Here is a 144,179-nt window from a genome sequence, read left to right on the forward strand (position 1 = left end):
TGAGAAGGAAAGTTCTGGGCATCGGCCTCCAGAGGGGTGGTGATGTTGATTTGTGGTATTGAAGTACAGGTTTCTGAAATAGAGAAAAAAGTCCTGTAAAAGGGAATGAAACATTAGTTTGGGTCCTAGAGCATAATCTGAGTTTTAAAGTATTGTGGGACTGATATAATTACATAGGGTGGAGCAAAGAAGGAACTTTAAGATTTACCCAAAGGTAGACATAAGAAAGAATGAAACTGTATGAAAAGAGATTTCAATAAAAAAGGGGTGAGGCCCAGAATGAGAAACAAACCCAGAGCTCAGTGTCTTCAATAACATGCCATAAGAGAATAATTAGGCTCAAGTAAGTAAACTAGAAGAGAGGGCTGTAAATATTTCCAAAGGTGATATACTAGTTTTTGATTGCTGCCTTAATAAATTTCCATAAAGTGATCAGTGTAAAACAACCCTCATTTATCTCATAGTTCTGTAGGTTAGAAATCTGACACGTGTCTCCCTAAGCTAACATCAAAGTGCTAGCAGCCTCCTTATGGGATGCTCCCGGGAAGAACCCGCTTCCAAGTTCAGTCAAGAGCTGTCACCCTGTATTTCCTTGGCTATAGGGCTGCAGCACCCATTCTCTTGCTGGCTATCACCAGGAGGCCACTGTTATTTCCTAGAGACCTTTCCCAGTCCTTAACTGTGGGCATCTTAAAGCCAACAGTGGCATCTCAACCCTCTCACAATGGAATCTCTGATTTCCCTTCCACCACAGCTCTCTCTGGGGGCTTCCCAGGTAGCTGAGGGGTTAAGAATCTGGCCGCCAAGCAGGAGACATGGGTTCAATCCCTGGGTCAAAAAGATCCCCTGAAGAAGGAAATAGCAACCCGCTTTAGTATTCTTGCCTGGGAAATTCCCTGGACAGAGGAGCTTTGTGGGCTACAGTCCATGGGGTCACAAATGAGTCAGACACAATTTAGCAACTAAATAGCAACAACAACAAAGCCGCTCTCCTTGTCTTTTCTGCAGCATCTCTCTGGTCACAGTGACAGTTTCTGCTTTTAAGGATTCACATGACTAGATTATGCCTATCCAGATAATCCTAAATAATCTGCAAAGTCGTGTTTTCAGAGATTACAGAAATTAGGATGTAAACATCTTTGGGAAATCACCCTGCCTGCTCCAGGTACCAATACATAAAAGAGCCAGTGAATTTGCTGTAGTTAGGGAGAGAATTCAGAGTCTCCATTTTCTGGTACCATTCCGACAATATCCACCATGTAATGGAATTCAGGGAGGTGAATAGCTATTTATCATGTCATTTACTCTCTGTTCTCAGATTTTAAAACCTCTGGTCATCTTAGACAACACCTAAATTAACATAATTAACACAAAGTTAAATATAATTACACAGAGTCCTAAGAAAACTTGGTAACACTTTTCCCACATGAGAATTTAAAAGAATTGACAAAATGACTCACTGTTAAATATATCTCTTTCAATCTCTTATTCATCTATGGTCGTGGAAAGCTATCGTGTTTCACACATAACCCCTTTGCATTATATTTTATTAAATGCCATTTATAAAAGTGTGCAAATTGATTGAGATCAATTCATTACATATGTTGAAGCAATAAGACCTTCAGGTGATTAAGTATAATTAACAAGAGAATAGCACCGAAAGTGCTGATATACTACAATTTCTATGCATTTATCATCATTATCTGTATAAAATAACTCAAGGTTTAATATCTCCAATTTTCATAAACTCAAGTGATTGTAACTCACAGCTCTGCAGTTTCACTTTTGTTTGTTAACTGAGGCCCCAAGAGTGTCACTGAAGTCGGTGTAATTTCTGACTGTTTTATTGGGATATAAAGATTTAACTGATCAGCCTAAGTTTTATAATTATATCAGGGAGTACACGAAATCATTCTCAGTGGAGAAGTGAAATGTCGGGGAGCAAAAGATGTTTTACTTCTATAGATCTAATAAACTTTTAATGATTAATATTATTCAGGAGTTCTCTCCTTTTTAATAAGCATGAGTATTGTTTTAGAAAACTATTTCAATCAAGTATCAAGAACTGATATTTGACATTCAGGAGGGAGAGGACCTAGGTATATATATTGCTGATTCATGGTGATGTTTGGCAGAAACCAACATGATATTGTTGACCAACTATCCTTCAATTAAAAACAAATAAATTTAAGAATAAAAAAGATCTCTAAAAAAAAAAAAAAAGAACTGACATTTGAATGGATATCCATACCTGATAATCTGCTTGGAAATTGAAAAGTGAAATAACTCTTGGCTAAAATTCAAAAGTAATTTGACTCTCTACTGGGGTCTTCATAATTCTAAACCATTGCTTCCCTTCTTGGTGTTCCTCCCTGGCTGCCAGGAGCAATTTCTTTTTGGACCCTGTAGATAGTCAGAGGGCTTCCCAGCTGGTGCTAGTGGTAAAGAACCCACCTGCCAATGCAGGAGACATAAGAGACGTGGGTTTGATCCCTGGGTCGGGAAGATCCCTTGTAGGAGGGCATGGAAACCTGCTCCAGTATTCTTGCCTGGAAAAGCCCGTGGACACAGGAGCCTGGTGGGCTACAGTCCGTAGGGTCACAAAGAGTCAGATACGATTGAAGTGACTTAGCACGCACTCATGCTCACAGATAGTCAGAGACCAAGGACATGACTGAAAGCAAGTGGCATATTAGGTGGTGAGTGAGCTGTGGACAAAGCCATCATGGCGAGTGACCAGCAGCCAAACTGGCTGGGAAAGTAATAGGCTGAAAGTCAGGGTCCTGACATAGGTTCCATGGGAACTGTCAATCATAAGAGTCGGGGAGGAATCATTGAGTGATAGCTGGATGAAATTCCTCAGCTAAATAGTCCCAGGTTCTTCTATCCTTTCCTTAGGTTGTATGAGAACACTAAAATCAGCTTTAATTTTTTAAATGATTAATCTATATTAGTCACAGTGTTCCCATGGCATGTCCCCAGGCTCACCTGCATCAGAAACTTCTGAGTTTTAAAATGTAGACATTTAGACCCCAATGCATACTTGCTGAGTAAATCTCTGAGTAGAGATACAGGAATCACTACATTTTAGCAAACTTCTATGGATTTATTTCCACATTAAAAATTTGGTTCTACATGTAATATATTTTTCACAATAAATCATTGTTTTTATGTCTACCCAACTTGAGAAAGCTTCAAGAGATAGGATGTATAGGAAAAGGATGATAAATTATTCTAGAGCTAAATATGGATGATCTTAGAAGTCAGAGGTCATACCAAGGGACTTCTTTAAAAACTAAACTTTCTAAGTTTGGCTGGGAAAGAGGAGGCTGTGAGACACTCACTTTGTATCTGTGGACTAATGCTTCCAGCCTGATATACCTCCAAGGACAAATATAAAGGAGAATGGCTGGATGAAATATAACCATAGAAAATATTTTAAAATAAAATCCTATAGACAGAGTTTATTATTGATTCACATTCTTGAATCTTTCAAAAAATTTTTTACAATGGCCATTGCACTGAAAAACTCACTCAAGAAAGGGATGATCAATAATAAAACACTTAAAGTGTGTTGCTGTGTCAAGTCCCTGGCTGAGAGAGAGGATTCATGGGTTCTGGACCCAGACATCTCACTTAACCTTCCTGGGCCTTGGGTTCCTTCCCCTGTGAAACAAATATCCTGAGCTCAATGAAGGGCTTCCCCAGTGGCTCAGCGGTAAAAAAAATCTGCCTGCAATGCAGGAGATGTGGGTCCGATCCCTGGGTCAGGAAGGTTCCCTAGAGGAAGAAATAGCAATCTGCTCCAGTATTTTTACCTGCGAAATCTCATGGACAGAGTGCCTGGAGAGCTACAGTCCATAGGGTCTCAAAGAGTCAGACACGACTGAGCATACTGCACAGCATAGTACAGAGCTCGGCGATCTCTGTTTAATTAAAGGATTTTTGCTTTTTCTTTTCCTTGTCTGGTTTCTTTCTGAACAATCATCTGAGAATCATTAGATGAGTCAGAGGAATGTAACCACCATGAAGACACAAATAAACACAAAGTACAAACTGGATTCAGAATGGAATATTTACATGCTTCCAAAGTCAGTCAGTCGGTCAGTTCAGTCACTCAGTCGTGTCCGACTCTTTGTGACCCCATGAACCGCAGCACACCAGGCCTCCCTGTCTATCGCCAACTCCCAAAGTACCTTTCCACAAAATGCCTACTGATTACCAAAAAAAATTTTGAATTAATTTGTATGGGAGAAGTCTGGCCAATCCCCTAAATGAAGTAATCAAAATGAACATCATCAATAACAAGACAGATCAACATGAATGCCCAGGTGGAGGCAGAGAAGGGACCACAGCATCAATCCTATAATAGGCCCGCCAAAGATATATCATATGAATCTAATCATGGGAACACATTAGACAAACAAAATTGAGGGGCATTTTATAAAATTATTGGTTTCTAATATTCAGAAATGTCAAGATCAATAAAAGCACAGAAAGACCAAAGCATTGCTTCAGACTAAAGAACACAATGCAATCTGTGATCTCAAGCTGTATCCTTTTGCTACAGAGGTGTGGTTGAGACAATTGATGAAACTTGAATGGATGTGATGATCAAATGGTAGTAATTTCTTACATATTAAAAAAATTAAAAAGCTGACACTAAGTGAAATGAAACAAAATTTTCCTTCAAAAAAATATTATTAGATTCTAATTCATCCAATCCTCTTATTGGTTTATTTTAAAAAATAAATTATTATTCAATTAATATAATTCATGTTACCCTTCCTTATTTGTGAATTACATAAATGTCACCAGGTCTTGACACAATGTCTGGAATACTAGCTGAGTATAAATATTTTGCATTAATAAATGTAAAAAGATATTAAAAGGCACTCTGTCTGAGTTGGAATTATAAGTGAAAACAGTAAGTGTTAGGTAATCACACATTTTAAAAACACATTCATGCAGGATTTGTTAGTAGGGAGTCCAAACCAGTTGTAGACTGTTATCAATGCATCCCAAATAATCAATGCAGGAAATGTGATGGCTTTGAAGAGTATTTAGTGAAAAATAAAATTCCTATAAAAGATATTTCTGGGTGTTAGGGGAACTATTCCTTGATGCAAGTCAAGTAGGAAGATTCAGTGGAAAGTTCAAGCTTAAAAGTTGAAAATAAGATTGTTTGAATTATTTAGAATCGGAATGTTAATAACTTAGAATGAACTTTTGAGAAGTGAAAATGTGTTAGTCCCTCAGTCATGTCTGACTCTTTGTGACCCCATGTAGCTCACCAGGCTCCTCTGTCTGTGGAATTCTCCAGGCAAGAATACTGGAGTGGGTTGCCATTTCCTTCTCCAGGGGATCTTCCCAACCCAGGGATCAAACCGGGGTCTCCTGCATTGTAGGCAGATTATTTGCCATCTGAACCACTGGGGAGGCTTTTAAAATAACAATAATGAGAAAGATCTGATTCCCATATGAAATATCCAGGAGTAGGGAATTGAAGAGAGATCATTTCCTATTTGAAAAATAGTATTGTTGAAAATGAGCAGGACCCTGCAGGGCCTTCCTAGGGACATAACTCCTTTTTTCATGTCCCCCACCTCCTGTTTAGCCTCCTAGGCCTTTCCTCCAGTTCCAAAGAGTAAATTTAATCGGAGAAGTGAGAAAATGCAGAAACAAAGGAGAGCAGTCAAGCAAGACAAAGTAATAGTTTAGCCATAAAACAAAGTCAAGGATCTTTAATTTCTTTCAAGGGTTCTAGGCAATATCCTGAGCCATATCTCTGAGTTGTCTTGCAGATACTGAAACCTCAGAATGGTATATGCAGACCACCAGTAGACCCTAGATGGGTTAGAACCAGAAAGTTGACTATTGAGATTCCAGAAACATCACTGTTTTCTCATCACCAATCTGTGAGAGAATTGTACATGATCTCATCACACACCCCGAGACCCTCTCTCTCACAGTTTCTAAAAATCCTTGCCAAAGCAAGGCTCCTTCTCTCTATAAAGACCTTTCATTTTGTACAACTCCATGGAGGGCCCTTCTAGTTGCTTGAAAGCATGCTTCCCATTACATGAATCACCTAATGAAGCCAATTAGATCTTCAAATGTATTTGGTTGGATTTTTTTGTCTTTTAAGAAAAATTATATCTGATGGGAGAAATTCAAGATTCTTACGGGTCTAAAACAAAATATCAGCCTTGAGGAATAGGCACATAGAAAAGTAAATCGTTATTTCCCAGGCAAGAATACTGGAGTGGTTTGCCGTTTTTCTCTCCAGGGAATCTTCCCCACCCAGGGATCAAACCCACTTCTCCTACATTGCAGACAGATTCATTACCACTGAGCCACCTGAGAAGTCCTAAAAAGTAAATTGCTAGATCCCAGAGATGGCAGCGCACCAGGCTCCTCCGTCCATGGGATTTTCCAGGCAAGAGTACTGGAGTGGGGTGCCATTGCCTTCTCCGCAGATTAAGGAAGGGATTGTCTTATTTCGGAAGAATCTTATCACAAAACGAAATCCCTTCACTGGTGACCTCTACTATGAAGTTTCAAGCAAGAGTGAACTAAAGTGCCCTGGGGGAAAAATACTACATCACCTATTCCACCAGAGCGGGAAGAGAAGGAATTTAAATTTTTCCTCAGTAACCCATGGTGCATATTTGTACATGGACTTATGTTCATTCAAGTTGTTTCTTTTCTGCAGGTTGAAAAAGAGATTAAATATAATTTTAACAACACATTTACAGCCAAAAATACCTACTTTCAACATACTAGAGCTAAAACATTTCCATTACCTATAAAACGTTAACATTTTTTAAAGGACATGAATAAATATAAATAGAAAATACAATCTAATAATAGTAGCCTTTTGCTAGAAACTCGGTTTTCCAAAATGATAATCAAATTTGTGTCAAAACCAGTTTTGAATGTTAAATATGCCTAAAGAAAGGCAATGCCATTAAAAATCAAGTTCATATGTTTTCAATCTTATTTAGCTAAAACATATACATTAAATTTACATATGTTTCAAAATCAATTTCTCATGTATTAATACTTGATTGGAGGCATATAATGCTTTAACTGAAGTCCTATTTTTAAAATCCCCTAAATCTTTTTCTCCTATTGCTGTTCATTTGTTGAAATTTTTGCAACTCAGCTCATTTTAAATAAAGGATGAAATATACAAGCCCAAACTTACAATAATGTCACTATCATTACTTTTCTTATCCTCTTGATTATGTAATTTAGTTTGCAACTTACTCATTGGTATAACCAATATCTACCATGATAATAATAACTAGATTTTTTAAAACCTTATCAAGTGATAAGGATTTCTGTGTTTCACATGTACCAATATATACCTTCCTCAGAGAAACTTTATGACATAGTTAGTAATACCATTCTTCTTTTAAACAGGAGAAAACTGGGCCTTTGAAGATATTAACCAGTTCACCAATAATCACACAGTTAACAAGTGAAACAAGGATTTGAGCCCAGGAAGCATGGTTTCTGATGGGGTTTTATTACTATCTTATTGTTGGTATCACCTAATCACACTGAAAAGCATTACCTTACTCTCTTATATAATAGAAATATCCTGAAAATCATGGAACTTTTTCAAGTCTGATAATACATTGAATTATTTTAAATATGTAGTCCTTCTGAGAACACAGCAATTTTCTATGGATTAATATGAGTCTTGTGCTTACAAAATTATAATGGTCTAGACATTACAACCTTCTCCTGCTATGAAAAATCTAACAAAGACTGATAAAATAACTCAAAATGCTCTCTCAAATAACTAGATGACCTTGCAGAAAGTAAAGGAAAAAGCTCAAGCTGGACATATCAGGGGCAAGCATCATGAAATTAAGCTAGCATTATTCCTTATCCTGCCTGCTGTCTGCTGCACGTGGTGGGCTGTCGCTTTAGGAGCTTGCTTCTGATGTGAAAGGCCCCCCATCCATTAAACCATTGTTACCTCTGTCACTGACTCTGGACTTTCTCTTTGGTCTAGAGACTGGACAACTACAAGGTTTACTAGCCTGTGGAGTGCAGACCAACAGATGACTTCAACAGAAAAAGACACTCAAGGAAGCAAACAGTGAAGCTAGTGAAGGGTCATGATTAACTTGGCTTTGGCACTAAGTGAAGATTTTTTGTAAACAAGACCTTCATTGAGATGACATAGTCAAAATCTGACTACAGATGTTTTGTTATCTAAATCTACTATGTGTATTCAGTTCAAAATATATGTCAAGAACTGCAGTTTATATCCAACATAGGTCTATTGGCATGCAATAAAAATTCTCCCTGGAAAAATCAATAACCAACACACAATGTCAACAAATATTAGCTCTGAATAAAAAATCATGCCAAACACAAAGGAAAACATGCTATCATAAATGAGAATAAAAAACAATAATACGAAAAAATTTTAAAAATCAGATACCAAAAATGTTTAAAAATGAACAATAAAGAGGTACGTTTAATTAATTAAAGAAAATGAGAAGGAATTGAAAATATACTAGGATAAAAAGACTACCAGAATATAGAGGAGGAAGTTAGATATATTTAATGAAAGATTAGAAAAAAGTTATAGGAAAAAATCAATATTATTAAAATCAACAATTTAATGAGTTGCTGAGTAACAGTTTCAAAGAGTGAGAAAGAGTTGGTAAATGGGAGAAAAGTCAGAAGAAATCACAAAAAAAAAGTTGCAGAGATAAAGAAATAAAAGATATTACTATAAAGGAAATGTAAGAGGCATGGAGGATAGAGTTAGAAGATTCAAAATATGCTTTAAACAGATACCAGGCAAAATAATTTTTTAAATGATATAAAAACAATATTTAGAGAGGTAATATCTGAGTTTCCTAGTACTGAGTAAAATAATAAATGTAACATTTGGAAAACAAGGATTTCCAAATAACCTACGTTAGAAGAATTCCTAGCTAAACAAATCATGGTAAAAATGCAAAGTACAAAGATCTTAACAGCAGCCATTAAAAAAAATTTACAAAGGCATGGTGATTAGAATGACAAATTCTAAAGAGAAATAATGTAACAATAAAAAGTTAAATATACTTCAAAATTCAGAGACAAATTTTATCTAATTTTATTGGTTACTCAGGAAACCTATTTTCAAGCATGAAAGTGAGTAAAGACATTTTCAAATAAATAAAAACTCTCAAAAGAGCTTCTGAATGACCCAATAAAAGAAGGAAAAAATTTACAGAAGCATCTGAAATGGGAATGATACTGGTGAGCAGAGAGAATAATCATGCATGTATATTCAAAGATAAATCAATGGTGTAAAAATAATCATCATCAATAGATTTGACTTACATAACAAGACTGAGTTAAAATATCAGATAACAGTTGTCTGTATTGTTTGAACTGTTCAGGTTCCTGAATGTCATTCAGTCCTATTACTTAAGCCCTTTCCCTTCTTTCACTGATTCTAGCTCTAGTTTTCTATCTGTCAGTTTGTTTCTAACTCAGAGAGAAAAGGGAACACTTAAGAGTTAAAGTCATCCTATATCCTTGTATTACTCCAGTGGTATGTAAAGAGGTTGGCTTTATTAAATATTCATTTAAATGTTGAGGGTAACTACTAAAAGAACATAAAGCCTCAAATAAAGTAGAGAGGAAAATGCAAGCATTTTAGAAAAAATGCAAGACAAGAACTCTGAGGGGAGAGAGAAGTAAAGCATGATAAATAGAAGAGTGCAAAATGAAAATGTCAAAATTAAACTAGTCAGTAACTTCAAAAAATGTCCAAATAATATAAAATGGCTGTGTCTTTAACAAGACCTCTTCTCCCTGTCTCAGGTACATACACACACACACACACACACACACACACACACACACAGAGTTATGGGATGTAAGGAGAGAATTTTAAGTGCCCTTGAAGGGAGAAGATGGACTTTTTTTTTCTTCTCCTTTCTAAGTGAAAGGAGAATATGATGTTGGAGACCTCCTGAACCATGAGGTGGAGGCAATATATTGAAGATGACAAAGTACAAATCAGAAGGCATCCAGTTTTCTCACAACATGGAGCCCTGGGTTGCCTGCCTTCAGGTTTCAGTTTTTTAGGTTGTGATCTACCTTTGGGAGGAAGTCCTGCACTCTCCTGGGAAGTGTGCTAAAGGACATTTGTACAGGGGACACCACAGTCCTGAAGACCTAGAACATGGTCTAGACTAGATTAGAAGGAAAACACTGCTAGAGGAAATCCAGAGCAGACCCTCTAAAGAAGGGTGGTCCAGGACAAATCTATGGTACTTGGACCTACGGGGTACTAAGAGCCCCCACATACTTTTGATGAGGGATAAATGAGGTAACATAAAGGAAAGGCATGGCTCAGTGTCCAACACAGAGGAAGTGCTCAATGACTGTAACAGTTAGTAACAATTCTGTGTTGGGCATTGTGCTGAGTACAGAGCCAAGACTGATTCCTGAATTCTGTATCCATTACCTAGGTCCTTTCTCCTCCTTGTCTAGTGTTCCTCGCTCTAACTTTTCTCTCCTCAACATTTTTGTTACTGTTTAAGCCTAGAAGAGCATTGTTTCAGCCTCTCCTAAGAGTGCAATCCCTTATAGGACAACATGGTAATGTAACTGCAGGAAACGTTCACCTGTGCAAAGCATGTAACCTATTCCAAACTGAATCTCCTCTACATCAAACCTAACATGGTGGAGTTCACAGCTCTTCAAAGCCAACTCAATGAGCATAAACTCTCAATTCAATCCTAGACTTCCAGGAATGATTAACTACAGTAAAGGATCAACAATGAAAAAAATAAATCCATGAACCTTGGTCCTGCAAATTCAATCAGGGACAAATCCTCAGGCTAAACCTTTAGATCAAACTGGAGGTTTTTGAAATTGCAATTTGTGAAGGATGGCTCTTGCCAGGTGCCTTTAAATCCAGTCAGCCAGCTAATTAAATTTCCAGTTCCCAAAATGTTTCCAATAAACAGAATCCAAAATAATAATACAGTTTCATATTTCCTCAGCATTCTACAGCAAAACACATTTATAACCATCTCTTATGGCCAGTGATGGTTATATAAGTTCTCACTATTATCTTAATGTGACAATAACCCACTGAAATTATTTTATCACTTGTAGTGTTTTTGCAAGGATTTATAGATGCTATAAAAGAGTTATCTTTACAGAATTTTCCACCAACAAATATTTCTCAATCTTCTTGTGGGAGGAATATTGTAGTCAAGAGCTAATTTCATTCAACTTTTGAGAAGTAATCAATGCTTATTAAATGGGAGCCGATTTCATCTAACTTTTGATAAATAATCAATTCTGGTCTGTATAATCTTCACAGTAGTTACTGCAATATTTGCTAAAATTAGAAGAAATACTCAGGGACTCAATTCATAGTGAAATTTGAAATCAACAAAGGGCATGATATCTTCTTTTTGGAAACCACTTTGGCTCAACAGAAAGGTCATAAATTCCCCATAGCTGGAGCTTCAGAGAGTGAATTACCGCATTGAATGGCACATGGGATTCCTCTCTAGAGAGACAATGATTAAAGCTATACTGTCCCAATCTTGGGAATTTAACAATTTATCCATTGTCTTCCAGATTCATGGGAAGTTAAAAGTGGAGACAACCTTGAGGGCCCCTCATCCAGTAGTTCCCAATTCTCATGGCATAGTAGAACCATCTAAAGAGCTAAACTAAAATATCTAGGAATGGTGACTAAACAGTGATACATATATATAAAGCCCTCCATATGATTCTCAATATACAGCCAAGTTAATATTTCATTGAATTTTAGCCAAATTCCTCAATTTACAGAAAAGGAGATTTATTAATTCTAGGGATCAGTGGATGGTAACAGGTTCATTTTCTTCTTTCTTCTGTCATTTAACCAATGGCTCTGTGTCTAGAAATTAAAGTTCTCTATCACTCAATACATCTACATCCTGGAGAGGCATCTCAGATTCCACTATATAAATAATTTCATGTTTTAACTAAGCATGAGGTCAGGCTTGTGAGAACTCACATTACAAGTCAGCATGCATATATTTAGAACATTAGGAAATTCATGACTTAAATAGAAAGTTATCCTAGGGAGCCTCTAAAATTCCTTTTTAGTCTGTCTTTGTTTACTTTTTTGAGACTCAGCTCCTTTCATAGTATAGCTGATAGGGACCACAGTTTAGCAGTGAGAGAAATCCCAGTCTTCCTATTACCCTTGGAGGGACAGATACAGCCCTCGCTCATCTCATAAATTAACATATAGGTATTGTATGCTTCCAGGCTTCCCTGGTGGCTCAGCAGTAAAGAATCTGCCTGCAATGCAGGATATGTGGGTTCAATCCCTGGATCGTGAAGATCCCCTGGAGAAGCAAATGTCAATTCACTTCAGTATTCTTGCCTGCAAAATCCCATGGACAAAAGAACCTGGTGGGCTACTGTCCATGGGGTTACAGTGAGTCAGACATAATTTAGTGACTAAACAAATACACTGGGCACTTTCAGTGGACAAATCATATTATTGGGTATAATCTCTATGCTAAAAAAGCATAGACTATCACTGAGTATATAAAACAAATGAGAATAAGTTAACTGGACCATCTCAAATTTATTGAAGATGCTCAAAATAGCTTATAGTGATTAAGTTGATGACTAATTACAGCTATTGCTTTTCTAATAGTCCAATATTTAATGATTCAGGTAATTTAAGAAATGTAATTGGGTTGTAACATTAGATTTTTCACTCTCTCACCCAACAAGATTTCATTTCTAACTTCTCTTGATTAGTAGCCTGTTTTCTGGATGATTCTATATGGACGTGGTGGAATAGGATACCAAAGCGATATTCTGCGTTCTGCTGCATCAATCTTCTTTTGTTAGTTTACCATAATGTCAAGTTGTGGAAATGTAGCAAAACTTGGATTTCATGTATTAAGCCCACATTTCTCTTTGATGAGGAGAGGAGATGCCCCAAAGGAAAAGAGCCTTTTTACTTATTCTAGAATTCTATCAGAGATCTATCACTGTTTTGTGGCCAGTAGCCCACAAGCCACCTTTCTATTCTTTCATACACACCATCTGTCAAGTAGGGATCCTGTAAGATCATTTCTGCTGCTCCAGGAAGTGTCTGCATGACCATGGTCATTCTACAAATGAATGTTTCATATGGGAGTTTGGACATGATGATTTTGCAGCAGTTTTGTCGACCTGTACAGAGAAATTATCATACTGACTGTTGGAAAGTGTCTCAAGCAGTCTTGAAGCCTGGGCTTTAAAAGGAGGGAATATAAGAGAAAAGAGCCCAAGAAACTTATCCTGGAAAAGTGGCTTTTGATTCATCCTTGGAGTTTTCACTCAAAGATGCCTTGGGTTGTAAACAAGTAGTTGAACACTATGTTCAGGTAAGTGTCTTGCCAATTATCTTAAGAGTCAGAAGAAGTCCCAGCATAAAATATTCAGAACAAATAATGACAAAAGGCATTCCTTCAATGACCTGGAAATCCTTGTTCCCAAAAGAATGAGAGGCACATTTGAAAGTACTTAAAATACAGAAATATATCTAAAGAGAAAAATTCTGTAGAACCCCACTTGCAGCCATATTCAGACAAATGTGTATATCCTGCATTTACATTTGTTGCCTCTGTTTATGACTTTCTATCAAATGTTTACCACCATTTTGGAAATTGTGATACACATAAACAAATTGCAGAGGAGTTAATTCACTTCAGAAACTAATTTCCTTTCCTGAAAATTACATGAATCACTGTATATTTGTTCACTTGCTACTCAGTAATCATTTATTAAGAACCAGCATTACAATACTGACATTAGCACTAGATTTGCAAGATGCTTACCTTTGCTTGATTAACCTTTCTTCCTAAAACACTAGCTTCTTGTTTTTCATTTCTTTACTTACTTAAAGCATCTTTATTTCCTGCAGAGAATAGTCAAATTTAACTTGGACCACTCTGTCTTGGTCAACATTTCTGATTGTAAGCCCTGCCATCACGATTCATGAACACATTTCCTCATTAATCCACCCTGCTTTGTTCGTTTCTCTAGTCTTATCTTCATTGTCATTGCTCTCTGAAATGCCATGCCCTTTCCTTTCCACTGTCCAATCTCTCTTCATTCCTCCATGACAGATCTGACACTCACCTCTCTATATAGTTCATTTGACTACCCAAGCAATCCAAATTTCTTCTTTGAAGAAGAATTTCTGGCACATATTTTCTATATTACTGTTTTGACATTGTTGCAATTTAATTGTGAAACATCCTACAATGCACAATGTTCTGCCATGTGATGGTAATTTTGTGACCCAGGCTCTAAGGGCTATACACGTGTCAAGAAGTGGAAGATGAGTGAAAGATGTTTATGTTCCCGTTTGTTTCAAACACAGATTAAAAGCAGATGTTTCTAGATGTAAAATTCAGTGCTTGTTTGAACTTGGAATTTGTGCCAAGGACATTTTTGGCAAGAAGCAGAGAAGTGATGAGTTTCTGGTGAGTATTTCTAACTTCCTCTTAATGGAGGCAGAAGTGAAAGGCAGCAGCTGTTTATCATGCTTTATTGAGACTGCAAATTTTGTCATTTAAACGCTGAATTGATTAATTCAAAACACTGCACTGAGTATGTTTTCTGGAAACTGATGAATATACAAATAGGATTTTAGAGGAGGTTACAGTCCTCAAAGTAATTTAAGAGGAATTTGTTTGTCTACCAATGTATAACTGTCTAGAGGGTCTTATACAGATATAGATACTTAAGTCATTACTGATGCCTGAGGGTAACATAATCACTGACCTACCTCCCATAAACTGTTGCTTTTCCAATAATAATGTGCACACAAATCACCAGAGGATGTTGATAAAAATGCAGATTATAACTGAGAAGTCCTAGGATAGAGCGCAGAATCTGCATTTCCAATAAGCTTACAGGTAATGCAGATCACACCTTGAGTAGCAAGGCCCTAAACCACCTTTCTCCCACTGACAAACAGTGTACAAGCCTCACCTCTCACCAACTTGAAAGCAACCACTGCTATAGCTAGGAAGGTGCTGCCACACGTCAAGGTCAAAAAGGCCTGCTTCTATAGCACAAATCTCTTTCAATGCATTTCCTTGGATATAGAAGATGAGTATGTGTAGTTGCATAATTCAGTCCATTTTACTTATTCTTTCAAAACATTTATTGAATGTTGTCTGTGTGAGGCATAAAAAAGCAAGATAAATAGAATCAATCTCAAGGTTATGATGTTAGCTTATTTCACCTGCTAGGTTGTAACTCAAGAATCCACAGCATCATAGAAGTATGTGAACATCAAGATAGCAAACATTCCTTAGAGTAAAATAATGAGGAACATACCTCATCTACATCATTTGTGGATTCATAAGGAATCAATTGCTGATGCCAGGAATAATACCCACCCCTCCTCCTCAAAGGAAAGCAAAACACTTGGAAAAGAAATTCAAGGAATACTGGTAATAATTGTATTTGTAATGAAAAAAAAAATCACCATAAATCCTAATCAGAGAAGTCCTGGAAACCCTAGGCCCCCCACGATTTTTACATTTCCTTGCAGAATTTTAATGTTGCTCACCCATTCACCCATTTATTCTCTGATTCAGCCAACACTGACTACATGACAGATAAGTTTATGGGTTCTGGAAAGATCATGTGGAATGAGACAAGATCTCTGACTATGTGGAGCTTATGTAACACTTAGAATAATAAAAAAGTATATAATAAATGAATAATGAAGTAGATAAGAAAACATCTGAGTGGTCAATATGTTGAGTAAGTAACACAGGGTTAAGCGACAGTGGCTGAGGAAGTTTTATTAGAGGACACAATGTCTCCAGTACAGACCTTCGATTTCTCAGTGACAGTTACCTAGCTATGGAGGGTATTATTCTAGAGCTTGGGGGATGGTTTTTACCTATCTCTTTTGTTAAAGAATCTTAATCCCAGTCTCCTGAACAATTAAACCTTTTCATAACCATTTCCTTCATGCCATCATCAAGTAAACAGACTCATAGCAACAGTCTGAAAATAGTTACATAGTTAGTATTTTCTCCCTCCCCAAATAGCTCCCTATGTACCTGATACAAGATGATTGGGTTTGTGTGATAAGCAGAATACAAAGTCCTATGGAAACATAAATAAGGCCAATGGCAGTTTCTTAAGGGACACAAATTGGGACTGTGAAGATAGAATACTGACCTTGGACCAAGACAAACAGACTTTCCATAAGCAAGATGATAGAAACATTCTGGACCTCAAGAAGTTGTGGACAAGGGCTTCAAAAAGAAAGGAAATAAGCATCTGTTGGATATCCTACTGTGTCAGTGGTGTTGCTTAAATGCTTATATATGCCTAATTCAGGAACCCTCATCTTCCGTATATAACATTGCTGTTCACCAAGAGAATGAGATACAAGACTCAAAGAACTTGGAATATATGTTGTTAATGGTCCAGATAGCATGAATATATTCTGGAAGAGAAGAAGAATCACAAACACGAGGCCAGGTCTGTGGCTCCTCAGAGATTTATGACCAGTAAGAATGCTATCCATTCAAACGTACTCAGCTATTACATAGGTTCCTACTGCTTTGCTTCCTGGAAGCCCATTTCAGATTTCCTACCAAATTTTCTTCAGAAATCTGGCTCTCACTCTGGTCCCTACTCTGCCTTGGTATGCTTTGCAAGTGGAATAGTATCTGATCTTAACTGTTTGGTATGCTATGCAACTGGGATAATATCTGATCTTACTAATTTAGCTCACTCTATAGCCATACTCAATGGACATGAATTTGAGAAAACTCTGGGAGACAGTGAAGGACGGAAGCCTGGCATACTGCAGTCCATGGAGTCACAAAAAGTCAGACACAAGTTATCGGCTGAACAGCAACAATGCACCACACTATCTTTTAAGTATATGAATATTCCACCATGTCTGCTCATTGCTTTTCCTATCCATGTCTTTCCTTTGTCCATTAAAAGTGACTCACATTATAGCAAAACTGGAGATACAGAGGTGGAGAAGGCAATGGCACCCCACTCCAATACTCTTGCCTGGAAAATCCCATGGACGGAGGAGCCTGGTAGGCTGTAGTCCACAGGGTCGCTAAGAGTCGGACATGACTGAGCAACTTCACTTTCACTTTTCACTTTCATGCTTTGGAGAAGGAAATGGCAACCCACTCCACTGTTCTTGCCTGGAGAATCCCAGGGACGGGGGAGCCTGGTGGGCTGTCATCTCTGGGGTCGCACAGAGTCAGACACGACTAAAGCGACTTAGCAGCAGCAGGAGATACAGAGGTAAATTGGAGACTGAATACATATGAATTGATATAGCCCTTAGGTAGATGTTTAGAGGGCTAGTACTGTTTATATTTTCTTATTTTCTTGAGCATAATTGAGAACATTTTTTAAAAAATTGAACTTTCAATTCACAAAGGGCATTGGAGTATTTTTTTAAAGTTTCAAATTCAAGGATTTGCAATAAAATGATAGCTGTCCTCTCTATGAAAGGAATTGTTCCTAGATTTCAAATTCATATATAAATATTCAGAAAATGAGTCTCTGTAATTAAATATGATTTTTCATAGAAAACAATTAATCAATTTAGATTTTTCAAAATTCAACAATAATGGTCCATATCATCAGCCAAAAGTTATTATTTTTTTTCTGCTTAAAGTTTTCATTATTTGAATATTATTTGCATACAAATAGAAAAGAACCTAGAACGTGTAATTTGTCAAATAATTTAGAGATGAAGCTTTCTTTTTTTTTTTTTTGGTACAGAACATCATTAGTATTATTACTTTTAAGTTAATTGATATGTTGGGACTTCTCTGGTTGTCCAGAGGTTAAGAATCTGTGCTTCCATGCAGACGGTGCAGATTCAGTCCCTGGTTGGGAAACTAAGATCACATATGTCACATTGGCACAGGTAAAATTAACTAATTAGCTAATATGCAATTTTGCTATTATTTACAGTAATTATAATTCTAGAATGACCAATAAATAGTAGTGTCTAAAATAATAACACCAGCGCTACCTACCTCAAAGATAGACTCAAGAATATTCATTTACTCCCCACCTATATGCAAGTCAGGAAGCAACAGCTAGAACTGGACATGGAACAACAGACTGGTTCCAAAGAGGAAAAGGAGTGCGTCAAGGCTGTATATTGTCACCCTGCTTATTTAACTTATATGCAGAGTACATCATGAGAAATGCTGGGCTGGAAGAAGCACAAGCTGGAATCAAGATTGCTGGGAGAAATATCAATAACCTCAGATATGCAGATGACACCACCCTTATGGCAGAAAGTGAAGAGGAACTCAAAAGCCTCTTGATGAAGGTGAAAGAGGAGAGTGAAGAAGTTGGCTTAAAGCTCAACATTCAGAAAACTAAGATCATGGTCCCTGGTCCCATGGCTTCATGGGACATAGATGGGGAAACAGTGAAAACAATGAGAGACTTTATTTTGGGGGGCTCCAAAATCACTGCAGATCGTGATTGCAGCCATGAAATTAAGGTGCTTACTCCTTGGAAGAAAAGTTATGACCAACCTAGACAGCATATTCAAAAGCAGAGACATTACTTTGCCAACAAAGGTCCGTCTAGTCAAGGCTATGGTTTTTCCAGTAGTCATGTATGGATGTGAGAGTTGGACTGTGAAGAAAGCTGAGCACCGAAGAATTGATGCTTTTGAACTATGGTGTTGGAGAAGACTCTTGAGAGTCTCTTGGACTGCAAGGAGATCCAATCGGTCCATTCTAAAGGAGATCAGTCCTGGGATTTCTTTGGAAGGAATGATGCTGAAGCTGAAACTCCAGTACTTTGGCCACCTCATGGGAAGAGTTGACTCATTGGAAAAGACTCTGATGCTGGGAGGGATTGGGGGCAGGAGGAGAAGGGGACGACAGAGGATGAGATGGCTGTATGGCATCACCGACTCGATGGACGTGAGTTTGAGTGAACTCCAGGAGCTGGTGATGGACAGGGAGGCCTGGCGTGCCACAATTCATGGGGTCGCAAAGTCGGACACGACTGAGCGACTGAACTGAACTGAACAAATATATATTGTGTAGTAATTATGCCCCGGGCACTGTGACAGACTAACTTTCTCACTGGATTATATAAATTTGTATAAAGTAATTAAAATTCTATACTCATTGATTAGCCAACATCCCCATAACTTTCAATGCGACCTTTTCAAAGTAGGTATTATTAAAGTTTTGCCAATTAGGAAACAGAAACTCAGAAAAATCAGGATGCTTGCCCACATTCACACAGTTCATAAATATCAGAAGTTCCCCTGGGTTGGTTTGAATCCAAGTTTTTCTTTTTGCAAGACCCCTGCTCTTTCTGCTTCACTCCACAACCTCATGCACTTTCATCCGTGTGACTATTTTCTGCCTCAGTAGAAGCAGCTTTTTTATTATCATCCTAACTGCCCCCTGTGCTGAACCTTGCCATTTCAAACTTGGTCATCCCAATAACTCTGAGAAAGTTGGTAGAGTATAGTCACTGAGCTTTATATTAAACCTCTTCATCATACTTACTTCATTGAAGTTTAATAATCTACTCCCTCGTGTCAGCCTCTTGCTTCTTGAAGCCAAGGTCTTTTTATTTTTGTATCCTTCTACCTAGAATAATGCTAGGCACACAAAGGTGCTCTCTAAGTTGAATTGAAATAAATGTTTCTGGGGACTTCCCTGGTGGTCCAGCGATTAAGACTTTGCCTTCCAATGCAGGCAGTGTGGGTTCCATCCTTGGTCAGGGAACTAAGATCCCACAAGCCTTGTGGTCCAAAAACCAAAACATAAAACAAAAACAGTATTGTAACAAATTAAATACTTTAAGATGGTCCATGTTAGAAAAAAGAGAAATGTTTCTAGAATGATTGCCACATTTAAGCAATAATGCAAAGTTATAGTAAAAACTTATATTTATGTCCAATATTTTCCTGTGGAAGAAATTTGTATTTAGTCTGACATATATTTCCATCAAAATGAGTAAAATAAAATTTAGAGGTCTGTGTTTGATGGAATTGGCCTCAGATATGATGGTATGTTGACAGAGCTTTGAAAACTGTAGAGTGTTTGCAAATATAAAATACTGTTATCTCTGAAAGATATAGAACAATCCTGTCAAAGATTGTTTCACTTTGTTTTCAGACACTGCAACATTATTATCTGTCACATGTTTTCTGCACTAGGCTATCTTTTACTGTACATTGAAGACAGCTCTTAAACTATTAACCTCAGAACAATCTGGTACAATGGCAAATCTTTTACAAAGCAATTAAAATTTGAGCAAATCAAAAGGCAGAAATGACAGGAACCAAATGAGGAAAAGGCAAGATTAAATTGTGCCATAAATTATAAGCATCCCGGTATATTGGTTTTCTCTTCTGGAGAAAATGCCCGCCCTCATTACCGCATTCCAGCACACTCACCACTCAAGCTTACCTTATTTGACAACCTGCCTTCTTTATGCTTCTGAAAATTATTTAACTCCTCTGTAGAATTCCATAATATTTTTTCGTCAAGAACCAACCATCTCAAGGAAATAGAAAAGTTATAACTTCTTCACACATAACATTTCATTTCTTTCTCATTAGTAAGACCAAGCCAATAGCATCAGTCTGGTTTCTTTGTGGCAAGCAAGGGGAACCAACTACAGCTGATTTAAGAAGGAGAGGGCTTCTTTTGTGGCTCAGCTGGTAAAGAATCTGCCTGCAATGAGGGAGACCTGGGTTCAGTCCCTGGGTTGGAAAGATCTCCTGGAGAAGGGAAAGGCTACCCACTCCAGTATTCTGGCCTGGAGAATTTCATGGACTGTATAGTCCATGGGGTTGCAGAGTCGGACATGACTGAGCAACTTTCACTCCACTTAAGCCGAAGAGAAACCAAGGCAATGGCACCCCACTCCAGTACTCTTGCCTGGAAAACCCCATGGATGGAGGAGCCTGGTTGGCTGCAGTCCATGGGGTCGCTAAGAGTCGGACACAACTGAGCGACTTCACTTTCACTTTTCACTTTCATGCATTGGAGAAGGAAATAGCAACCCACCCCAGTGTTCTTGCCTGGAGGATCCCAGGGACGGGGGAGCCTGGTGGGCTGCCGTCTATGGGGTCGCACAGAGTCAGACACGACTGAAGCGACTTAGCAGCAGCGGCAGGCAGTTCACAAATTACCAGAAGATTGGGTCATATCTGTGTATATTTGGACAGTAATGATTTTCCAAGTTATGCTACTGAACTGACCTCAAGAGGGGAACACTGCGGCCAAACGCCTCCACTTGCACAACTAACGCCATTAGCACGAGGCAAAGGACGCTGTCACAGCAGGGCTGCCGTCACTGGCCCTCAGGTTCTTTCCCGGCTCTACCTCCTTAAGAGTGCATTGCTCCTGATGGGCTGAGTCTTAACTCATGCCTTCTCGTCATAGTCGCGAACAAAGCCAGGAAAGCAAGAATATTGTTTTTGCTGTTGCTTTTTGTTTTTCTGGAGGGATGGGTGATGTTGGTGTTTGTTAATTTATTTCTAGTATTATTTATTTATTTATTTTTATTTAAGGTTCTGGTTTTTATGTCTGATTCTTATCAAGACCCACTGGGTTTCTGAGGCTGGGCTGCCACAAAGACAAACTGGTTCTTTCTCAGGGAAAGACTCAGACGATCATTTATCAGAAGAGGAGACAGTGAGTGATTAAGATATTACTTTAAACAGTCTCGACTATGGGCATACAAGGTAGCTTTAGGAACCCAAATCTCCTAATTATCAAAATAACCTGATGGAGCAATTTTTTAAAGTAATACCCCAGAATCCCTCCTAAGACTTTCTGATTTTGGCAGATTTTGGATGAAACCCAGGAATCCTTAGAATCAGCCCAGATAAGAAATTGTTAGATGTGGTTATCTGTAGGAAAGAAGAGAAGCGATTATAAAAGGTAGTATATGTTTGTAAAAGAGAGCTCCAACTCATGTTCATAGTGGCATCTTTTCACAACCCAAGTGTCCATTGATAGAAGCATGAATAAATGTGGTACATACAATAAAATAAATTCAGCCTAAAAAGTAAAAGAAATTCTGACACTTGGCTACATCACGAATAAACCTCGTGGACATCATGTTCAAAGAAATAAGCCAGTCACAAAGACAAATTGTTTGAATTTTATATAAAGATATCTAGAAGAATCAAATTCATAGACACAAAAAGTACATTGATGGATGCTCCAGGCTGGGCGAAATAGAAGTGGTTTAATGAGTATAGAATTACAAGATGAAAAAGTTCTGAAACTTGATTACATGACAGTGTGAATATACTTAACACTACTGAAATCTGCACTAAAAAATTGGTTAAGATGGTAAATTGCATGTTATCAGTATTTTACCACAATTTTAAAAAAAATTTAAAAGGGAACTCTAGTGTTGAAATAATTTTTGATTCATACTGCTGCTGTGAAACATCACTGTGAAAATACAACATTCTCTATGCAATAAGCAGTTGTTATCACAGCCAAATTGAAAGAAATCCTTTTTTAATTGTCATTATGGCCTATCTCTCTCCCAGCAGTAGACCCCTAGGGAGTTGTTCTATCTTAGGGCTTATCCTTCAAAGGGAAGATGTGGGTGCAGGTCAACTTAATAAGACTCTGGATCAAATATGCATAATTAGAGGGAAATTATCTGATCTGAATGATCAAAAAGATCCTCAGAGTGCACACAAAGCTAGAGTGTAAAAATGCATGAATAACCTTGTGGTTTATCATTAACTTTATTCAACATTACATCTCATAGATGTGATTTTTTTTCTCAGATTAAAAAATAGAGCTCTGAACCTAGGTACTGGCTCACTCTCAGGATCCAGCAGCATCTTACAGAAAAAGCTTTGTCCTGTAATTTATCATTACCTCTCTGGGAGCTCCCAGCATGTTTATAGCTCCGTGATTCATAGTTCCCAAGCTTAGAGTCTGCACTGGGTAATCAGTTTATTCATTAGTCTGTGTCACGGTACCCTAGATGAACTATCCTGAGTTATCAGCATTTGAAACAAAATGAAAGAGAAAATAATCCCTGGAAACTCATCAAACATAACCCTGAGCATACATGATCACGGAAATTGCTACTTTGATGAACTGAAAAATTCACATCTCAGATGAAAATATTAAATTATTTCAATTATGAGAACAAATAGAGAAATCACAGGACTGTGAATGTTGACCATGTATACAGGGACGCCCTGTGCAATTAATAAACCATAAAGATGCATGACAATTTTCATAATATCACATTCAATTCATGGGGCTTCCCAGGTGGCTCAGTGGTAAAGAATCCACCTGCCAACATAGCAGACACAGTAGGTAAGTGTTCGATCCCTGGGTCAGGAAGATCCCCTGGAGTAGGAAATGGCAACCCACTCCAATATTCTTGCCTGGAAAATTCCATGGACAGAGGTGTCTGGCGGGCTATAGTCCATAATAAATCATAAAGATACATAACAGTTTTCATCATATCACATAGATAATAGGTTTTTATTTAGTTTACTTACTTATACAGGAAATTGAGAATATATTTTCAGGAACTTTTCTTTTTTTTAATTCTCAGAAGCCCAAGAAAATAAATAAAAATGAACGATTACCCTTAATTTCCACACTCTGAACTTTTCAGATTACTATTAATTCAATTTAATAAATCTTTATTTGCCTACCTATAAAGCACTGACTGCATAAATAAGTAAAGTCACTGTCCCCAAGGATTTTGTCACTTATTATAAGAAGAGGCATATCAGAATCTGTCAAACTTGGCTATACATTAAAATTGCCTCTAAGCAACAACAACAACAATGAAAAAAAGAGTAGCTGCCTAGTCTCCAACCTTAGAAGTTTTGATTTAATTTATCTGACTTTGGGCCTAATATTGGAATTCTGCCTTAATTCCCCAGATGATAATATGCAGAACATATAAGCAGCTTTTAACAAAGATCTGTTCAAAATAGGGTGCTTCTAGATCCATGTGACTGATTAAATACACTCAACTTCTGCCCTTCCTTTCTAATAATTTTATGAAATGACAGAAAAGATATATTTCAGAAAAAACAGCAGTGCTTAAAAAATAAAGAGGATGTCATGAGAAGATCAAACTTCTGGCAGAATTTCTAGAAAGCAAATAAAGTTATTTTCTCCTCGACGATCAGAGAGTAGAGAACAATCACAGCCCAAAGCAGACCAGAGAGAACCAGGGTCAGAGTTTTTCCCAAGGTCATCTCACAAACGCTCTCAGGTTGGAATCAAAAAGTAGAAGCAATATGTAAAGAAAAAAGAAAAAGCTGTACTTTTTTTTTTTCCAAGTGCATCCAGAACATGACTATTGTGCCTGCCTTGCCCTGTGTATAGAGGATGGAGACTCCCAATTAAAGTATAAAGAAGGATTTAGAGGTGTTCTGCTGGGAGTATCAGCACCCGAGACCCAAAGACTGGACTTCAGGGTACCCTGCACCCCCTCATCACATGCAAAGAGGGGACAGAAACAAACAAATCAGCTGAAGCCAGATAGCTCTGCTTGAATGAAGTAAACCAAAATATTCTCCATCCAGAGTAAAACCTTTCTTACTTTGATGAATATAGGAATCTCCAAACTGTCTGCTCACACATCCTATGTGGAAGCAAGGCTGTTGGCATGAACAATTCTTACATCACAATTAACTTGCATTGAAGGGAGATGCTTCTAGTGAAAAATGACTTACAAAAGCACTAAGAAAATCTGTAACTCTGACAAGTATTCATCAACCTGGTCTTTATAACTATGAATGGATAACTAACATTTATAAGAGAGAAAAACTAGCAGTATAAAACAGAGGGACTGAAATGAATAAACCAAACAAATGATCTTGAGAGAAACAGTTTATTTAGGTAATAAGAGAATTTCCAAAAGGTGTATTTGGTATATATAGGATTCTTTTAAAAGGATAAGAACAGGTTACTATAAATACAAATGTTTCATGGAAGAAAGAGCATTGGCCATCTTGAGAAGACAGCACCCCCAAGCCACAACTGGACCAGAGCCTCTGCCCAAATGCTGGAATTACCACCAAGTGAGAGAGAGGAGGAAACAGGGAAAAATTAGAGAATCTTATGGGATGCTTCATATATGAAAAATGGGGTTCTTTGTTTTAAGACTCTAATGAACTTTAATCAAAACCATTGACTAATATTTAGAAATATTACTGAAAAATACTATTTCTATATATGGGTGAAACTCTACTCAGCACCATCTCTAGACCAGAAAATCCTAAGTGTTACCTGAGATCCACTATTTGAAGTCCTAAAAGTCCAACAAAAATGCTGTATCTGGCTCTTTTGCCTTGAGAAACTTGTTATTCTTCCTTTATTTTGCACCACCTCCCTGATTTTCCCTCTATTTATAACTCTTCTTCCTCAGTCGCTTTTCCTCAATACAGATTGCTGTCATTTACCTTGATAGCCCCTGAATAATTGTTTTGAGTTGTTCAAAGGAAGTTAAATCTGATTTTCTTGTAGATAATTAGTATTTTTATTTTTGATTGTTAATCTGTTCTACACCAACATAAGCCTTATTGTTTATCCATATTTTATGATTTATTTTAATATTGAATTATCAGATTTCTTGTAACAGTAGGACATTAGCATTTTAACTATTTTCTTAAGCATTATTTCATTTTATGTGATAGTCACTATTTTTTCTTAAAAACTCACATGCAAAATTTTAGAGTCACTTGGTACTGGTGGGGTAAGATAAAAAGCTTCAAAGATTTTACAGAAATGTACTATGCTGGAAAAATTAAACTGATGAATTCTCTCCCTACATTGAGATATACTGGAGAATTTGTACCCTTTTTCTTATAAGATCAATAAAAAGTATAAGTAATCTTTAGTCATTATTTAATCATTAATAACTGGATTGTTAAAGTAACAGCTATAAATTTATTAAGTATTTCTTTTATTCCAGATGCTGTAGTAGGGTTTTAAACATGTCTCAGTTGATACTCACTCCAATTCTATAGGTAAGTGCTGCTGCTGCTAAGTCGCTTCAGTCGTGTCCAACTCTGTGCCACCCCATAGACGGCAGCCCACCAGGCTTCCCCGTCCCTGGGATTCTCCAGGCAAGAACACTGGAGCGGGTTGCCATTTCCTTCTCCAATGCATGAAAGTGAAAAGTGAAAGTGAAGCCGCCCAGTCGTGTCCAACTCTTAGCGACCCCATGGACTGCAGCCTACCAGGCTCCTCTGTCCATGGATTTTCCAGGCAAGAGTACTGGAGTGGGGTGCCATTGCCTTCTCTGTAGGTAAGTGCTAACATCCCTATTTTAAAAATGTGCTCCTGAAGAAAGTCAATTAGAAACCTTAAAAATTAAGTCAGCGATTACTTCTCCAGGTGTTATTATTATTTATTATTTAAACATGGTGTACTTATTGAAGTTGATTAGATTAATTATTAATAAACTGAAGAGTGACAATGATATTAGGCACAGGTAGTAAAGGAGTAGCATGCTAAGTGCAATGGGAGAAACATAAGACATTAAAATGTATATCCTAACCTTGAGGCATTTGCCCTCTTACAGAGGAAACAACAAATAAAAATATTCTATTTAATTAATTCTTCTACTTTTCCCCATTAATCAGATTTTAAATTCTATATACTTCATTGTTTCTTTTGGCTCATTTTTAAGAATAAGCATGAGAAGTCATGAAAATACAATTAATAATAACAGAATAATACTTGCTTGTAAAAAAAACAGAATTGATATCTTTGAAAATGCTGACAATAAATACTTGATAAGATAAATACTAAATAATAATATTGCTTAACTCTCTGGCCACTTCATATATAAAAAGAATGCCAGGATTAATAATTCTGACAAATACTGAAGGTGAACATAACATGAGCATTTCAAAGACTGTCAAAATCATAACATTTGTTGTTAAAAGAACAGTGTGTTTAACACACACTTTGATAGTCCCAGTTATTCATAGCACATACCACTCAATTTAATTGATCTGAACTGAACCATCTGCTGTTTAATTGCCTCATAGCCAGTGGGATTTATGTAAATAAATGAATATCAGATAGAAAGAATACTAATGTGAAGTCCATGTTTCATCAAAAATGTCTACTTTACCCACAAAAATTAGATACATTAAAATATATAAATGATAACTTATTTTTAAGATTTCAACTCTTTACTAAGATGGAGTAACATGGAACAGAGTTATCCTCTAACCCAAACATCAACAAAATAGACAAAATACACAAAACAAATGTTTTCAAGACATTGGACATCAGGCACTAAGAGAAGGATAAATGAGAGATAAATAAGGTGAATCCTCTGTTTACCTAGTGTCTTGCCTAGAGGGGGCTGCATGTCAAGGTGCTGTGGAGGAATGAACCAGGTAGAGTCCATGGCTTGAGGGGACATAAGGAGGAGAGTGGGGAGGTCAAGGTTGATAGAGTTTGCAATGCAGAGTACCAGAGAGGAGAGAGTTGCAGACAGAGCACTCCAGAGAGCTGAGTTCTCCTTGAATCATTAGTTGAACAAGAATCAGCAGATGCACTGTAGAAAGCAACTCGGGGCTGGGAAAATAAATGCATGGACAAATTAAAGGCAACAATGCTTTGAGCCCACACAGGTCTGAAAAAATACATATGACTCACCACCAACCAGAATGGAAATGCTAACAATTCACAGAGCATCAGGTAGAGTACTCAGAAAACGTTTGCCTCAATTGTGGAGCAGAATTGCCACAGACTAAATCCTGCTCTGGTCTTGCCCAACAAGATTTAAAGGCAGTAATGAGACCAGAACTGCTAGAAATGTTAAAGAAATACCTCAGGCAGATGGAGATTAATGCAAGACAAAATTAGGGATCTATGGAAAGGGATGACTTCACTCTTCATTACAGGTCACATTTTTCTGCTTTGCATGCCTTAGGATTTTACATTAGACGATGGACATGGCAAACCACATCCCTGTTCTGGGACAAGTTGTGAATGTTCTTCCCACGGAGAAATGTTTCCAATTTCCCCCTATTTACCTCTACCCTCCTGTATATTTGGTGTGAAAGTGAAAGTAAAAGTGAAAGTGAAGTCACTCAGTCGCGTCCGACTCTTTGTGACCCCCCACAGACTGTAGCCTACCAGGCTCCTCCGTCCATGGGATTTTCCAGGCAAGAGTACTGGAGTGGGGTGCCATTTCCTTCTCAAGGGGATCTTCGCATCCCAGGGATTGAACCCGGGTCTCCCTCATTGTAGGCAGATGCTTTTACCGTCTGAGCCAGGCAAGTCCAGTATATTTGGTGTCTCCACCTAAATTGAGTGGAGAAGTTGATTTGCAAACTAGATTCCTACTTTTCCATTCTTTGGCTATTAAATAAAGCTTGTGGTGTTCCATTCTCAATATTGGTTTCCTTGTTAGTATGTGAATCTGATTAGAATAGGAACCTCTCCGACTGAGATAAAGGGTCTTAGCCTGAACTAGGATATCCTAGCACAGGTCTGGTTGACTGATTTAGCAACAGCATTACATTGATGATTTTAATTCTTTTTTTTTTTCATATCACAAATCCGTCTTTAAATTATGCACAGCTAGGTTTTTTGAATCATTTTCAAGTCTTTCACATCCTTCTGCTTATCACTTTTACTTTCTATCAGAGGGATTGACAATTAAGTGAAATTATTGGTGTAGTTCTAATTGTCCAGAAAAATAAGTACTAAACAGAATCATGAATTCTGAAGCAAATTCTTTTTCTCTTTCAGAGGTTAAAAACCCACAATTATATGTCTTAACATGAATCTAGACTGGGGTAAAAACATAACCCACACAGGGAATTATAGCCATTATCTTGTAATAGCTTTTAATAGAGTATAATCTGTCAAAATAATGAATCACTGTGCTGTACACCTAAAGCTAATACTGTAAATCAATTATACTTCAACTTAAAAATTACAATTTCAGCTTCTAGCCATGATGTAAAAAGGACTGTATTTACCTTCCTGCTGTAACCATACAGAAAACAAAATACAAAAGCAAACACTTACAAAAGGTATCTCAAGACAGAGATCCCTGAGAGAAGGGAAGCAGGTGAGGCAGGCTTATAACTGGCCTGGCTAGTGCCTGGGTACAATTTCACTCACACACACACACGGAGGCATAAACGCAAAAGAAGGCTAGCGAGTTGAGGAATCTAAGTAGGGAATAGAAACAGAACTGCCACATGACCCAGCAATCCCATTACTGGGCATATACCCAGAGAAAACAATAATTCAAACATGCATCCTAAAGATCATTGCAGCATTAGTCACCATAGCCAGGACACGGAAGCAACCTAAATGCCCTTCAACCTAAAAGCAACGGAGGAGGAATGGATAAAGAAGATGTGGTACACATATACAATGGAATATTACTTGGCCATAGAAAGGAATGAAGTTGGGTCATTTATAGAGACATGAATGGACCTAGAGACAGTCAGACAGTCAGACAGAGTGAAGTGAGTCAGAAAGAGGAAAACAAATATCATATATTAATGCATATATGTGGAATCTAAAAAATGGTATAGATGATCTCATTTCCAAAGAAGAAACGGTGACACAAATGTAGAGAACAAATATATGGATGTCAAGGGAGAAGGAAGGGTGGGAGGAGTTGGGAGATTGGGATTGACATATATAGATTGTTGATACTATGCATGAAATAGATGATGAACCTGAACCTACTATATAGCACAGGGAATTCTACTCAGTGCTCTGTGGTGACCTAAATGGGAAGGAAATCCAAAAAAGAAGATATATATAGATATATATAGATATATATATGCATATATCTGATTCACTTTGCTGTACAATAGAAACTAACACAACATTGTACAGCAACTTTACTCCAATAAAAATTAATTTAAAAAAATAGCAACTAGAAAAGGCTGAGACAGCTAGAGTTAGGGGAGGCAGAATTCTGAAAAAGAGAGAGCTATACAGAAAAAGAACTTTAGAAATCTGAATAAAGGATCCTTTGCCTCTTTGGTAAGTCCTCAGATATGCACGTATAGAGTGAAACACTATGAGTCTTGATAAAGAAAATTATCTGTGAGGTCAAAATTCCCAGACCTCACACAAAACAAGCTCTAAGAAAATACTCTGAACACCAACCAGCCAGAATGAAGAGTGTTTGATGATCCTTTAGCATATTCAGAATTATCATCAGAGGACACAGTATGTAAGTAAGTGGAGCAAACTATCAATTGAATGAAATCCATTCCAAACCTGTACATGTAAAGCTTAAAAATGCCACAAAGGATGAAACTGATCTGCAAGTAATTTACCTACAAATAAAACCTAAAACTTTTTTAAAGGGTGAGGGGGGGAAGCAAAGGAAAAAAATCTAGATTCTTAGTAACAACTAACCTATAATCCTTATCATAAAATTAAAAAATTACTGCTTATGTTAAGAAATAGAAAAATGTAGCCCAAAGCAGGAGAAAAATAATACAGTAAAAATAGAACCATAAGTTACATAAATTATGTAATTAGCAAATATTATAGTGAACCCAAGTTTGTGTGCCCAATACAGAGTGAGGCCAAACAAACCTAAATCTCGGAGTTTGAAGCAGAGTACATAGACAGATGACAGATAGATGAAGATAACAGAGAGAGAGAAAGAAAAGGCATTGAAGTCTTAGAAATACCAGTCAGAATAAAAAACATGATGCTCTTAGACATAAATTTAATTAAATATGTGCAAACCAAAATTATAATAAGCTACCACTACGAGCCCCATAGCATGGCTACAATGCAAGACTGACAATACCAATGCCACCAACTGGTTACTTATACATACATTGCTTGTGAGAATGCAAAGTTAATGACATTTTAAAAAGTCATTAACCTCTTCCTATAAATTTAAACATATCTACCCTATACAGCAGCAATTCATTCCTGGTTATCCATCCAAAAGAAGAAAACATGCCCCCACAGAGACCTGTATACAAATGTTTACAGCTTCTTTGTTTCTCATAGCCAAAATATAGGAACAGTCCAAATAGCCAAATATAGGCAAATAAATAAACCTATCAATATATCATGCTGAAAGCTAAATCAGCAATAAAATAAAATTAACTACCGATAAAACTCCACAACATGAAAGATCTCACCTAAGCATTCTTTGGAGAGAAAGATTCAGACACAGAGGAGTAGATACTCTGGAGTTTTTATTTATGTGAAACAATAACAAAGAGGATTACAATCTACATTGACGAAAAGCAGTTAAGTGATTGCCAGGGCTGAGGTTGGAGAGATGAAATTGATTGTGAAAGATCACAAGGAACTTTTTAGGGTGATGAAAATGTTTTATATCTTGATGGTGGAGGGAGTTATCTAGCTGTATGTGTTTCTCAAATTTCATCAAAATATACACTAAATTGGGATGCATTTCATTTTATGTAAGTTCTACCTTGATAAAGTTTATTTTCACAACAGCCACCAAATAAACCCTTTAATTCTGTTGTATGTTTATTATAGAAAAGTTAAAATCCCCCAGGTAAGAAATGTATGTGTATATTTTCATTCTGGATTTCAATCCACAAGCAGTATATACAAATATTAATATTTATGTTTTAATAATTTGATTTCATATATTGAGATATAATTGAGAAAGCACCAGGCTAACATTGAGGATCTCTGAGATAAGATTCCAGTTCTGCTTATGACTTGATATAGGATTTTGACTAAAGCCACTGAACTTCTCTGTGCCTCAGTTTTCATATTTACTAATGGAGATTACAACATAAACCCAGTTGATCCTGGGAACATTCAAGTAACCGTATAATGTTGAAGTCCCTATTTTAAAACTTTAAAACACTCTATAAAGATAGTGTTATGGGCACATTACCAATATTATTTATAAAAGTAGACATTGACTTTGCTATAGCTCAAGCAGGGAATCAAGTTTCCTGCCATAGGAGCAGTGATTTATGGCTAAAAGATCATCCAAAATTCAGACAGTGCTTAACTTTAATATTAGCTCATATACATTTCAGTGAAAGTGATGAAAGATTATACAAAAAAAATTTAAATGATGGCAATTTAGCCATCAAAAATATAGTAGACAACATTGTCAAATAAAAAGAAAACATTCCCACTGCTTTGATTCTATAAGATATTTTTTCTACCAATATATCTTAGTTCAATATCTTTCACTGGAAGTAAAGTGGGTTGATTTTTATTTATTCCCACATATATTTATAAATAAACTTATTTAATACCAATAATTAAGTGCTTTAAGGAGGCTTAATTTTCCAGGTTTTTATATTTTCTTTGCTCATATACACTTAAAAGATACATTAATTTTGCTATACACTATTTTTTTTCTATATATGAGTATATTTTGCAAATGAATAACCAACTTTAGCAAACCTACTGGAGAAAGCAAAACAATTATATTAATAAAAACTGTGATTCATGAATAATTTTAGGGAAAACCAATCTTCTCTCTTGTTGTAACATAATCTAGGTCACTCTTTTAGGATGGTAGTAAAATAAAATAAAAACATATGAGAGTTCAATGTGTGAAATGGAGGGGAAAGGAAAGAAACTTGGTTTTATAAATATGTTCAGTTGTAAAGAAGATAGTATCTATGCACACCATGACAGACTGAAAAGTCAAGGGTGAAAAGAGTTGTCTGGCTAAGTAAAGTCATATTTAAAAAATTGCAAATGGAAGATTTCTACAAAAAATTTAGCAGCTTCCTGGCAATGTGATTAACTAGATAATGGGGTAATGCCCCTAGAGAAATTCTAAATGAGGCATTACTTAGAAAATGTAAAACCTGGTTTGGATAAATAATTAAATGCAGATGGATTGGACAAATTCCATGGTCTTTGGCAAGCACTTGGCTTTCTGAAGGCTCTCAATTGGCCACAGCTTTTCAGTGACTGAATCTAAACTGCAAGCTTGCTTTGTTGATAATCAACATTTGCTCTTGAGATGAATGTTAATATAAATCCATTATTTTCCTTCTAGAAGGGTTCATCTTTCTCCTATGTTGTGTTTTTACTACAGAAATGACTCCCTAACCTCCTTCAGCACCGATGAATGTTTCCTTTTCTGTTTAGCATTAGGAAATAACTAGCTTTTTCATGGCTAAATTAGTTTCTTGATTTCAAGTTGTTCTCATTTGTTTGAATCCTGAAATAGTTTTTAAAACTGGACTGTGACTAAAAGCAATTCCAGTTAAAGAGTAATCACTTTTCAGCTGGTTTTCCAAGACTGATTTTCTATTAAAATACCCAGGCCATATTTCAATCAGAAACACACAATAAATTTTAAATTTCAGTGAATGAGACTAACCCACTTGAAACTTGAAACTAAACACACCTAATTTTCCTAATATTAAGATGGCAAGTTTCCAAACTATAAAAGATAAGATTGTTTTAACTTATGAAAAGTTGAATTATCTTCTTGATTTTTTATTTTTCTCCTACAGATATAGTTCATCTCTTTATGCATTCAAAACATATAATATGGCCATGGCACTGCTGTAAGACACACTTTGGACTGATGCAATTACATACCAGACCATTTTATAGAGAAATCTTACAACTAACTTTAAGAGATTTTACAAGAGAAAACTCAAATTACACATTGATATGAAAAAAAAAAAAACATGAAAAGTCTAATTTAGAATTGTCAAAAAGATGAGCAGATGGTAAAGTTGTGTGTATTTTGATTTTAAAGAAAATAGAGAGCAGCAGGAGACAGGCTGTTCAAGTGATACTTTATAGTATCTCAAAAATACCTGGCCTTTTTGTGTAACTTAGAAATATCACAGCATGGACACATTTGTTACATGGCATTGATGACTACTCCTTCCAAAGAAAGCATCTCAGGAGCAAACAGTCCAAGAGGCCCAAGTGTAAGTTGCAAGGTTTTTCATGACCTAACCTTCAAAGCTGCATGTCACTTTCCAATATTGTGTTGGTAAAACAGCCGCTCAGTGTAATTCACATTTAAGGGAAAAGAGCAGTAGGCTTCACCTCTGCATAGGGCTGACTGCCTCCCACAAGGGAAGGAGTTGACGGTGCCCATCTTGAAGATAAGCTTCCACAGACATGAAGCAGTCCTAATATAAATAACTAATAAATCTTATTAATCAATCATCATCTAATCTACCCAAATGTTGAAGTATTTGTATAATAAGTGTGTACACTAAGTGAGTGGGAAGCAGCACAAACTTCCTAAATTTACTAGAAATTTTATGGGTCAAGATCAGCAGAGATTTCTATAAGCAGGTAGAGAGATCTGCTGGTTTGGCTAAAGGATATAAAAAAGAAGTTTGGAAATACAGATTTCCTTGACAGGAAAATGCATACAATGAGTTTGCTGCCTGAGATATGATCCTTCAATATTTTGTCCAACATTTGAACCTCCAGTTTGAAAAGTGAGATGCACTGAATGGAATTTTCCATTATTCATTGACTGAAAAATCTTAGTGAATATCTAACATAAAGTTTGGGCTTCCCTGCTGGTTCGGTGGTAAAGAATCTGTCTGCCAATGGAGGAGACTTAGGTTTGTTTCTGGGTCAAGAAGATTACCTGGAAAAGGAAATGGCAACCCACTCGAGTATTTTTGCCTGGGAAATCCTATGGAAAGAGGAGGCTGACGGGTTAGAGTCCAAAGTGTCACAAAAGAGCTGGACATGAATTAGTGACTAAAGAACAACATCAATGTGAAGTTTGAGTGAAATCTGAAAACAGTTAAAATAGGCCACTACCCTCCAAAACATGCAAACATAATCTGACAACAATGTACCTAAGTCATTTAGCAATGCACACAAAAAAATCTGCTCAAGCCCAAGTCTGGCTCCATTGCCAAGAAAAGTAAGCTGGTATGTATCAGATAGGATGACTGTGTGACAAATTCGAACAATGGTGACTTTGAACCCAGACCCAAAGTCATCTACTTTGCTACACACACACACACACACACACACACAAAATATTTTTGCTTTTGTATACATCTCTGTGACCAGGTAGTAAAGAGACTGGTGATTTTCTATTTTACCACCTCAGAAGATTGCAATCATATACAATAGAAATGAGTTATGTCAAAGAAAAATTGCAATAGAAAAGTTAAGCAGGCATAAGCAGGCAAGTGAAACTTTTCCCAAGACCACTGCAATAAAAAAAATATATTTAATTCAACCCCCTAAAACAAAAAGCATCAGAGTGAACTAGTGGAAAACTACTGGAGGCTGATCAATGTGAAGAGGCTACCTGTTTTTTCTTATTGTTCCCTATGGAATTTTGGCTCCTACCTTCTCACAGAGTTTGGGAGAAAGGGGTCTTGTCTTTCTCGATAATCACATTTCAAAAGGATGGTTCCCAAGTCCTTATAGGAAGAGATCCCTAGGCTGTAAAACTGGCAAGAAGCTGGGAGAAGGTTTACATCTTAAAGAAGCAGAGAAAGAATTTGCAGTTGAAAATTTTCTAAAGTAGATGTTCTAAGAAAAAGAACATCTATTATTGGCCTATAGTCTTTAAAAAATAGTTTAGTCAAACTAAAGGATGCATTAAGACCTGATATATTTACATGTATGTGTGTGTGTGTGTGTATATTTATAAATATATATATATTAATTGAAGCTGGAATATATTGTCTAGGTAGCCACACCTGGAAAGTGATTCTAGTAACTCATACAGAGTGTAAAATCTGAGAGTTGAATCTTGTGTCCCAGCAAGAACTTCAAACTGCCTAATGGACTGGAACATACCCCTAAGCTTCAATTTCTCCCTCCAGACAACTTGGAACAAAAGTAATTGTTATAATGACGCCCTGCATAAAAGAAAATACAATCTCCGTCCAGCTTTATCCAAGCTTAAAAGAAATCCCCAAAGCATTAATTTTGCAATATGTAGAGAATACCGGATTCAGCAATCTTATATACTTTGTTAAAACTAATTTACAGCCTTCAAATTCCATCTTATGTAGGCCATGCCCCTTCAGGCATTTGGGTAGTACCTAAAATTCTGTAAATTAGAGTCCCCTCACAGCAGAGTTGTCAGGCTCACAAGCCTCTGAAAATGTGCCCTAGGGACTCACACAGTGGTTCTGAAAAATGCTGTCTATGTGTTTTACCATTTCTGAAATACTTTCCTTGTAAATCTCAGGGAGCAGAGTATTGCTGGCATTTTCTCAGGGGCAGAAATCTACTGCTAGGCCTCTGGCATAACACATAGGAAATAAAAATCCAAGTACTTGCCATCTAAAATTCTCCATAAAAAATAGTCCAAAAAATAAATAAATAAAACAAACTTGTACAAGCAGTATATGGAATGCTCCAATCAAAAGATATTTTCGAGCATCCAAGGAAATTTCTGACCTCAGAATCTTTCCTTGAATCTTACCTTGAATCTTTCCTGATATTTGAAATTTTACAGGTATGCATTCACAAATTTTGGTGAAGGCTCTGACCTCAGTAAAAATGCGAATATCTTAAGGAAAAGGTAGAATTTACAGTTATAATATGCTGACCCTCCAGTGGCACAGAGTGTGAATAATGATTTTGAAGAAGAAAGCCTTGGTTGAACCATGAGAGACATAAAGTTATAGGGAAAAATAAAACTGCATTATTTTAAGCAAGGAGGGTGTTCATTATGATAGCATAGCATCAGTTCAGTTCAGTCGCTCAGTCGTGTCCGACTCTTTGCGACCCCATGAATCACAGCACACCAGGCCTCCCTGTCAGTCACCAACTGCCGGAGTTCACTCAAACTCACATCCATTGAGTGGGTGATGCCATCCAGCCATCTCATCCTCTGTCGTCCCCTTCTCCTCCTGCCCTCAATCCCTCCCAGCATCAGAGTCTTTTCCAATGAGGCAACTTTTCGCATGAGGTAGCCAAAGTACTGGAGTACACTAATAGGTATAGTTATAATTAGGAAAAACATTAGGGAAAAAAGAGCCAGAAAATTAAACTCAAAGAAAGCAGAAGAAATTAAATGTTAACAAAAAAGTGTAGAAATGGAAAAAAATAATCTATATTCACACATGATAGTTAAAAGCTGACTATCAGAAAGACTAATAAAATTGATGAGACAACCATGAGATGGATTAAAAGAAAGTTGAGTGTGAAATAATCAATATAATGAATGATAATGGGACATATAGCAACCTACAATTTTTTTTTAAATAAAGATAACATGATAACCATATACACATGCATATTTGCTTTAGGGGAAAACAAATCTGAGGGATGGTAGCGAAAGGAAAGTCCCTTTGATAAACGGCACTAGGTCAATTTGATTTTATAGACTGCAAAACATATTGCAAATTCTTTCCTTCCACCAGGAAGTAGGGTCTATCTCCTGAACCACCCCGTCTACATATGGGTTGACCATGTTGCCCTTTTTGGTCAGTGGAGCAATAGGAAATATGAGCCAACACAGACGGGAAAGTGTTTGTACATTGGAGCGTTCCCTCTTCCCCTGACCCTGGGAATTCTGCAACTATGAGGCAAGTAAGCCTGGATTATCCTGCTAGTTAATGAAAAACAGGTAAATCAGCAAGTCAACCATTAGAACTCAATCACACATGTGTTATCTGGGGCAAGTCAATATGTCTGGTGGTAATTCTCTTCATAATAGGCAAGTACAAGTTGTTTTAAAAGAAGCTAACTTGACTTCATGTGATGATCAATTTGGGGTAAATGTCTCTCTTTTTAAGATGATCATTTTATGTGATACCTTCAGACAAAAAAATTTAGTTAATTCTTTTCTGAGTGAATAGAGATGCAAGTAATTATTGTTCAATGCTGTCATATTTTTCTATTCAAAAAGTTGAATATTTTTTTCTCTCTTACAGCTTTTCTCAATGCTACTGGCTTTCCAACTTATCTCTCTTCTCTAACAGTCTGGTGTTCTACTCAAATATAATTTTATTTTCCTAGTGATTTCTTCTCTTCAGTTCTGTTCAGATTATGCCTGAAGAATGTTTCTCTCTTTTGTCAGTAGAGATATACTAGCATGGAAACAAGTATAAAATATCAATCAGAGAAATTTGAACGTATTTGGGTTTTTGAATGGCTGGTAAATAGTGGGGTAAATTATGTGAGAGAGGTAAATTACTGAATGACAAACATGTTTAGACACTACATTTGATTTTGGTGAGAACTTGTTGACTTTTCATTGAACTGAGCTAGATTTCAGGTTGCCACAGACTCAAGAAATTGGACTACATGCTACATATGGATGTGTGTGTCTATGGCTTCTCTTCATGCAGCAAAATTACTTGTAACATCTTCATAGTCTATATAACTAAATTATCACACTTTAAGAGTCATTTGATGGGTTTACCAATTCTAACTTTTAATAGGCATTTAAGATTAGTCTTTTCTTAGTTGAATAAAAATAGAAAGAAAGTTGCAAGGAAAATTGATTATAAGCATGCAGAGTTTGTAGAATTATCTAAAAGCAAGGAATGGAAGTTCCCTGACAATCTTATGCAAATTTGTAAAAGTTGCTCTGTCGTGTCCACCTGTTTGCAACCACATGGACTATACAGTCTATGTAATTCTCCAGGACAGAGTACTGGAGTGGGTAGCCTTTCCCTTCTTCAGGGTATATTCCCAACCCAGGGATTGAACCCAGGTCTCCCGCATTGCTGGCAGATTCTTTACCAGTTGAGCCACAAGAGAAGCCCATATGCAGAGTACATCATGAGAAAAGCTGGGCTGGAAGAAGCACAAGCTGGAATCAAGATTGCCAGGGCAAATATCAATAACCTCAGATATGCAGATGACACCACCCTTATGGCAGAAGGTGAAGAGGAACTAAAAAGCCTCTTGATGAAAGTGAAAGAGGAGAGTGAAAAAGTTGGCTTAAAGCTCAACATTCAGAAAACGAAGATCACGGCATCTGGTCTCATCACTTCATGGCAAATAGATGGGAAAACAGTGGAAACAGTGTCAGACTTTATTTTGGGGGGTTCCAAAATCACTGCAGATGGTGATTGCAGCCATGAAATTAAGGCGCTTACTCCTTGGAAGAAAAGTTATGACCAACCTAGACAGCATATTCAAAAGCAGAGACATTACTTTGCCAACAAAGGTCTGTCTAGTCAAGGCTATGGTTTTTCCAGTAGTCATGTATGGATGTGAGAGTTGGACTGTGAAGAAAGCTGAGCGCCGAAGAATTGATGCTTTTGAACTATGGTGTTGGAGAAGACTCTTGAGAGTCCCTTGGACTGCAAGGAGATCAACCCAGTCCATCCTAAAGGAGATCAGTCCTGGGTGTTCATTGGAAGGACTGAAACTACAGCTGAAACTCCAATACGTTGGCCACCTCATGCGAAGAGTTGACTCATTGGAAAAGACTCTGATGCTAGGAGGGATTGGGGGCAGGAGGAGAAGGGGACGACAGAGGATGAGATGGCTGCATAGCATCACCAACTCGATGGACAAGAGTTTGGGTAAACTCCAGGAGTTGGTGATGGACAGGGAGGTCTGGCATGCTGTGATTCATGGGGTCACAAAGAGTTGGACATGACTGAGCGACTGAACTAAACTGAACTAAAGTATTGTGAATGATCAAAACAAACAAAAAACAACCTTTGGAAACAATTTTGGATTCTGTGGCCTAAAAATGAAATAGACAAAATTCAAAATTCAAAGAAACAAGCATTGAAAAGATTTATGCCTGTGTTTTTGAGGATCAGTTTAGGGAAATGAACATGAAGAGGAAAAAAAAAGAACTCAGAATTGGTGGAGAAAGTCAGATTTCTTGATATATTTTAGAGGTTTTCATGGAGACAAAAATTTGTGTTATTCTGGGGATTTTAGAAGGAGGGAATTGGCATTGTTACATACTCTGAAGAGATCAGTGCCATATTAAGAAGAACTTTGTGAAAACGTCTACATGCTAAATGAGCTGCTCAACAAGTAGTGAGTTCCTCATTAGCAAAAATATTTATGTCTAAGCTTGACAAGCATTTGGCAGAGGAGACTTTTAAGATTCTTTACAGTATATACTGAGAGTGAGTATCTAGTAAATAAATTAACTTTGGCGGCTCTCTTTTAGTTCCAAAGCCAACATATCAGCTGAGAAAAGAACAAATTGTGGAAGGTAAACACCTAAAGAAAAACTGACTCCTACCTCGGGTCATGGAAGGGCTTTTCTGGTGGCTCAGAGGGTAAAGAATCTGCCTGAAATACAGGAGACCTGGGTTCTATCCCTGGATTGGGAGGAAATGGCAAACCACTCCAGTATTCTTGCCTGGAAAATCCCATGGACAGAAAAGACCAGTGCACTACAGTTCATGGGGTGGCAGTCAGACTTGACTTTCACTTTCACTTTTGGGTCATGAAAAGAGCTAATCAACCAAGGGTCACTGTGGACAGGAAGGCTGAGGTTCTGCCATAGGTAGGTGTGCCTTCTGTGGAGCTCTCTACAACCCCTGAAAAGGGAGGTCTGTCAGGACACCAGGGCTTCGAAGGGCACATGGCTGAACCAATAAACAGATCTATTGGATCAGGTGGGTTGTGTGAACACAGTGAGTGTGGGAGAAGCATCTCAAGAATTATTGGAGGAAGCAGGACAATGAGGCTTCAAAGAGCAGGTAACATTAGGTCAAGGGGAAGGAAAGGCATTTTAGACAAAAGTTTAATTCTAGATTAAGGACTCCTTTAAATGAATTTTCTCCATTTTGCTGTAACAGTGAAAGCATGTTTCTGCTTCTTGATGTTTTGATATCTTTTGATGGCACACCTCCAAGGAAATCACTGTGTTGATGAAATACGCTGAGCTTGCGCCAACATTCAGACCCACACAGTCCACTGATGCTGTATTAGGAAAAACCCTTGCCCAGCAGAGGCGGTGTAATTATACAGGTTGGGCAAATTGCTTAAAGATAGAGCAATGCCAAATACACTTAAGGGGATTGCCTGATCTCTACCGCAGTTATACAGTCACATATTTTTTCTTCACTGCTCTGAGGTTATAACAAGCCACCATGGATAGAAACAGAAGTAAAACAGCAGAGTACTGAACAGATACACAAACTGATGGCAAAAATATTCGGACTTAAAACAAGATTCTGGAGAAGGCAATGGCACCCCACTCCAGTACTCTTGCCTGGAAAATCCCATGGATGGAGGAGCCTGGTAGGAGGCAGTCCATGGGGTCACTAAGAATCGGACACGACTGAGCGACTTCACTTTCACTTTTCACTTTCATGCATTGGAGAAGGAAATGGCAACCCACTCCAGTGTTCTTGCCTGGAGAATCCCAGGGATGGGGGAGCCTGGTGGGCTGCCGTCTCTGGGGTCGCACAGAGTCGGACATGACTGAAATGACTTAGCAGCAGCAGCAGCAGCAGCAGCAGCAAAACAAGGTTGAAACTGCCGCAGTTAATGCCAGTGAGGATTCCTAGAGGAATTTAGAAGTTCAGCCTGAACTGAAATTCAATAACACTGCAGTCCACTAACATTTACAGTCAGTTCTCTTGTAATACCCCGGTTGAAAACCCAAATGTTTTCCAACTTGATTGATATATTAAGAAGCAATTTGAGGACAAAGTAGATTTGCTTTGCTTATATGATTTCATCTATGGGAAACAGTGGGAATATGCAGAAAACTGCACTTAGCTGAACAAAGCCATGCAAGAACGCACAAAACACACAGACTTCAAATACCTACCACCCAGTGCAGCCCATTGCCTGGGTTATGTGCTATGAACTACACCCACCCACATCCGGGATTACAACTTTCTTTCCTATTTTAGATGACTCTTCTTTCATCACTTCACATTAACAAAAGCTGGAACCCTTTTGATGTCTAATTCCACATGAGAATTTAAAGTTTTTTCCCATATGCATTGGACCACATATGTATTTCTTAACAACTTAATATGTGTAAAACTGTGCAAGTGTTTTAATCAGGTTCTTACCTTTGCGTCTAATGTGTCCCTGACTAAAATTTTGAGTGTTATGCCTCAGCCCCAATTTTCCTCTAAGCCCTGTGGTTTTTAGTGTGTCAATTTGTATAAAGTCATGACTTTTTAGAAACACATACGTCACCATAGGGTCATTGCCGGTGGTTCAGATGGTAAAGAATCTGCCTGCAATGCAGGAAGCCTGGGTTCGATCCCTGGCTTGGGAAGATCCCTGGATAAGGGAATGGCAACCAACTCCAGTATTCTTGCCTGGAAAATCCCATGGACAGAGGAGCCTGACGGGCTACAGTTCATGTGGTCACAAAGAGTCAGACACAGCTGAGTGACTAACCATGCATGTCACCTAAGAGCAGTTTATAAAGTCACTTGTCAAAGACTAGGTCATAATTGAGCCAGATTTTACACCATTTTCCCCCAGATCTCTCTTCAGTATCCTATGTGTGCAGTATCTGTAAACTAATTTTAATTACTATGAAGCAATTAAAAGCAATAATAATGATAATGCAACATTTTTCCTGCATTATAAATTAGAAAATCTTTCCAAAACCTGTTACACGCTGTAGTTTGCATTTTCAAGGAAAATTACCTTGTTTGCTAAGAAGAGATTTTCAGTGAGTATATCTTCCCACATACAGCAAGCAATTATATCATTAATTATGACTTCCTGAAACTCATTTAATTTACAACATAGAATTATAATAAAAGCATTTGTTAATTGTTTATTTTTAAGATGTCAGGAAAATTAAACTTTGTTTTGACAGAACAATATTTTCAGAAATAGTAATTTCTAGAAGACAATGATCTCAATAACATTTAGAAAGTTTTGTTTGTCCTTATAATCTTAGCCACAGTCACTGAAATAAGGTGGTTTACAAAATGACTGCTCTGAAATTAAGCAAACAAGTTATATTTTAGTCTGGTATGACTTTACTGTACTCTTAAAGGGTAACCCCTTGGTTTTAGAGAAGCGCAAACAAATAGAATGCTGACTGTGCAATGTGCTAAAATATTAGAAACTTACATGAGAATTCTTAAATGCTAGAGATTGTTTTTTCCTAATCCTAGTTTTAATGGAGTTGGACCATTTGTGTGCCAATACCTAGACTGAGCTGAAGGTGTTCAAGTTGCTGATAAATGGTGTTAAAATGAAGACTGTATATGACTTCTTATTCCTTTAATAATATTTTTATTTCTATTGATTTTTTTCATAATCCCAGGTGTTTACATGTTTTTATATAGTGGCCTAAAATATAAAAATTCAGTAATATAAAATCCCTGTACTAGGTTTTTGCGTTATGTTATGAAAAAATTGATGCATGCAAGAAAAGTTAGGTTATTAAGGCTAAAAATGGTCTTTAATTCATAGGGTAGTTATAAGAATCAAATGACTTAATCGTAAAGTATAAAAAGAGCTTTTGGAATACAAGAAGCACCATATATATGTTTAATGAATGAATTAATATGTTGCGATTATATGCATATCTTCGTAACAAGTACTTAAATATCTAAAAACAATAACAGTATTACTGGGGAAATATATGTGAACAAATAATTATGTTTATAAAGTTTAATATTACTTATTAAAAAGTATCTAGCTGAAAAATAAACCACATTATATTTGAGAAACACATTTAATAAACTTTGTCAAATTTATATACAGGGAAACATATACCTCCCTCTAAGGAACCTTTCTACTCTCCTCAAGTTCAAAAGTTAGCTTTGTAAAAGGACTTTATCACATTAGAAGGTACATGCTAGCAAGATGATGTATCGCTGATGATATGGATCTTGGTCACTCGGTTAAGGTGGGTTTGCCAAGTTACTCCACTGTAAAGTTACTATTATTTTCTTTCTTCTTATTCCATTTACTATGGAAGCAAATGACGAAGTCCAGCCCACACTCAAGGAAGTAGAAGGAGGGCTGTAGAGGCCTGTTCTACCTCCTGGCGAGCAGAATATCTAAATTATTTTATTTGGAATTCTTCTGTGGGAAACATCTGTTCCTTCTCCCCATTTACTTATTTATGCAATCTTCTTTTATATCAGTATGGATTCATGCATATTTAGTTTGTACTCTGGATTATAATCTAATGCCACATTATTTATTTTGTTGCTCAAATTGCTTCAACTTTGACCATTAGGAGTTTTCTCTTTGTTTGGTTGGGGTTTTTGTTTTGTTTTGTTCTTTAGTTTTTGTTTTGTTTCAGACTGAATATTAAGTCCCTATGGCAAGTACTTTTGTTTTTTGAGAGCTTTTTTGCTTTCTGGAATTACCAGATTCTAAATTCATCAGATATTTTCTCTGCTCCTGCCATTGAATCAGCCATTTCTTTAAGAAGCCTGAAGCGTTATTCAGTTCAGTTCAGTTTAGTCACTCAGTCATGTCCGACTCTTTGTGACCCCATGAATCACAGCACGCCAGGCCTCCCTGTCCATCACCAACTCCCGGAGTTTACCCAAACTCATGTCCATCGAGTCAGTGATGCCATCCAGCCATCTCATTCTCTGTTGTCCCCTTCTCCTCCTGCCCTCAATCTTTCTCAGCATCAGGGTCTTTTCCAATGAGTCAACTCTTCACATGAGGTGGCCAAAGTATTGGAATTTCAGCTTTAGCATCAGTCATTCCAATGCACACCCAGGACTGATCTCCTTTAGGATGGACTGGTTGGATCTTCTTGCAGTCCAAGGGACTCTCAAGAGTCTTCTCCAATACCACGGTTCAAAAGCAGCAATTCTTCAGCACTCAGCTTTCTTCACAGTCCAACTCTCACATCCATACATGACTACTGGAAAAACCATAGCCTTGACTAGGCGGAACTTTGTTGACAAAGTAATATCTCTGCTTTTTAATATGCTAGGTTGGTCATAACTTTTCTTCCAAGGAGTAAGCATCTTTTAATTTCATGGCTGCAATCACCATCTGCAGTGATTTTGGAACCCCCCAAAATAAAGTCTGACACTGTTTCCCCTGTTTCCCCATCTATTTCCCATGAAGTGATGGGACCAGATGCCATGATCTTCGTTTTCTGAATGTTGAGCTTTAAGCCAACTTTTTTACTCTCCTCTTTTACTTTCATCAAGAGGCTTTTTAGTTCTTCTTCACTTTCTGCCATAAGGGTGGTGTCATCTGCATATCTGAGGTTATTGATATTTCTCTTGGCAATCTTGATTCCAGCTTGTGCTTCTTCCAGCCCAGCATTTCTCATGATGTACTCTGCATATAAGTTAAATAATCAGGGTGACAATATAGAGCCTTGACGTACTCCTTTTCCTATTTGGAACCAGTCTGTTCCATGTCCAGTTCCAACTGTTGCTTCCTGACCTGCATGTAGGTTTCTCAAGAGACATTTAGGAAATCAAGATCTGGATGCTGTTGGGGCGCTTCAATGGCATATTGTTTTGAATCAAAGTTCCTTAGAAATGGCCAGTGAAAGAAGGAAATTTTGACCTTTCTCTCTGCTTCTCTGAAAGCAGGAGATAAATCTTTCATGTAAAAGGTGCACTCCATGTACCCGGAGGTAGGCAAACATCCTTATCACCAATAGGGAATTCAGGGTGTTGAGGGAAGCCAGTACAAACAAGCCTTGGTTCTTCTTTACTAATTTACTACCCAAGCCCAAATTTAAATTCCTTACTGATTAAATACCCAAAGCCCAAGTTTCTTTGTCCTGTCAATTCCTCTAAAATTTCTTGCTGCTTTGCCTAAGAAAGTATAAAATTTTCCTGATTTTGCCACCTCTTAGGTCCCATATCTTTAAGACCTCTATGCACATGAATTAAAATTTGTTTTTTTTTTCTGTTAATCTTCCTTTTATCAATTCTATTATTTGTCCAGCTACAAAATTCAAGCAAGGTTGAGGGGGAAATTTTCCCCTTCCCAGCAATACCAAGGGTGCTTGTTGCTACTTAGATGTCACTGCTCCTAGGCCTTCTTGACAGACAGAGCTAGAAAATGCATGTGTGCTTACCAATCCATTTTTATACACATTTCCACAATTATGTCTGTATCAACATCTGGATCATTCATCAGCCCCTCAGCATACAGCATCCATTCATTTATTCTTTCAGACATTCCCAGTATATACACAAGTAGGCTCAGAATTGTTAGTCTGTACTCCCAGATCCATGTCCATGAATAAGACATTTACCAACTGGAGTAGCGTTTATGTACAGTTCCATTCTGCCTTTTGCTTGACAGCATCCTGTTAAAATACTGTTTTCCAAATTTATGTTTGTCCTACATCACTTGTGTCATGTGACATCCCTGGATATCATGCAAGTTACCGTGATGCAAATGAAGTTAAACAAGAGTTTTTAAAAGTATGACTTACTATTTCATGGTGTTTCCCAAGAAATTGTCTGTCCTTAAAAGGGATTAAAACTTAATGGCATTTTCTGTCTTGTTAATTTTACAGGTTTTGTACCTGTCACCGTTTTTATTCAGCTGAGTGTTTGTCCGTTCATGCAAGCACAGAACAGTCAAGAATGATTTCAGTTAAAAGCAGGCATAGTTTAAGGTGAGCAGCAGAAAATAATTCTTTTGGGGTGAACTGGACTGTAAATAGGGAGCATCTTCTCCCAAGTCAGCTTTTACATTACTTTGTTCCAAGTTTCTAAATGCTGAAATACTAACAAGAGCAACTGATCTCATTAGCAAAGATTTTATATTTAATATATAAATTATCCTGGGAACAAGTACAAGAGGCCTCAAAAGGACAGACCAAAGGCTAGTAAAGTGCTTGGATTTGTTTATTTTTTTTTTTGGCCGGGGAGGAGGGGTGGTCTACAAAAATTTTAAAACACTTAAAAAGCTTTAAATTGAATTAAAAAAGCAATTGAAGCAAAGATTTATATCTTGGATGTGTAGCTATTCTAATGTTGCTCTTTAAATAAATGTTGATTGAATTAGAATACATTCTGAAACTTAGCAGCAGCAACAACAACAAAAGCCAGAGTGTTAAAGCTGGAGTGTTGGTGACTGCTAAAAAAAAAAGGATAAATTGCCAGGAATGGTATGAAGAAAATGAATGAGTACAGGAAGGTGAGGTTTGCCAAAACAAACTCTTACAATTTGAAAATTTGCTTGGGGTTACCCCTCCCTACCAGGAAAGGAGAGAGTATTTATATTTTTCTCTCTACATCTTTCTTTCTCAATTATATTGCCTCCCATATCCAAGATCTTGAACCTAATCTAAAAAACTAATAAAGTTTAGCTACAGTGTGATTTAAATGGGTATTTCGTAGCTAACTAAAATATTTAAGAATCATGCTTAATACAGTTTTAAAGCTACAATGACTTCAAAACCCAAAAACAAATTTAAAATAAGTTTTAGTAAATAAATAAGTTAGTATGATGAAGTAAAACATGTACATTGTAAGAATATTAATAAATTGTGAGAAAACACCATTAAAAGATATTTAATAAGTTTAATTCATAACTCTCATCTCATAAAAATATAAAAAAGTCAAAGATTTTATTTAATTCATTAAATAATAAGTGGACATGTAAATCATGATGTAATATAATGTAAAGAATTTAAAGAATTCTGATTGTATTTGACAAAATTCAACATCCATTTATGATCAAAACTCTCCAGAAAGCAGGAATAGAAGGAACATACCTCAACATAATCAAAGCTATATATGACAAACCCACAGCAAACATTATCCTCAATGGTGAAAAATTGAAAGCATTTCCTCTAAAGTCAGGAACAAGACAAGGGTGCCCACTTTCACCATTACTATTCAACATAGTTTTGGAAGTTTTGGCCACAGCAATCAGAACAGAAAAAGAAATAAAAGGAATCCAAATTGGAAAAGAAGAAGTAAAGCTCTCACTGTTTGCAGATGACATGATCCTCTACATAGAAAACCCTAAAGACTCCACCAGAAAATTACTAGAACTAATCAATGACTATAGTAAAGTTGCAGGATATAAAATCAACACACAGAAATCCCTTGCATTCCTATACACTAATAATGAGAAAACAGAAAGAGAAATTAAGGAAACAATTCCATTCACCATTGCAACGGAAAGAATAAAATACTTAGGAATATATCTACCTAAAGAATCTAAAGACCTATATATATAAAACTATAAAACATTGGTGAAAGAAATCAAAGAGGACACTAATAGATGGAGAAATATACCATGTTCATGGATTGGAAGAATCAATATAGTGAAAATGAGTATACTACCCAAAGCAATCTATAGATTCAATGCAATCCCTATCAAGCTACCAACAGCATTCTTCACAGAGCTAGAACAAATAATTTCACAATTTGTATGGAAAAACAAAAAACCTCGAATAGCCAAAGCGATCTTGAGAAAGAAGAATGGAACTGGAGGAATCAACCTACCTGACTTCAGGCTCTACTACAAAGCCACAGTTATCAAGACAGTATGGTACTGGCACAAAGACAGAAATATAGATCAATGGAACAAAATAGAAAGCCCAGAGATAAATCCACGCACATATGGACACCTTATCTTCGACAAAGGAGGCAAGAATATACAATGGATTAAAGACAATCTCTTTAACAAGTGGTGCTGGGAACTCTGGTCAACCACTTGTAAAAGAATGAAACTAGAACACTTTCTAACACCATACACAAAAATAAACTCAAAATGGATTAAAGATCTAAACGTAAGACCAGAAACTATAAAACTCCTAGAGGAGAACATAGGCAAAACACTCTCTGACATACATCACAGCAGGATCCTCTATGACCCACCTCCCAGAATATTGGAAATAAAAGCAAAAATAAACAAATGGGACCTAATTAACCTTAAAAGCTTCTGCACATCAAAGGAAACTATTAGCAAGGTGAAAAGACAGCCTTCAGAATGGGAGAAGATAATAGCAAATGAAGCAACTGACAAACAACTAATCTCAAGAATATACAAGCAACTCCTACAGCTCAACTCCAGAAAAATAAATGACCCAATCAAAAAATGGGCCAAAGAACTAAATAGACATTTCTCCAAAGAAGACCTACAGATGGCTAACAAACACATGAAAAGATGCTCAACATCACTCATTATCAGAGAAATGCAAATCAAAACCACTATGAGGTACCATTTCACACCAGTCAGAATGGCTGCGATCCAAAAGTCTACAAGTAATAAATGCTGGAGAGGGTGTGGAGAAAAGGGAACCCTCTTGCACTGTTGGTGGGAATGCAAACTAGTACAGCCACTATGGAGAACAGTGTGGAGATTCCTTAAAAAACTGGCAATAGACATGCCTTATGATCCAGCAATCCCACTGCTGGGCATACACACTGAGAAAACCAGAAGGGAAAGAGACACGAGTACCCCAATGTTCATCGCAGCACTGTTTATAATAGCCAGGACATGGAAGCAACCTAGATGTCCATCAGCAGATGAATGGATAAGCAAGCTGTGGTACATATACACAATGGAGTATTATTCAGCCATTAAAAAGAATACATTTGAATCAGTTCTAATGAGGTGGATGAAACTGGAGCCTATTATACAGAGTGAAGTAAGCCAGAAAGAAAAACACCAATACAGTATACTAACGCATATATATGGAATTTAGAAAGATGGTAACAATAACCCTGTGTACGAGACAGCAAAAGAGACACTGATGTATAGAACAGTCTTATGGACTCTGTGGGAGAGGGAGAGGGTGGGAAGATTTGGGAGAATGGCATTGAAACATGTAAAATATCATGTATGAAATGAGTTGCCAGTCCAGGTTCGATGCACGATACTGGATGCTTGGGGCTGGTGCACTGGGACGACCCAGAGGGATGGAATGGGGAGGGAGGAGGGAGGAGGGTTCAGGATGGGGAACACATGTATACCTGTGGCGGATTCATTTTGATATTTGGCAAATCTAATACAGTTATGTTAAGTTTAAAAATAAAATAAAATTAAAAAAAAAAAAAAGAATTCTGATTGTAGACAATCAAAAAACAAAATTTGCAAAGAGTTATAAAACCACAGGGAAGTAATCAGTTATATCTCCACCATAGACAATTTATATTCCAATGGACAGGAATCATTTTCACTATGATCAGCTTGCTATAATGAGCAGCATTATAAAGTAGTTAAAGACAATGAAAGGCAGAGATAACCAGGAAGGGGGTGGTAAACAGGTGTCAACTGACAAAGCTAAAACAATTTAGTAACAAATTTGATATTCTTTATTCCAGGAAAAACTCCCAGGATAGGGAAAGCTCAAAGCCTCACAAGCAGTGATACACTATCGCTGAAGGGTTTGGGGAAATAGTGAGTTTTTCAGAGAGTTAGAAGAGGTAGTTCAGAAAGAAAGTATGATTGGCTAGGGTGTCAGGGATTTCCTTATAAGTCTAGCAGGTCCTATTTTCTAGGGTAAAGTAAGTTGGCTAGAGTTGAGTTGGAGATTGTGAATAGTATGATTCTCTGACAGGTATTTCCTGTAAGGCCAGGCTGACTCAGGTTTTGATTTTGATATGGGCTGAGCCACTGGGTTAGCCTCCATTATCTGAGTCCCCATATACAAACAAAGTTTATTACACGACTCCTGCTAATCTTTGTGAAACTTGATGAAAGAACACTTCATGCAGAGTGGAGATAAGAGGCCAGAAGAGAGAAATTAATTAAATATTATTAAAGGCTGAATTACAAAAAAGAGTAAACATCTCAATCAGCTCTCCCCATGTAAAATCCTATCTCCTAGGAAACCAACATCAATACCCCTTTCTTAAAAAAAACAAACATTCTCTTAACATAAGATCTAGCTTTTGAATAACTCAGTATTTACTCAAAGAAATTGAAAACCTATGTTCATACAAAAACCTAGGCATGGGTATTTATAGCAGCTTTGTTCATAATTGTTAAAACTTAAAAGCAACCAAAATGTTCTTTAGTAGATAAACGGATAAATAAACTGTGATGCATGTAGACAATGGAACCTTATTTGACTGAAAAGAAATGAACTACCGAACCACAAAAAGACATGGGGGAACCTTAAATGTATATTACAAAGTGAAAAAAACCAATCTGAAAAAAAACTGCATACTGCATGATGGCAATTATATAACATTCTGGAAAAGGCAGAAATGTGGAAACTAGAGAGACTAGTGGTTTCCAGGGGTTGTGGGAGGTGGGATGAATAAATAGGTAGAGCAGAGAGGATTTTTAGGGCAGTGAAAATAATACTTACCCTTCTGAGTCAGGCCCCAACAAACAGGTCTGCTGCCTGGTGTTGCTTGAGTCAGTAGGAGGAGCTGGAGTCGGATTCAGAAACAAAGAAAAGCCTTATTGTCAAAGAGCAGAGAGGCCCAAGTTAGTTCTAGAACGCAGGGTCCCCCAGAAAGGTCGTGGGCAGGGCTTCTGGATTGCTTTATAGGGTTCTGGTCAGCGAGGTGGGGGTGGCGTTCTCCCAAGGTCAGTGCATCTGGGCTGCTCGTGGCTCCAGACTGCAGGGCCCAGTGCAGGCTCCACGCACAGCGCACTGTTGGTGTCTGGGTCGGAGGTGTCATGCACAGCGCCTTTGCACAGAGCCCTGAGAGCGGAGGTGTCCATGCGGCTGCTTCCCTCCAGGAACTCTGGTCTGAAAGGCCAGGTGCAAGGCCCCTGCTGGCGGTTTCCTGGGAGCCAGTGAAACTAGGCTCCACTTGGAGGAAAAGAATTAAAAAAAAATTAGACTTTTAATTTTATTACTCAGATTCCATTTTTATTTCCCAGGAATTGTTAATGGGCTTTGCTGGTGACAAAAATACTCTGTATGATGTTATAATGGTGAATACGTGTCATTATATGTTTATCCAAACCCACAGAATGAATGAACAATACCAAGAGTGAACCTCAATGTAAACTGTCGACCCTGGCTGATAATGGTTATCGATGTAGTTTCCTCAACTGGCAAATTTACCAGTCTGGTGGGGGGTGCTGATACACAGGAGGCTGTGCATGTAGGTGCAGAGAGTACGTTGGAGATTTCTAAGTATCTTCCTCTCAATTTGCTGTGAACCTAAGACTGCTCAAAAATAAATCAAAATTTTTAAAAAAAAATCAACACTGACTATCCCTCCCAAAACAAAAAACAAACCACAGTTCCTAACTGCTTTTGCTAGCCACTATGTTTGTAAATGATTTACTCCCATTATTATGTTTTTAAGATACATTTTTTAGGTACCTTGACTATGAAATGCTAATGAAAGTACAGTTTTCTAACCTCACCTATGCCCTTTGCTCTGATGTTAACTTGTCTTTAATATCTTATGTATGGTTTCCCTTACTGTTTTCATCAGCTCACTCCTCACTCAATAGTTTTTAAATTAAATACCACCTCTATATAGAGGCCTCCTTAACACAACCATTTCATCTTCCCCGTATTACTTACATTCTCATTTCTTTCTAAACTTACCCCCTGCCCCAACCACACAAGTTAATTGGCATAGTTTTGTTTGTTTACAATAATAATCTGCAAAAATTGTTGTGTTGTTATTGCCATTGTTGTTATCTATATCCCCCCCCACACAGACTGTAAGTTGCAGGAAATTAAGGATCATTCAAATTATGAATATCTTCTTAGTAAGAGGAAATTAGATGAGTGAGAATCAGTCCTTGCTCTTAAAATATTCACTAATGGAAGGGACAGATACGTAAATTCCCTATAAACTGTATATTTCAATTGTTCAGAATTTCATAAGATTTTTTTTTTCAGAGCACACTCGTCATTAGTAGTAAAGCAAATGGAAAGCAGTTCTTGTGAAACTAAATGTTATTTGCATTCTTGTGGTAAGCATCTACCAAAAAAAGTTTTATCAAGCAACTGCTATGATTAAGGTACCTTAAGCAACTGAGATCCTAAAGTCCTACTGATGAATAACATCACATTAAGGAAACCTAAGGTACATACATAACCCATTAACAAACATAACCCATTAACCACCAATAAAAGTCAGCCTTTGTCAAGTACCAAGTGAGAGAGGCAAATGGTAATTATTTTTTGATTTGAGGGTAGACAGACAACACTTTAGGAGAAGGCAATGGCACCCCACTCCAGTGCTCTTGCCTGGAAAATCCCACGGATGGAGGAGCCTGGTGGGTTGCCATCTATGGGGTCGCACAGAGTTGGACACTACTGACGTGACTTAGCAGCAGCAGCAGCAGCAGACATCACTTTGAGGGGGACAACAGAGATAGTTTTCACAGAGTAAACGGTGCTTAAGTTGGAGCCTTTATAATATGATTTAGGTGAGTGGGGAGAGGATAAAGGACACCTTAGAATCTATATGGCTTGTTCAGTCCACAGTGAATGGTTTGTCTAAAGTAGACACAAGCACCTCCTTCTGGGGTCTCCATCCAGCCTTATTGCATCACAAGACTTAGTCTACCTGCGTGACTTGTCCTTCCAGTTAAGTCTTCTGCCTCTTTAAGCCTGTGAAGATCATAAAACTGTTACTCTACTTAAGTTATAACAGATAGTCTATATCAAAAAATAGCTCATGCTTAATGTGAGCATTCCCAATAGGGCTATTTCAATCTCAAATTATATTTGCTCCAAGGAAAGCACATAATGAATCACAATGAAGCTGGGGGGGAAATGCATCAATGGGTAAAAATAGCACTGACTGTCTTCCAAGTATACACAATTAGGGGAAATTCTGGGGTAATGGATGACTGTTGTATAGAATATGTGGGGACACTTTAGTCCATCTTTATTAGCTCCACATTGCAAATCAACATTTCCCCAAAGAATTTTTAAATCGTTCCCCTTAGTACTACAGCATCAGGGTCACTGAAGTCAGGATCTCCTCACTTCAATTATGAACAATTCTTTGTCCCTTGGCTTTCAGCTTTGGGCACAGAAAATTGCTGAAAGCAGAAGGCAGGCTTGGTTGTTTCCTCTTGCTTTAAGGGCCAGGAATAGTCATTTAATTCAATTAAAAGTTGTACTTATCCATAATATATGCACAGATTTCTGACTTGCAAGAAAAAATTCAATCAAGTTAATTTAAAGCACTTCCAGACATCCTGAATGCCCTCTGAGGCTGAGAGCTTGCGCTTCTCCAGTCTTCTCTATTGTCCATCTAGTTGCCCACTTAGAACGTTGATTATTTCTTATTCCCCCCTCTTCAGTTACCCCAGTACAAATGGTCTCCAGTCCTGATAATTCCCCCTCCTCTGTGTCTCTGGCCTCTGCCCCTTTTTTTCAGATCATGACCAGACTATTGTAAATAATAGTTGTAATAAACTGCTTCTAGCTAGTTTTTCTCCATCATGTCTTCTAAAATCCTTACTCTATTCAGTTGTTGGATGGAGCTTCTGACATCATTTCCTTCATCCTCCTTCCTCACTATTCCACAAGGTCCTGATGGGAGTCATTGTTCCAATGCTTCAAACATATATGTTACTTATACAAACAGACAGAAAATGTTTTTTTCAAAACTGCAAATGTTTATCTCATTTTTGTCCAAACCTCTTCCTTTTGAATCTCATCCAAATAAACATCTAAACAAAAGAAAACAAAAAGACATCAATCCTTAATGGTGGAGATATTAATAACTACAAAAATGCATTTGATAGTCTTCCCTACTTCTTAATGCCTATGAAATGGAAGGAAAATCTCAAAATAACGAATACAATTCTATCTGTGCTTAAGTGAGGAAAATTTTAAACCTCATACTATAACCCCAAATAAAAGAAATGAGAAAAAGTAAACTTTTTAAAAACTTATTTCAACCAAGTTGAAAGTTGATAACAGAAATAAAATACCTCTGAAGCTCCTGGGCCCAGTGGAAGTTTTTCAGAATGAAATGGGAGAAAATTATTCATACTCCAATAGCATCAAGTAAAAACATAGGTTGGAGCATGTGTGTAAGTTGTGTGGAAGACAAGGATCAAATTTGCTTTCTTCCTGAAAATTGGCATAGGTCAGCACTCACAGAGATAAAGTAAGTTCTGTTGTTAAGCAACATTGTTTTTCTGGTATCCAAAATAAGATGACTGAGATCTAGAGGCATGTATGTTCTAAAAGGAGCATATACCATAGATAACTGTGCAGGCACAAATTTAAATTAAAGCACCAAACAAAAATTACTGAGCCATTGGGAAACACCTTAATTCACCTTCTCACCTGAAAATGGAGAAATAAATCTAATCATTAAAAACATTTCAAACAGAACAAGATGAGCCCCAATCTGAAAGAGCCTGACCCAAGCAGATTAGGAATTTTATTAAAAAATCTTAAATGGAAAATCTCCAGCCAAACAAAAGAGGAGAAGGAAAATTTGACATAACTTCTTTCTCAGTGATTAGTAGATCAAGTGGACAATGTGTATGGCAAATAATACTATTGATAAAGTTGACCTAATAGAGTAATTATTTAAATCTACATTCCACTTGAATTTCAGAAAGATTTCATTTAAAAAAGAGACCAAGTGCAACAAGACCTTTGTCATTAGAATTGATGAGAATGTGACTTGTGTATTTTGATGCTGATCCTGAGATTCACTGAACTAATAAATATATATCCAGATATATTTTACATATACCAAAAGAATGCTCTTGTAATCAAATGTCCATGATACAAAAATCAACCTGATAAACCTAAATAAATAATCACCAAAAAAAATCAATGAAAAGTGAAGGTAGTGAGCATGGTACTATTTGCCCCAAAAGCAATATAATCCCAGAAATAAATAAGTATCATATCAACTTAAAAACTGAAAACACACACACACACACACACACACACACACACAATCTCTTCTAAATAAGTCTTGGACCAATGATGAAATCAATACCACAGTGCAATTTTTTAAAATTTCATTGAAATATAATTCTAATATCATACAATTAGCTGATTTAAAGCATACAATGTGGGGCCTTCCCTAGTGGTTAAGACTTCCACCTTTCGCTTCAGGGAGTGCAATTTCAATCCCTAATTGGAGAACTAAGATCCCAATTACCTTCAGGCCAAAAAAAAACAAAACATAAAACAACAGAAACAATGTTGTAACAAATTCAATAAGGAGTTAAAAAAAATAGTCCATATTAAAAAAAATCTTTAAAAAATTAAATAAAAATAAAGCATACAATGTATTCTTTTTCAGTGTATTTACAAGGTTATGTAAGCATTACCACTAATTTTAAAATATATTCATCTCCCCTAAGAGATGAATATATAACCATTATCCTTCACTTCCCTTTTTCTCAGAACCCTCCACAACATGCCCTGTCCTCAGCCACTGGCAACAACTAATATACTTTGTGTCTCTATGGCCTTTAAATTATGGACACCCTATATAAATTGAATCATGTAGTATATAGTTTCTTGTGACTATTTTCTTAACCTTAGAATAATATTTCCAAAGTCCATCCATGTTGTAGGATTTAGCATTACTTGATTTCTTTTTTAAAGCTGAATAATATTCTTTGGTATGGATATACCACATTTTGTTTATCCATTCATCAGTTGATAGTTGAGGGGTTTCCATTCTTCTTTATTGTGAATAATGCTGCTATACTGATTCATGTACAAGATTTCATATGGACAAACGCATCAGTTCTCTTTATATATAACTAATGGTGGAATTGCTCACATGAAAATTTTATTTTTAACCTTTTAAGGGAACATTCTAACTGTTCTGTAAAGTAGCCACAGCATAGTTAATCCCAATCACCAATATATGAAGATTCTGATTTAACATCCTTGCCCACTCTTTTTACGGTCTAACTCTTTTATTATAGGCATCCAAATGGGTATGACCTGGAGAAGGGAATGGCAATCCACTCCAGTTTTCTTGCCTGGAGAATCCCATGGGCGGAGGAGCCTGGCAGGCTACGGTCCATGGGGTTGCAAAGAGTCAGACATGACTGAGCGACTCACACACACACACACACACACACACACACACACACACACAATGGGTATAAAGCTGTATTTTACTGTGCTTCTGATCCACATTTCCCAAATGTTAATGTCATTGTGCTTCTTGGCCATTTGTAGACCATCTTTGAAGAAATATCTATTCAAATCCTTTGCCCATTTTTAAATTAAGCTATTTTTTATTTTATTGTCAAGGTGAAAGGGTTCTTTATATAGCATAGATATAAATCCCACAAGATATATGATTTGCAAATATTTTCTCCTAATCTGTGATTTATCTTTTCACTTCCTTGATGAAAGATAAGTCACATATTTGTAGCATGTAAGGTTTTAATTGTGATTATTTCATATTTATCTCTTAATTTTTCTATTGTTGTTTATCCTTTTGGTGTCAAACCTAAGAAATTTTGCCTAACCCCAAGTCACAAAAATGTACTCCTACTTTTTTTTTCTTAGAGCTTTATATCTTTGATTTACACTTATATCACTGATTCATTTGGAGTTGAGTTTTCACATGCTGTGAAATCTAACTTCATTACTTTGCGTATGGTTATCAATTGTCCCAACACCATTTGTTGAAAAGAGTATTCTTCCTCTATTGAATAGTCTTGGCACCCTTGTTAAAAAATCATTTGAACTTAAATGTAAGGGTTTATTTCCAAAACTCTCAATTTTCTTCCATTGATCTCTGTGTTATATACTGTCATATTTGTATAGAGTATCACACTATTTTGTTTACTGTAATTTTGTCATGACTTAGCAATCATCAAGTAAGGGCCTTTCAAAATTATTTTTCTTTGTCAAAATTATTTTAGCTTTTCTGGGCTCCTTGCACTTTCATACGAGTTTTAGAATTAATTTATCAATTTGTGAGGAATGCCAACAAGGATATTCATAGAGACTATGTTGACTCTGTAGATTGAATTTGGGGACTATTGCCATTTTAACAACATTGATACCTCCTATCCAGGAATGTGAATCTTTTGCCATTTATTTTAATCTTTATTTTGTAACATTATTTCGTAGTTTTCAGAGTACAATCATGCATTGCTCTTACTGACTTTGATCCAAATATTTTATTTATTTTAATAGTATTATAAGTGAGTTAATTAATTTTCAAATTTTTAATTGCTAGCATATTTTTTGTGTGTATTAGTCTTGTATTCTGAAGCCTTACTGAAGTCTCTTTTTAGTTTTAATTAAAGTTGTATTTGTTTTGTGGATTCCTTAGGAATTTCTGTATGTATTGTCATCTGCATATGAAGCTAGTTTTGTTTCTTCTATTTCTCACCTAATCATTGTGGCTAGAACATCCAGTACCGTGTTAAATAGAAGTGTTAAGAGTAAATGTCTGACTTATTCCTGACTTTTAGAAAAGTATTTGGTTTTTCACCTTTATATCTGATGTTTACTGTAGGGTTTTCACAGATGCCCTTTATCAAGTTGAGGAAGTCCCTGTTACTCTTAGATTGCCCAGTATTTTTAGCATAAAATAATGATAATTTTGTTAAATATCAAATCTATTGAGATTGTCATATGATATCATATCATTAATCACTTTTCAGATATGAAACCAAGTTTGCATCCCTTGTATTAATTTCTATTTGTTATTTTTTTCTTATTTTTTATTTCCTTATTGGTATTCTCTATTTGGTGAGATATTGTCATCTCTTCCTTTAATTCCTCAGACATGATTCTCTTAACTTTTTGCACATAATTATGATGGTTGGTTTGGAGTTTTTGTCTGCTAAGCGTACCATCTGGGCCCTTTCAAAAGCAATTTCTATTGAGTGAAGATCCAGCAGCGAAGTGTATACTTTTATAGAATTTCTCCTAGTTATCAAGGTAATTGAAACTTTAAACTTTTTTTTTTGTAAAATTGATATTATTTAATTAAACCATGGTAACTGATTAGAACTATGGAAAGAGAATACATATATATCTATTTATATGTAATTTCACATATTAGCTAAATATTATAATTTAATTACCAACCCTTATTAATGATCATTTTCACTAAAGGACTTCTGAAGTATTTTCATTATTTTTCAATACAGAAATAACTTTCACCCCTCTAAATATGCACATATACACACACAAAGCAGGGAAAAGTCATTAAATATAAAATATATCTAAAATTTTATTTAAAAATCTGTATCTATAAATATTCCAACTTAAATTCTTTGAGAAAGGTTTTATATCATCCAGAAAAAAAGAGAGCTAACACTCTTTCACCCTCCACCAAATAATGTTACTTTCTAATACAACTTATTGCATTTTTCACATGAAAAGATAAGATTTAAAATATAATAAAAAAGGAATATAATTGATAGACTAGAGACTGCAGAAGATTCACTCCTTGATCATATAGCAGAGTATACGAGCAGCAAATCTGGCACCTTGCTTTTTAAAATCCTTTGACTTATGAAACATAAGAGTTTTGTGAAGTGCTTTCTAGCTTAGCTTTGGTTTCTGAGCTGCTTATGTTAAGAATGATCACTTTAAGCAAAGCCATAAATAAAATTACTTTCTAAAGACAAAAGATCAACTGAACAAAGTTTGCTGCTTACCTTGCTTCACTTGCCTTCACATAGCCAGTCAGTTAACTTTTCACATTTTGGGTGCAATCCCAGTTACTTAATGACTGCATCTAAAAACGAATGTACTGATAGCTATATACCATGAAGGACCGCTACATTATTTTGTGAAAATTTGAATTTTATATGCATTCTAGATCTTAGATTTTTGTTCTTTCAAGGTCACGTCTGTTGTTGCAGTACCACGGGGACCTACCCCAAATTCCTGTAACAGGAAAACTATTCATCCTCATTCAACAGGAACAGAATGTCTCTGGAAAAAATTTCATCAGCCTAATGGAAACCACCCACATGGCACTGGTAATCTATCTTCCTGAGAAAGCACTGAAGAAAGCTACTGTGCTTATAAATCCCAATTGTGGCAAAAGGTGACACAAGATTTGCTTATCAGCCTGTTCCAGGGTCTTATAGTCACAAAATAAGCTCTATTCTTAAATGGTCTTCTAAAATTGCTATACAAAATAAAATTGCTGCCTTGTAACTGAATTTGAGTATTTTGTTACCTGGAAAGAATAACACATTAGCTTGTTTACACATTAGTGGAAAGCATCTTATATAAGAAAGGTTTTACTACCCACTGTGATAGGAGGTATGGGACCATTAATTCATTCAACAAATCTTTCAAATGCCTATTATGTGAATCCCTAGGAGGATAATATCAGAGCTGGAAATGAAAATGGGAAACCAAAGCAATTACCTCTGAAGAAAGGGGTAGGGTTTTGTTCTTAATCATTTTGATCAATAGTTGGGTCAATTATTGCAAAGATTCTGCAAATGAAAATGCTGAGCAGGCATTGTTCACAGAATGAACTGAATGTGTTACATTCCAGTGCACTGCTTTTTTTGTTTTTTAAATCATGTATATAGTTCTCACTGAGAGAAACTAAACACAAACTACTTCAAAAGTATAGTACAGTACATATTACTTAGTTTCTCACATATAATTTCTGACTCACTGGACATCACAATTACAATCACTATTAAGGGAGGAGCTTGTGATACTCATTTGGTTAGAAAAAGAAAACTCCTTATTTCACAATGGCAATGTTCACTGACACAAGGACTCTTAGGAAGGAAAGTTTTGATGAATGAATATGATCAGTGATATACGAATTCTGCTTATACAGTCTTTGTATGAGATAACTTCATCCAACTTTGAGTGATGTTTTGTCCAATTTCTTAAACAGAAGAATCACAGCACCTTCACAAATATGCAAATCGTGTTGTTGTTTTTCCTGGCACATAAAATGTTTCAGATAAACTGAAAACTAGAATTATAGATCATAAAATACAAGATACTCAATATACAAAGGTATGACATTAAACTTTCAATTTCATCAATCTAATGGGTCATTCAACATCATTTGAAATGAAAGCTTCAGGTAAAAGGCAGTGTTTTCTGTTTCTCAGCTGTGATTCTTCTACTTAAAGCTTTAAAACTAATTTTCATTACTTTTTAAATAGGGTCTATAATGAATGACTGCTGCTGCTGCTGCTAAGTCACTTTAGTCGTGTCTGACTCTGTGCGACCCCATAGACGGCAGCCCATGAAGCTCCCCCGTCCCTGGGATTCTCCAGGCAAGAACACTGGAGTGGTTTGCCATTTCCTTCTTCAATGCATGAAAGTGAAAAGTGAAAGTGAAGTCTCTCGGTCGTATCCGACTCTCCACGACCCCATGGACTGCAGCCCACCAGACTCCTCCATCCATGGGATTTTCCAGGCAAGAGCACTGGAGTGGGCTGCCATTGCCTTCTCCGATAATGAATGACTAGATGCCCAAATTTAGTGCCAAGCTTATAGTCACCTTCATTATTCCATAGCCTCTTTTTTCTTTGGTGACATTACTTGCTTTTCAGAAAAGTAAAATTCCAGACATATGCTACCTGGATGGGAGAATTTTTTAGAAAGTATTATGATATTTCTAATTCCACAAATGATACTTTTCTTTCATAAGATCATTTTCATTTGTCATTTCTCTTATTTGACCTCTTTAATCATTGCAAGTATACTTATTTTATAATTTTTTAGATTGCTCTATTTTATTTGATTTGGGGGATATCAATTTTCCTCTTTATAGCATCTGCCAGCAATATTTTATGGTCATCCACTTTCTAATTTAATTTATGTTTTAATTAATGACTCTAATTTTCACTTTTTTCTTCTATAAAAGATAAATGTGCCTTGGTTTGTGAATATCTCCCTGAAGAAGCATTTTGAATTATTGGGGGTGTGTCTTCAAGGATTTGACAAGAACTAGATATGTTTAATTTTTCCCAGCTTGAACTGAACACTCTGATGTGAATTTAGACCCCAATATTCATATGTGATACTGGCTTGTGCATATCATTTTTTTCCATAAGTATCTTTCTACCCAACGCATGGAGAAGACTCAACTAAGTTTTAAATGTTTGGTAGAATTCGATGAAACTGTGAGCAGACTTTCTTTGATCATGTCTTCACAGCCTGAACAATTCTTTGAAGTCTTAACTTTAAGGAGATATCTCAAATCTGGATATGCACTTTGCCTAGATCAAAGCTCCCCTATTAAAAAATGAAAACTCAAGCCCCAACATTTAGGGGCACCATCAAGAAAAAAATTACAATAACAGCTCTTGATCAGGGAAAGATCTTCATCCACACCTCACAAAGAGACAACAGACTGCCTGTCCCTTTAAGGAGCACCAGCAAAAAAAAAAAAAAAAACAGTGGGAGACCCAATAATACCAGCAGAGCAAAATAATATCTCAGTGGCCCTGAAAATTTAATTCACATTTGAACCAGAGCCCACAAAATCAGGCCAGTTAGTTCATTATGACTCCCTGTTTAAATAAAACACTATAATTAGATGCAGAGTTTCCTTACCATAACAGAAAAAGTGTTCAGTATACAGCAAAAAATTATCCATTATATCAGGAAACAAGTAATGTCAAAAGATAATTAGCAGGTGCCAACACTGAGATTAATCAGTCATTGAAATTATTTGATAAGAGTTTTACAACACTCATCCTAAAAATGTTTCAACAAGCAATCACAAGTCTTCTTGAAACAAATTAATATATAAGATAATCTCAGCAAAGAAATATAACTTGTTAAAAAGAATCAAATGGTAATGATAGGACTGAAAATACAATAATGATAAATGATCTTACTGAATAGGTGCATTAATGGAGCGGAGATGGGTGAGTTGAGAACAGATCAATGGAATTTAATATAAGAATTGGAGAAAACAGGCTATAAGTGATTTACCACAGCCTCAGTTTCCTCTGGGATACCAACACAAGATCCAATATTCATAAAATCAATCAAAGTCCCAGGAGGAGAGTTTGGGTTCACAAACTGGCCCTTGTACACAGAGGGCAAGAAGAGAGTGAAGAAAGGGACAGATCACTCCAGATTGAAATACAAGGCTTAAGTGATGCAAGATGAGGGGGTCTTAGCAACTGCCCTCCAGTTATCTTAAAAGTTTATGTAGAGGCCTCAACTACACTCAGTCATGTAAACCAGCCAGATGGTCTCAGCAACATAGCGCTCTCTCAAGGTTGTGTCCTTAAAAATGGTTCCCACTGTGGGAACAACGTGCAGAACAGGAGACAGGATGAAGAGCTACAACCAATGGTCCAACAGAGTGGCATTTAAAAGTTTTCAAGGAACTAGTGGCTAAAAACTTTTCAAATATGGCATATGGGAAGAACCTAGCGGTTCAAGGAGCTGAATGAACCCCAAACTAGATAAACATAAGAAATTCACGCCAAGACACATAAATTTCTGAAAAATAAAGGCAGAAAAATCCTGAAAGCAGCCAGAGGAAAAAAAAAAAAGAAAAATGATGGGTTACCTGCAAGGAAACGTCCATTCAAATCACAGAGGATCCCTTGTCTGAAGCCACAGAGCCAGAGCAAATATTGAAAGAGTCATCAACCATGTATTCTGTATTTAATAAGACTAGCCTTCGTGAATGAAGAGAAATAAGATCATATTCAGATGAAGATATTTTATCTAAGAAGAATTCGTTGTTAGCAGGACTACCGATAAATATTGGCTAGAGGAAGTTCTTACAAATGAAATTATTAAAAAAAAATCTTGAAATTATTAAAAAAAATCTTGAAGCATCAGGAATGAAAATCAATTGACAAAGCAGAATATGGATACATACAGTAGACTATCATTCCCCTCATGTATTTCATATCTGATGATTGAAATGAAAATTATACCTTCTGACACTCTAGACAATGACATTTTAAAGTGGGAAATGTAAAGAGAAATGGGAAAAAGTAAATCTTAATGGAAGTGAAGTTTCTACACTTCATTAAAAATGGTAAAATGTTGAAAGCAGTAGGCTGTGGTAAGTCATGTGGTTACTGCAGTATATCACATAGAAAGTTATACCAAAAGATAAACTCAAAAATCACTATAGTAAAGGAAGATCGAATCTAAAAATTTATTTGAATAACCTACAGGAAGGTAGAAAAAAAGGAAAGAAATGGAAGACTGAATACCAGAATAAATAAATCGGAAATAAATAATAAAATGGCACTGTTAAGCTCTGACATACCAATAATCACCTTAAAGTTTAATGGTATAAATATGCCAATCAAAAGCAGAGATTAGTAGAGCAGACTAAAAACACCCACAACTCAAATATATTCTGTTTACAAAACTCAAGCCTTAAGCCCCAAGTGCTTTGATTCAGTTTTAATAATTCCCTGAGCCACTACAACATCTATTTGTTTTTCTCATTCTGAGCTCCCTTTTATTTGTGGCATCTGAAGTTTTTTTTATCAAGCTAGGTCTATATGTTATCTGTTAGGAGATCATTTGTATGGATTTTATTAAATTGCATTCTTCCACATTGCTAGGTCTTGAACTATGTTATAATAGAGACTGCAAAGGGATTTATGATGTCCTAAAAATGTAGGAATGAATAGGACATCAATTTATTATGGCTCTGAAAAAATTCTGCATTTTATGGATGCACAATACATTTCTTACAAGGCTTTCCTCTCATCAACATTAACTCTTCAATTTTTTAATATAATTCCATAAAGATTTCCAATTGACCAAGAAAATCCATTTTCAATCTCCATATTATTAAAAGTAGTATTTATACTGGTTTTAGAAAAGGCAGAGGAACCAGAGATCAAATTGCCAACATCCGCTGGATCATGGAAAAAGCAAGAGAGTTCCAGAAAAACATCTATTTCTGCTTTATTGACTATGCCAAAGCCTTTGACTGTGTGGATCACAATAAACTGTGAAAAATTCTGAAAGAGATGGGAATACCAGACCACCTGACCTGCCTCTTGAGAAACCTGTATGCAGGTCAGGAAGCAAGAGTTAGAACTGGGCATGGAACAACAGACTGGTTCCAAATAGGAAAAGGAGTACGTCAAGGCTGTATATTGTCACCCTGATTATTTAACTTATATGCAGAGTACATCATGAGAAACGCTGGGCTGGAAGAAGCACAAGCTGGAATCAAGATTGCCGGGAGAAATATCAATAACCTCAGATATGCAGATGACACCACCCTTATGGCAGAAAGTGAAGAGGAACTAAAAAGCCTCTTGATGAAAGTGAAAGAAGAAAGTGAAAAAGTTGGCTTGAAGCTCAGCATTCAGAAAACGAAGATCATGGCCTCTGGTCCCATCACTTCATGACAAATAGATGGGGAAACAGTGGAAACAGTGGCTGACTGTATTTTGGGGGGCTCCAAAATCACTGCAGATGGTGATTGCAGCCATGAAATTAAAAGACGCTTACTCCTTGGAAGGAAAGTTATGACCAACCTAGATAGCATATTGAAAAGCAGAGACATTACTTTGCCAACAAAGGTCCGTCTAGACAAGGCTATGGTTTTTCCAGTGGTTACGTATGGATGTGTGAGTTGGACTGTGAAGAAAGCTGAGCACTGAAGAATTGATGCTTTTGCACTGTGGTGTTGGAGAAGACTCTTGAGAGTCCCTTGGACTGCAAGGAGATCCAACCAGTCCATTCCGAAGGAGATCAGCCCTGGGATTTCTTTGGAAGGAATGATGCTAAAGCTGAAACTCCAGTACTTTGGCCACCTCATGCAAAGAGTTGACTCATTGGAAAAGACTCTGATGCTGGAAGGGATTGGGGTCAGGAGGAGAAGGGGACGACAGAGGATGAGATGGCTGGATGGCATCACTGACTCTATGCAGTCAGTGATGAGTGAGTCTGAGTGAACTCTGGGAGTTGGTGATGGACAGGGAGGCTTGGTGTGCTGCGATTCATGGGGTCGCAAAGAGTCGGACACGACTGAGCAACTGAACTGAACTGAATGCAACAATAAATATATAGCTCCACCTATGAATTACTCCAGTTCTTCCCTCAAAAAAAAAAAAACAAAAAACCTGAATCTATCCAGGCTTCTATATGTATCAAGATGACAGGAAATAAATGGAATAGAGGAACACTTGAAACAATACCAAGAGGTTGCCATCAGCAAAAACACAATAAGGTGAATTTTATATGACAATTTTTTTCAATAAAGAATAGGCATTTTAATAGAGGAGTACTACTATGAATTAAGGAATATATAATCCATATTCAGTATATAGACTTTCTTACATTGTCATATGACTAGAAAACAAACTATGAAGACATTTTTGAAAACAAGAGGGACTATTCATCACAGATCAGCTATTCAATGAATATAAAAAATTATTCTGAATTGTACTGGATTTAAAATATATAGCTCTATTATCAAACATCCTTCATCTGTTAGGAACCTTAAAAAAAGGTTATCTTATATAAATATTTCTTTAAGAAATATTTAAGATATTTCTTAAAGAAAGAAATATCTGTGAATGAAAGATATGATATATGGAATTTTCATTTAAATAATAAGCAAAAAATGGAGAGGTAATAACTGAACCAAGAATGGCAAATTTTGGTAATTGTTGTAACTGGCCAAGTCCATGGAGGTTCATTGCACTGTTCACTTTATTCTCATGCACATTTGAGTGTTTCCATATTTAGAGAACTTACCTTACAAGGGGTGAAGCAATTACCGTCAACGCAACCTGAAAGTACAGCTGGGAAAATGGAAAAGACTTTACCCACATTCCAGTTTTTGTACAGCTTTGGAAACTTGTATATTCAATACTGCTTCAAGTCCAGATTGAATTTAGCTATATTGCCAATAGTTTTATAGACATAGATAAACTAAAATGTTCAGTCATTTAATTGAAAGATTGGCATATTTTAAAGGACCGATATTATCACAGGAATATAGAGATCTGTGTTCCAATGTGTTTTATCCACACATAACAATAAGCCAACTCAGTGGTACTGAAACTTTTAATCCTTGGAGGCTTTCACTCTTAAAACTTGTAGAAGACTCCAAAGACTTTTTTAAAATGTTTGTTATATTTATGCTTAAATATTACATAGAACTACCCCACTCCAGTACTCTTGCCTGGCAAATCCCATGGATGGAGGAGCCTGGTAGGCTGCAGTCCATGGGGTCGCTAAGGGTCGGACACGACTGAGCGACTTTCCTTTCACTTTTCACTTTCATGCATTGGAGAAGGAAATGGCAACTCACTCCAGTGTTCTTGCCTGGAAAATCCCAGGGATGGGGGAGCCTGGTGGGCTGCCGTCTATGGGGGACCCACACAGAGTCAGACACGACTGAAGTGACTTAGCAGTAGCAGTATGTTCTATGTTAAAAATTTATGTTAACATGATTTTAATGTTATGTTAAAAATCAAATCTAAGAAATTTTTTGCAACATGTATCTTAAAATTAAAATGACAAATCCACAGGTATACATGTGTTCCCCATCCTGAACCCTCCTCCCTCCTCCCTCCCCATTCCATCCCTCTGGGTCGTCCCAGTGCACCAGACCCAAGCATCCAGTATCGAACACATGTATACCTGTGGCGGATTCATTTTGATATTTGGCAAAACTAATACAATTATGTAAAGTTTAAAAATAAAATAAAATTTAAAAAAAAATGACAAATCCATTACAATTTAACATAAAGGACAGATTTTTATGAAAAGTAGTGTATTTTTAAAAAATTGGTGAGGAGAGTGATATTGCTTTACTTTTTAATTTTTTTCCAGTTTTCCTGCTCTCTGGCTTAATCAAAACTGACTGGATTCTTGTATTGGCTACTGCATTCAATTTGTTGCAATATATTGTTCTGTAAAAAGTAGATAAAAATTCAGTTTCACATAGATGTGTAACTGGAAAAGGGAAGATAATTTTAATAGCTTTTTCAGATAATTGTGGCCATTCTTCTTTGATGCCACATCAAAAATAGACAGACCACAGACCACAGTTGCCTAAGGATTAGTTACAATGTAAATTAACTTTTCATATTGAGTTACATTAAAATCCAATGATTTCTTGCACTTTAAATGTGCTTTTACTGTTGCCTAATTTTGTCCCCACTCAGTTGTAAAACTATAGTTCACTACACAGACCTGAGTGTTGGCACATTTCATTCTGCAATATCAAAATCATATTTGTTCATTTTACCACCAGTCTCATCAGAAAATGTTTAAGTTTTAGAAAGTTGCCAAACTCACAGTAGCAGATACAAATGTTCCAAAATTTTAATTTCTACTTGCAATCACAAATTTTTATCACTGGCAACAAATACAAGCATTTGTTTTCCCTGAACTGACAGAGTTCCTTGTTTCTTTTCAAGAAAATGTCTGCCAAGTATCCAAGTGTGAATAACTATAGTTTGAGTGTCAGTTTTTCTTTTAAGTAAAATGATGTTTCATGAAAAAAGCAGTTCACTCAATTCAGAATTGAAAGAATTTCACCAGTGCTTTTGTTAGAGACAACGATCATACTTGGGTTTGCTCAGAAATGATTTATGGTCCCTTCCCATTTTACCAAATGGAATATTAAAAATAGCATCTACTCAAATATTGAAATTTGATAAAATCTATAATTTTTCACACTTCATTTAGGACGTTCTTAAGTGTAACTGACACTTTTATTTCTGTGAATGCACAGCAGTGAAGAATACAATGACTACTAGAACACTTTAGTGCCTCTATCTTGATTCTTGCTAAAGTTCCAGTGGTTTTACCCACCATCAGTGCGAGAGTTAACACAGTGAAGAGTAAATAGTAAATAGTGTTTATGAAGATCATTTTGACCTGGAGGATTCCTGAAATAGCCTGAGTCCTCCAGGGGGTCTTCAGGCCATGCTTTGGGAACCACTGGTCTATCCTGAATATATATAATTTTTCAGTTCCCTCACATATATGATGCACATGTTAACAATTTTAAGATAGCTAACTCATAGAAATGAGTAGGTAGCATTCAGAGGCTGGCAGTCCAAGGTTTATGAAGTACTTAACTCAGTCTGATAAGTTCTCATGAACGAGTTTCTGGAGGAAAATATGCAACCTATCCAAAATTAGTCATATTGTTTTGATTTCCTAAAATATGATATATAGAATGAAAACTTTAGAAGGTATTATATATATTATATACACACATACATATATATGTATATGTATGTATATATAATAGAAATTTTAAAATTATTTTTAGATAATTATATAGTTGCTGCTAAGTCACTTCAGTTGTGTCCGACTCTGTGCGACCCCATAGATAGCAGCCCACCAGGTTTCCCCGTCCCTGGGATTCTCCAGGCAAGAACACTGGAGTGGGTTGCCATTTCCTTCTCCAATGCATGAAAGTGAAAAGTGAAAGGGAAACCGCTCAGTCGTGTCCGACTCTGGCAACCCCATGGACTGCAGCCCACCAGGCTCCTCCGTGCATGGGATTTTCCAGGCAAGAGCACTAGAGTGGGGAGCCACTGCCTTCTCCAAATTACATAGTACATGAAGCTATTTAATTATATATATAACATATATATATATATAACATATATATATAATATACAATACAGAGATGGATCTTGTACGCATTTTACCCAGTTTGTGTAAATGTAACATCTTGCAAAACTGCAACAGTGTCACAACCAGAGTATTGACACTGATAGTGAAGATAGAGAGTGTTTACATCACTTTGAGATTATATATGTTGCCCTTTTATGTTGGGCATGATTTCCATCCCCCTTCTTAAATCCTGGCAACCACTAATCTGTTTTTCGTTTCTTGAAAGTTTTTCCTTTCAGGAATTTTATATAAATAGAATCATACAGTACATAAACTTTTGGAACTCGCTTTTCCATCTGGTATAATTTTCTGGAGGTTCATCCAGGTTGTTGCACGTGTCAGCAGTTTATTCTTTTTTATTAGTAAATAGTAATCCACAATTTAGATGTTCCCATTTAATTCAACAGTTGAGAGTTATTCGGGTTGTTTCCGGTTTTAGGCAATTAAGAAAAAAGCTGCTGTGAACATTCACATGCAGGTTTTTGTTTGAACATAAGTCTTCATTTCTCTGTGATGAATGCCCAGCACTGCAATTGCTGGGTTGTATGAAAGGTGCGTATTCAGTTTTTAAAGAAACTGTTAAGCTGTTTTTCAAAATGGCTTTACTGTTTACACTCCTACCAGCAGTATATAGATGATTCTAACCCTCTGTATCCTCTCCAGTGATTGTTGTCCATGACATCACATTGCAGTTTTAATCTACAAATTGAACAGAGTCCCATAGGCCCCTAAGTCACTACCTCTTTACTACCTGGTGGACGTAGAAGACCAGGTTCCCTCTTGGCTTTCATTGAAACGTGAGGGGAGGGCCTCCTTGTTACTTCTAAGAGGGGGTGAGATTTCTAGCAATCTCCTTTCCATTTTTAGCCACTGCCACAGTGTGATGACCTCATTATTTCCGGGAAGTGGTGAAAATCCTGATTCTTCAGTGAACCTGAACTTCACACCAGCTGGGAGGTAAAAGGGTATCTCATTATTGCTAGATGGGGGTGAAAGTCCAACTCCCCACAAGGACTCTCCTAATACTTGGGGTAGGGGTGCCTCATCACAGGCAAGTAGGGATGAAAGTCCCAGCTCCATGTGGACCTTCTCTGATGTTATACAATGTTCAAAACCATTTTGCATTGAGTTGGGCCTTCTTTGGCCTTCCAGTGGTTAAGAGTTTGCCTTCCAATGCAGGGAGTGTGGATTTAATCCCTGGTTGGGGAGCTAGGATCCCACATGCCTTGTGGCCAAAAATTCCAAACATAAAATTGTAAAAAATAATATACTTTAAAATGGTCCACATCAAAAATAAATAAATAAATAAAAATAAAAAACATTGTGCTGTCTCCACTGGCTATTATTTATCCTGAATACAAGTGCATGCCTTGTATGGAATCAAACTTTGCGTTGGTAAAAGTTCCCCTAAAGGCATTATTTCTTTTATCTTCCTCAATATTTATAAATAGTAACCTTTTTCTCCTCCTTTTCACTTTCTTCTCCCTGAATTAAACCATTTCTCTCATGTTCTTTTTCTGAAAAAGAATTTAAAAGGTAAGCTATAAAGGAAAAGATGGTGATTGAATACCCCTCCTCACTGCTTACAGCCTATGTGGAATCCATTTGAATTAATTCATTGCTTGATTGCTTTTTTAGGATTTGATTATGCATCACTGATAAAAATATTTTAAAACTCATCTTTGAAAAAGTTCATGCATTTATATGGAACATTGAAAATGGAGTAGATGCAAAATCTCGTTCTTTGTAGTTTATTGAGGAATGCTGACAGCTGTATATGCAGCTGGAGGAAACAATAATAGAGGCTGGTATTTGAGAGTGCTACCCAAAGGACTCTCTGAGAGCTAGTATTTTAAGTCCGTTGGAGGCATATTTGGGTCCTAAAAGTTAAAACACTAGAGCATGCTGCCTGGAAACCATGATAGTATCCAATCCAATATCAGTCATTTATTCATTACCATGAAATATGTCAAGAAAACAGGGGACAAATATCTCCTGATAAAGACCAAGGAAGGAAAGTCCTGAATATATTGCATCACTTGAGAGCTTCTGTACATTCTAAGGGCTTGATAACAACACCAGACAGAAATCTGAAAAGAGAAGACATGGTCTGAAGGGGCAGAAGACATCAGAGATGCCCAGAAAGGAACAATGAGGCATTGCTGCATAGTTTTGTAACAACAGGAACTGGTGTGACCTTGGAAAAATCCTTTATTACTTCTCAGCTTTGCTGAGCACCATTTCCCTCATCTGCTAAGTAAGGAGTATGACTGGCTAATTTAAGATCCCCCACAGTACTACATGCTTGGCTTGATAGTCTTATGCCAGACCTGAATTCAATAAGTGTCATACGCTTAAATAATAAATGGGTGATTATTATTTAAGACAGGAAAAGAAAGACTAGAAAATTCCATTAGACTTGATTCTAGTTTAAACTTGATTTAAATGCCTTGATCAAAGGCATTTCCATTCAAAACTGTCTCCTTGAGTAAAATGTAAAATTAAGCAATCTTTAAAAGGTAAAGTCTAATACACAGTCAAGATCACAGTCACTCCCTTGATTAAATATATACACTGAGGATAATTCATGAATCTGTTTATTCTTCCCTAGTATGGCAGGCCTAAACTGAAGTAATACAGCTGCAGCAAAAGCTTGGTGAAAAAACTCTGACGAAGGGCTTACCTTCCAGAGGAAATTAAATGCAGAGAAACTCCACTTCATAAACTTCTGTCTGGAGAAGCTCCTTTCCATTTTAAGCAGCTGTATCCCTATAGGAGGGCCATATGAGCTCCTTTAGAGTTTATTGGACAATTGAAAAGAGAAAAAATAATTAAATTTTTGAATTACTGAAAATCTCATAACATAAATGAGAAAGACAAAGAGCAGGCCACACTTTTCACAGCAACATATTTTTAAATAATGTATGACACTCAGTTGTTAATAATGTGGAGTTTGATTTTTGAAGTCTGGAATCATTTTTACACAGTGCCTTTACAAAGAGCTTACTTAATTTTCTATTAGAGGATGAAGACTAAGACTGGAACATTTTAGAAGTAGAAGGGTCGTGTCTAAGATACATAGATGAGCGCCTGAATCAGATCAGAAAAGTATTGTCCTAAAATAATTACTTGGCTAACATTTGACAAGTGTTTTCACATACATAAAACAATTTTCTGCCCCCATCCAAGAAAAAAAATAAATAAATAAACATCTCAAAGGCAAGGAAGCTGAGGATTAGATGATTTGTTTGGATTTGCTTATGTTTAGCAACTAAGTGATAGAGTGTGTGTGCACTTTTTTTTTTTAATTTTATTTTATTTTTAAACTTTACATAACTGTATTAGTTTTGCCAAATATCAAAATGAATCCGCCACAGGTGTGTGCACTTAATTGCTCAGTCATGTCCAAACTCTTTGTGACCCCATAGACTGTAGCCCGCCAGGCTCATCTGTACACAGAGATTCTCCAGGCAAGAATACTGGAGTGGGTTGTCATGCCCTACCCCAGGGATCTTCCCAACTCAGGATTCGAATCCAGGTCTCCCTCATTGCAGGCAGATTCTTTACCATCTGAGCCACCAGGGAAGCCCATAAGTGATGGAAACAGAGGTCAAACCTAGAACCCAGGTAGCATGGAAAGCAAATGGTGACTGGGAGGGAAAAAATGAAATGAGGTATAAAGCCATTTCATGTTTTCTCTGGCAATTTATACTCTTCCTATGACACATTTCTGATCCTTTTATCATACTCATTGGGACAGGTTAAATTTTAGTCATAGATAAAATCTTCAAGGGGACTTCCCTGATGGCAGTGGTAAAGAATCCACCTGCCAATGCAGGAATGAATCCCTGATTCAAGAAGATTCCCTAGAGGAGGAAATGTCAGCCCACATCCGTATTCTACCTGCAAAATCTCATGGACAGAGAAGCCTGGAGGGCTACAGTCCATAGGTTTGCAAAGAGTCAGACATGATTGAGGGACTAAGTATGCACACGTAATCTTCAAGGACTACTGGAAGTCCCGGTGCCTCCTCACCTGCAGATACAAAGCTGAATTCTAAATCTTTGTTGAATTACAGTTGCTTTCTTTTCTTAACTGTATGATTTTTATCCCCGTTTGAATGCATATATCTTTGAAAAGTCCAACATTACTGGTTTTATCAGGTTTTACTTCAAGGTGGCATAGAGGGGGGCTCTGAGGACAAGGCTTGATGAGGATAGAAAGAGAGAGAATGAAATTACTTGAGAGCACAAAGTAGGCATCAGGGAAGGGGTATCCATTCACTAAGAGAAAAATGCAAGATATAGAACCCGGATGCCATGACCTCTGAGTATCACCTGCACCAAAACCGTGCCGAGGATTTTTCAACTTCATCTTGGTTCTCAGTGTAGAAAAGAGAATATGAGCAAGAGGAGAGGAAGATATGAGAATTTACTGGCTTCAGCATTTGGTTTTTTTTTCTTGTTTGTTTTGTTATGGTTTACTATAAAGAGTATAAGAAGAATGCCAAAAGATCAAGGAATTTTCCTTGTAATGAGCTACTGCTTTTTTTTTAAATTTTTATTTTATTTTTAAACTTTACAATATTGTATTGGTTTTGCCAAATATTGAAATGAATCCACCACAGGTATACATGTGTTCCCCATCCTGAACCCTCCTCCCTCCTCCCTCCCCATACCATCCCTCTGGGTCGTGTTTAAAATAGGCAAGAAAAATCTCTTTCTCCCTGGGATAGATACTGGTCTCAGTAATTGCTATCTGTTTGAGTCAGGCACAATATTAAATGCCTTAAGTACACTAACATATGCCATGATTTTGATAACACTGGGAAGTAGTTTATCCATAATCACCATTTTATACATGCAGAAACTTTAAGAAGTAAAGTCCTTGTCACGGCCATTGAATTATTAGATGACAGAGTCATAATTTAAACCCAGATCTTTAAAACTCCACAGCATTAAAGAATTACCACTACATTTAACACTTCCTTTGGGGGCCTGGAGTAATCCATTCTGTCAACAATAATTACTGCTTACATAACGTGAGTGTTCATTACATGCCAAGCACTGTACCGAGCACTGTTCAGGCATTTCTTTTAATTATTGCCACAATCTTGTGAGTTAAGAAATATAACGATACCATTTTACTGTTGAGGAAATGGAGGTAGAGAAGGCAAATAACTTGTCCAAATGATGGAAGATAAAATTCTAATCAAAGCAGCTAATTCCAATAGTTGTGCTCCTACAGATGAGTCGGTATGTTGGTTCCACAGAGGTGTCTAAAACGGATGCTCTTATGATTATTTTCCCGGAAAACCTGCATGCAATTAATATGGTTCTAATTTTAACACTACTTATATAATACCATTTATGTAGACTATCAAAATTGTGACAACTCTTAAAAACTGGTAAGAAGGAAAATTGGACCATATTTACTGAAAGACTAGATCAGAAATTTACATTGCTCCAAAAAGGGTTGCTTTTGTGAAATGCTCTCATCACCCCCTGATATTTTGCCGAGCTGCTTGTATTTTTATAATTAGAAGTAAAACCTTAATTTTAAGATCAATTTTTCACCCAGGTGTGGGAATGGAATTTTAAAATTGACTAATCCTTTTGAAAATTGTATGTATTTCTCCTTCAGGGTTAAAAATCTTAGGAATATTTTTTTTTTATTGGAGAATAATTGCTTTACAGTGTTGTAGTGATCATTGCTGTACATCAACACAAATCAGTCATAATTTTATATATGCTGCTGCTAAGTCGCTTCAGTCGTGTCCGACTCTGTGTGACCCCATAGACGGCAGCCCACCAGGCTTCCCGTCCCTGGGATTCTCCAGGCAAGAACACTGGAGTGGGTTGCCATTTCCTTCTCCAATACATGAAAGTGAAAAGTGAAAGTGAGGTCGCTCAGTCGTGTCCGACTCCTAGCGACCCCATGGACTGCAGCCTACCAGGCTCCTCTGTCCATGGGATTTTCTAGGCAAAAGTACTGGAGTGGGGTGCCATTGCCTTCTCCGAATATATATATATATATATATATATATATATATATATATATATACACACACACACACACAGACACACCTCCTCTTCCTACCCGTCCAGGTTATCCCAGACTGAACTCCCTGTGTTATAGAGCAGATTCCCCCTAGTTATATGTTTTACCCATTAGAGTGTATGTATGTCAATTATAGTTCCCCTTGTTAGGGGTTTCTCTCAGCTGGATTCCCTGAGGGAACCCTTCCTTCGGCCTTTCTCCTCCTTTAGTACCAGTCTCTCCTTTACCCCTTGTTCAACGGCCAGATGTCAAGTGATCATATATTCTGGCTGGCTGTGCATTCTCACCCGCTTCTGTCATATCTGACTCTTTGCGGCCCCATGGACTGTAGCCCTGCCCAGGCTTCTCTGTCCATGGGATTTTCCTGGCAAGAATCCTGGAGTGGATTGCCATGCCCTCCTCCAGGGATCTTCCTGACCCAGGGATTGAGCCTGTGCCTCCTGCATTACAGGCGGATTCTTTGCTGCTGAGCCACTGGGGAAGCCCTGCTCTAAACTGCTGTGATAAACCTCTCCTCACTTTTATTCTTTATAATTTTACTCATCTTTGCTATAATTTGTCCAAGGTCAGGCTTCCCAGTTAGCGTTAGTGGTAAAGAATTTGCCTGCCAGTGCAGGAGATGTAAGAGATGTGGGGTCAGTCCCTGGGTCAGGAAGCTGTCCTGGAGGAGGGCTGGCAACCCACCGCAGTATTCTTGCCTGGAAAATCCCCAAAGACAGAGGAGCCTGGCAGGCTACAGTCCATAGGGTTGCAAAGAGTCAGACACAACTGAAGCAACTTAACATGCGCACACGTCCAAGGGCAAGGATCCTAAGTCTCCTCGACCCTGATGCTGTTCATCAGGAAGTTGTTACTGGTGTCCTTATCGAGGGATTCATTTACTAGGTAGTGGTGACACCATTTCAGTCCAAATATAGAGGAAACCATTCTCAGCACACTAGAGTCTGTTTATTATCCACAAGTGGATCAGTGAAGATCCCCTGGAGAACGGATGGTTACCCCTTGCTTGGAGAATTCCATGGACAGAGAAGCCTGGCAGAATAGAGTCCATGGTCGCAAAGAGTCAGACATGACTGAGCATTTACACACACACACCCAAATTTAAACTAGTTCCAGTTCTAGTTTGTAAATTGATTCACAAATTCATGTAAATTTGTAACAGCTTTTAAAAAAACAAAGGCAAAAATAAGACTTTACAAAAGGATCAATGATTTTTTAAAAATTGATTAGTGACTTTTTTTTTCTCTTTTGCTAAAACCCAATAGCTTGGTACTACAGTACCACAGTACTGTTCTAATAATGTTGGATTTATGACTCCTTAAAATATTCTTTTAAGGCAAAATACACAAGAAATTAAAGGTGAGATTCCAGTAGTTTTGTCCCCTTTGTGTTATTAATATAATCATTATTACCTCCTCTGTTTGCCATAGATATGATTGCTTCATTGTGAGCCAAAACAGAAAGGCAATTACTCTAAGTATTGGTGAAAAGTAAGATCATAGCTATTAGTGGGAAAAATATGAAAATGTTTTCTATTTGCCAAAAATGTGGAATAAAACTTAAGTGGGTTTAACCTATCACTTACAGATAGTAGAAAATGAATGGGTATTGGACCATTATAAAAATAGAGATAAATAACATAATTTCTGTGAGTCAGTTTCCTTATATGTAAATTAAGAATAATTAGAGTTACCTTGAATTATATTTGTGATAGTAAGTCACAATGTATGTCAGACATCTGATACATCATAGAGGGTCTTGAGTCAGTGCTCATGGGTCCTCTACTAGGCTGAAGCTTATTTAATGCACATTCTAATGCTTATCAATATAAAAGGCAGGACATTCATTGCAATAACTAATTTTAAAGATAAAACATATACTCTGAAATGATTTTAAGGATTATTTCTCTCAGTTCCCAGCCTTCTCCACTTTGAATAAGTAGAAGGTACAAGGCCTTTGAAAGTCTCAAATACAACTCAGAGTTGCTTCATTTTGTTGTTTTAGAAACCAATTGTCCTCCCAAAGGCCCTGGAATTTTACAAGCAGAGTCACTGAGCTTCTAATTGAAAGTCATTTGGAAAAATTGTATTTTACATTTAAAGAGAAGTCATTAAAGGCAAATATTAATGACTCTCATGAAACCACTGATTTCACTTTGGAGGCACTCACTGAAGCCCAACAGATTGGAAACTGAAAAGGAGGCCATTATAATTGATAAGGTGTCATCTACATTAGTAAACCCTTCAACGGAAATTTAAAAAGCCAAAAATGGAAATTTCTGTCATTAAGCAACCCTGAGTTGTTGGTTATTTAAAGTACTCTTCTGCTTAAATTCATCTGAAGATATATCCCGAAGATGCATTTTTACGGTAGGGAAACAACCCTGATTTATTAGTGATTTACATGGAGAACCCATAAGCAAACACCTGGAAAGCTGGAAAGCTAAGTTAGCTTTGATTGTAATTTGGAAAGAAATACTAATCTATCTTTAGATTTTCTTACCTTAACATTTTGAGCATCTGTATAACTTATAATTTTTTAACCCCAACATGAAGAAGTGTTCATTTTTAATGTAAACATAAAAGAACCTAGTAGGGGCATAATTTTAAATCATTCTTTTATTGGAGCTATTATTTCATTTCCCTTCGCATATTATTGAACTGATTTTCTAACAGGTCATGACCTGTTGCCATAAATAGCAGCCATTTATCTCGACCACCAATATCTTTTTTCCCCTCCAAACTTTGGCACTCATATCTCCCAGCTCTGATGTTCTCACTAGAAAAATGCACTCCTCAGTCACTGCAGTCATTCCCTTTATTATGTTTTATTTTATTTTTTTGTTATTATGTTTTATTCTTAAACAAGAATGAAAACGGTTGTTATTTCCAGAACCCTGTTGTTATGCTTTCTGGATCCAGGGACTCTCCCTCTGTCATAATATTTTTGCCAGGTAGCTCTTTTGTAAGGAGATTTTTGTTTTCCTGTTATTACTGTTGTCTTGAATATTGAGTCCATTCATAGTTCTGCTTTTATAAAAATTCCATGATAAAGAGAAATATTTAGCATAGTTGTTAGCCATTCAGTATGAGGAAAAAAATTCTAAGAGATATTTTCTTAAATATTGGAACAGGATGTTTGGATAGGTCTGGGGAGAAAAATAGCTTATCCTAAACAGCCCTGATTTTGTGGATAAATTCCTCTTAGTTGATAAGAGAACAAAATAGATAAACAAGTAAAACTCCATTCTGAAAATGATTTTAATGGTACGGTGTGACTCTTTATCAGTAAGTAATATGAACTTAAGTTCCTGATATATATTACTCTGCAGTATAAAGTAGAAAATAATTTTTAAAAGAAAAAATTGCCCTGCCAATTGAAAGAGCCTATAAACAATGAGCCCAGTAGTAATAAATATACCTAGCACTGAGATCATACTCCAATAAAGGGGAAAAGTGCTTCTTAGATAAATGACTGATCCTAAGGCTGGGGCAGTGAATCCAAAGAATGAACCTGGCACATGTTTTAGTTTCAGAAAATAAGAAGGTGCTGAAAAGAAGAAAAAGACAGAAGATAATGAGGTGTCTTTAAAGTAAACAAAGAATTATCATGTATTCAGTTCAGTCGCTCAGTCCTGTCTGACTCTTTGGGACCCCATGGACTGCAGCACACTAGGCCTCCCTGTCCATCACCAACTCCCTGAGTTTACTCAAAGTCATGTCCATTGAGTTGGTGATGCCATCCAACCATCTCATCCTCTGTGGTCCCCCTCTCCTCCTGCCCTCAATCTTTCTCAGCATCAGGGTCTTTTCCAATGAGCCAGTTCTTCTCATCAGGTGGCCAAAGGATTAGAGTTTCAGTTTCAGCATCAGTCCTTCCTATGAATATTCAGGCCTGATTTCCTTTAGGATGGACTGGTTGGATCTTCTTGCAGTCCAAGGGACCATCAAGAGTCTTCTCCAACACCACAGTTCAAAAGCATCAATCCTTCAGTGCTCAGCCTTCTTTATGGTCCAACTCTCACATCCATACAAGAGTACTGGAAAAACTATAGCTTTGACTAGGTGGACCTTTGTCAGCAAAGTAATGTTCCTGTTTTTTGATATGCTGTCTAGGTTTCTCATAGATCTTCTTCCAAGGAGTAAGCATCTTTTACTTTCATGGCTGCAGTCACCATCTGCAGTGATTTTGGAGCCCAAAAAGTAAAGTCTGTCACTGTTTCCATTGTTCCCCCATCTATTGCCATGAAGTGATGGGACTGGATGCCATGATCTTCATATTTTGAGCATTGAGTTTTAAGCCAGCTTTTTCACTCTCCTCTTTCCCTTTCATCAAGAGACTCTTTAATTCCTCTTTGCTTTCTGCCTTAAGGGTGGTATCAACTGCATATCTGAGGTTATTGATATTTCTCCCAGCAATCTTGATTCCAGCTTGTGCTTCATCTAGCCTGGCATTTCGTGTGATGTTCTTTGCATACAAGTTAAGTAAGCAGAGACAGTATACAGCCTTGGTGTACCCCTTTCCCAATTTGGAACAAGTCTCTTGTTCCATGTCCAGTTCTAACTATTGCGTCATGACCTGCATACAGACTTCTCAGGAAGCAGGTCAGGCAGTCTGGTATTCTCATCTTTTTAAGAATTTTCCACAATTTGTTGTGACCCACACTGTCAAAGGCTTTAGCATAGTCAATGAAGTAGAAGAAGATGTTTTTCTGGAACTCTTTTGCTTTTTCGATGATCCAACAATCCTGGTAGTTTGATCTCTTGTTCCTCAACTTTTTCTAAATCCAGCTGCAAGATCTGGAGGTTCTCGGTTCACATACTGTTGAAGCCTAGCCTGGAGAATTTTGAGCATTACTTTGCTAGCGTGTGAAATGGATGCAATTGTGTGGTAGTTTTAATATTCTTTGGCATTGCCTTTCTTTGGGATTGGAATGAAAAATGACCTTTTCTAGTCCTGGGGCCACTAAAGTTTTCCAAATTTGCTGGCATATTGAGTGCAGCACTTTCACAGCATCATCTTTTAGGACTTGAAATAGCTCAACTGAAATTTCATCACCTCCACTAGCTTTTTCCTAGTGATACTTCTTAAGGCCCACTTTACTTGTCATTCCAGGATGTCTGGCTCTAGGTGAGTGATCACACCATCGTGGTTATCTGGGTCATTAAGAACTTTTTGTATAGTTCTTCTGTGTCTTCTCGCCACCTCTTCTTCATATCTTCTGCTTCTGTTAGGTCCATACAATTTCTGTTCTTTATTGTGCCCATCTTTGCATGAAAAGTTCCCTAGGTATCTCTAATTTTCTTAAAGAGTCTCTAGTCCTTCCCATTCTCTTGTTTTCCTCTATTTCTTTGCATTGATCACTTGAGGTAGGCTTTCTTATCTCTCTTTGCTATTCTTTGGAACTCTGCATTCAAATGGGTATATCTTTCCTTTTCTCCTTTGTCTTTAGCTTCTGTTTTCTCAGCTGTTTGTAAGGCCTCCTCAGCAACCATTTTGCCTTTTTGCATTTCTTTTTCTTGGGGATACTTTTGATCACCACCTCCTGTACAGTGTTATGAACCTCCATCTGTAGTTCTTCATGCAGTCTATCAGATCTAATCCCAAAAATCTATTTGACACTTCCACTGTGTAATTGTAAGGGATTTGAGTTAGGTCATACTTGAACGGTCTATTGTTTTCCCTACTTTGCTCAACTTAAGTCTGAATTTTGCAATAAGTTCATTATCTGAGTCACAGTCAGCCCCTGGTCTTATTTTTGCTAACTGTATAGAGCTTCTCTATCTTTGGCTGCAAAGATGTAATCAATCTAATTTCAGTGTTGACTATCTGGTGATGTCCATGTTTAGAGTTGTCTCTTCTGAGAGTGTATGTGTTATGACTGGTGCATTCTCTTGGCAAAACTCTGTTAACCTTTGCCCTGATTCATTTTGTACTCCAAGGCCAAACTTGCCTGTTACTCCAGGTTTCTCTTGACTTCCTACTTTTGCATTACAGTCTCTTTTGATGAAAAAGACATATTTTTTTGGTGTTAGTTCTAGAAGGTCTTGTATGTCATCATAGAACTGTTCAACTTCAGCTTTTTTGGCATTGGTGTTTGGGGCATAGACTTGCTAGTACTCTTTTAAAGTCTCTGGAAATTTTCCTGAGAGTATGCAGCATATGAGAAAACTTTGATTCAAGAAGGTATCTACTAAGTCATAGTAAGAACAGAAAGCATCTGTAACACCTGGATACGTGCCTTGTTCCTACTTCCACCCTCTCCAGCTCAGCAGGATGGAATCTCCACTCCTGATGTACTTGACCCAGAAAACAAACCATTCTCTCCCCTCATATTCTCATCAAGTAGTATGATATCTCACTAATAGGGACAGGCCACAGTCATGTCTCATCCTCTCCAGCCTCAGCTTGCATTGTTGTTGTTCAGTCTCTAAGCCGTGTCTGATTCTTTGTGACCCCATGGACTGCAGCATGCTAAGTCTCCTGTCCTACACCATCTCCCAGAGTTTGCTCAAACTCATGTCCATTGAGTCAGTGATGCCATCCAGCCACCTCCTCCTCTATTATCCCCTTCTCCTCCTGCCTTCAATCTTTCCCAGCATCAGAGTCTTTTCCAATGAGTCAGCTTCTCACTTTAGGTGGCCAAAGCCATTGCAGAGGCTAAACCCCTGGTGGTTACTGCCATGGGATTAGTATTAGTTCCATTCTCCATCCAGCCCCCTTTAATAGGGTAGAAGCTCTTTTCCAGGCACAATAAGACTAAAGATACTGGAGCCCCAGTAGCCATTAACGCAGCTCCTTCAGGATATAGATTCCATGCCAGAACAGTCACTCCCAGAAGGCCAGAAGCTGCTGCCACCACTCAATGCCCTGCTCATCAGCACTCTTGCCTCCGGCTCTGGAAAAGTGTTCAGAGATTTTTTTTTTCTACTAAACAGGTAGCCCATAAAAACAGAGATATCTGGAGTACTCTCAAACTCAGTTTGAAACAGGAGGCAGCAAGTTCAAATCTAAGATCACTCTTGAATACAATGAATATTTTGATGGTAAGCAATTAAGAGGATTCTGATAACACTATGAAAATAACAGGCTAACCTAGAACCAGGGAAAGAGACACCTAAGAAGAGCCTTCCTAAAGTCAGAACAAAGACCGACCTCCAAACTACCCCCTGAAAAGGGCCTTTATTTGACTTGGATTAGACTATGGAGCAATTTATACCCCTAGGATTCAGCTGAAAAATTAGTGGATAGTAACATGTGGGTGTGATATTAAGAGAGTCAGAAAGCTTAACAGAAAGATCAGAGAAGAAACAAAGAGAGTCCTGCTGATTTAGCTGTGACTTTACGTGTTTTTATGCACATAAGTCTGTGGTTTTAATTACTGCTAAGAAATCTTGAACTTCCTGATAGCCATTAGTGCCTTAAATTCATGATAGATTTCACAGCATCTGATGATTCCACAAATGTAAGATGATAACTCTGTGTGGGGAACATGATTCAGAGAGAAATGATAGAAACTAAAAAGATAGTAATATATATTTATGCAAATATTGTTAATAAGAAGCACCAAGGCAAAAAGAACATTATAAGTAGAAAAATACACTAAAAAATTAATGTTTCCTTTAAGTCTTTCATGGGGTAGCAACAGCTGTTTCAACTAAGTAAAAAGCTATAAATGCATTAGAGGAATGTATGCATATACATTTGGCTTGCTCTTAGAAACTGATATTCAGGGAACATATTAATATCACGGATACTTCTCTGCTATATAATGGTAGTGGCTACATCTACATAATATTGAAGACAGATGTATATAGGGAATGAAAAGAAGACCCTATCAAATAATATTATTAGTGTTTTTCATACTCGTTCCAACAAATCTCCTTATACTGTTACTAAGGCAATTTTCATAGAGTTCAAGAAAATGACATTGAAAATCTGCTCCGTGTAACTCATAAACAGGAAATAAAATAAGGGATGGAATGTGAGAGAGTGACAGGGAATACAGCCCAAGTCTAGAGGCAGTGATAGGAAATGATATAAAGGTAGTGGGATTACAAACAAGATTTCTTTCAGTACTTTGATGTCTTTGATTCTAAAAGAGGAAACCGCATCCAATAGCACTTTTTTCTTTGCTGCACCACCCGCTTGTGAGGTCTTAGTTCCACAGTCAGGGACTGAATCTGCACCCTCTATTGTAAGTAGAGAGTCTTAACCACTGGAACACCAAGAAAGTCCCCTGCAATAGCGTTTTATACAGTATATATACATGATGTTAAATGCCTGTAGCACTCAGTGTGCCTCCATACGATACTCATTTCATTCTTGTTGGCCTTATAGTCATCTTACTAACTGTCGTATTACCCATGAGAGGACCTTCACTGAAGAGGTACTGTGCACCAGACATTTGTGGAATGTTTCTAGCATTGTTATTTACGATCCTTAAAATGACTCTATGAGACATACAGCATCCTCCTCTGTAAGGGCTAGTCAAGAAAACTATGGTACCGAAAGATTGAGTCTCTAGTCCAAGGTCTCATAGTAAGTCTCACAAGTGGAATTTAAACTTAAATACGTGTAATTCAGAACTCAGATTATTTGCACTTTTGATGGCCTCCTGAGGAGAGGAACTTTGTTTCTATCAAAGGAGAGCCTTGTCCACAGTATCTGGAACAGCCTCAGTGGAATTTATTTAAGTGAAATGAATTAGGGCAAATATGGTAGTGTCATGTAAATAAGACTGGACTAGGAGTCGAGAACTTTGGAATCTAATCATGGTTCAATCACAGATTAACAGTGAACAACTTCACCTTCCCATGCCTTCGTGCTTTGGTTCCTCAACTATAAAATGATGATTCACAGATCATTTTAGTGAGAGCTCAATTTGAGCACAGGTGTGAAGATCACTGGTAAAGCACCCCACCCTCAGCCAGATACATTTCTACATTTAATCCAATACTTTTACCCTCACTCTGGTACAAGCATCCCACTTCTGTGTTACACTTGTTCATAGAATGGTAGCCACGGAGAATTTCCTCTAACAGTGTTAAGAGGAGGTCAAAGTTTCTCAGTACAAAATTTAGAATTATTATGTAGACTAATAATTCAAAATTTGGAATTGTTATTTAGACTAATGATTCTTGGTAATAGGAACTTCCCAATAACTCCCTTGAAAGGTAAAAAGAAACAGAGCATGTTATTGTACTTAATGCATCCTTCTGTTGCTTACTTTTCTTTAGGGAGGTTTATGTTAGTGCATTCTCAACTATATATTTATATTTTTTTTTCTTAAGCTTGACAGTAATATTAAATAGGCTGGTGTTTTTATGGGATGTAACAAACACATTTTCTTTGTTGCAGATATCTCACAAGCATCAACTGGCTTGTTTGATTTGTCATTTTCTCTGACACGGAGCTGCTTTTGGGTTTCTGATATTGTTTCTTCTAGCTCACCGTTTATCAGTCTGGGTATTCCTTCCTTCGACAGCACAGCATGGAAGGCACGGATGGAAACTATAGAGACTCATCAAAGAATACAGTAGTTTCCTCTCCCTCCCCCTGCTGCTCTGTAGTTCAGCTGTCTAAAGTTTCAGTTACCCATGGCTAACCATGGTCCAAAAATAATAAATGGAAAATTCTGGAAAAAGTTTTATAAGTTTTAAATTGCATCCGTTTCCAAGTAGTGTGATAAAATCTCATGTCATCCTGCTCCCCAACCATCAACATGAGCTTCTCCTGACATCCAACCATCTACATTATCATGGCTTGATGACTCAGGATCACCCAAAGCAGATGATCCTTCTTCTGACATATAGAAGGTTAGTAGTAGCCTGGTTCTGTGTCACAATGCATATGTCATTCCCTCACTTCATCTCACCATGTACACACTTTATCGTTTCACATCATCACAAGAAGCGTGAGTACAATAAGATATTTGGGGTTAAAAAAAAGAGAGACCACATTTACGTAACTTTTATTATAGCATAGTGTTGTAATTTGTTTTGTTTTATTATTGTTGTTGTTAATCTCTTACTGTGCCTAATTCATAAATTAAACTTTATCACAAGTTTGTATGTATGTATAGAAAGAAACATAGTATGTATAGTGTCTGGTACAACTTCTGTTTCAATCATCCATCGGGGAGCCTTGGGACATATCCCCCATGAATAAGAGAGGAGACCAAAGTGCTCCAACAGTGGAAGCTGTGTTTCTTATAGAAGCTCCAGAAGAATTTGCCTAAGTGGACCATCTCTTTGCTGCATTTCTACTTCCTGCTCTGACTTGGACTCCACTTATAATTTCATGGTGACTTTAAATTCCATTTTAGAAGATATAGCTAGAGGATTAGAGAGTTTACTAAAATATGCTTTTTTCTATAAGGTTTTCTGCTTTTCCACATCTTAAACCTTCACATATTTAAATGCAACATGAAACCTGGAAATAAATGAACCAAAAAATAAAACTGTTAGCATCTGAGATTCAGCCAAATCAGGGAGATATTTTTCCTTACACTAAATAAAAATTTCATATGTTAATTGCTAGGCATATGCCAGCAACTCTGGCCCAACTATGTTGAAGTTAAATGGCTTCAGGTTTTAGAACTTGAAACAACCTCCAAATGATATCTGGAAGGTAAGGCGGGATTGTGACTTCCTTGCATCAACTAATTCACGTGGCAGGGTGGAACTTTCCTTTGCTTCTACCTGCTTCTCCTTTGTAATGATCCAAAGTTGATTAGTCACTCAGACTATAGCCTGCCAGATTCCTCTGTCCATGAGATTTCCCAGGCAAGAATACTGGAGTGGGTTGCCATCTTTCTCTAAGAAAGTAATGTTTAGCCACCAAGAATTTCAGCAGGACCCTGTTGCCAGACTCAGGAAATGAGTTTACTTGGCAGCTGATCATCCAGAGAGTACATTTGTGTTGACCATTGATTTCATGTCCATTGTGGATCATTCAAGTTTTAATTCTTTATTTCCAAAATTGCATCTTTCAAGCTGCTCTGATCATATAATGTTTGTGCTGCTATTGTTTAAATTACTATAGTTTCATTCCAGAGTGATTTCACTCAAGAAAAGCAAACCTAATTTAAAACCCATTAACAGCAGGCCATTTAGATTTTCTTAACCCTCACCCCCACCCCCCTCCTCAATGTCATGAGGGTTGGTTTTTTTTTTAATTTAAATTTATTTATTTTAATTGGAGGCTAATTACTTTACAATATTGTATTGGTTTTGCCATACATCAACATGAATCTGCCACGGGTGTACACATGTTCCCCATCCTTTCCCCCCTTCCCACCTCCCTGCCTGTACCATCCCTCTGGGTCATCCCAGTGCACCAGCCCCAAGCATCCTGTATCCTGCATCAAACCTGGACTGACAATTCGTTTCTTATATGATATTATACCTGTTTCAATGCCATTCTCCCAAATCATCCCACCCTCTCCCTCTCCCACAGAGTCCAAAAGACTGTTCTATACATCTGTGTCTCTATTGTCTCGCATACAGGGTTATCGTTACCATCTTTCTAAATTCCATATATATGCGTTAGTACACTGTATTGGTGTTTTTCTTTCTGGCTTACTTCACTTTGTATAATAGGCTCCAGTTTCATCCACCTCATTAGAACTGATTCAAATGTATTCTTTTTAATGGCTGAGTAATACTCCATTGTGTATATGTACCACAGCTTTCTTATCCATTCATCTGCTGATGGACATCTAGGTTGCTTCCATGTCCTGGCTATTATAAACAGTGCTGCAATGACCATTGGGATACACGTGTCTCTTTCAGTTCTAGCTTCCTCGGTGTGTATTCCCAGTAGTGGGATTGCTGGGTCATAAAGCAGTTCTATTTTCAGTTTTTTAAGAAATCTCCACACTGTTCTCCATAGTGGCTGTACTAGCTTGCATTCCCACCAACAGTGTAAGAGGGTTCCCTTTTCTCCACACCCTCTCCAGTATTTATTGCTTGTAGACTTTTGGATCGCAGCTATTCTGACTGGCGTGAAATGGTACCTCATTGTGGTTTTGATTTGCATTTCTCTGATAATGAGTGATGTTGAGCATCTTTTCATGTGTTTGTTAGCCATCTGTATGTCTTCTTTGGAGAAATGTCTGTTTAGTTCTTTGGCCCATTTTTTGATTGGGTCTTTTATTTTTCTGGAATTGAGCTGCAGGAGTTCCTTGTATATTTTTGAGATTAGTTCTTTGTCAGTTGCTTCATTTGCTATTATTTTCTCCCATTCTGAAGGCTGTCTTTTCACCTTGCTTAGAGTTTCCTTTGTTGTGCACAGGCTTTTAATTTTAATTAGGTCCCATTTGTTTTGGGGGGTTTTTTTGCTTTTATTTCCAATATTCTGGAAGGTGGGTCATAGAAGATCTGGCTGTGATTTATGTCGGAGAGTGTTTTGCCTATGTTCTCCTCTAGGAGTTTTATAGTTTCCGGTCTTACATTTAGATCTTTAATCCATTTTGAGTTTATTTTTGTGTATGGTGTTAGAAAGTGTTCTAGTTTCATTCTTTTACAAGTGGTTGACCAGTGTTCCCAGCACCACTTGTTAAAGAGATTGTCTTTTCTCCATTGTATATTCTTGCCTCCTTTGTCAAAGATAAGGTGTCCATAGGTGTGGGTATTTATCTCTGGGCTTTCTATTTTGTTCTGTTGATCTATATTTCTGTCTTTGTGCCAGTACCATACTGTCTTGATGACTGTGGCTTTGTAGTAGAGCCTGAAGTCAGGCAGGTTGATTCCTCCAGTTCCATTCTTCTTTCTCAAGATTGCTTTGGCTATTCGAGGTTTTTTGTATTTCCGTACAAATTGTGAAATTATTTGTTCTAGCTCTGTGAAAAATACCGTTGGTAGCTTGATAGGGATTGCATTGAATCTATAGATTGCTTTGGGTAGTATACTCATTTTCACTATATTGATTCTTCTGATCCATGAACATGGTATATTTCTCCATCTATTAGTGTCCTCTTTGATTTCTTTCACCAGTGTTTTAGGGAAGAGAATAAATGAGAAAAGCAGGCTTGAGTGAGATGGTCTATTATGACCTGGACAGTCTTGTACTTACCCTATTAAAGTAAGTAAGTTTATTTTTTATTGCACAACCATATACAATATCCTATGCAATTATGTTCACTGTTATATTGTTTTATAGAACAAAAAGATAAAACAATCCAAAGTCTAGTACCAGTAATACTATACTGGAGGGGTCCTAAGTTAAGAAGTAAATGAATGCACAAATTCTACAATAGTCACACAGTGGTATGTTATACAACATTGAAAATGAACAGACTATTAATACATTAGACAAAATGGGTAAATTTCAGAAATATAATGACTGCTTGAAGCAAATTTTAAAAGCTTAGAGTTTGTGGTACCACTTTTATAAACCTCACAATCAAGCAAAATAAAAAATATATTGTTTATAGATACAGATATGGTAACATTATTGAATAAAAAAGGAGCACTGACCATCACATAATTTAGAATAATTATTACTTTTAAAAAGACATCAATGGAAAATGGGAGAAGCACACAGATATTATCAAGATATTGATGATATATAACCTGCTTTTGAATGTATGTAGTGACACATGGAGGTTACAAATACACATCACATAAAATACAAAAATAAAAAGAACAGATTAAAATCCACTACAAAGTAAAAAAGTTTAAACAGCTGAACCATCTCAAACAAACTTAGGTGTAGATAAATTCAGAAATAAGTGTCAGCTCCATGTGAGGAGTCTAGAGTGAAAGATCCATTCCAGGACTCCTCCATTTCTCTCAGAGGCAGAAATGCTGACTTGAGGACTAATAACTTTGGCAGTGTAAATGGAGAAAACCTGTAACCACCCAGTATGGAAGTTCAAAAGGGTAACAGGCAATAAGTCTCTGATCAAGACCAATTTGCCACGTCTCCAAAGTTACTTCAAGACAAATCAATCTTCTTTCTCCATAATATACTATAGTTTTCAATCAACATTCTATTGGCTGCTTCAATACTATTTCTAGCTAGCTCCAATCCTGGATACTAGATTAAAGGTTTCCAGGCTTCCAGAGTCAAAGAATTATATAAACTCTGCCTTTATACTGTTATGACTCTATAGATATATAGAGGTTATTTAGTGAATACTCTGTTCCACTCTTATTTTATATGTGACGACTCTGAGGTTCAGCTTATTAGGTGAATTTCTGAAAATCATACAGTCTGTGCTTGAGAAGAAAGGACCACAAGGCTCATTTCCTAACATTCATGCTTATATTTCATCTGTTTCCCTGTGGTATCCATAATATTGAATTTGTGCTTATTCTATTCTACATTGCTTCTTGGCAAGCTTACCCTACCTTCTCCATGCAATATTCTATGTACTGAGATCTACACAATAGGGTGTGTACACCTAATTCTACACAATCAAATAAATATTCTGACTTGTTAAGTTAAAGTAGCAACCTACTCCAATAGACCAATACATTTTTCTTCTGTGGTGTCATCATCATGAGCCATTGGTAGGCATTCTTTCCAGTGCAGGGCCTGCCTACTGAAGCAGAGGGTGATGGTTCTTTGAAACATATGACCAGGACAGAACCCCAGCCCCATTCTCTGCTAGAGAGTCAAACTCAATCTCAGCACTCAGGTGATGACAGTACATGATAGTTAGTTTCCAAACATAGGATATAACTGAATCTCAAATATTCTATACATAGCAGAATAGGATTGCCAGTATGGCTCTACAAAGCAATGAGGTAAAAGATATTGGTCTCATTTTCTGAGATGCTTCTGAATAATCCCACTGAGACCACAAATAATGCTCTCTTTCTGCTCTCTGCTTGAGAGGTTTTGTTCTACGTGCCATTTTTGATCAATTTACATCCATTCACTTATTACCTTATTTACTCAAATATATATCAAGCTTCTTTATGTTCTGAATACATTTCTTTACAACATTCTGAACGCCTAGTTTTATTAAATGCTGAATATTAATGAAAATTCAAGTGAGGGTAGGGCACAAAAAGCAAAATGAGTTACAAGACAAAGTAGAACTAGTGATGCTAGAAGAGTATAGCCATCAGCATGGAAGCTAGAGGAAAACTGACTGCCTCTTTTTGGAGGGATCAGTTCATACAGTTCAGTTCAGTTCAGTTGCTCAGTCGTGTCCAACTCTTTGCAACCCCGTGGACTGCAAGATGCCTGGCTTCCCTGCCCATCACCAACTCCCAGAGTTTACTCAAACTCATGTCCATGGAGTCGGTGATGCCATCCAACCATCTCATCCTCTGTCATCCCCTTCTCTTCCCACCTTCAATCTTCCCCAGCATGAGGGTCTTTTCTAATGAGTCAGTTCTTCACATCAGGTGGCCAAAGAATTGGCATTTCAGCTTCAGCATCAGTTCTTCCAATGGATATTCAGGACTAATCTCCTTTAGGATGGACTGGTTGGATCTCCTTGCTGTCCAAAGGACTCTCAAGAGTCTTCTCCAACACCACAGTTCAAAAGCATCAATTCTTAGTCACTCAGCTTTCTTTATAATCCAACTCTCACATCCATATATGACTACTGGAAAAACCATAGCTTTGACTAGACAGACCTTTGTTGGCAGAGTAATGTCTCTCCTTTTTAATATGCTGTCTAGTTTGGTGGTAACTTTTCTTTCAAGGAGCAAGCATCTTTTAATGCAGTGCAGTCAACACTGCAGTGTTTAAAATCACTGCAGTCAACATCTGCAGTGATTTGGAGCCCAAAAAGTAAAGTCTGTCACTGTTTCCACTGTCTCACCATCTATCTGCCATGAAATGATGGGACCAGATACCATGATCTTAGTTTTCTGACTGTTGAGTTTTACGCCAACTTTTTGACTCCTCTTTCACTTTCATCAATAGGCTTTTTAGTTCTTCTTCACTTTCTGCCATAAGCGTTGTGTCATCTGCATATCTGAGATTATTGATATTTCTTCTGGCAATCTTGATTCCAGCTTATGTTTCATCCAGTCCAGCATTTCTCATGATGTACTCTGCATATAAGTTAAATAAGCAGGGGGACAATATACAGCCTTGACATATTCCTTTCCCAATTTGGAACCAATCTGTTGTTCCACGTTCAGTTCTAACTGTTGCTTCTTGACCTGCATAAAGACTTCTCAGGAGGCAGGTCAGGTGGCCTGGTATTCCCATCTATTGAAGAATTTTCCAGTTTGCTGTTATCCACAGAGTCAAAGGCTTTGGTGTAGTCAATAAAGCAGAAGATTATGTTATTATGGAACTCTCTTGCTTTTTTGATGATCCAATGGATGTTGGCAATTTGATCTCTGGTTCCTCTACCTTTTCTAACACCAGTTTGAACATCTGGAATTTCACAGTTCACATACTGTTGAAACCTGGCTTGGAGAATTTTGAGCATCGCTTTGCTAGTGTGTGTGGTAGTTTGAACATTCTTTGGCATTACCTTTCTTTGGGATTGAACCAAAGACCAAAAAATGACCTTTTCCAGTTTGCTGGCCACTGCTGAGTTTTCCAAATTTTCAGGCATATGCAGATGGTGATTGCAGCCATGAAATTAAAAGATGCTTACTCCTTGGAAGAAAAGTTATGACCAACCTAGAGAGCATATTAAAAAGCAGAGACATTACTAGAGAAGGAAATGGCAATGCACTCCAGTACTCTTGCCTGGAGAATCCCATGGAGGGAGAAGCCTGGTAGGCTACAGTCCATGGGGTCGCAAAGAGTCGGATATGACTGAGCAACTTCACTTTCACTTTTTACTTTGTCAACAAAGGTCCATCTAGTCGAGGCTATCATTTTTCCAGTGGTCATGTATGGATGTGAAAGTTGGACTATAAAAAAAGCTGAGCACCGAAGAATTCATGCTTTTGAACTGTCATGTTGGAGAAGACTCTTGAGAGTCCCTTGGACTGCAAGGAGATCCAACCAGTCCATCCTAAAGGAGATCAGTCCTGGGTGTTCAATGGAAGGACTGATGTTGAAGCTGAAACTCCAATACTTTGGCCACCTCATGCAAAGAACTGACCCATTTGAAAAGACCCTGTTGCTGGGAAAGATTGAGGGCAGGAGTAGAAGCGGACAACAGAGGATGAGATTGTTGGATGGCATCACCGACTCGATGGACATGGGTTTGGGTGGACTCCAGGAGTTGGTGATGGACAGGGAGGCCTGGCGTGCTGAGGTTCATGGGGTCGCAAAAAGTCGGACACGACTGAGTGTCTGAACTGAACTGAACTGAGTGCAGCACTTTTACAACATCATCTTTTAGGATTTGAAATAGCTCAGCTGGGATTCCATCACCTTCACTAGCTTTGCTCAAAGTAATGCTTCCTAAGGCACACTTGACTTCACATTCTAGGATGTCTTGCTCTAGGTGAGTGATCACACCATCGTGATTATCTGGATTGTGAAGATCTTTTTTGTATAGTTCTTCTGTGTATTCTTGCCACCTCTTCTTAATATCTTCTGCTTCTGTTAGATCCATACCATTTCTGTCCTTTATTGTGCCCATCTTTGCATCTAATGTTCCCTTGGTATCTCTACTTTTCTTTAAGAGATCTCTAGTTTTTCCCATTCTGTTATTTTCCTCTATTTCTTTGCACTGATCACTGAGGAAAGCTTTCTTATCTCTCCTTGCTATTCTTTGGAACTCTGCATTCAAATGGATATATCTTTCCTTTTCTCCTCTGCCTTTCACTTCTCTTCTTTTTATAGCTATTTGTAAGGCTTAAGTTCACACAGGAAGCTGTATTTGAGGATTAGCAAATTTCCAACTCAAGGGAAAAAAGCTGTAAAAAACGTGTTTTACATGTTTTATCTATCTAAGGTCCATATAAATATATGGATGTGGACATGTTTTGCTTCCAGTCTTTAAAAAATATAATTAATTACTAGATTTGGGGCTTCCATGGTGGCTCAAATGGTAAAGAATCTGCCTGCAATGCAGGAGACATGGGTTCTATCCATGGGTCAGGAAGATTCCCTGGAAAAGAGAATTACTACCTACTCCAGTATTCTTGCCTGGGGAACTCCATGGACAGAGGAGTTTGGTGGGCTACAGTCCATGGGGTCACAAACAGTCAGACACAACTGAGTCACTAACACTTTGGGGCGTAAACAGATATAGCTGAACAACTGCAAGATGACAGATTTGGAAGTTAAAAGGAGTAAAAGCTGTTTTTTTCCCCATAGAATACCATGTTTCAGAACTATGAACCACAATATACATTCAAAATGTTGGCTAGGTAACCAGCATGAAAGATGGCAAATTTAATTACAATGAAAAATTGGATTATTTTCGTTTTTGATGTTTTTTGTTTAAAGCTGTGTCACTATGTTAGGGCCTATGAGTGCTGCTTTTTTGGTTTTGTTTTTTTGCTTTTTGAAATTTTGTTTCATAGTTTTAAAAATAATGAGAAAAGGTTTACTACCTACTTGACAGTGCAGTCATTAGATTATCTTCACTGTCTGGCTGCTACTGTCTTTGGGTTCAGCTGCATTTCATAAAAGAACACCGGAAACCCTTGGATCCTATTACATAATTACTCTTGTGGAAGGGGAGGGATTATATTCCATTAAATCGTGCTGAGACTGATAGTAATGAGCAATCAGATTACCAATGGGAGTTTGTATACCTTTGTCCTCTGGCTTCCTAGACATTTTCTGTCTCAAGAGTCAGTGTTACTTTGGGGACAAATATCACATTTTTATCTTGATATCTTTTTGGTCATGAGTTTTCAATATATTTAGTAAATATTTACTGAGGGCCAACTAAGTTCCAAGTACTAAGTGCTTAGAAAAGTGAAAGAAAAAAAAAATGAGACTATTTTACCAAAGACAGTCTCTTATTTAGCAATTCTTAATGAACCCACTTGATTTGGAGGTAACTCCTAGAAGATCTAAAACAATAGCTAAAAGAGATTACTACCAAGGACTGAAAACAGAAGTGGGAAGGATGAAGCCAGAGACAGTTGCTTTTTATCATAAGCTTTTCTGTTTTCATCCTAAGCTCTTCTGTATCATTTTATTTTTGTTTTTATTATACCATTTTATGTATTATTTTGATATAAAATTAAAAGTAAGTGACTAATTCCTTGAAAAAAAAAAGAGGTTTAGGTGTTCTTACATACTCAGAATGAGAATATAAAAGACATTTGCATGTATACCTGTGGCGGATTCATTTTGATATTTGGCAAAACTAATACAGTTATGTAAAGTTTAAAAATAAAATAAAATTAAAAAAAAAAAAAGACATTTGCAAGAGAGATTTTATAAAAATTGGAGAAAGGAGTAAAGATATTAGCCTAAAATTTATCAATTTAATAAAGAAAATCACAAAGCATAACAATTCATGTAATGCTATAAAACTAAAAAGGGTTTAGTTTTGAATTGGTAAAGCTAATTTAACTAATAAAATTATCTCTGCCAATCTTTCTTATGATATCAACATCATGGTATCTCTCTGTTGAAACTAACTGAATGCATATTTACTGAAGCCTTACTATGTCCTTGGCACTGTACTGAATGCTGAAATTGTACTGTTGAACAAAGCAGATGTAATTCTTCTCTTCATGGCATGTATAGTCTATTAGCAAACCTATGATTCAGAGAGATTAATTTCACCCTGTCAACACCAAAATATTGGATTTATTATACAGCAAAAAGCAGACAATGATTGTTATATGTCTTGAATGATCCAAAAGTACCAACATTTTTCTAAGTTCAAGTGTCAGTTCAGGTCTCTCTAACTTGTACTATTAAAATACGCCTATGTTTTGTAACAGAAATCTGTAATTTCCCAGTTACCACAAATATGTAATATGATTTAAAATGCAAAATATATATGCCACTTTGTCAAACAGCAAACAGAAAGAATGCTTATACTGTAGTCTACAAATCTGGTGGTCCTTATTATTCCCGGATAAAATATTTGGTCATACAATTGCTTGCTATGATTACAGTAACAGAAAAATGTCTCAGGCTTATTGGAAGAAATAGTACATAGCAACTGGTGGCCTTTATCAACAGCCTACTATAGGAGAAAACAAAACTCTGAGTAAAGTCAGCCAGTCTGTCATCAGAGACAGAAGAGAATACTGTTTGAATAAGGGAGGCAATCTCTGCCTGAAGCCAGTAATCTGAATTGACTAAGCATCTGTGAATTTTGAGCCTCATGAGCAGTAGAGTCACTTGTTTCTGCAAAGCAGTAGCCTGAGCATGGCTAAGATAGAGGGGCCTCAGCCTTTTTATGGTATATGCCACAAAACCCCGCTGCTGGACACTGGGACAAGGAAGGAGCATATTACGGACACTGCGTTCTTTTATACTGCCCACTATTATTGAGGGACACAGACAAAGCATAGTGGCCAATAAGTGAAAGAAAGATATTTCACGTTTATAAATCATGTCTTCAAAAGAGAAATCATTTCTCAAGATAAGATTTGGAAAGCAGCCTACTTCTAAACCCCCTGTGACTCAAATTGTAAAAGGCTTGTCAAAACACTTTGGTTCATCAGGCTGTAATATACAAAATGGTCGTGGCACTCTCCTAGAGCATGTTAAACCAACAAAATTAAGCAATTAATCTTTAAGAGTCCTTCAAATGGCATATTTTTCTAAAAGGAAAGAAGTAAAATCATCTGCTACATTTATGCTAAAATGTTGGTGTAAATTAAGAGGTGAAATGATTTCAGAACCAACACTAGCATCCTTTTAGCTGATTTTTGTTTAATGGTTTAGCAATTCCATGGGTTGGATGCTACTTCCCAATTAAGTATATTTATCAACCATATTCATTCCTCTAAAGATTAAAAAATAATGCCTTTGTTCAGTGGGCAATGATTATACATTTCTTTCTACATTTATACTAACTTCATTGCTTATAACTTCTCAGTTATAACAAAATATTTTCCCATAAAGTTTTTTTCTCTAACATCTAATCAATAATAAAGAACCCTAATAAGTAAAGAAATCATGATCATGAAACACTTTATGGCCAATTAAGGCAAAACCTCTGTAGTCTGTAGTTTGTTTTGTTTTTATTTTCAGTTCAATCCATGTACAGTGACTTCCTTTCTTCTCTAACAAATTATATTAACAATATCAATCTTTTTTCAATTTTAGTCAACCTTACAGATCTCTCTGTAATACCTTCCACTATAGGTAGGATAGATAGAGGACAAAATCTACTGACTTTAAATTTAAAAAATGTAAAAGTCAACTAGTCAAATAATGCCAAGTGACTGATCTGAATAGATCCGTATTTCTACAACCTTTTTATTGCCCCTGCCAAGGAGATGTTTTAAATATTTTGTCCTAATTCCTCCAATGAATTAATAACACAGATAGACTGTGTATCTATATATTTTGGACTTTTTGGAGGACACAAACCATTGCAATAACTAAGACTTTTCTGTGCCTCAGGAAATAATTTTTGTCCCCATGGAATGAATGAAAAGAGGCCTCTGATATTTCCACCACAGTTCAGTTCAGTTCAGTTGCTCAGTCATGTCCGACTCTTTGCAACCCCATGAATCGCAGCACACCAGGCCTCCCTGTCCATCACCAACTCCCGGAGTTCACTTAGACTCATGTCCATCGAATCAGTGATGCCATCCAGTCATCTCATCCTCTGTCGTCCCCTTCTCCTCCTGCCCCCAATCCCTCCCAGCATCAGAGTCTTTTCCAATGAGTCAACTCTTTGCATGAGGTGGCCAAAGTACTGGAGTTTCAGCTTTAGCATCATTCCTTCCATAGAAATCCCAGAGCTGATCTCCTTCAGAATGGACTGGTTGGATCTCCTTGCAGTCCAAGGGACTCTCGAGTCTTCTTCAACACCACAGTTCAAAAGCATCAATTCTTTGGCGCTCAGCCTTCTTCACAGTCCAACTCTCACATCCATACATGACCACAGGAAAAACCATAGCCTTGACTAGATGGACCTTTGTTGGCAAAGTAATGTCTCTGCTTTTGAATATGCTTTCTAGCTTGGTCATAACTTTCCTTCCAAGGAGTAAGCGTCTTTTAATTTCATGGCTGCAGTCACCATCTGCAGTGATTTTGGAGCCCAGAAAAACAAAGTCTGACACTGTTTCCACTGTTTCCCCCATTTATTTCCCATGAAGTGACAAGACCAGATGCCATGATCTTCGTTTTCTGAATGTTGAGCTTTAAGCCAACTTTTTCACTCTCCTCTTTCACCTTCATCAAGAGGCTTCTTAGTTCCTCTTCCCTTTCTGCCATAAGGGTGGTGTCATCTGCATATCTGAGTTTATTGATATTTCTCCCGGCAGTCTTGATTCCAGCTTGTGCTTCCTCCAGTCCAACATTTCTCATGATGTACTCTGCATAGAAGTTAAATAAGCAGGGTGACAATATACAGCCTTGACGTACTCCTTTTCCTATTTGGAACCAGTCTGTTGTTCCATGTCTGGTTCTAACTGTTGCTTCCTGACCTGCATACAGATTTCTCAAGAGGCAGGTCAGGTGGTCTGCTAGTCCCATCTCTTTCAGAATTGTCCACAGTTTATTGTGATCCACACAGTCAAAGGCTTTGGCATAGTCAATAAAGCAGAAATAGATGTTTTTCTGGAACTCGCTTGCTTTTTTGATGATCCAGCAGATGTTGGCATTTTGGTCTCTGGTTCCTCTGCCTTTTCTAAAACCAGCTTGAACAACTGGAAGTTCACGATTCACTTATTGCTGAAGCCTGGCTTGGAGAATTTTGAGCATTACTTAACTAACATATGAGATGACTGCAATTGTGCAGTAGTTTGAGCATTCTTTGGCATTGCCTTTCTTTGGGATTGGAATGAAAACTGACCTTTTCCAGTCCTGTGGCCACTGCTGAGTTTTCCAAATTTGCTGGCATATTGAGTGCAGCACTTTCACAGCATCATCTTTCAGGATTTGAAGTAGCTCAACTGGAATTCCATCACCTCCACTAGCTTTATTCATAGTGATGCTTTCTAAGGCCCACTTGACTTCACATTCCAGGATATCTGACTCTAGGTCAGTGATCACACCATCATGATTATCTGGGTCATGAAGATCTTTTTTGTACAGTTCTTCTGTGTATTCTTGCCATCTCTTCTTAATATCTTCTGCTTCTGTTAGGTCCATACCATTTCTGTCCTTTATCAAGCCCATCTTTGCATGAAATGTTCCCTTGGTATCTCCAATTTTCTTGAAGAGATCTCTAGTCTTTCCCATTCTGTTGTTTTCCTCTATTTCTTTGCAATGATTGCTGAAGAAGGCTTTCTTATCTCTTCTTGCTATTCTTTGGAACTCTGCATTCAGATGCTTATATCTTTCCTTTTCTCCTTTGCTTTTTGCTTCTCTTCTTTTCACAGCTATTTGTAAGGCCTCCTCAGACAGCCATTTTGCTTTTTTGCATTTCTTTTCCATGGAGATGGTCTTGATCCCTGTCTCCTATACAAGGTCACGAACCTCAGTCCATAGTTCATCAGCCATTCTATCTATCAGATCTAGTCCCTTAAATCTATTTCTCACTTCCACTGAATAATCATAAGGGATTTGATTTAGGTCATACCTGAATGGTCTAGTGGTTTTCCCTTCTTTCTTCAATTTCAGTCTGAATTTGGCAATAAGGAGTTCATGATCTGAGCCACAGTCAGCTCCTGGTCTTGTTTTTGTTGACTGTATAGAGCGTCTCCATCTTTGGCTGCAAAGAATATAATCAATCTGATTTCGGTGTTGACCATCTGGTGATGTCCATGTGTAGAGTCTTCTCTTGCATTGTACAATAATTATAATAATGTATTATATATCTGGTAGTATAAGCCAATAGATTTACCTGTAAAACAAAATTTCTTTGAAGTTTTATTTAAAATTTCTTATGTAGTTTCCATCCTAAGCCTCAATAGAGCTGTATTTTCTGTGGTTTACGGTACATTTTCCAAAATCTTTCATTAAAGTAAACCCACTCTGAGAATGTTCCATGCATACCCTGCAGTGAAATAGTATCATAAGGCTTGTGAATTCTTAAATACTACCTATGGATGGCTAAAATGATTCATGCTGACAGAGTTCAACACGACAGATTTAAAAAAAAAAAAGAAAGGTGACTCTTGCGTCTTCATCTTTTTTTAGCTCCTAGCCCCTTCTTCCTATCCTTTTTCCACCTAATTTCTGACTTTCCTCTTCAAAAACAACAACAACAACAAAAAAGAGTTTTGCTTCACAAAATATTGGGGCTACCAGTGAAGAAGGTTTCAACAGAAACATGAAACCAAAATGTGTGTGCTGGGATAGAGGGCCAGTGGTGTCTCTGAATGTACATCTACCCACCAGATCCGTGTCCCTCTGTCCCAACTGTCTTCATTTCAAGTGTATGCTCAGTCACTTCAGACATGTCCAATTCATTGTGACCCCCTGGACTGTAGCCCACCGGCTTCTCTGTCCATGGGATTCTCCAGGCAAGAATACTGGAGTGGGTTGCCATGCCCTCCTCCAGCAGATCCCCTTGACTCAGGAATCGAACCCAAGTCTCTTGTGTCTCCTGCAATGCAGGAGACTTGTGTTTCATCCCTGGGTTGGGAAGACCCCCCTGGAGAAGGGCATGGCTACCTACTCCAGTATACTAGCTGGAGAATCCCATGGACAGAGGAGCCTGGCAAGCTACAGTCCATGGTGTCTCAAAGAGTTAGACACAACTGAATGACGAACAATTCATTTCAAGATGTTATCACAATAGGATGTATGATGGCCTCATAATATGTTGAAAAAGTCTCAACACTTACACCTGGAAATCTGATCTTGGGTATGCCATATTACAACACTGATCTCTTAAATGTGGTTAATAACAGGTGAAATGCTGTGCATTATACTATATTACACTGATTGCCTTTTGAAGTCATACCAGGAATACATGCCTAATGAAGAGAAATTAAGGGGAAAAAACCAGAGGGATCAAATAATAATAATACTATAAAAATCATATCATCTTTTTTCATACTACCTAGAGATAAATGACCGGACAAGGTAATGGCACCCTACTCCAGTACTCTTGCCTGGAAAATCCCATGGACGGAGGAGTCTGGTAGGCTGCAGTCCATGGGGTCGCTAAGAGTCGGACACAACTGAGCGACTTCACTTTCCCTTTTCACTTTCATGCATTGGAGAAGGAAATGGCAACCCACTCCAGTGTTCTTGCCTGGAGGATCCCAGGGACAGGGGAGCCTGGTGGTCTGTCGTCTATGGGACAGGGGAGCCTGGTGGGCTGTCGTCTATGGGGTAGCACAGAATCGTACACGGCTGAAGCAACTTAGTAGCAGCAGCAGTAGCAGAGATAAATGATGTAAGCAACATCCTTCCAGGTAGATAATATCCTTTCCAGATATTTTAATTTTTTTTTTGTATTTTAAAAAAAATTTCATTTATTTTAATTGGAGGTTAATTACTTTACAATATTGTATTGGCTTTGCCATACATCAACATGAATCTGCCACGGGTTTTATTTGAGTCATATTATACTTTATATCCACTTGCTATGGACTGAATGTATCTCCCTCAAAATTCACCCATTGGAGCCTTTATTCCCCAATGTACCTGATTTGCAGACAGAACTTCAAAAGAGGTGACTAAGGTTAAATAAGAGTGGGGTCCTAATCCAATAGAATTGTCCTTAAGAGAAAAGGAAGAGACAAAAGGAACAAAAAAGCACAATGAAAAGGACATTTGAGTTCAGAACAAGAAAGCAACATTTGAAAGCCAGGAAGGTCCCATTGGAAACCAATACTGCTGGCCTCTTGATCTTGGACTTCCAGCCTCCCAAACTACAAGGAAGTAAATTTCTGCTGTTTAAGCCAACCAGTCTGTGACATTCTGTTGTAGCAACCTGAGCAAACTAATACATTCTTATGCAATGATTTTGGATCAATTTTTCTTATACAACAAATATATTTTCTTATAATAAATATCCCTCTACCATTATTTAAACAGTATGAACCCCCATTAACTTCAAATGAGAAAGCTTGTAATATTCTAGGATTATAAGAAAGCTAAATTAAATACAAGATTAGATTTCATTTGCTTATTATGAATGGTTTTCAATTTTATCATCATTAAGTGTTCAGTCACTTAGTTGTGTCCAGCTCTTTGCAACCCCATGGACTGCAGCACGCCAGGCCTTCCTGTCCATCACCAACTCCCAGAGTTTACTCAAACTTATGTCCATTGAGTCAGTGATGCCATCCAATCATCTCACCCTCTGTTGTCCCCTTCTCCTCCAGCCTTCAATCTTTCCCAGCATCAGGGTCTTATCAAATGAGTCAGTTCTTCACATCAGGTGGCCAAAGTATTGGTGTTTCAGCTTCAGCATCAGTCCTTCCAATGAATATCCAGGACTGATTTCCTATAGGATGGAATGGTTGGGTCTCCTTGCTGTCCAAAGGACTCTCAAGAGTCTTCTCCAATACTACAATTCAAAAGCATCAATTCTTTGGCACTCAGCTTTCTTCACAGTCCAACTCTCACATCCATATATGACTACTGGAAAAACCATAGCTTTGACTAGATGGACCTTTGTTGGCAAATTAATGCCAGCTTATTAATATGCTGTCTAGATTGGTCATAACTTTTATTACAAGGAGCAAACATCTTTTAATTTCATGGCTGCAGTCACCATCTGCAGTGATTTTGGAGCCCCCAAAAATAAATCAGCCACTGTTTTCCCATATATTTCCCATGAAGTGATGGGACCGGATGCCATGATCTTCGTTTTCTGAATGTTGTATTTTACACCAACTTTTTCACTCTCCTCTTTTACTTTCATCAAGAAGCTCTTTAATTCTTCTTCACTTTCTTCCATAAGGGTGGTGTCATCTATATATCTGAGGTTATTGATATTTCTTCTGGCAATCTTGATTCCAGCTTGTGCTTCATCCAGCCTGGCATTTTGCATGATGTACTCTGCATATAAGTTAAATAAGCAGGGTGACAATATACAGCCTTGATGTATTCCTTTCCCAATTTGGAACCAGTCTGTTGTTCCATGTCCAGTTCTAACTGTTGCTTCTTGACCTGCATACAGATTTCTCAGGAGTTTTAGTTTCTAGTTAATACACTCTACACACCTGTGTATACTCTATTACTTAATTAACCTGCTTTCTCATCATCTCTGCTTGGGGTATAACTATAATGAACACATCTGATCTTCCACATAGTTGTCTTACTCATAACTATTCTTCATAACTCCTGAGCAGATATTTTGACTGCTTTAGGGCCAAATCTGAAATGTACTAGGGAAGATGATAATAGAACTTCCAGTGGAATTGGGTAAAGATAAACTTAGAAAGATAAACTTAACTCAATGTTGGTACTGCTCCCATGTGTAAGATTTTTCACTTGAGAACTTACTTATATCTATGACTAATTATTTTGGCCCAGAAAATAAAACTTGCATTGAAATTTTAAATTTTCAAGGAAAATTTATCTCTAAGTGTCTATGTTAAGGAGTTCCCAATTTTCCTACATATAAGCATGTAACAAATACTTAGGAAGGAGCTGAGTTTCCAACCGTTGTTACAGGATTATTTTACTGTAAGATCCTCTTTGGTCTCAGAACTATTGTCATCCAGGTTCATATTGCTAAAACATACATTGGCTGCTGGAAAAGACACAGAATAAAGTGGGTCATGATAACTTTACTGGCCTTTAAGTTGACAAGAGTCCTTGCACAGTGACTTCTCCATGTAGTCAGACAGAGGTCAAGTAAGGATGCATAGAGACTCATTCATTATCTCACCTTTTATTCTAAGAATGACAATCTGCAACTTCCAAAATGAAAATTGTTCTTACAAAATCTATTTGTGTTACTGGTATTCATAAACTAGAATGCAAAATCTTGTTTCATTATTATGCAAACAATCCCTTGAGTAAGTCTGCATGCTGCATACATTTTCTTTAAAAAAATTGAAGTCAACATGCATACACTGTTGTCTTTCTCACCCTCATAGGCTTACACATGTATATACCAATATCATTATATACCAATATCAAATTTTAGGGATCAAATTCACTTAGCATAGATCAATTTCCATAGGAGTTTTGCAGTCTTTACATCAACTATACTCTGTGGAGATGATGCTAGTCTTATCAGTGCTGTGAATGACAAGTGTATGTTTCAAATGGCTGATCTTTCTTTTAAAAATGTATTTATTTATTTTATTTGACTGTACTGGGTCTTAATTGCAGCATGCATGTTCTAGTTCCCTGACCAGGGATCAAACCCAGGCCCCCTGCATTGTGATCATGGAGTCTTAGCCACCAGACCACCAGGGAAGTCAGTATATGGCTTATCTTGATGTTTAAAATAACTTGGAATGAAGTAGGATCCAATTTTTAATAGCACCTTCTTCTGAAGGCCTATTGTCTATAAAAATTTTCACTAAGATTCACTATTTGAAATTCTTGACCCTTACTCATTTCAAAGATGACAGGCACTCTCTCTCCAAAACTATCTAAAATTTTTGTTCTGTCCATTTTTTCCATAAGATTGTCAAAGACGTGAATTACTTCACAATATGTTAAGGACCATGAACTCATATCCTGGGTGGGTAGACTAAAACTGCACTGTGGGGATGGTGAAAAATTCCACTCCTCAGATCCTTTCATCCTTAGTTTTTCTCTTAATACATCTTAATTCGCTACACCCCGGTCATAATCACCTTCCATTTGTGCACCTCAGCCAAATTTGCACGATTCTTCTCATGTTTTAACAATAACACACACTCACACACTGATACATTAAATTTCAGAGGGATTGTTGATTCTCCAAATAGTTACCAGTGACCTAGGGAGGGCATGAAATAGAGACAGTAAAGTAAAATGGCTGGGGTATATGTAAGAATTTTTGGCAAATATTCACATGCAGTGGTTTTCTTCCTTCTCATGTTGTTTGGTTTTTAGCACTTTCATCATGATGTGTGTATATGTGATTTTCTTATAAACTATCCAACTTGTGGTTTGATAAATGTAAATTGATGTTTTTTCCTAAATTCAGGAAATTTTCAATTGCATCCAGATGGATATGTGCCCCTAAGAAAATAAAAGGCAGGGGCCTAGGGGTTGCAGCTGATCAGTCTCAGTTCATCATTCCCTTTAAGAATTTTCAGTTCTTGCCTTTCGTTTTCTTAGGATCCCTGCCTCTGGAAGGTTTTGCTTGTTAAGCCCCTTGAGACTGCAGGAACTTCCCCTCTCTTCTTAAAGGATTATCACTCCCACCAGACACACTTGGGAATGCTGTTAAAGTATCCATAGTATCCCTCAGGGGAAACGAGCTTAAGTGTTGAGGCTCCTTGAATTTTAGGTTTCCTTTTTTTTTTGCTTCAGCCTGACGTGACTGCCACTGGGCTGTCTGTTTTCTCTGTCCCACAGAAACCATCCTTTGCTGTCACAACCCCAGATTCTCAGTCTTTGTAGCCCACAGCCAATACTGGCAAATGCCTTCAAAGAAAAAGCTCCTGGAGATTCTGAGTTGAATTAAGAATGACCTTCCCCTCTTTGACAACTCAATACTTTTAGTCCTTGCTTTTGCAACACCTGATGACGTTTGTATTCAATTTCATACACATATTATTATGAAAATAAGCAAGGCAAAAAGTGAAGGAAAACTGACCATCAGGTGTCTAAGTAATCATGTTTGTAAACTGTATCATTTCTCATGTTAGTTTCTCATCCACCCATTTACATTAACATGAATTTCGGAACATGTTTTTGAGCACTTGCTCTCTACACAACTCTGCTTTTTTCCAGAGGTTATGGAGAATTTTAATATCCACTCTGTGAAAGAGAGTTCACTGCCTGTGTGTGTTTGCTAAATGTACACACACAAAAATTAAACGATCTTAACTACTGCTGAAATTCCTGAAATGAAGACATAAAAAGCCAGAGGAATAATAGACAGCCACTTGATCTATTCTACAACATGGAGAGGAAGTTCATTTCTTTTAATTTTCCCCTCTGACCCTGAATTTTCTCCTCTGTTAGTTTGTTATAATAATATCACAGGAAGGTTACATACAGAATGAAAAACCGCTTCAGGAACAAGAATCATTTTACTTAAGCTGCTGAAAGCCTTTCAAGAAGGGAGGACAGTTGCATAACCAATTGTCTTAATAATCCTTAAGTGAGGTTAAGAGACAGAAGGAGGATCAAGGTGAGGTCTAGATAGTGGAATAGAGCACTCAGATGAGACATAGTTTTTATTTTTTTTAATTATCTTAATTTCCTTGGCTGAAAGCCTTATGATGTAAGTTTGTATCAATGATATGCCCTTGAATTACACAATATCTTTGCTACAACTCCATTGAGCACCATTTTAGAAAAATAAACACCACATTGTAGTGTTTTATTTAAGGATAATGGGAGATAAAAATTTAAACAATCATGCCTAGTATTCTGTATAGGAGATTTTCCACCAGAGAAAATCCATCTTTTAATTTTTCACTGAAATTTTCTTTTTTTAAATATAAATTTATTTATTTTAATTGGAGGATAATTACTTTGCAATATTGTAGTGGTTTTGCCATACATTGACATGAATCCGCCACGGGTGTACATGTGTTCCCCATCTCGAATCCCCCTCCCACCTCCTTACTATCCCATCCCTCTGGGTCATCCCAGTGCACCAGCCCCAAGCATCCTGTATCATGCATTGAACCTGGACTGGTGATTCGTTTCATATATATTATACATGTTTCAATGCCATTCTCCCAAATCACCCCACCCTCTCCCTCTCCCACAGAACCCAAAAGACTGTTCTATACATCTGTGTCTCTTTTGCTGTCTCGCATACAGAGTTATTGTTACCATCTTTCTAAATTCCATATATATGCGTTAGTATACTGTATTGGTGTTTTTCTTTCTGGCTTACTTCACTCTGTATAATAGGCTCTAGTTTCATCCACCTCATTAGAACTGATTCAAATGTATTCTTTTTAATGGCTGAATAATACTCCATTGTGTATATGTACCACAGCTTTCTTATCCATTTGTCTGCTGATGGACATCTAGGTTTCTTCCATGTCCTGGCTATTATAAACAGTGCTGCTATGAATATTGGAGTACATGTGTCTCTTTCAATTCTGGTTTCCTCAGTGTGTATGCCCAGCAGTGGGATTGCTGGATCATAAGGCAGTTCTATTTCCAGTTTTTTAAGAAATCTCCACACTGTTCTCCATAGTGGCTGTACTAGTTTGCATTCCCACCAACAGTGTAAGAGGGTTCCCTTTTCTCCACACCCTCTCCAGTATTTATTGCTTGTAGACTTTTGGATAGCAGCTATTCTGACTGGCGTGAAATGGTACCTCATTGTGGTTTTGATTTGTATTTCTCTGATAATGAGTGATGTTGAGCATCTTTTCATGTGTTTGTTAGCCATCTGTATGTCTTCTTTGGAGAAATGTCTGTTTAGTTCTTTGGCGCATTTTTTTGATTGGGTCTTTTATTTTTCTGGAATTGAGCTACAGGAGTTCCTTGTATATTTTTGAGACTAGTTCTTTGTCAGTTGCTTCATTTGCTATTATTTTCTCCCATTCTGAAGGCTGTCTTTTCACCTTGCTTAGAGTTTCCTTTGTTGTGCAGAGGCTTTTAATTTTAATTAGGTCCCATTTGGGTTTTTGTGTGTGGGTTTTTTTTTTTTTTTTTTTTTTTTTTGCTTTTATTTCCAATATTCTGGGAGGTGGGTCATAGAGGATCCTGCTGTGATGTATGTCGGAGAGTGTTTTGCCTATGTTCTCCTCTAGGAGTTTTATAGTTTCTGGTCTTATGTTTAGGTCTTTAATCCATTTTGAGTTTATTTTTGTGTATGGTGTTAGAAAGTGTTCTAGTTTCATTCTTTTACAAGTGGTTGACCAGATTTCCCAGCACCACTTGTTAAAGAGATTGTCTTTAATCCATTGTATATTCTTGCCTCCTTTGTCAAAGATAAGGTGTCCATAGGTGTGGGGATTTATCTCTGGGCTTTCTATTTTGTTCCATTGATCTATATTTCTGTCTTTGTGCCAGTACCATACTGTCTTGATGACTGTGGCTTTGTAGTAGAGCCTGAAGTCAGGCAGGTTGATTCCTCCAGTTCCATTCTTCTTTCTCAAGATTGCTTTGGCTATTCGAGGTTTTTTGTATTTCCATACAAATTGTGAAACTGTTTGTTCTAGCTCTGTGAAAAATACCATAGCTTGATAGGGATTGCATTGAATCTATAGATTGCTTTGGGTAGTATACTCATTTACACTATATTGATTCTTCCGATCCATGAACATAGTATATTTCTCCATCTATTAGTGTCCTCTTTGATTTCTTTCACCAGTGTTTTATAGTTTTCTATATATAGGTCTTTAGTTTCTTTAGGTAGATATATTCCTACGTATTTTATTCTTTTTGTTGAAATTGTGAATGGAATTGTTTCCTTAATTTCTCTTTCTATTTTTCTCATTATTAGTGTATAGGAATGCAAGGGATTTCTGTGGGTTGATTTTATATCCTGCAACTTTACTATATTCATTGATTAGCTCTAGTAATTTTCTGGTGGAGTCTTTAGGGTTTTCTATGTAGAGGATCATGTCATTTGCAGTTTGAGTTTTACTTCTTCTTTTCCAATCTGGATTCCTTTTATTTCTTTTTCTGCTCTGATTGCTGTGGCCAAAACTTCCAAAACTATGTTGAATAGTAGTGATGAAAGTGGGTACCCTTGCCTTGTTCCTGACTTTAGGGGAAATGCTTTCAATTTTTCACCATTGAGGATAATGTTTACTGTGGGTTTGTCATATATAGCTTTTATTATGTTGAGGTATGTTCCTTCTATTCCTGCTTTCTGGAGAGTTTTTATCATAAATGGATGTTGAATTTTGTCAAAGGCTTTCTCTGCATCTATTGAGATGATCATATGGCTTTTATTTTTCAATTTGTTAATATGGTGTGTTACATTGATTGACTTATGGATATTGAAGAATCCTTGCATCCCTGGGATAAAGCCCACTTGGTCATGGTGTATGATCTTTTTAATGTGTTGTTGGATTCTGATTGCTAGAATTTTGTTAAGGATTTTTGCATCTATGTTCATCAGTGATATTGGCCTGTAGTTACAGGAGAAAAACCTTTAAAAATTCCAACATATGGAGGCTGAAAAACACGCTGCTGAATAACCAACAAATCAGAAGAAATCAAAAAATACATCAAAATATTCATAGAAATGAATGAAAATGAAAACACAACAACCCCAAACCTGTGGGACACTGTAAAAGCAGTGCTAAGGGGAAGGTTCATAGCAATACAGGCATACCTCAAGAAACAAGAAAAAAGTCAAATAAATAACCTAACCCTACACCTAAAGCAACTAGAAAAGGAAGAAATGGAGAACCCCAGGGTTAGTAGAAGGAAAGAAATCTTTAAAATTAGGGCAGAAATAAATGCAAAAGAAACAAAAGAGACCATAGCAAAAATCAACAAAGCCAAAAGCTGGTTCTTTGAAAGGATAAATAAAATTGACAAACCATTAGCCAGACTCATCAAGAAACAAAGGGAGAAAAATCAAATCAATAAAATTAGAAATGAAAATGGAGAGATCACAACAGACAACACAGAAATACAAAGGATCATGAGTCTACTATCAGCAATTATATGCCAATAAAATGGACAACTTGGAAGAAATGGACAAATTCTTAGAAAAGTACAACTTTCCAAAACTGAACCAGGAAGAAATAGAAAATCTTAACAGACCCATCACAAGCACAGAAATTGAAACTGTAATCAGAAATCTTCCAGCAAACAAAAGCCCAGGTCAAGATGGCTTCACAGCTGAATTCTACCAAAAATTTAGAGAAGAGCTAACACCTATTCTACTCAAGCTCTTCCAGAAAATTGCAGAGGAAGGTAAATTTCCAAACTCATTCTATGAGGCCACCATCACCCTAATACCAAAACTTGACAAAGATGCCACAAAAAAAAAAAAGAAAAGAAAACTGAAGTTATTGTTATTGTTGCTAAATCATGTCTTTTTGCCACCCCATGGACTGCAGCATGAGACTTCCCAGTTCTTCACTGTCTCCTGGAGTTTGTTCAAACTCATGTCCATTGAATCAGTGATGCCATGTGACCATCTCATCCTCTGTTACCCCCTCTCCTCCTGACCTCCATCTTTTCCAGCATCAGAGTCTTTTCCAATGAGTCAGCTCTTCATATCAGGTGGCTAAAATGTTGGAGCTTCAGCTTCAGCATCAGTCCTTCAATATTAATGATTGATTTCCTTTAGGATTGACTCATTTAATCTCCTTGCCTTCCAAGGGACTCTCAAGAGTCTTCTCTAGCACCACAGTTTGACAGCATCAATTCTTTGGTGCTCAGCCTTCTTTATGGTCCAACACTCACATCTGTACATGACTACTGGGCGAACCACAACTTTGACTTTATGGACCTTTGTCAGCAAAATGATGTCTCTGCTTTTTAATACACTGTCTAAGTTGGTCATAGCTTTTCTTCCAAGGAGCAAGTGTTTTTAATTTCTAAATTCAATTTTGAAAATTGAGTATTATTAACTACATAGTTCATCCTGAATTTAAGGGCAATTTAAGGGCAATTTTATTACTTTGAATTGGACATCCTGAATATCCACCTATGTAGAGATATATACATACACATAAAAATTTCTGCTTTCATTACTCCGTTTGATCATCACTTTTAATTCAGGAAAGACATTTGTTTTCTCTTCTTCATTCTTTCATTCATTCATTTCCTTTCTCTTTCTTCATTTAAAATTTACTACCATGCACATAATGTAATTTTGTTATTTTGTAATGTAATTTTGTAATTTTCCTTTCATTTAGAACTTCATTACAACAAACACAAGTATAGCATTAATTCACATTGTGACTCATTGCCACTTTAAGACCTGATCTAACCCTTAATGTTTTCAGTGACTTTTAAGTAGCATTTTTATTACTTTTGCTATTTTTTTAAAGAGTACAAATAAGATAACTGAATTTGATACCAGAAATACAGGCAACAAAAGCATATTTATATATTTATATTTGTATAAGTATATTTATATATACCATATATATAAGGTATATATTTGACAAGAGGTTAATATCCAGAATATATAAAGAACTCCTAAAACTCAATGACAACAACAACAAAAAGAAAGTTATCCAATTAAAAAATGAACAAAGGAGCTGAAAAATAAATTATCCAAAGAAGTTATACAAATAACCAACAAGCATGAAAAAATGCTCATCATCACTAATTGTAAAAAAAATGTCAATCAAAGACACAATGAGCTATCACTTCACACTTATTAGGATGTCCACCATCAAAAACTAGAAAATAGCAAGTGTTGGCCATAATGTGGAAAAATCAAATCCCTTGTGCACCACTGGAGGGAATGTGATATGATGTAGCTACAGTGGAAAACAGAATGCAGATTTCTCAAAAACCTTTAAGATATAATTGTCATATGATCCAGCAACCCCACTAATTTGTATATATTCAAAAGAATTGAAAACAGAATTATAAAGGGATTTTTGCACACCCATGTTCATAGTTAGACTATTTAAAATAGCCAAGAGGTAGAAGCAACTTAGGAGAAGGCAATGGCACCCCACTCCAGTACTCTTGCCTGGAAAATCCCATGGACGGAGGAGCCTGGTGGGCTGCAGTCCATGGGGTTGCTAAGAGTCGGACACGCTGAGCGCCTTCACTTTCACTTTTTTTTTTTTTCAGATGGGAAAAAATAATTTTTTAATTTTATTTGAAAAAACAAAAGAAAAAAATATAAACATATAAAAAACTGTAGGAAAAAGGAGAAACTTTCACGTACCCTTTACTGAGATTCATCACTTGTTAACATTTTGCCACTTTTTCTTTATCATTTTGTCCTTATTATGCGTTGGAGAAGGAAATGGCAATCCACTCCGGTGTTCTTGCCTGGAGAATCCCAGGGACGGGGGAGCCTGGTGGGCTGCCGTCTATGGGGTCACACAGAGTTAGACACGACTGAAGCGACTTAGCAGCAGCAGCAGAAGCAACTTAAATGTTCAAAAGTGTCAAGTGAAGTAAGTCAGGCACAAAAAGATTACTACTCCATGACTCTACTTATATGAGGCATCTGAAATAATCATCCCTTAGAAACACAAAGTAGAATATTGGTTGCCAGATGCTGGGGGAGGGTGGAAAAGACACTTTCTTGTTCCACAGATACAGTTTTGCAAGAGGAAAAGTTAACAGAGATCTGGTAAATATAAAGTGCTTATAGCTACTACTGTGCTGTACACTGTATGAGGAGTTCAGTTCAGTGCTCTGTGATGGCATAGGCAGATGGGAGGGAGATTCAAGAGGGAGAGGATATATGAATACAGATAGCTGATTCACTACATTGTACAGCAGAAACTAACACATTACAAAGCAACTGGATTCCAATCCAAATGGCTATAACAGTAAATTTTATGTTATATATTTTAACTCTGGTTAAAAAAATAAGCAAAATCAAAAGCAGGGGAGCACAATGATATATGTATTATATTTACTTCTTTAGAAGTGAGTTTATATGATTCAGCTTAAAATTTGCATGTGAACAGAACTGGCTTCCTCCAAAGGAGTCAGCAAAACAAGAATAGTGATTGTTTTGAATAGGCATCAGAGATTCATCTCATTCTTTATCAATGAATGCAATCATAAAAAATAAAAAAACCAAGCCTCAAGCTTAGGGCTTTTTAGTTCAAGGTGTTGGAGAAGACTCTTGAGAGTCCCTTGGACTATAAGGAGATTTAACCAGTCCATCCTAAAGGAGATCAGTCCTGGGTGTTCATTGGAGGGACTGATGTTCAAGCTGAAACTCCAATACTTTGGCCACCTGATGCGGAGAGCTGACTCACTTGAAAAGACCCAGAGGCTGGGAAAGATTGAGAGCAGGAGGAGAAGGGGATGGCAGAGGATGAGATGGTTGGATGGCATCACCGACACAATGGACATGGGTTTAGGTAGACTCCAGGAGTTGGTGATGGACAGGGAGGCCTGGTGTACTGCGGTTCATGGGTCGCAAAGAGTTGGACACGACTGAGCGACTGAACTGAACTGTCCAATAAAAATATATCCTAGCAACTTGTAGACATGTAAAGCTAGAATTTAGGTCAGGGTTAGAGATCACCCATATATAGAGTAGGAAGAAAGCTATAAGAGTGAAAACATAAATAGAGAAGGTCTGAGGGCTAAGGAATCAGATGGAAGACACTCAAAATTTGTGGCTCTAATAAAACAAAAGGTTGAGCAAGAGAAGGAAAGCTTAAAAATTCATAGAGGATACTCAATCAGTTAGCGTTAGCTAAATGATCCTGAGTATATCCAAATAGCTCCAAAGAAGAAATATTTTTTCCACTAAAACACTGGTTTTGGTCTCTTGGCACTATCTTTTTAAAATCTAAAATAGTAGTCAATTCTCTTAGGACACATTTCTTCTGTATTCTATACAGCATCATTGATGTTCCACAAACACCTTAGGAAAAAAAGAAAAACAAACCTAAATCCAATTCCAAAGCACAGCCTGATGCAAGTTGGGAGAAAGAAAAAAAAAACAGCAATTAGAAAAAAAATGATTACAAAAATCTCACAAGATCTGAGACACAGAAAAAGGGGGAATGTATTTGGAAAGTTGAAGAGACATTCACGCTTTTGAAAAATTGAATAAAAGAGATGATTTCCATCTAATTGCTGTATAGTCAATTTGCCAATGATGACAATTTGCATGTTTAACTGAAAAGAAAATAGTAAGCAACATCTGAATGCAAATGAACATTTTTGATTTTTTCTTTTAATGGGCAGGTAAAATAGTTACAGAAAACCAAACATTAAACACAGAGAGACAAGAACAGCATTTAATTTAATGTTTAGCCGGTAATTTTGATAGTTGCTACAAGTATGTATATACATACAAATACTTTGTAAAAAATAATAAAAAATGTCACATGTGTGGAAGAGAATGAAAACATGTAGTTTTCACTGTAGTTACAAACTATCTGACCATTTTGATTCAAGTGTAAATTTTAGCCAAAAATGTCCTAATCTCAACTGCTTCAGTTCAGTTCAGTCGCTCAGTCACGTCCTACTCTTTGCGACCCCATGAATTGCAGCACTCCAGGCCTCCCTGTCCATCACCAACTCCCAAAGTTCATTCAAACTCAAGTCCATCGAGTCGGTGATGCCATCCAGCCATTTCATCCTCTGTCGTCCCCTTTTCCTCCTGCCCCTAATCCCTCCCAGCATCAGAGTCTTTTCCAATGAGTCAACTCTTCTCATGAGGTGGCCAAAGTACTGGAGTTTCAGCTTTAACATCATTCCTTCCAAAGAACACCCAGGACTGATCTCCTTTAGAATGGACTGGTTGGATCTCCTTGCAGTCCAAGGGACTCTCAAGAGTCTTCTCCAACAACACAGTTCAAAAGCATCAATTCTTCGGCACTCAGCTTTCTTCACAGTCCAACTCTCACATCCATGTATGACCATTGGAAAAACCATAGCCTTGACTAGACGAACCTTTGTTGGCAAAGTAAGGTCTCTGCTTTTGCATATGCTATCTAGGTTGGTCATAACTTTCATTCCAAGGAGTAAGTGTCTTTTAATTTCATGGATGCAATCACCATCTGATTTTGGAGCCCCAAAAAATAAAGTCTGCCATTGTTTCCACTGTTTCCCCATCAATTTCCCATGAAGTGATGGGACCGGATGCCATGATCTTAGTTTTCTGAATGTGGAGCTTGAAGCCAACTTTTTCACTTTCTTCTTTCACTTTCATCAAGAGGCTTTTTAGATCCTCTTAACTTTCTGCCATAAAGGTGGTGTCATCTGCATATCTGAGGTTATTCATATTTCTCCCAGCAATCTTGATTCCAACTTGTGTTCTTCCAGCCCAGCGTTTCTCATGATGTATTCTGCATATTAAGTTAAATAAGCAGGGTGAAGTGAAGATAATAATCAATATGATAAGCCTATTGTTAAAGCATTAGTGTTGTTATAATGCCAAGAAATCAAAACAAAATGGAACCAAAGTAGGGATAAGAAACGTAACGCAAAAATTTTGAGACTGGCTTTGGAGGAAATAATCACTAAAAAATAATCTAATTTAGAGCCCTTTCCAGAGAGAACACTAGAAAATGACACTGACTCCCAGGCTGCTACCCATCTCTCCCTGACAATAATAAACGCAGAAGGCTTTAAAGATCTGGTTTGAACCACTTTCTCTACATCACATCAGCTGCTTGACTTTGGACAGGTTGTTTAAAGTCCCTGTGCCTCAGTTTCTTCATTTATAATATGGTAGTGGTAGCAATGTATACATGCAATAAAGAATTGGTGCCATAATTAGAAATACTGTCAGTAAAGTGGGACAATATACAAGGATTCTAATAAATAGTTGTTATTGTTATACTGAAAGAGAAGCTGAGGTTTAGTTCTGGTTCTGTTATGAAATAGGTACATGATCTGGGGAGAGGCACATCACCTCTCTAGGAATCAGTTTATTTATACAACAGATGATGACTATGATCCGCCACACAGTCTTCCTACTTACAAAGACTCAGGGAATGAAGGAACAACTGTGGTGAGACAGCCTCTATGTCACTCAAAATTTAAGAGGCACTTCTATATTCTTCAAGAACTCAGATATACATCCTAGTCCCGAAATATCTGTTCCCAATTTTATCCCATAATATGGTAATATGTGTCCATTAATACATTATTCTCACAAGCTAGTGTACACTTGTCAATATATTGTAATTATTGGATAGATGAATAAGAAAGAATAACTGGGACATTCAATACTTGAGAGTTTCATGAAAATTTTACTCTGAATGACAGTAATTTGTTGTTCCTGTTCAGTCACTAAGTCATGTCTGACTTTGTGACCCCATGAACTGCAGCACACCAGGCTCCTCTGTCCTCCACTATCTCCCAGAGTTTGCACAAATTCATTTCCATTGAGTTGGTGATGCTATCTAACCATCTCATCCTCTGCCACCTCCTTCTCCTTTTGCCTTCAATCTCATGTCATTTTTGATTGTTGATATATGAAACTTTGAGTAAATCTCAATCTGTATTCAGGAAAGGAAGACATGAAATTGATGCACACATATGAAGGTCAAATGTGTTAGTGGATCTTCTATTTGCAATTTAATAAGAGGAGATAAATAAAAGAATAATTAGATTTGTGAATGACAAACAGGACCCAAATTTAGTTCACTTTTTTGCTTCAAACACCAGCTCAAGTTTGCTGTTTAGTATTTCTTTGCACATAAATATATCTGGTAAATTTCCACCACATATTGTCATTTGTGTAGGATCCTATGATCTAAGCTAATGGGTGAACGTTTAGACAATGTGTGATGTTCTAACACACTTCTGTGAAAACCAGCCTCTTCTTTGGAAATTTTATATTCAATAGTAGACAGAAAGTTTAATAATGAAGTCTGCATTTTAATGGTTAATTCAGAAATCATTTCAAAATTGCGCTGTTGATAATTAGCCAACCCAAATAAGTGCCATGATTCAGTCAGCAATAATGTCAAAAACAACTACATTTTGAAATGCTGGTTTCTAGTTTGTACATAGATTTGTCATTATATGCAATTGAACATTTAGTTTGTATTCATTTTATAGTCCTGTTATTTACATGTGTAACTCTGTCTAGTATCACAAGGTGACTGTGCATCTCCTCCAACCAAGGATGGGTTCTTGTTTTTTGTTGTTGTTGTTTGTTTGTTTGTTTTTAATTTTATTTTATTTTTTAAACTTTACATAATTGTATTAGTTTTGCCAAATATTCCCACAGCGTCCATTGCTCACTTAAGTAATCAGCCTATCACTACATTTGAAGTAGCTTACACAATTCCTAGCAACAGTGTTAAGTGTTTTTGGGGGAAAGTACCCAAATTTTACCAGACAAATCCAATACAATGCTATGGATTTGTCTTCTAAATCATAAATTCTTGAAAGAATCATTAAGCTATTCCATCTGTCAGTGAGAAACACAGCAAAACCATCTCCTAAAGATTGCCGGGAAAATTATCAATAACCTCAGATATGCAGATGACACCACCCTTATGGCAGAAAGGGAAGAGGAACTAAAAAGCCTTTTGATGAAAGTGAAAGTGGAGAGTGAAAAAGTTGGCTTCAAGCTCAACATTCAGAAAACAAAGATCATGGCATCCGGTCCCATCACTTCAGGGGAAATAGATGGGGAAACAGTGGAAACAGTGTCAGACTTTATTTTTGGGGGCTCCAAAATCACTGCAGATGGTGATTGCAGCCATGAAATTAAAAGACGCTTACTCCTTGGAAGGAAAGTTATGACCAACCTAGATAGCATATTCAAAAGCAGAGACATTACTTTGCCACCAAAGGTCTGTCTAGTCAAGGCTATGGTTTTCCCTGTGGTCATGTATGGATGTGAGAGTTGGACTATAAAGAAAGCTGAGCGCCAAAGAATTGATGCTTTTGAACTGTGGTGTTGGAGAAGACTCTAGAGAGTCCCTTGGACTGTAAGGAGATCAAACTAGTCCATTCTGAAGGAGATCAGCCCTGGGATTTCTTTGGAAGGAATGATGCTAAAGCTGAAACTCCAGTACTTTAGCCACCTCATGCGAAGAGTTGACTCATTGGAAGAGACTCTGATGCTGGGAGGGATTGGGGGCAGGAGGAGAAGGGGACGACAGAGGATGAGATGGCTGGATGGCATCACTGACTCGATGGACGTGAGTCTGAGTGAACTCCGGGAGTTGGTGATGGACAGGGAGGCCTGGTGTGCTGAGATTCATGGGGTCGCAAAGAGTCGGACATGACTGAGCAACTGAACTGAACTGAACTGAAAGATGAAAAGTCATTGCACTTTTTAAAACCCTTAAGAATTTTTACATCCCACTGAAGAAAACATTCAGTGATATCTGCCATGGTTAACTATTCTTTAATTCAACTTTAAAAAGCAATTATGTTTAGGGAAACAGATCTTGACATAAAACTGAGTCAATTCCTAGGCAGGTTGATAAGAAGTCTGGGGTCCCCGAAGAGGAGAAAGGGATCTGGGGCTCTCAAGGAGGAGATACAGGTCTGGAATTCTCAAGGAGAAGGAAAGGACCAAAGTTTTTTTCTACATTCCTTAGTAAGGATTATAATAACAATAATGTATCCTGCTTGAGGACATGTTTCTCCTTCCTGAAAATCTTCTGACTAATCCTAGTATCTTAAAATGTATATTATGGGAGTGGATCTAGTAAGATCTTTACAACCTTGAGACATTCTTTTGATTTATTGTAATAACCAATTTAAAAACTATATAATTCCCTTGCTAACACTAGCAAGGGGGGAAGTCTCCGTCCCTCTTCTGATGTCTATGTCGAAGTTTTCTCTGACCCTTTTTCACTTTAATAAAACTCTGCTTCACAAAAGCTCTTGAGTGATCGTGCCTGGTCTCTGGTCCTGGAGCTAAATCTTTGGAGACCAAGAATAGGACATTGTTCACTATAAGCGATCATCTTGGGGGCTCATTTGGAATCTTCAGGACAAGGTAAGAACACTCAGAGCTCTAAACTCTCCACTTTCTCAGTATGAACGTTTTCTGCTTTACTTTACTGACTCTCCAATGTGTTTGTGTGAATGAATGACATGCCATGAGCAAAGCAAGTGATGAGCCCTGCTCTGCAGTTTTGCGGTGCCTGGTTATAACTGAAGGCAGCCCCAGAAAGGGGAGCCTTGTTGGAGGTTTATACCGACCTGCCAATGCCAAGAGACACCCAAGGTCCCTGCTAGGGGAATAAGCAGAGATGGGCAAAGCATGTGAACTGAACTTTCCTTTCTCAGTCATCTTTTCCTGGACACTTTGACCATTTCGTAATTGTATGGGGAATTAGAACTACTAACCTAATCTATCGGATCATAGGCCTTCAAGGGAATTGTGATCCATGCTGTTACAATGCACTTTTACTTAGACCCCAAGTATGGAAGCAATTAGCCTTGCTAGACTAGGCAAGCCTTGCTAGAAAGTTACTAGGAGCATATATGGAGCAAAGTGGAACTCTAACTCCTGGAGCAAGTTCGGGAACTAGGCAGAACTCTAGCTACAGGAACATCTCTCAGGCTAGAGGTTACTCTCTGGGCTGCCTATCTCGGGGGTCAGGAATCTGAAAGTGAGTCTTTGTCATGGCTGTGCCTCTGATCTGTGTGGATAGAAGCACTTCTGGTGACCATAAGGTTTTTTAGGACACAGATTCGGATTTGCAGGATATGGTCAGGTTGGAAGTGCAATGGGCTTCTTCCTTTGGTAGCACTAGCTCTTAGTGGACCAGAGAAAGCTCTCCAGTGGCTTCTGTTTCAACTCCTTAGATATCCCTCCTATGGAATCTGTGGGAATGAACTGGACGGATTGGCCCTAGTAGCCTGAGGACAAAAATCACCTTTTCCTCGCTGGCCAAACCTCCACCACCTCTTTTGCTATACTGTCATGGTGTCACTCAGAAGGGACATCTTGGTTGTTGTTTATCCCTTTATGACTCACCATTTCCACTGCGGTCAGGACTGCACTGAGGAATGTGCATGGGCACATGAAAGACAGATGCTTCCCCTAGCTTTTATTTTCCTAGTTCCCTAGGAAGCATTCTGGGAAAACTACTCTGCTCCACCCCAAGTGGCATCAGAGAAAAGGGCAAATCAAACAAAGGTCTTGATCTGGGATGCCATCAGCTCTACCCCTGGTGCATCTCCACCCTGCCTCAGTGAAAGAACTGGGAGGGAAGAGTAAGGCACCTGTGTTGGTAAGGGACAGACTAAGTCTGACCAGTGAAAGCTTTGGTGGAAAGTCTGTCTACACCCCCATCTAGAGCAGGGAGGGATGCTTCCAGTGGAAAGAAGCTACAGCTGTGGATGCTGCTTTTTTATCTCTTACAGATGGGAGCTAACAGTTCCAGAACTACTTCTTTAAAATGTATTAAAAAAAAAAAAATGGGACAAGTTTGATCTCCAGAATTTAATGACACACCTGGTCTTCTTCTGTGATACTGAATGGCCACAGTATCCTTTGGAAGACAGAGAACACTGACCTATTGAAGGATCTTAATTATTACTGTTTTACAACTAGACCAGTTCTGTAGAAAACAAGAAAAATGGGTAGAAGTGACATATGTGTTGCTCTTTATCACTCTGTGAGACGTGTCAGACTTATGTCTTAAGGGTACAGATTTGGGTGTGAAACCTTCAGCTGCCTCCTGTCCTCTTACTTTGCCCCTGTATCTGGGGCTCCCAAATGCACAGGCTGAGATTCAGGGCACCCTTACAGGAGGGGTTGCCTCAGTCTCGGTAGAAATTCAAACAGTACCAATTGTGGTCGAGACTATCAGGAGGATCCAAGAAGTACACAGAAACCTTTATGGGACTAGCTTTACTTTATGAGCTTTCTTGGAGAGATGTAATGTATGTATTGGGGTAGACGCTGACTCCTGACTCAAAAACTTGAGTTTTGGGGAAGCTCCTACTTTTGGAGATGAATGGCTTGAACATGAGACAAGGAGAAAGAGGGAACACAAAATAGCCCTCCTCCCTACTGGGAGCCAAGCAGTTACCATGACAGAGCCAGACTGGGACTGTGACATGGCTAAAGGAAGGTGGGATCAGAACCACTTTGCCAGATGTATTCTTGAAGGACTCAAGCAAGCACACACTAAGACTTTAAACTATGCTAAGTTGGCTGACATAGAACAGGGAGAGAAAGAAACTCCTCGTAAGTTCCTAGATAGACTTTGGGAGACTCTCTGCAAGTTTACCTGGAGGAGAGGATCCCAAAAGTGCAGAGGAGGAATGATCTTAAAAGATAGATTTCTCACTCAGTCAGCTCCAAATATCTGTCATGAGTTACAAAAACAGGCGTTTGGGCCAAATCAGTCTTTAAAAAACTTTTGCAACTGACTCAGATGGTATATTACAGTAGAGAATTTGAGGAGGAAAATAGGAGGCAAAAAAAGACCAGGGAAAATTGAAACCCCAGCATGGCTGTTAGACCTACTCTGAAACAGCCTGAGAAAAAAATGCCCAGAGGGACACAGGTGAAAAGGGACGGGCTTGTTATTACTGTGGAAAGGAGGGGGCATCTCAAGCAGGATTGCCCTCAGGCATCTAAGCCACCCCCGGCTCCATGTCCAATCTGCAAAGGACCATACTGGAGAAGAGACTGCCCTCCAAAGTGTAGGTCCCAGGGGTCAGACTCTCAAGGTAATCAGGACTGATGATTCCCTGGTGGTCCCCACACAAGTTCCCATTCTAATTACACCTGAGGAACACTGGGTATTAATAACTATGGGGGACCAATCAATCGATTTCCTTTTGGGCAGCTTTCTCTGTGCTCACTGAAGCCCCTGGTCCGCTTTCCTCCCAATCCACTACTGTAATGGGGCTGTCTGGACAAGCCAAATGCTATTATTTCAGTCATCCTTTAAGCTGCAACTGGGACTCTGTACTATTTTTCTCACGAGTTTCTAATTGTGCCAGAGTCTCCCTCACTCCTGAGGAGGGATATACTGAACACAGTCCAGGCCTCTGTTTTCACAAATATGGAGCCTGCTCTTACTCTCCCAATAATTGAACAAAATATAAATCCTAAAGTGTGGGCTGATGGAAATCTGTGGGTTGAGCACAAAACGCTATTCCTATAGTTGTCAAGCTCAAACACCCACACTTATTTCCACATCAAAAGCAGTAGCCACTGAAACTCAAGGTTAAGGAAGGGTTAAAATTCATCATTGAAAATTTAAAGAAACAAGGGCTATTAATTCCCTATAACAGTTCATGCAACAGTCCTATTTTGGGTATAAAAATGTCAAATGATAAATGGATACTTGTTCAAAATATATGAATAGTAAGTGCCTAATCCTTATACTTTTGGAGAAGGCACTGGCAACCCACTTCAGTACTCTTGCCTGGAAACTCCCATGGACGGAGGAGCCTGGTAGGCTGCAGTCCATGGGGTCGCGAAGAGTCGGACGCGACTGAGCGACTTCACTTTCACTTTTCACTTTCATGCATTGGAGAAGGAAATGGCAACCCACTCCAGTGTTCTTGCCTGGAGAATCCCAGGGACGGGGGAGCCTGGTGGGCTGCCATCTATAGGGTCGCACAGAGTCGGACACGACTGATGTGACTTAGCAGCAGCAGCAGCAATCCTTATACTTTATTGTCTGAAATTCCTAAACAAGCCAAATATGACTTTAAGACAATTGAGAAGATTCTTGGGCATTACATGCTATTGCTGCATTTGGATTCTGGATTATGAGGAACTTGCCCAGCCTTTATATAAACTTATAACTGAGACTCAGCAGGTGCAAACCAACAAGCTGGTTTGGTCCCCAGAGACTCAAAAGGCTTTTAAGGCTCTTCAAACTGCTCTCTTGCAAGCTCCAACTTTGAGCTTTCCCACGGGATCCAAGTTTGGTTCCTTACTGAAAATAAAGGCTATGACCACATTGTTCAAGGGTAATTGTTACTATCATTTTACTAATGCCTAAAGATCATAAGTTTACTAATGGGCAAAATCTTACAGTACTGACTTCTCATGATGTAGGTGGGATCTTAAACTCTAAAGTTCAGAGTGACAATGTTCTGTCTTTAGAGCTGCTGTAACTCAAGGGGTGTCAAAAGCTCAAGGAATAGAATATCACTTATACTGTTTCTGGAGACCCCAATCTTCAGAAAAAATTGAAAAGGCTAATGACATTATTAGGAGGCATCTGCATAAGCTAACTCAGGAAACACAAGACAGTTGGTTTAAAGTTCTCCCCGTAGCTTTAATGAGGACTCAAACTGCCCCTAAGAAGAAGGAACTGTCTTTATGACAGACTGTTTTTGTGCACAGATATTGTCATAGATCCTGAAGCCTTAAAATTAACTATGACTCAGCTTTCAGCCTTTTCAACAGACATTACCGGAAGGTTAGCTCCTGACCCAGCCTTTGAGTCAAACAAGCCGGTGTTTGAGCCAGAAACCGAGATGCGCCTGAGAATATACATGGGCTTGCTTCTGCTGACTCCAAAAGTACTGAGTCTGCCATTTGACCCTCAAGACAATCTCTTCCTGTCCTGCACTCACTCCTATGCCACATTCCACAATCGACATAATTGCTGGGTCTGCAGAGCGCTCACCCCACTCATCAATTGAAGTCTTCCCATGGTGGGTTTCTCCAGTTCAAGGAAGAGACTTTCTTCAACTCTGTGATGACATTTAGCAATCCTAAGATGTACAGGTATAATATATTGTACCTTAACTATGGACATAATGTGACTTTTAATTTTGATTTTAACTTGGTTTAATGACTATTTTGCTGCACGTAAGAAGGTAAATGGGTCTAGATCTGGTGGTTTTCTACCTGATGTTTATCAAATAAGGGATGAGGTCATATGGCTAACTCCTAAAAAGGGATCCCTACTATCTAATGCTTCCATATGTGGGGGACAAATACAGCCATCACCAGAAGTTAGTCAAAAACTTAATTATAATGATTGGAAACAACTGGGGTTTTTGCCTCAAGAAGTATACGATACAATCATTCTTGGGTTTTTCAATCCCAATTTAGGTCCTCCTTTTGCCTGGCCAGGAACTGATTGAGACTAGATCCCTTGGTCACACTGGCTTGCTCCAAACTGGCCCTCCAAACTGACTCCAAACTGGCTAGTGGCTCTTACCTGTAGGCGTGGCTTCCCCATGGCTGAATAGGGAGATGCACCCTAAGTCTAACTTTTACTCATGACTTCATATTTTCAGAGCTTCCAGAGAAGCCTACTAAACTGCCACACCTTAAACTCACTGGGCAAGGTTTGTATTTCACTGGTATGATTATCTGGCTACAATATTCATTCCCTCTCTGGGAACTACAGAAGTTATGCTGCAAGTTGATGTTCTGACTAACTTTACTCAACAGGCTTTACAAGATTCTCAAAAAGCTATTTCAGCCCTTAATGCTGAACAAATACAAATTAGAAAGGAGGTTTTACAAAGCAGATTGGCCTTAGATATTTTAACGGCTGCACAAGGAGGAACTTGTGCCATTATTCATACCTAATGTTTTACATATATACCAGGTAAGAGTACTAATGTTACTCACTTTACTAAACACATGAATACAATCATTCAGGCTTTGGATACTCCTAAAGCCTCAGTCACCTCACTTTGAAAAACATTAACTAGCTCCCCATGATGGAGAACAGTCTTAATTGTAATAATTCTAATTATTCTGTTTTTACTCTTTGCTCCCTACATCTGTAGCTGTGTAATTGGAATTGTTTCTAACGGTCTGAAAGCTTTTAATTTACAAATGTTTGTCCAGGCTCATACCAGTGCCACAGACTCCTCCAACTATTACATGAGGCCCCTGGATCAGAGACCCTCCACAGGAGAGTTAGGAGAATACGTTGCCTCAACAATTTAGGGACGAAGCCCATCAACAGCAGGCAGTAGTTATGGAATGAAAATGACACCCCTTTCCCTTGGCAACATAATTCTCCTAAAAGAAAAGCGGGGAATGAGAGAGTCAATTCCTAGGCATGTTGATGGTCCCTGAGGAGGAGAAAGGGGTCTGAGGCTGTCAAGGAGGAGATAGGGGTCTGGAATTCTCAAGGAGGAGAAAAGGACCAACGTTTTTTTCTACATTCCTTAGTAAGGATTATGTAACATTGAGGACACATTTCTCCTTCCTGAAAGCCTGCTGACTAATCTTGTTATCTTAAAATGTATATCGTGGGTGTGGATCTAGTAAGATCCTTACAACCTTGAGACATTCTTTTGATTTATTGTAATAACCAATTAAAAAATTGTATAACTCCCTTGCTAACACTAGCAAGGGGGGAAGTCTCCGTTCCTCTTCTGATGTCTATGTCAGAAGTTTTCTCTGTCCATTTTTCACTTTAATAAAACTGCTACACAAAAACTCTTGAGTGATCAAGCCTGGTTCCTGGTCCCAAAGCTAAATTTTCTTCTTCAGAGATCAAGAATTTGACACTGTTCACCATAAGCTATCAAAACCATGGAGTGTTTAGAATTTACATAAAGGATCCCAATACAGAAATTTTAAAGATATTCAAAGATTTGTATGGGTAGCTGGAGTTCGTTTTTAGAAAGTGATGGTAATGCTGGCAGGACAGAGTGAAAGAAAAGGCTGAGGAGAAAAACAAGTTTGTCCAAAAGCTGAGAAACACAGAAGACTTGGACAAGTATTTAGAGAGAGTAGTGCTTCATACTATGGACTTCATATCAGAAACCAGTCTTGTAATCTGGGTCTGACACTAGATCTATGATATCAAAGGATTTGTTTACATTCTATGAAAGTTAACTTAGCAGTAATATAAAATTAATATTACCTTTCTCATAGAGTCTTGTTAGATATGATAATATATATGATGCATATGATAATATATGATATTAGGTTAGTTTACTAGCTACACTTTTCGGTTGGTGGTTTTTTTGTTTTTTTGTTGTTTTTATTTTTTTGCTTTTGAGATAGGGTAGAAGGGAACATTGATGTTTGTCCTTCTAGAGAGATTTCCTCCAGTGAGCATGCTTTCATGGAAGCCTTTCATCTTTTCAATTTTGATCTTTATTATGTATATGCCAGAGTAGAGAAAGCTGTAAAACCTCTCTGCCCTACATTACATCCATTTCAAGATTTAGATCAGAGGCTGGAGGAAGACCCAGAGTGCTCAGATATATGGATGATGTAATGCTGACATAAATAATAAATTCACTGGCTAGAAGAATGAACAGGCCAGACAAATAAGCATTTTAAAAGAGGGGGGAAAAAATACTGACGCCTAATAGGAATTGAAATAAATGTTGGTATTTGGTTCTCATCTCCTCAAAAAAAAAACTACACATGCGCAAGATAGAGGATATTAATTTATGTGAAAATACTTGTGTATAGAAATTGACCACAAGATCCTTCTATGGAGGCATTGCCACCCATTACCACAATGTGTGTGCTGTGCTAAGTCACTTCAGTCGTGTCTGACTCTTTGCGACCCTATGGACTGAAGCCCACCAGGCTCCTCTGTCCATGGGCGTCTCTGGGCCAGAATACTGGAGTGGGGTTCCATTTCTTTCTCCAGGGCATCTTCCCAACCCAGGGATCAAACCCACGTCTCTTACCTCTCCTGCATTAGCAGGCAGGTTCTTTACCACTAGAGCTACCCAAAACTCCCTAATCATCTTAGAATTGTTTCTCTTCTGTACTATGCCTTGAGGACAATTTGTCCTGCCGTATCTACTGACTCTTACTTCTACCTTTTAAATTAGAATAGGTGAGATTTTAAGTATATAAGGAGCTGTCTTAGCTGCTTTCTCCTCTCCTAAAATATCCTTGAGGCTGGAGGAGCAAGAACTGGGAAAAGTAAGTACCAGATAGAGTTAGAGAAACCTGTGTTTGAATTCATATATGAACATATATATGCACATCGATTCAGGATCTCTCATACGCCAGCTGTGTGCTTTGTTCAAGTTATGAAACTTCTCCAAAACTTGGTTTTTCTCCTCTATAAATGGAAGTGATAATACCCCACAGGATTTTCATGAGTAGCATATTGATGTATTTCAAGTTTTCAGTAAGCACTTTACACTTCCGTCCATTCACTCTCTTTCACAGAAGGCAGCTGCTGAGATTATAAATCAACTTACTGTTAATTCCACTTCTTTCACTGGTTTAGTATTCTATTTATTTAAAGTCATTATTTTTGAAAGAAGAGATGTGCATTGTTCTTATCAAGGGAGAAAATACCTTAAGGTTAGCTTACTTTGAAATCTTGAGTCTCAATGTAAATGCTATATTAAGACTATAAATAATAAGTGTAAGGAAAATCTTGACTAAGATAGTGAAAGGTAAGGACCCCAGATATAGTGTGGTTGAAGAACAAGTTAGAGTGGAAAAATGAAAATACAGGATGGAGCTGGACACAAGGGCTATCTTCAAATACTTGCGTGAATATCAAGCAGAAGAGCAAGTCTATTGATGATAAGGGCAGAAGTAAGATCCAAGAGTGGGAGTTCCCAAGAAACTGCTTTGGGTTTACAATAAGTAGGACTTATTTACTGTAGTGAGAATTTGGAGCTGACAAAACAGCTATTTTAGAAAAAAAAAAAAGTTAAATGCATACTGTAGCAATGTCCCTGCATTGAGTGAAGCTAAATGAGCTGGAGTTGTTGGTATTGAGTGTAGTCGCTTGGTCACGTCTGACCCTTTGTGACCCTTTGGTCTATAGCCCAATAGGTTCCTTTGTCCATGGGATTCTCCAGGCAAGAATACTGGAGTGGGTTGCCATGAAGTGATGGTATTAATTTCATGTATACAATATGTTGGGGTCTTCCCTAGTGGCTCAGTGGTAAAGAATCCACAAACGAAGGAGATATGAATTCAATCCCTGGTTGCAGAAAATCCCCTAGAGAAGGAGATGGCAATGCACTCCATCCACTTCATTTTCCATCCTGGGAAATCCCATGGAAAGAGAGCCTGGTGGGCTATAGCCCATGGGGTCCCAAAAAGAGTTGGACATCACTTAGCTACTAACACCAACAATACAATATGTGAATATACGGATATGAAAACAATTCATTGCCAATTATGACTGTGTGAATCTTATTCTGTCGCGGATGACATAGAACCTATTGAGACTTATAAGAAGAGTAACTGAAGGCAATGATGGAATCTCTTTGGGTAACTTGAAATATATACTTTGATTGGCTACTGCCTCAAGTACTCTCATCTGTGAAATAACACGATGTTAGCCCTCTCTCAAAGTGTCTCCAAGTCATATTTAAAAGTAACAACAGCATGCCTCCTTTGCATTCAAACTTATCAAACTACCACCACGTGTCTGTCCTATTCTTATTCTCCTAGTTTAGCTCCCCTGTCAGCTACTGACCAAATCTGAGGGGTCTCACAGCATCCACTTCCCATTATGGGAATGCCTTGTCCAGCCATGAAGGTTATTTCTGGAGGTTCCTGGTGCTGGGTTCCTGGCTCTGGGTTCGGCACAGAAACATCACCAACTTCCACATCTCTGGGTCACTGTTTGTCTTTGGGTCCTGAAGCAGCTCCACTCATGCCCAGAATCTTTAAAGTCCCAACCTGATGATATTTGTCTTTGCCCCTATCACTCTATCCCTTATGCTGCCAGTTCAAAACTAAGCCACGGGACCAATTTGGAATAGGCTCCACATTCCATCCATCCTTCTACTCCATCTTATACATCTTCCTTTTTAGTCCCCTGCTCCTGCACTACCCAAACAAGACCATTTCTATTTCAAGTTCTCAGTCACTAAACATAAGCATCAAGTCATATAATCAAATAGATTGGGTATAGGTTTGTGTTGGCAATGGAAGGAAACAGAATGACAGTCATGTCTAGAAGGAGGGAAATCATTGTTTATCTTAGCACCAGCTAGCCCAGATGCTGTCTTCCATATTCTTCTCACAGGGAAAGCAGATTTTAAACCCTTTTAAGATAACTTCAAATACACTAACATTATAATTCCACAAAGAGTTTTCTTTCATGCACTATAGAAATAGGCCATTAAATTTGCATGTCTAAGGGAACTTTTCAGTAATTGCTTTCCTTAAACAAAATTAGTATGGTCAGCCCATGAAGCTGTAAGAAAAAGGAGGGCAAAGTAAATGATCTAACTTTGTTCCTGTGTGTAGCACAGAGGAATAAAGATGTCTTTTTTAACAACTATACCTATATTTTAATCTGACTTTAAATGTGGAAGAGCAAATTGCATTAGCTGTTTTTTGAAGCTGTTATCTGCTTAGTCTCCAGGTGTGGGAGTATTCAGGTCTAAAATTGAGACTGATTTAAGAGTCTCCTTTGTGGGAAGAACTGGAGATAATATAGCTAATATTCCTGTAACAAAGAAATATTATACCCTAGAAGTAAGAATTTCTTGTTTTAAATACCAGCTCTGTGTCTAATTAGCATTGTAATTTTGGAAAACTTATTTTACCTTTCTGAGCTTCAATTTGCTATTCTATAAATCAGGTATATTAGATGTCTAATGTTCCCTCCAGTTCTAAAAAAGAGAGTCTATTATTCTAAGCCACAAAGGATTTGGGGGAGCCTATACACAATACACAGAAACATTTTTATTTCTGTGTTTCTTTTGTAGAGAAGGATGCTTCTTTTTCTCTCTCAGGCTTCTACTCCCATGAAGTTAATTAAACTGAATAAACCATTTATTATGTAGGCCAAATGTTTTCAGTGTCTAGAGTACTGCTTTGACAACTGCGTGATAAAATAAATTCTGTTGCCATAATTTTAAAACGTAGTACCTTTTCTTCCTACCTGGCTCATCAAAATAGGTTTGCAGTCCCTATTTCAAAAACAAGATTTCTAAGAAACTGAGAGAGATTCAGTTTTAATGAACAGAACCTTTACTTAAATATTCCACTGATAAGCTGTATGAACTCATGTAAGGACTTCAATTACTACTATGCTCCACTCTTTCCATCCAAGAATTATGACTATTTCCTGTCTTACCACCTTGCTTTTGAGGATCTGTTGAAATATGTATTTAGCCAACTTTTAAATAGTGTTCACTTTTAAACATTATGAAACAGGATTTGAAATAGTGTTACTTATAAAGCATTTAGTATCCCACCCAAATCTTAAAAGAGTGTTCTTTGTGGGGGCATTATTTGAAATGTTTTATAGACATCAACTCATTCTTTTTCCAAAGCAACCAGGTGATTTGGGTTGCTTAGAATCCACATTTTAAAGCTGAGAAAAATGAGACCCAGAGAGGTTAAGCAACTTACTCAGACTTCCACAGCTTGTAAATGTCTGAGCTGAGATTTTAACACAGTCTCTTTAGACTTGGAATCTATTTCTATAATCCCTATGCTATACTCTTTTTCACTTTGAAAATTCCAGCACATTGTACAGATGTTGGGCACTATTATCATTTCAACTGCTACTACAATTTTTACTGTTATTGTTGTTAATTTTGCCTTATTCATTCTTCTCAAACTCAGAAGAGTTGTTCACTGTACCTTCACTGTATAGTGAAGGTCTATCATCGTGAGTTAGGGGTCTACTCCAAGCCTCAGCATAAGCCAAAAGCAAATTTATTAGAAAATTTGAGGAAGAAAAATTAAATAATTAAACCAGAAAATTATTTAAAACACTGCTTTTATATTAAAATAATCACAAATATTTTAGATAATCATGCAAAATTCACAAAAGTTTCACAACAAAACATGAAATTTCAAGTAACTTTCAAGTGTGAAGCAGAGTTATATCCCCATTGGGCGCACATGTTAGTGAATGAGGATAAGAAGTCCATGGATTATACATGGTCGGCATCTCATGAAGGACTCAGACAATACCAACTGATAATAATGATGCATTCCTGAATTATATCTGGGACTTCTTATATGTCATAATTCTCATACATTTTTCTATTCTATGTTAGCTAATGTCCTTCTAGATTTTGTATTGCTATAGAGGATCTCTGAAAATTGCACCAGGATCACCAGAACCAAGACACTCATGTCACAGCTAATGGATCACAGTTGTGTCCTCACAGGAAACCCCCCAGCTGGTTGCCTGGAACCACACACCCTGGGTTTTGCCCACTCCAGCCATGCTCAATGACTGGCTGATGTGGGAGTATAAAAGTTAAGTCTCTGAACCTCAATTTGGGAAAATGCTAATGGGTCATCCAAGTCCACAGCTCCCAATAGGGGCTGAGGACTCAGCTGCAGCTCCACAGTAAATAGGTTCTCCCTCTGCCCTGTTCTGTCTTCCACAATTCCTTAAAAACTTATCTCCTGGGCATACCCCCTCCAAACCTTCAGCATATCACCCCATGTCTCATCCAGGGGACTCAATCTAAGACAACGCTTTTTGGATTGTTTACCTCTTGTGGTATGGATTTAACAGACTGGATGATCATGGGTGAAAAAATGTCCAAAGTATTTAATATATGTTATATATATATATATATATATAGACTCTTTGCAGCCCTATGGACTATAGCCTGCCAAGCTACTCTGTCCATGGAATTTTCCGGGCACACATACTAGAATGCAATGCCATTTCCTACTCCAGGGTACATTCCTGACCAATGGATCAAACCTGTGTCTCTTGTGTCTCCTGCATTGGTAGGCAGATTCTTCACCACTAGCACCGCCTGGGAAGTCCAAAGCATTTAAGGGCAAAATTTGATGATAATGAAACCATCAAGCTTTCATGTAGTGTCAAGATGGGTGATATGAAGCATTAGAGGAAACAAATATCAAAGTCATGGTCAAATGTCAAGATTAGGAACTAAGAGTAAATGAAGTAATCACATCTGGCTACAGAAGAGGAAGGCAAGGCTCGTACCACTTAACTCAAGAGGCCTGTCTTACTGGGACAGAGGTTTCTTTCAAGAAGTAGGGACAGACTTGTGTTAAGGTTATGACTTGGACATTGACAGTCCTGAAGCTAACAGTCAATAATCAATATCACAAATGGATTCAACAACTGAGTAATAATACTACAGTTCAAGGAAGCAAAAGAAATATCTAGTTCATTATTGAACTACTCTTGACATTGTTCTTATTTTGCATATTCTTACTGATTAATTGTTGCTGCATAGGTCCAGTTCTCACTCTCTGCTTCTATGAATTTCTTCACCCTTACCTAATTAAAAAACTAGAAATTTTCTGAAAATTCTTCTTATATAATGACAGAATCAGGTCATGAAGTGTGAAATCTGGTTCCTAGATTTACTAACTTTGGAACAATGAGCAGGTTATTTAATGGCTCTGAAGTCAATTAATCTTCATAAGCCCTATTTTTCTTATTTGTAAATGAGGATAAAAATAATAATACATCACAGACATATTGTCAATCACAAATGAGTTATTTCAAATAAAAATCTATCTGTTATAATATGTGACAAAATGTTTGTATCACGGAAAGAAGCTTTTGTAAATGTCCAAGATAAAAATTTTAATTCATACCTTAAGAAAATCAGGGCCAAATCTCCCTCTGAGAAAGAGCAAAAATTGTTAAGTAAAATATAAAAATTATCTTCACCAAAGATATTATATATGTTGTTGCTGTTAGTCTCACAGTTGTGTCTAACTCTTCACAGACTGTAGCCCACCAGGCTCCTCTGTCCATGGGGTTTTCCAGGCAAGAATATTGCAGTGGGTTGCCATTTCCTTCTCCAGGATATCTTCCAAACCCAGGAATCAGACCTGGGTCTCCCACATTACAGGCAGACTGTTTACCATCTGAGCCACCAAAGGAAGGTATTATATATAGTAATAAGGAATTACCATGTCAAAGTGTCAGGAATCATGGAGAAATAAATGAGTAGGAAAGTTGCATTTGCCCTGAGGACATTTGCAAATACTATCATGTCTGAATTTTCATTTTGGTGGTCAACAAAGGCAAAGAGACAGAAATCAAAGGATCTACATTAGGACTTCCCTGGTGGTCCAGTGGCTAAGACTCCATGCTCCTAATTCAGAGGGTGCAATTTGATCCCTGGTCAGGGAACTAGATCCCACATGCCACAACTAAGAATTAGCATGCCACAGCTAAAGATCCACATTCTGTAATGAAGAACAAAGATCTAGTATGCAACCAGTAAGACCCAGCACAGCCTATATATATATATATATATATATATATATATATATATATATGTTCTGCACTGGTGGAGAGATTCTAGTAGAACATCCTCAAATAATCTGAAACACAAAAGTGCTACATCCTCAGATTAAAAGTGAACCTGAAGTTGATCAGCCTTCATACTGCTCTGTAGTCTATAGCTCACACTGTAGGAGTAGTCTAACATACCTTAGGCTTTGACTTGGTTTGAGGTGCCTTTGGAAAGGTGAAGCCCTCAGACATTTGGGTGTAGCTAAGGAACACAGGAGACACAGGTTCGATCCCTGGGTCAGAAAGATCTCCTGGAGAAGGGAATGGCAACCCATTCCAGTATTCTTGCCTGGCGAATCACATGGACAGTGGAGCCTGGCGGGTACAATCCATAGAGTTGCAAAGAGTCAGAACCAACTGATTCAACTTAGCATGCATGCATGCAACTCAACCTCTAGAGAAATGTATATTCATGCAGGTCTTCAATTACATGGAACACACCCTTTCCAAAGAAGCACAGTTGGAAACCAGAGAGATAGAGGAAGCAACTGACCAAGGGACAGAACAGCAGCATCTTCTGATATTGAAATAATTTGACAAAGACTGAAAACAGCAGCATTTATTGACAAAACTCTCTCCTTGACCAAATCGTAGGCAGGATCCTCTAGATCTCAACCTTATCCCCAGTTTTAGCAATAATTCTCCCACTTTCTGTGTCTGATCAAGTTCCTCATTCTCCGTTTAATGCATAAGACCTACCTTTAGCAAGAATCCTGTTGGGTCACTTTAGCAAGAACCCCCCCTTCCCTTCAGATCTCCTCTTGGTAGTTTTCCATACACAGGCCCCCTCACTCTACCCCTTGGCTATAAATCCCCAGCTATCTTCGTGAGTTCAGTTTTGAGATTGTTCTCTCTCCCCTGTCACAGTACACCTGTCACAATAGTCTTGAATAAAGTCTTCCATTCATTTTAACAAGTGTCAGAATATTAATATTTTGTGTCCCTTTAACATAAAGAACTAACCAAAGAGCTTTAAAAAAAAATCTGCAGAATCTAAGAAACTATGAAAAGTGTCCCAGTGGAAAAAATCAATCATCATAGTCATCTGATATATACTCTCTGTTTACCTATGTGTGTGTGGTTCAAGAAACCAAATAAAAATTAATACAAAACTGAATTTCAGCAAGATTACATTATTTTAACCAAGTCAGCTGCAAGAACTGCTATTACTTCATTTAAAATCTCTATTAACCATTAACAACAGTAGTCAGAGAAGGTGACTTTCTCTTTGTGATCATTGCCTTTATTTTCTTTTATTCAAGTAAAGATTACTTTACTAAAATAAACTCTTACTCATCAACATATTTGAAGGACAACAGAGGGCACAAGGAAAGCAGTGTCTATTGAGAAAACATGAATGAGAAAAACAGCCTATACGTACTTTAATAGTTTGCCTTTTTGCGTAGGTAACAATACAATGTACTCACAAAACATTTTGTCTTTTCCATATCCATTAAAATATTTATAGGAATTTAGTTGGGATTGCATAATAATAATAAGTACCATTTATAAGTTGCTTTTATGTGACTAGCACAATAATGGGCTTTTTAAAAAACATGATCCCATTCAAATACTATAAGGTAAATGTCATTAAATCAATTAGAAGATGAGGAAGCTTAGACTCAAGGTCATACTTCTAGTCCGTAAAACAACTGAGATTAAAATTCAGGCCTGTCTGCTTGAATAGATATTCTTCCAGAGAAGATACACAAATGGCCAATAGGCACATGGGAAAAATGCTCAGCATAGCTAATCATTAGAGAAATGCAAATCAAAATCAAAGTGAGATAACACCTTACACTTGTAAGCATGGTTATCATTAACATGTCAACATATAATAGATGTAGGTAAGGATTTGGAGAAAAGGGAACCCTCTTACACTGTTTTGGGAATATAAATTAGTGCAGCCACTGTGGAAAACAGAATGGAGGTTCCTCAAAAAAATACAAATAGAACTATGACTGCACTTAAATTTTTTTTTAATTAGAAAGAAAAAAATTCTGTTTTGTCTTCAAAATACTTCCTCAGTATCATTATTCTATTTTATTTTTTAATTTGTTCTTTTCATCTATGAAGAAACTATAGATACCACATGTGGAGAGAGATTAAAAAATATGCTGCAGGGACCTTACTGGTGGTCCAGTGGTTAAGACTCCATGTGCCAATACATCGGACATGAGTTTGATCCCTGGTCAGGAAACTAAGATCCTACATGATGCACGGTTCAAAAAAAAAAATGCTACAATGATAATTATCAGTATTTTTTAAGCAGTGAGCTCTTTCTGTACATTACCCTAATTATTAAGACCAATAATAATTTATAACTGAATAGAATATTTGATGTTGATCAATTTATTTCAATTAGTTAGCCAGTTTGCATTCATTGGTTTAGATAAGTTTACAGATTTAATTCTATTTTTAATAGAGATTACTTCAAATATATTTCATGTTAGAAAGATCAAGATATTGCCAACATTTATCTATTATTTTAAAGTTTGAAAAGCAATTATTTAAAAGTTTGAAAAATAATGATTTTAAAGTTTGAAAGGTTAAGTTTGCACTTGTTAATTAGAAGTCTGGGGAGAGACTGTGACTGCCATTTTTGCCCTTGTGTTCCCATTATTACTGACAATGTAAAGGAGTTTACCATTTCAGATCAAGACTCAGAACAGAGACATATCTTTAAAGGCATTTGGAAAAGGTCATGAGAAATTGGAATAATGATGATCACTTCGCTCCTTTGCCTATTTATGGAAAGAAATGCAATGAGAATATTTCATAAATGTGAATTAATTGTGACAACTTGGAAAAATACTTCTTCAAACAGATCTCATCTGAAATAAAGAAAAGTTCACAAAATTAATTTAGAAGTTATAGGTTTGAATTTCTGAGCAAATGAAGATATGAAATAAATTGTTAAATTATGTTCAGCTCCCTAGAACAGTCCTTAACTTACACATAATCCAGGGCTGTGAAATTTAAAGATGTGAGGCTCCCAGTACCATATTAGGGTCAAGATGGAGTTGCATATTATGGTGTCAAACCAGCTTCCAGGGATGATTAGGACCATAAAGATTCCTGTTTACTGATGACCAAGAGATCAGCCCTTGATAGGACCAAGCAGGCAAGTAGAAGGATGTTTCTGAAAAGCTCTGGTTACAGTGTCTGAAGGGCTGTCAAAAAGTGCTAGAGTGGGACAAGTCCATTACAAAGTCCAAAATTGTCATCGAGCTGCCATGTTTATGGAATATACATGTCTGATGTCTGATATGCAGTCAGAACTCAAGAAGATGCTAAATCCCACAAAGGGACAGGCAAATTTTCTAAAATTATTCTGAAAATCAGTTGCTTCAAAGGTGATAACAGACTCCTTTCCAAGAGGGATTGGCTCTTCACCTTAATCTTAAAGTGCATAAGAGCCCCTTGTGCGTAAGAGCTAAGACCTTGCTGAGCTGGTCGTCTCTGTCTACTTGATATGAGTTCCTGAGGGGAGACTGGGCTGACGAGACAAGAGTTGCCATCATCCTGTTGGGAGAAGAAAGAAACCTGTGAGTTGGATGAAAGGTCTCTCTGCAGCTGTCCCTGCACCTGTCATGATTCCCTCCTCACGCTTTGTAGTCTCAGGAGGAACTTCAGCTTTCTGTTCTAGAAACTCTCTCTTCAGCAGCACTATACACACACGATCTTACAGTCAGAATCAGAACACTTCCAGAGATGAGAAAGCATTGTGTCATACTCTGTTGTTTTTGTTGTTTAGTTACTGTCATGTCTGACTCTTTTGTGACCCCCATGGAGAGTAGCCCAGCAGGCTTCTGGTCTATGGGCTTTCCCAGGCAAGAATATTGGACTGGGTTGCTGTTTCCTTCTTCCAGGGGATCTTCCTGACCCAAGAATCAAACCTGCATATCGTGCATTCGCAGGCAAATTCTTTACCACTGAGCCACCAGGGAAGCCATTTATACTCTATACCTTTAGTTAATTTATTCATTCTCCCTCAACAAATGCTTAATGATCAGCTAAATGGTTAAAAGATGCTATGAGATACAAAGGCAAACTAGCATTTCATTGTTTAAAAAGTTTACATAATCACATCAGTAAGAAGGCATATACCAAAGTAGTTAAATTATCAGTTAAAGGTCATAAGTACCTGTTACAGACTGATTTATGTTATTCCCAAATTCATATGTTGAAGCTCTGATGCCCAGTACTACATAATGTTACTGTGTTTGGAGACAGGGTCTTTTAAGTGGTAAAACGAGATCGGTAGAGTAGACCCTAATCCAATATGACTGGTGTCCTTTTAAGAGGAAATTAAGACACAAGACACATGCAGAGGAAAGGCCATATGAAGACATCAGAAGGAAGCCATCTACAAGTCAAGGAGAAAGTTCCTCAGAAGAAAGTAACCTTGCTGACACCTCGCTTTTGGACTTCTAGTCTTTGGAACTGTCAGAAAATAAATTTCTGCTGTTTCAACCAATCTGTGGTATTTTGTTATGGAAACTCTAGCAAACTAACACAGATTCTCTGCACAAAACAAAAACAGACAAGCAAAAAAACCAAAACAAAACAACAAATCACTGACAGAAATGGAAAGAAAAGGTCAATTCACACACATACACACACCCTTCTTAAGATTAAGTAGTCCTTAGAATCCATTTCTCTGATTTTAAAATACTGAGATAATAGGTTTACCTCTAAAGCTTTGTTAGAAAAGTTATCAATTATTCTCTTGATCACATTTGTAAATTCTTCTATTACACTCGAATATAGTCTTTTGGTAACTGTTGAATACCATTTAAATGGTCCAGGTGTTCCCCTCTTATTTTCTCTTGTGAGTTTCAATTCCGCTTGACACCCTTTCTTTACATCTCCTTGTTAATAGTTGAGAGTGTGTGTTGTTTCTGTCATGTTAACAACAGTACCTCTTCCCTAAACAGTTTCCCCTCTTGTTCAGTTTATGTTCTTGTCTGCTCTTAACAAATATCCTCTCTCTCTCTCTTTCTCTCTCTCTCTCGTATGTAATTTTCTTAAGTTTTTTTCATATGTCTCTATATAGTCAGGGTTTTAGTCTACCCTGGCCATTTTGCTGCCGATCTGCCCACTCCATTTGAGGCAGTTCATTTACATTATCCATTTAGTAATCTTCATGATCTATGTAAATTCTCCCTCTTTTTTTTTTAACTATTCTTTTAAATGCTGACCTCAGGGAGCTCTGTATGTAGTTAAATTGTTCTCTTCTCTTTTTCTCTTCCACAGAATTACCAAAAGTTTTTCAGAATTCCATTCTAGAAGACCCTATCACTCTTTGTATCATATTTTATTTAAAATTGCTTACATGATAGAAAATGAACTTGGGTTCCCTGTAAAATTGTCTTTCAGTAATACAGAGATTTAGAGAACAAAAAGATCAATTTCCCTTGTGATCATATCAATTTTAATTCCATTCCCAGAGGTAGTTATTCATATTTTGATGTTTCAATATCCTTTGCCAGACATTTGTTGGAGGAGATAATGGAGAGGACATGACGACTGGCTGACCCTATGAGCTGGACCTAGGCAATGGGAGGCTCCTCATTCCCTCTGCTGTCCTTGGGATGCAAATTTTCACCAGTGTTTTTCCATAGAGAGAACCGTTTTCAAGGGTGCAGACTGGAGAGAGCCATGTGCCCTTGAGACCTTCTGGATGGTGTACATGACAGAACCCAGGTAAGGCCTCTATATAAATTTTCAAGATCCTGGTGGAGATTGTCGAGATCTACTCATCTTGTGCTACCAAAGACAAAGCTCCTAATTAAGGAGGCTTGTCTTGTTTATTAAACCTGGGGACTACCATTCTGGAGTGGCTGCCTCTTCCTTCAGTCTCTCCAGGCCCCTCATGTATGGGCCTCAGTTTCAGACTTCACCTGGTTTTGAACAAACAGAATTTAAATGTCTAAACCCAAGAACTTTCTAAGGCTTTATAGTGTCTTCATTGATCATCAATTTATAAACCAAAGCATCATCATAATCAAAGATATTAGAGTGCATGCATGATGTCATTGTGCTGTAGTGCATGATGATTGGCTGTGGTTCTATAAATAGCCAGTTGGTGTTGCCATGGAATCCTTATTATTTGTGATACAGCCCAAAGGTGTAGGTGTTAAGGCCGGCTTGCATTAATGTCCCAGTACTGCTGCTGGAATGGCTTAAGCTGTCTAAGATGAGCTGTAATCTATATATTTTGACATTTAAAGCTCTTTATAAACCATTGAACTGTCCAAGTATTTATAAACAGCTCAAATCTTTTTTTAATACATATTCAAATCTTACTATCAAACTGCAGTGTGGATTTGAAATATCTATGTGTTGGAAACAGCCTTACACCAAAACATGGCAAAAATGATACATCTGTGGGTATCTTTTTTTGGCCTTTCTAAAATCTAACATATCCATTATGGAATTGTCTTTATGTCAGTACATCTAGTTCCCTCTCACACTATTTAAAATAGCTATTAAATAGCTACTTAATAGCTATTGGTATTACATAGCTTATCAGTTGTGGTCCTAATAAGAAACATGCATGGACAGGACTAAAGGAATCAGTGAGGGATGGGAGCAAATGAGCTTTGGTCCTGGAACCCAGTGAGAGCTGTGGGCCTGGGGCACTTGCCCACATTTACCCAGTGGAAGGTCTGGCCGTAGGTAGAGGGTTGTAGTCACTACAAAGCACAATACAGCAGGAAAGTATTGAAGGAGAACTATCAGAAATACCCACTTGCTCTCCTATTTTGTTGGTGCCTCTTTGGGTTGATCCAAACCAACGGAAAACCAATGCATAAGGGAAGCCAGAGACAGCTCCCCAGGGATCAGAGAAGGACAGAACATGGATATAGAGGGGCAATGACAAAATAAAGACCATTTCATGTATTCGAGTAATTTCTAAAAATATTCATTGAGGACCTGCTATGTATGTACAGGGATTCCCTAGTGGCTCAGACAGTAAAGAATCTGCCTGCAATATGGGTGGCCTGGGTTCAGTCCCTGGGTCGAAAAGATCTCAGGGAGGAGGGCATGGCAACCCACTCCAATATTTTTGCCTAGAAAATCCCCATGGTCAGAGGAGCCTAGCAGGCTACAGTCACAGGGTTGCAAAGAGTCGGACATGACTGAGTGAATAAACACAAATAAGTACATACAAAATGTATGTACCAGGTACTGTTCCAGACATTGTTCTGGGTACTTTTCATATACTGCTTCAGTAAATAAATTAATAGCATAAACTTAATGACAAAATTATAGGTGACTCATTTTTTTCCTTTCTATTTTCTCTTACAACAATCCCAAACAAAATACATTTTCTTGAACACAGACATAAGTGATCTTATGGAAAAGATACCTAGATATGAAACTGCTGAGTCAAAGGGAAGGAATTTTTTTAACTTAAAGTGAAAGTGAAAATTGCTGAATCGTGTCCAACTCTTTCTGATGCCATGGACTATACAGTGCATGGCATTTTGCAGGCCAGAATACTGGAGTGGGTAAGATTCAGTCAAATAATTCTCCAGAAAACTGCATCAATTCACACACTCACCAATGAGAATGCAAGTCACTCCAGACTCCTTGCAAAATCTCACTATTTTAGCATTTTCACCCAATCATCCATGCAGGAAATGGGATATTGTTGTGGTTTTGAAATGTTTTCCCCTGAATACCTATGTGATTCAGCATATCCTTTTATATTTATTACCAATTATTAGTAATTTCTATTGATACTTTTTATTATATTATTTGTGCCATTTTCTATCAGATTGCTCACCTATTAAAAAAAACGGACGTTTTAAAAATACACTAAATTTAGTAAACTCTTATAGTTTTATTTGTTTGTTTTACAAATATTTTCTTCTAATCTGGTGCTTGTCTTTCATTTTAAAAATCTGGCATTTTACAGGACATGTTGCTATCCATTGAGTTGTATTTATCAATCTTCCTTTTGGAACTTTGGGTTTGTAGCATATTAGATCTTTTGCTATCCCAGGGGGAATAATATTTTCTTTTTTTTCCTCCAAGAACCCCTTGAACTTCTAAATATAAGTATTTACTTTATATGGTGTTTCTTTTTGTATATGATAAGTAGTAGAATTATAACATTAGATTTCCGATTGTTTAGTTGCTAAGTTGTGTCTGACTCTTTGTGACCCCATGGACTATAGCCCACCAAGGCTCCTCTGTCCATGAGATTTCTCAGGCAAGAATATTGGAGGGGGTTGCCATTTCCTTCTCCAGGAGTTTTTCCCACATGAGTATCCAATTGTAACACACTATTTATTGAATAGCAAGCTTTTCCTCCCAAGTATTTGAAATACCATTTCTGTTATAAACTAAAAATAATCTCTCAATTACGAATTACATTTGCAGTCCTGAGATAAATGTATTTGGTTATATTAGTCTTCCAACAAGTAAGAACTTAATTTGCTGATTTTAAATTTTATATATGTCCTTATGTGACATTTACTAAGTTTTTATGACAGTCTTGTATTTTAGATTGATGTTATAGTAGCCTTTTGATGAATAAGAAAGCTTTAATCTTTTTCTTTACTATGAAACAACTCAAATAACAGGAGTTATTAGACAACTCTTAAGTGCTTTATAGGATAATTTGATTGAACTCAGAAGCTTAATAGATGTCATTTAAAGTACTTATGCTTTAAATACTTTCATTAAAATTTTTTTTTGTTTTTTATTTATTAAGGTATTTTACTTGTTTTCAGTCATCTTTTGGTTACTCATATTTTCCTAGAAAATTATTACTTCATCAAGATTTTCATGTATATTTTTATATATATATATGCACATAGCATTTTCTTCTTTTTTTCACTTCTTCAGTATCTGTAATTATATCCTGTTTCTTTTTCATAATGTGGATTATTAGAGAATTCTTTTTTCCCTGTTAATTAGTTTTTAATACTCTATTTATTAATATATATATTCTAAATATATCTTTTGGCTTTTTAAATCACATGTACTTTAAAATGTTTCTGCTTTATAAATCCCAAATTTATCTTTGTTTATTCTTCCTCTCTCTATAACTACTTTCAATTGTTTTCTAACATCTCGAACTAAAGGTTTAGTCTATTTATTATTTCATTTTCTATTAAATGCATTTAAGGCTGTAACTATTTCTCTGAGAACCAGTTGGGTGGGAGAAAGTACAAGAGAATAAATTGTTATCCAAAACTTTCCATCATCACTTATATCAAAAGATGTGAAAATGGGCATTTGGATTGAAACTCATGAGAATTAGAAATTACATCTCAAGGTGAGGTGGCAAATGCCTCTGACAACGCAGAATTGTCAAAGGGAATACATCTAGGGTATAGAGTCAAGAGCTGAATTTGGAGGAAATTACTGAAGCTTAAACTCTGCTCTGAGTCACAATCACTCTCTCTCCCACAAGAAAAATGAAGGAGGAATGTACTATTCCTGATCCCCATTCACATCACTAGAAAGGGGACCACAGGTGAATACTCTTAGTCTGTGTATTTTGTAGTTAGATGCACATAGTAGTATACAAGAATTTGAGTCAAGACCAAGAGGATTAAATAAAGCACAACATCCTGGCTGTGGATACCTCCATGGGAGCACAGTTCAGTTCAGTTCAGTTCAGTTGCTCAGTCGTGTCCAACTCTTTGTGACCCCATGAATCGCAGCACGCCAGGCCTCCCTGTCCATCACCAACTCCCGGAGTTCACTCAAACTCAAGTCCATTGAGTTGGTGACGCCATCCAGCCATCTCATCCTCTGTCGTCCCCTTCTCCTCCTTGCCCCCAATCCCTCCCAGCATCAGAGTCTTTTCCAATGAGTCAACTCTTTGCATGAGCTGGCCAAAGTACTGGAGTTTCAGCTTTAGCATCACTCCTTCCAAAGAACACCCAGGACTGATCTCCTTTAGAATGGACTGGTTGGATCTCCTTGCAGTCCAAGGGACTCTCAAGAGTCTTCTCTAACACCACCGTTCAAAAGCATCAATTCTTCGGCGCTCAGCTTTGGCCTGAAATTTGAAAGGAAACTGCTCTTCCAAAATCTTGGGAAAGGACTTACAATGTCCATGGTTCAGAAAGTCCTAGAAAGCAGCACGGCCTCTCTCCCAATTTCCTCTCCACCATGCCATAATTATAGTCGTCAACTATCCAAAATGGGAGAAGGAGTAGAAGAAATAGGGGAAGAAAGTGAGAGGAAGCCAACTAAACTCCTTTCTTTAGATTTTTGCCTGCCGTGGGACCTCCAGGTGATGTCTTAAGTCAAGATCAGAGATTTTGTATATATGATACTATGTATAAAATAATTGACAAATGAGAACCTACTCTATAACTCAGGGAACTCGACTCAGTGCTCTGTGGTGACCTAAATGGGAAGGAAACCCCCAAAGAGGGGATAGAAGTATTTGAATAGCTGATTCTCTTTGCTGTTCACCTGAAACTAAGACAACACTATAAATCAACTATACTTCAATAAAATTTAATTTAAAAAGAAAATTAGAGTTTCTGATTACATAGGACTGGACATTTTAATCACTGAAATGATACTCTGTTTGACAAATTAAACAGGAAGTATTCCTTTAGGGTAAAATCAGAAGGCTGCACAGTTGGCCAGAGCTCAGTAAAAGGGAAAAATAACTCACTGAACAAAAGCAATAGGACAAGGAGAGGCATCACAGAGTTCCTGAGTGACTGCACCGCGTCAGTCATGTTTGCTTACATTAGGGTTACCCTTGATTTGATGGTTCTGAGAGGAAGTGTTAATGTCTCCCACTTTGATTATGTCCTTACCTACTAGTGCTTATAATTCTTTGGATTTGCATTGTGTATTTTAAACTGATGAGGTTGGAAGAATAAAATCTTCTGATTCTTAAAAGTTCTTAGAAAAATGGATCTTGTGTCATAACAAAATAGCCTCTCCAGTACTTTTGCCTGGAGAATTTCATGGACAGAGGAGCCCAGCAAACTGTAGCTCATGGGGTCACCAAGAGTCAGACATGACTGAGTGACTAATACTTTCACTTTCAGTTCATCCAAATAAATAATCTTCACATTATATTCTGTCTTTTTGTTGCATTAATGTCATCGCATGAGGTTTTAAAGTAAGATTTTGCTTGGTACTTTTTTCTTCCATCCTTCATTTTTACACTTTGTGTCATTTTGTTTGGGATGTGTTTCTTGAAAATAGCATTTAGTTAATGTTGTTTGATTTATCTATTTGTTTTTATTCTGGGTTTTACTGTTTAATTTTTTTACCCAATCCAATGATATCTGCCCTATAGGAAAACTTAATTCTTCATGTTTATTTAAATTACTTTTGATTTACTTTTTATTTATTTTAGTATTTTTATTTATCTCAGTATCATGAGGCTTAAACATAGTAAATTATTTTAGGTTAATAATTTATCCTGAGAGCTTGTTACCTAGATTGTTTTCTTAAACTTCTGGTCAGGATTCTCTATTCCAAGTGATGGATAAACAGTTCAAAAATATATACACATGTGTTTATGTTTATGTACAGGAGAAAGCAAGGAAAACAGAATAATAATGAAAGGGAAGTTGACCTCAGTGTTGATAGGACACTAGGGTTTAGACAGTATCAGGTCATCTCCCCACATTTCTGTTAGCAGTGGAAGCTTCCTCTCTTTGTTGGCTCCATTCCCTCAGGTTTCCTCTCCTACTTGAATAGTGACACCTGCAAGCTCCTAGTCTGATAGCTCAGAATCTTAGGTGAACAGAAATAACGTTGTTTCTTCTCACTGGTATACCACATTAAATTATCACTCATTATTAGCACATCATCTTATTAACACATCCCTACCCACTTCTCTACCCCCAAATCTGCCTTTAAAAAGATAGAATAAACTTCTTTCCAAGATTGGTAAATGACATTTAAAGTTTAATTCCTACAGTAATTAAAAATGTATTCTATGGCTTGAAGCTATCCACCTGACTGTCTTACATTCACATTTTAAAAAAGAGACCTGCTTGGGCAAATCAC

General features: G+C 37.4%; 1 pseudogene; it reads left to right on the forward strand.

Annotated features, from left to right (window-relative positions):
• Positions 1-122,454: 122,454 nt before the first annotated feature.
• LOC129647216 (endogenous retrovirus group PABLB member 1 Env polyprotein-like) lies at positions 122,455-123,889 on the forward strand (annotated as a pseudogene).
• The last annotated feature ends 20,290 nt before the right edge of the window (positions 123,890-144,179 follow it).

Source organism: Bubalus kerabau, chromosome 3, assembly GCF_029407905.1.
Source record: "Bubalus kerabau isolate K-KA32 ecotype Philippines breed swamp buffalo chromosome 3, PCC_UOA_SB_1v2, whole genome shotgun sequence".
NCBI classification, from domain to species: Eukaryota; Metazoa; Chordata; class Mammalia; order Artiodactyla; family Bovidae; genus Bubalus; species Bubalus kerabau.